Here is a 120,345-nt window from a genome sequence, read left to right as displayed (position 1 = left end):
CTTGACCCAAGAGATTTCAGTTTTTTCTTTTTTTAAAAAAAATTAAGATTTTACTTATTGATTTGAGAGAGAAAGAGAGAGGAAGGGACAGGGAGAGGGAAGCATCAACTCATAGTTGCTTTCTTGTATGTGCCTTGACTGGGCAAGACTTAGGCTTTGAATCTGCAACTTCAGCATTCCAGGTTGATACCTCATCCACTGCGCCACCAAAGGCCAGGCGATTTCAGTTTTTTGCTTTTGTTTTTGTTTTTTTGTATTTTTCCAAAGTTAGAAGCAGGGAAGCAGAGAGAAAGACTTTCACATGCCCCAGACCGGGATCCACCCCGCATGCCCACTAGGGGGTGATGCCCGCCCTATCTGGGGTGTTTCTCCATTGCTCAGCAACTGAGCTATTCTTAGTGCCTGAGGCCAAGGCCATGGAGCCATCCTCAGCGCCTGGGCCAACTTTGCTCCAATGGACCCTTGGCTGTGGGAGGGGAAGAAAGAGACAGAGAGAAAGGAGAGGGGCAAGGGTGGAGAAGCAGATGGGTGCTTCTCCTGTGTGCCCTGACCGGGAATCAAACCTAGCACATCCACACGCCAGGCGGATGCTCTACCACTGAGCCAACTGGCCAGGGCCTCACAAAAAAACTCACAAACAAACAAAAAAACTTCCAGCTGAATTTCTTTATTCTTGTGTTTTCTCTCTCAAGGGCTTCTGCACCCACACTTCAGTGGCCAGTGCCCCTTACCTCTTTCCAGTCTTCTTGGCTCAATCCGATGGACCCTTCAAGTCTCATGTATGTCATTCTTTTTCCTGGTGTCACTTTGCTTCTTCTATTCTGCGTGTCATCTCATGGTCCCTGGTAGGGTCCCTTCTCCTACTCAATATATCTAATACTGATCACCTTTGACTCCTCATTATTCACAGAGTCCATATTTGCAAATTCACCTACTGGCTAACATGTATCTGGAACCCTCAAAGTTAACAGTTGGGTATTTTCTCGGGTCATTCTCTAACAGGCCTGGAGTGGTGGAAAATTCCAGCTGCCCGAGCATGTCCCCAGCTGAGGTGGCCACCGCATTCTATCTCACAGTCTCTCTATGCATGTCCTTCCACGCAAATGTGTTGGGTGCTGTGATTTTGCGTTCCTGTGCTTGTTCTTGGGGGCCTCACTGTTTCACGTGGCCTCCATGTGTCACACTGATGTGGGGTCTGGTGCCCTGAGTGTGCAAAGGCTGTGATGGGGTTTACTGGAGAAAGACGCATATGAGACAGACTTCCCTCAGGCATGCGTGAGCACGCTCTTGGCCCTAAATTCAATGTTAACAATGCAACAATATACATTAAATAAGGTGTCTTTATTACTTTTTCTTTTTATTGAATTTGTTGGGGGTGATACCAGTTAACAAAGTTAGACAGGTTTCAGGCTCACAATTCTACAACATATCACTGTATACTGTGTTCTGTGTTTGCCATCCCCCCACCCCCGTCAAGTCTCTATCCATCAACATTTATTATTTTTTTATTGTATTTTTTTTCTGAAGTGAGAAGCAGGTAGGTGAGACAGACTCTCACATGCGCCCTACCAGGATCCACCCAGCATGCCCACCAGGGGGCAATGCTCTGCCCATCTGGGGAGTTGCTCTGTTGTGGCCAGAGCCATTCTAGCGCCCGAAGCAGAGTCCATGGAGCCGTCCTTAGTGCCTGGGCCAACTTTGCTCCAGTGGAACCTTGGCTGCGGGAGGGGAAGAGAGAGATAGAGAGGAAGAATAGGGGGAAAGGGGAAGAAGCAGATGGACACTTCTCCTGTGTGCTCTGACCGAGAATTGAACCCAGAACTTCCACATGCCTAGCTGACACTCTACCACTAAGCCAACTTACCAGGGCTATTTCTTTCTTTCTGTGGCTGAGTAATATTTCCCTTTGTGGTGTGCGTGTGTCTCTCTCACACATTTTCTTTATCCGTCTGTCCACAAACATTCAGAGTGTCCACATCTTGGCTATGCGAGCAATGTAGCAGATCTTAATTCTGTGGGCTGGTCAGTGGCCCACACCATGAGGACTGAAACCAACACGACTTTAAAATCCTCTCTCTTCTTTACTTATTTTCTCTGTTTATTTCTCCTCCCCTCCCCTATGTCTTTGATGTAACTTATTCACTTCAATGTTCCTTTTTATTCACACATAGGGTAAACCCCCTGAATTCTGAGTGAAGCCCTGCCTTAAATCTATAGAATTTGCTAGAACAGGAATCACTCTTTCAGTTAAGGGGGACAAATTCGGGCAGAGGTGGAATCTATACAGGGTTGCCAGATAAAATGCCGGCTGTCCAGTGATGTCAGAATTATCAGTGGCTTATCTGAAATTCTTTCATACACACACCAAATATCATCTGTCATTTTTCTGAAATCCAAATTTAACTGGGATCGGCACCATCTGGAATTAAATTTCAGATCAACACAAGTAATTTTTTTTTTTTTACTGCATCGATGTCCTAAATATTTGTTTATGTGTAGTTTCATTTCCACTGGATTTGGCATCATCTAGAATTACATTTGAGATAAACAGAGAACTTACTTTTTATTTATTTTTAATTTTTTTATTAGATTCCTTGGGGTGACATTGGTTAGTAAAATTATATAGATTTTGGTTGTACAATTCTATGACCCATTGTCTGTATTGCATTGTGTGTTCACTACCCCAAGTCCCTTTAAAAACCTTAAATATGTTATCTTGAAGTGCATTTCCTCCCTCCCTATCATTTTTCACTGACGTGAGACTCACGCAACACACAATTAACCATGTCAATGTATACATATTTCCCCATGGATAAGATGTACATTTTTTCCGAAAAATTGGGGGGTCTAAAAACTGGGTGCCTCTTATACAGTGGTTGTAGGTTTTTTTACTTGCATTTCCCACTTTTTTGTGCTTGTTTTTGCGCTAATTGTCAAAGACAGTGATTTGTCCTCAGACACAAAGGAGGACAAGCTCACGAATAGGAGTTTTAACAGCGATGAGGAGTTGTATGAATTTTGTGATCAGTAAAACTTGAGTTTAATCACTTGATGTCATACCCTTTTTTTTCAAATGTTGGCCCCCAAATTAAGGTGCCTCTTCTGCATGAGAGCGTCTTCTACAGGAGGCAGTATGGTAACTTCAGTGGCATTCGGTGGGTTCACTGCGTTGCGTGCCCCTCCCCTTGACTTCTCAACTGTTTTTTTTCATCACCCCAGATGCATGAAGCCATCCCTCAGCTGGGCTGGTGTTGAGGATGGTTCAATGACTTCCGTCCATCTCAAAGAGGCACACAAAGAATGTGCATATGATAGGGAATGCCTCTTCTTGCCTCTGTTTCTCCAATGTCTGACATTTAAAAAAAAATTGCACACACAGTTGTGTGGATAAGAGCCCCCACCCCCACCCTGCCGTCGAGTGTCTTGCACAAACTTAGTAGGTGCAACTGCCCCTGGACCTGCATGTTCGGTGCTTGTCTGTGGCTGGGAGACTGCTGGAGGCTTCCACCAGCATCCCCACAAACATGCAAGTATCTGTAGTGTGAGCCCTGACCACCACAAGCGCCCAAAGCTGTGTTTCACAGAAACTCCCTCCACACCTCCCCCCACACTTCACGCCCCCCAACCCACCCCCAGCCAAACGCCAAGTCCCGAGCCAGGCCCCCTTCCCCTACAGCCTCTCCGCCCCAGGGTGCCTTTGTTTTGGAGAGTTCGGTTGATTTCCATCAACAACCTTTCTGGCTTCTTGTTTTTGTTTTTGTTTTCTTTTACTGCTATTCCAATTCTCACCCTTAGGTTTTAAATTCACCAATAAAGAGAGAGCCCATGAAACCCTGGGCTCGACCCCCCATAAAAACAGAACTCTAGGTCCAGGTCTCTCTCTCTCTCTCTCCCCCTCCTGCACCTTGCCACTCCGGGGCTGGTGAGTAGCAAGCTCATGTTCCCTTCCGTTTCCTGGTCACAGGACTTTTTTTGTTTTGGTTTGGTTGTTAAGATTTTATTGATTGATTTTTTATAGAGAGAGCAGGTAGGTGGGGAGCGAGAAGTGCCTTGCTTGCCTGTCATAGGTGCTTTGACCTGGCAAGGGCAAGCCAGGGGTTTGGAACAGGCAATCTCAGCGTGTACCCGGACCAGGTGGGAAGGGCATCTTGTAATGGGAGTAAGAAGCCCCCCAGGGTAAGCCCTGGCTGCTCGGGGCTGTGGGTGGGGACCCAGGGTCCGGAGGGGACTGCAATGGAAGTGTGCTGAGACGGTGGAATTTCAATGTTCTCACACACAGAAGTGTGTGTACAGGAAGTGGTGGGTGTGTCAGCTACCCAGACGGGGAACTTGGTTCACAACTGCAGGGAGCTGTTCTGGTGCTTTAGGAAAATCAGGATTCTTTTCATCGCAGTTTTGGGATCTAATGTTATATATGAATATATACAATATCTAACAGTGCTTTTATATATACCAAACTTTATATATATACTATATGGTGTTTAATATATCCACTTATACATAATGTGTTTTATATATGATATATAACAGGTAATGTTTTATATATAATATAGAATACAGTTTAGAACATAATATATCATGTTTTCATATAGTATACAGAAAATATAGAAAATAAATATATTGTATTATATGTAGTGTTTTATATCATAATATATAATATAGCTTTTATCTATATATCAAATTAGGTCAGGTGGCTTAATCATGTCATTCAAGTGTACCCTTCTATATAGCCTTACATTTTTTGTTTGTTTGTCCCCTTAGCTATTGGGATGTGCATTTAAATCCCCAATTAATCACCCTTTTAGTTCTATTTTCACTTTATTTATATATTTTTTTTATTTTTATTTTTTTATTTTTTTCATTTTTCTGAAGCTGGAAACAGGGAGAGACAGTCAGACAGACTCCCGCATGCGCCCGACCGGGATCCACCTGGCACGCCCACCATGGGGCCATGCTCTGCCCACCAGGGGCGACGCCCTGCCCATCCTGGGCGTCGCCATGTTGCGACCAGAGCCACTGTAGCGCCTGAGGCAGAGGCCACAGAGCCATCCCCAGCGCCCGGGCCATCTTTGCTCCAATGGAGCCTTGGCTGTGGGAGGGGAAGAGAGAGACAGAGAGGAAAGCGCGGCAGAGGGGTGGAGAAGCAAATGGACGCTTCTCCTGTGTGCCCTGGCCGGGAATCGAACCCGGGTCCTCCACACGCTAGGCTGACGCTCTACCGCTGAGCCAACCGGCCAGGGCTTTATTTATATTTTAAAGCTATACTGTTATTACTTGACTTTGAAGGGATCCAAAATGCTGCCACCCGAAGCTGCCCTGTTTTGGGATTTTGATTTCAGCTGTTTGCTAAGAAAGGAGACTCAGGAAGAATACTTCCACCCCCACCCCCCCACCCTTTCCTGCCATAGAGGTTCAGACAGAGAAAGCTGCTTCAGGAAGAAGAGCTCAGGATGCTGCCTTAGCCTCCTTTGAATGAAAACTAGAGGACTTCAGACAGGTGCCTGTGGGCTGGACAGTCCGTGTCCCACAATTTCTGATCCCCCCAAAGGCTTCAGACAGGTGCCTGTGGGCTGGATAGCCTCTGTGTTCCACAGTTTCTGGTCCCCCCGGGGGGCATTTTCCTGCACAGTATGTTCCCCTCTTCCCTCAACTACCTGTAAATTGCCTGTTCTCACTTCTGAATCTAACCCCTACTTTGCCCCTTTTCTCCCTTGTCCAGAATGTCTTACACACCCAATGTTGTCTCACTTTTATCAGAATTTTCTGCCCGTGCACACGTATTAAACTTTGATTTTTCTCCCATTAATCTGTCTCTCAGCCCAGCCAGAAGGCAGAAGCTGGGAGAAAAAATATTAATACATTTTTTTAGCCCCCATACTGATCTGATTACAAAAATGTCCTCTGCGTTTTGTGATCACTGCCTTTGCATCTGCTTGGATCATGATATAACGACACCTGTTTTCTTCTGGGTAGGGTGGGCGTGCTGTATTTTTCTTCATTCGTAGACTTTAAGTGGTTTGTACTTTGATACCTGAAAGTGAACCTTTTATTTTTAATCCAATTTGACAATGTCCCTGGGTTAGTGTTTAGCCCATTTATAAAGTTGCTGACACATTTAGATAGTGTTGGTGACATATATCTCTCTGTTCGTGAATGTTCTAAGCTTGAAAAAATAATTTTAAAATGTTCAACTTGAGCCCTAGCCCGGGTGTCTTAGCTGGTTAGAACATTATTTTAATACTCCAAGCTTGTGGGTTTGATCCCAGGTCAGGGCACTACGATAATCAATCCATCAATGAGCCTGACCAGGTGATGGAGCAGTGGATAGAGCATTCGACTGGGATGTAGAGGACCCAGGTTCAAGACCCTGAGGTCACCGGCTTGAGTACAGGGTCACTGGCTTGAGCGTGAGATCATAGACATGATCCCATGGTTGATGGCTTGAGCAAGGGGTCATTCACTCTGCTGTGCCCCTCCCCCATCAAGGCACATATGAGAAAGCAATCAATGAATAACTAAGGTGCCACAATGAAGAATTGATGCTCCTCATCTCTCTCCCTTCCTGTCTGTCTGTCCCTCTCTCTGACTCTGTCTCTGTCACAAAAAACAAAACAAAAAATCAATCAATGAATGAATAGATAAGCGAACAACATATTGATGTTTCTTTCTTTCTCTCTCTTCCTTCTCTCTCTCTCTCAAATCAATCAAAAAATTTTAAAAATAAAAATGTTCCGCTTTATTGAAGTATGATTAACAAATAAAAATTGTAGATATTGAACTTGTGTAACATGATCTTTTTGGTAGAAGCTTTTTTGTTAACTAATATATTTTTTATAGTCTGTCTTACAAAGTTTAAGCCCAAAGGCTTTCTATTCTCAGTATGCTAGCTCATACTTTGAACACTACAATATTCCCGCTGTGTGTCACTGTTTGCATGGAGCTGGGTGGGTGCCCGTGACGTGTCTTTGATGGAGTCTGTTGAATTGTATACCATTTGGCTGTTTTGTTTTGTTTGTTTTTTCACCTTTTTTAAAAATTAAAAATCAGTTGTTAGCGTATGTCTTACTTTTATTAGTAAGTTCTACAGTTATACATTTCAACATGGCGGTTTGCTATATGCAGACATTGGGAAACCCCTCCTCCCAAGTCAAATTTATTAACACATGCAGCTCCTCGTCTCTCCGGGCACCTTTGTGTCTGTGAGAGATGAGAATCCTTAACATCTGCCCTCAGCAACTTTCAAGTACAAAACCCGCGATTATTAACTGCAGTCATCATGCTGTGTGTTAGATCTCTAGAAAGTATTTGTTTCTTTTTTTATTATGATTATTTTTATTAATTGAATTTGTTGTGATGACATTGGTCCACAAAACCATGCAGGTGTTGTGCACATCTCAATAGACCACCATCTGTATACTGCTTGGGCACCCTTTACCCCAAGCAAAGTCTCTTTTGTCTTCATTTTCCCCCCTTTGCCCACCTCCACCTACCCCACCTCCTTTTCCTCTGGCTGTCACCACACACTGTTGTCTATATCTATGTGTTATGTATGTTTTTTCGGCTAATCACTTCACCTTCTTTCATTTAATCCCCTCCTCCTCTGACAACTATCTATCTGTCCATCTTCTAGCTGGATTTAGGTTCCCTTTTACCAACATCACCCCAATTCCCCCAGCCTCTGGCAACTCTAATTTAATTTCATAAAAACATTTTTATTTTGGCCCTGGCCGGTTGGCTCAGTGGTAGAGCGTCAGCCCGGCGTGTGGATGTCTCAGGTTCAATTCCTGGCCAGGGCACACAGGAGAAGTGCTCATCTGCTTCTCCACCCTCCTCCCTCTCCTTTCTCTCTCTCTCTCTCTTTCTCTCTCTCTTTTCTTCCCACAGCCATGGCTCAATTGGTTCTAGTGCATTGGCCCCAGACTCTGAGAATGGCTCCATGGAGCCTCTGCCTCAGGCACTAAAAGTACCTCAGTTATGAACATGGCCCCAGATTGTCGGGAGCCGATCAACGACTGCTGGCTGACAAGGTCACAGCAGGAGAAGACCCACAACTGCTAGCTGACAAGGTTACAGCAGGAGAAGACCCACAACTGCTGGCTGACAAGGTCACAGCAGAAGAAGATCAAAAACTGCTGATTGACAAAGTCACTGCAGTGAAGACCAATGGCTACGGGGTGACAAAGTCACCGCAAAGGAAAGGCACAATGATACTTCCCCCTTTAATCTTTTGAATTAATCTGGCCTTATATTCCCTCCTTTTCTGGGTGTGTGCTATTATTTATGGCACAGGGATAATAGTACCGTGCTTTCCCTGTAGATTTGTAGTAATTTCTTTGGAAATGAGACAGAAGGTGTAAGTTGCAAAGAAAAGCCTGTAAGCCCCTTGAACTGGGCTCATAAACATAAGAGGCTGGCCATGATATCCCTCATAAAGGGTTAAGTTTGTAGGAGAATTTCTTCTTATTAATCATGTTAGAAAGAATAAAGTTAGAACTTAACTAGTGTATAAATATAGTTAATAAATAAAGTTTAACTAGACATTAGAATCTTAGGTAAGGTGTAGTAGAGTGGCCTGTTGCGTGGCCTTAGATAGGAGTGCAGCTGGCAAGTAAAGAATGTTTTGTTAAAAGACTTGTTTTGTCACTGAAGGCAGTTGCTGGGCTTTTCTCAGTAAAACATTCTCATGAGATTTTTGTATTTTCCAAGAATAAGGAGAGGAATGTGGTGGGATTCATAGCAGCAATAGCAATTAATGCCTTCTGATATTATGTTGCTACTAGCTATCTTGCAGGTGCACTCTATGTATCTTTAAGTAAAAGTTACTCTTAATACTATGTTAGTTTCTTAAATAGCAAGCCTTTTGTAGTCTTGTGAAAAAAGAATTAGGACACTACATGAACTCAAGGCTATTTGCCTGAGCAAGCGGTGGTCCTTTGCTAGTCCTTGATGATTTCATCTGCTATCTCTTTCTGCGCCCTTGACTCACAACAGTAAAATAGAGTTATTAATTAGTACTAATCTTTTAGAAGTTTGTACCGATATTGTTATTACTATTCAAGTTATTGTATAACTGTACTTTGAATGACTTACCACCTGACTTGTAGCTTATAGATATGAATTAACTGTTATCTGGAAATATGTAACCATAGTGAAACTAAAACAATGATGTATTCAAAATACCATGTGATTGTAACTTAGTGTGTGTGCATAAAAAGTAAAGTTAGACCAGCCATTGGTAGAGATGCCTGGCAGTAAATGCTAACCAGAGAATAAAGAGAAAGAAAAGAATTCGGCTCTCTCACTCGATTTTCGCCGACGCCGTCTCCTCCTGTGGGACCCCTGGATCCCCCCCGGGGCTGGACCCCGGCACCAGATGGGCAGAGCATCAGCCCCAGATGGAGGCTGCCAGGTGGATCCCGGTGGGGGTGCATGCAGGAGTCTGTCTCTCTATCCCCCCTCCTCTCACTTGGAAAAGAAGAAAAAAAGAGAGAAAAATCTTTATTTTGCCTTTGTCTTTTTTTTCCTCTTTTTTTAAACCCCATTTTATTTTATTTTATTTTTATTTTATTTTTACAGAGACAGAGAGAGGGTCAGAGAGAGGGATAGATAGGGACAGACAGACAGGAATGAAAAGAGATGAGAAACATCAATCATTAGTTTTTCATGACACCTTAGTTCATTGATTGCTTTCTCATATGTGTTGACCGTGGGGCTACAGCAGACTGAGGAACCCCTTGCTCGAGCCAGCAACCTTGAGTTCAAGCTGGTGAGCTTTGCTCAAACCAGATAAGCCCGTGCTCAAGCTGGCGACCTCAGGGTCTCAAACCTGGGTCCTCTGCATCCCAGTCCGATGCTCTATCCACTGTGCCACTGCCTGGTCAGGCTATTTTGCCTTCGTTTTTGAAGTACGTTTTCACAACACAGAAATCCAGGTGGACAGGGTTTGTTGTTGTTTTTTCTGCACAGCAATTTGGAGATGTCATTTTAATTATTTTTTTTTCTTTTTAGGTGAGAGGAGGGGATATAGTGAGGCAGACTCCTATATGTGCTTGACTGGAATCCACCTGGCAACCCTGTCTGTAGCAGATGCTCAGGTATTGAGCTATTTTTAGCACCTGATGCTGACATGCTCAAACCAATCGAACCACTGGCTATGGGAGGGGAAGAGAGAGAGAAGGGGGAAAGGGAGGGTTGGAGAAGCAGATGCTTGCTTTTCCTGTGTGCCCTGGCTGGGAATCAACCCGGATGTCCATATGCCGGGCTGACACTCTATCCACTGAGCCACCCACCAGGGCCAAGATGTCATTTTATTTTATTTTATTTTTATTTTTTTAATAATTTTATTTTTTAATGGGGCGACATCAATAAATCAGGATACATATATTCAAAGATAACATGTCCAGGTTATCTTGTCGTTCAATTATGTTGCATACCCATCACCCAAAGTCAGATTGTCCTCTGTCACCTTCTATCTAGTTTTCTTTGTGCCCATCTCCCTCCCCCTTTCCCTCTCCCTCTCCCCCCTCCCCCTGTAACCACCACACTCTTATCAATGTCTCTCAGTCTCACTTTTATGTCCCACCTACGTATGGAATAATGCAGTTCCTGTTTTTTTCTGATTTACTAATTTCACTTCATATAATGTTATCAAGATCCCACCATTTTGCTGTAAATGATCCGATGTCATCATTTCTTATGGCTGAGTAGTATTCCATAGTGTATATGTGCCACATCTTCTTTATCCAGTCATCTATTGATGGGCTTTTTGGTTGTTTCCATGTCCTGGCCGCTGTGAACAATGCTGCAATAAACATGGGGCTGCATGTGTCTTTACATATCAATGTTTCTGAATTTTGGAGGTATATACCCAGTAGAGGGATTGCTGGGTCATAAGGTAGTTCTATTTTCAGTTTTTTGAGGAACCACCATACTTTCTTCCATAATGGTTGTACTACTTTACATTCCCACCAACAGTGTATGAGGGTTCTTTTTCTCCACAGCCTCTCCAACATTTGCTATTACCTGTCTTGTTAATAACAGCTAATCTAACAGGTGTGAGGTGGTATCTCATTGCAGTTTTGATTTGCATTTCTCTAATAACTAATGAAGATGAGCATCTTTTCATATATCTGTTGGCCATTTGTATTTCTTCCTGGGAGAAGTATCTGTTCATTGTTCATGTCCTCTTCCCATTTTTTTTATTTTTTAATTTTTTTTATTTTATTTATTCATTTTTAGAGAGGACAGAGAGAGGGAGAGAGAGAGACAGAGAGGGAGAGAGAGGAGAGAGAGACAGAAAGAGAGAAGGAGGGAGGAGCTGGAAGCATCAACTCCCATATGTGCTTTGACCAGGCAAGCCTAGGGTTTTGAACCGGTGACCTCAGCATTTCCAGGTCAACGCTTTATCCACTGCGCCACCACAGGTCAGGCTCTTCCCATTTTTTTATTGGATTGTTTGTTTGTTTGTTGTTGAGTTTTATGAGTTCTTTGTATATTTTGGATATTAGGCCCTTATCTGAGCTATTGTTTGAAAATATCATTTTCCATTTAGTTGGCTGTCTGTTTATTTTGTTATCAGTTTCTCTTGCTGAGCAAAAACTTCTTAGTCTGATGTAGTCCCATTCATTAATTTTTGCCTTCACTTCTCTTGCCTTTGGAGTCAAATTCATAAAATGCTCTTTAAAACCCAGGTCCATGAGTTGAGTACCTATGACTTCTTCTATGTACTTTATTGTTTCAGGTCTTATGTTTAGATCTTTGATCCATTTTGAGTTCATTTTAGTACAGGGGAACAAACTGTAGTCCAGTTTCATTCTTTTGCATGTGGCTTTCCAGTTTTCTCAGCACCATTTATTGAAAAGGCTTTCTTTTCTCCATTGTGTGTTGTTGGCCCCTTTATCAAAAATTATTTGACTATATATATGTGGTTTTATTTCTGGGTTTTCTATTCTGTTCCATTGGTAGATGTCATTTTATAAAGCAGAGCATGTGAGTGTCCCCACTTATAATTGTTACCCTCAGAATGGACTGAGGGTAACCATCCGTGGTGGAGGATAAGAGCTTAGTATCCGTTATTCCTCCTCTGCATCGCCAAAGCCTCCTGTGTGCCTGGCCCTGGTGGTGACAGCCAAGAGCAGGCAAAGTCCCTGTTACAGGGAGTGGACATCTTGGCGGAAGACAGGTTGATAAACCAGCCCATGGACACAGGTAATGGGAAGTGCTAAGAGTCCAGCAGAGCGGGGTCCAGGTTAGACCATCTGGCCAGAGGTAAAAGGTCATGGCTCACGGTCTTCACTCTTCCTTTTCTGCGGTCCTGTTTGTCCTGTGGCCGTCATAGGTCTTGGGCCAAGCTGGGAACAGGGCGTGTTGGCGGGATGGTCCCCTCAGACCATGTGACTCCTGTGGATGGCACCCAGGAGAAGCTTCTGTCTCACCTGCGGGGCCTGGATCGGTACCAGCTGGAGGAATTCAAGCTGGGCCTCCAGTGCCCAGAGCTGCTGCCTAAGAGTGCCCAGAAGATGCCCTGGGCCGACCTCAAGGCCGCGAGCCCTGCGGACCTGCTGGCTCTGCTGATGGAGTACTTCCCGGGAGGACAGCTGTGGGACGTGACCCTCCAGATCTTTGAGAACATGGGTCTGACTTCACTCTGTGAGGAGCTGACGGCCGAGGGGAGTGGTGAGTGGGGGCTGGAGGGATGGGGAGGGGAGGGAATGGGAGGACATCAGGGGTAGGAACATGGGAGGTTACTGAGGGGACAGCTACCCTTAGGGGAGCAAGGACGTTGCTGCTGAAATTTTATGGGGTCAATTAAAATTGTAGTGAGCTCTAGGGACGCATATGTCACCTCTGTGGCGGAACTGACAGCCCCTGAGACCGGCAGGAACCATCACAACTTCGGCTGCCGCCTGTTGGGATTCTTGTTTTTCTTTTTTTTTTTAAATAAGGAATTGTACATAAATTCCAGGCTGTTCATCTAGAAGAGCCTGGCTCTCCGGACAGATAGGTGGCCCCCCAGATAAAAAGAAAAGTCTTCCATTTAGTGTGTCGAGCTACAGTGGGTGGCACCTGCTACATCACAATAAAGCCATGTCCTAGGAGACTCACATCATAGGGACCGTTGGCAACAGAATGGCGCAACATGTTACAGAGTTAGTGTAATGGTAAAGGGAGTCAGGGACAGGGACCATCTCAGCCTCACGAGGCTGTGCCCTGGGGAAAAGATTTCCGTGGGGGTTCCCAGACGCCAGGAGAGCTATCCCTGACCCTGGACAGACTCTGCAGGGGAGTTCTGGTCTGGGGGTGGTTCCACAGAATTGGGTAACCATGGGTGGAGTCTATGGATTTTTGATCTTTAAGGAAGCCCAGGATGCAGGTTGACACCCAGATCAAGTCCTGTAAACGCTAGCCATCCATGGGGTTATAAATGTTTGCGCCATATCTCCTTAGGGTCAAATCTCCTAGGGAGAGTGGCTCACAGCCACTAAGTACTGGGCGGGGGGTTGTCAATTTGAGTGAAGACACGGAAGGCTTAGCCCTTAAGCTCAAGGGGGATGGGATATCCAGGGTGGTGATGTGAAACACATCGGGGGGACGGCTGGGGTTACAACCTTATTCTTAGTGCTTCTCTTCCTATGATATCGTATTCTAGAAATATTGAGACTCGCGGCTGTGTCCTGGGCATCGTTCGGCATGGGATAAATCCTTGAAGAGTGACTAGCCATGGGTGTCTGCCTCCAGGAGGGGGAGAGGGGGGAGAGACAGGACCCATAAGTATGGTCATGTGGTGTGTGTCAGAGGGTGACCCATGCAATGGAAAAGAGAGAGAGTAAGGTGGGGGGAGGGAGCCCTAGGTGGGTGATGTCAAAGATCTGGTGCTGATGACGCTCATCATCGACCACCATGAGGCGGTAAGATTTGGGCAAAGGCTTGGATGCGAGGAAGTGAGCCAACTGGACATCTGGTGGAGGTGCCAGACAGGGGGTCTGGCTGGATCCAGGTCCCAGTCGCAGGGATGTGTTTCACTTGTGCCGTCATCTTTTAAAAAGTAGTGTGTTTGCAAAGCAGTTAGGTTGATGGACGTGACTCTTCCGGTCCCAAGCTTGTCAGAGAAATGATTGATTGTACTGAGCACATCTCCCTAGTCTGGGGTCCCTCATATCCCATCATCCCTGTTCCTTTCAGAGATGGCGCGGGAACCCCAACAGCCGAGCCAAGAAGAACCGGAGACGCCAAGTGAACAATGGGGTGTGTAGACTATTTGATGGTAATCAGAGACAGATTGCTTGATAGAGCATTTTACTGGGCTAACGTTTGCCATTTTTTTTCCTGAAGTTTTATCCAATTGGTGGTACAGTATCCCCCAAATGACACCTTTCCTAATCTGTTCTTCTGTGCAGCTTATTAAACAATGAGTTGCCGTAAGCCAGATGTTCTGTCTGGTTCCACTCTAAGTTGTTAGATGCCGGTGCCTGTGTCTGGACTTTGTGTTGCCTTAATAGGTAGCTCTGTGTGTGTGTGTGTGTGTGTGTGTGTGTGTGTGTGTGTGTGTGTGTACCAGTGGCCCCATGGAGATTTTTCTAATGACAAAGTGACACAGGAAGTTACGGAACAAATTTAGCTTCATCCAGGAAATATATGCCCTGTGTATAATATAAAATAAATCACAGACTTCACGTATAATGAAGAACATCAATTCTTTGCCTGATAATTGAGTTCTGATCTGTGGGAGCACCCACGTGCCGATCTTGTCTGCCATCCTTGCTATTTATTTCTGTGCTCATGAGTGATTAGGATGTACTACTGCCTGACCAGGCGGTGGTACAGTGGATAGAGCATCATCCTAGGATGCTGAGGACCCAGGTTTGAAACCCTGAGGTCACCAGCTTGAATGTGGGATCATAGACATGACCCCATGGTCTCTAGCTTGAGCCCAAAGGTTGCTGGCTTGAGCAAGGGGTCACTGGCTTGGCTGGAGCCCCCCTGGTCAAGGCACATATGAGAAGCAATCAATGAACAGCTAAAAGTGCTGCAACTATGAGTTGATGCTACTCATCTCTCTCTCTCTCTCTCTCTCTCTCTCTCTCTCTCTCTCCCTCTCTCTTGCTCTTCCTCTCACACAAAAGAAAATGCTATTTATATCTATCTATCTATCTATCTATCTATCTATCATCTATCTATCTATCTATATATCTCATCTGTCTGTCTATCTGTCTCTCAAACAAAAAAAGTACTATTTATATATTGTTGGTACTACTTACATTGTTGGTATCTCTAGTCTCTACTCCACTCAAGTTGTCTTTATTTGTTTTTTATTTCGGGGGAGGGCAAAGGTATGCAGTGTCAAATGGCTATATGTTCATGCTGAGCATGCGATACATTTAGGATTCCACGCTATGTTTCTTTTATGGGGCTCCATGATACATTGGCCCAGAATGGGTGGCTTCAACAACAGGAGTTGATTCTCATGGTTCTGAGGCATAGATATCCAAGGTCAAGGTGTCGACCAGGTGGGGCTTCCAGCTGCGGCATGGGGGATGAATCGCTCCCTATGTCTCCAGCTTCCTGGGGTGGGGGGGCTGCTGCCATTCCTGAGCAAGTGGCTGCATTGACTTTATGTGTAATGACCACCTTACTTTAAAGTTCCTTGGAAAGAATAATGCACTCAAACAGACGGACGAGTCCAATAGCTCCCTGGTCTTCCCTGTCTAGACGGTTTCCTGAAGCCCCAGAACCATTGCCCGTCTGCTTACCCTGTGGCTCCCATCCTGGGACCTCACTTCATCTCCAATGCCATTTTCTTCTCAGAAAGGTGGCCTCCCCTTGTCCCTGTAAACTCCACATCTGTCTGTCTGTCTATCTGTCTTTGCTCTGTCTTCGGGAACCTGTTCTGTGGTAATTTCTTGAGAAAGCACCATGTGAGAGAGGGTTTTCAGGAGCTTGCCCAGTGGCAGGTCTCTCTTGGGCATCCTTGGGTGAATAATTCAGATGTCACCTTCTGGGTTGAGAATAACATCTCCCCTCTGTTTTCCCACCGTGAGCCCCTTCCTGCTGATCCTTAGAGGTCCTAGAACTCCTTCTGCTCCTGAGTTGTGAAAGCCACGGAATGGGTAAATGCATGGAATCAGCTTCTACGCCAGGGGTAGTCAACCTTTTTATACCTACCGCCCACTTTTGTATCTCTGTTAATAGTAAAATTTTCTAACCACCCACCGGTTCCACAGTAATGGTAATTTATAAAGTAGGGAAGTAACTTTACTTTATAAAATTTATAAAGCAGAGTTACAGCAAGTTAAAGCATATAATAATAATTACTTACCAAGTACTTTATGTCGGATTTTTGCTAAGTTTGGCAGAATAAATCTTTATAAAACAATTTACTATAGTTAAATCTATCTTTTTATTTATACTTTAGTTGCTCCACTACCGCCCACCATGAAAGCTGGAACGCCCCCTAGTGGACAGTAGGGACCAGGTTGACTACCACTGCTTTAATAGATATTTAATATACCATTGTATAGATCAGGGGTCTCAAACTCGCGGCCGTGCGGTCCGCCCACCAATTTTGTGCAGCCCGCAGACTAATCAAACTTCGTGGATTAATCTGCGGGCCAGTCTGCGGGCCGCACAAAATTGGTGGGCGGGCCGCGAGTTTGAGACCCCTGGTATAGATAGATGTTGGTCTATATCCAAGCTCTTCCTCTTGACAGAAATCTAGGCTTCCAGGGGTGGTGACCACACGTGCAAATATATAGAGTTGCACTCCTGACACCTGTATAATCTTATGAACCAATGTTACCTCAATAAAATTCTTTTAAAAAAGTAAAATAAAGCCTGGCCAGGTGGTGGCTCAATGGATAGAGCATTTGGCTGGGATGCTGAGGACTCAGGTTTTAGGCCTCAAGGTCATCAGCTTGAGTATGGGCTCATCCAGCTTGAGCATGAGACTATAGACATAACCCCATAGTCGCTGGCTTGAGCCCAAAGGTCACGCTGGCTTGTCCTATTCAAGGGGACCCCATTGCTGAAGGATTCCTGATGCTGAACCATGCCCCCAGCACTGTTCTGTTCTGTTCTGACTCCCTTCTCTCTTTCAGACCCCAGAAGAGCATGCCGAGAGAGGCTGAAGGCTAGGATCCTGGCCATGTGGGACAATATGCCGTGGCCCGAAGGCCACATCTACCTCCGTCATGTCACCGAGCAGGAGCATGAGGACCTCATGCATCTTCTGAGCCCGGGAAGAACCGGGACCCAGCCCCGTACAATCGTCCTGCATGGCGCAGCAGGCGTCGGGAAGACCACCCTGGCGAGGAAGGTGGTGATGCACTGGGTGGAGGGCTCACTGTTCCGGGACAGCTTCTCTTACGTCTTCTATCTCAGCTGCCATCAACTCAGAGACATGGAGGATACCACCTTCGCTGGCCTCCTCTCCCAGGACTGGCCCACCTCTCGGGCCCCTGTCAGATACTTCATGAGTCACCCCGAGAGGCTCCTGTTCGTCATCGATGGCTTTGAGGAGATGAACGTGCCCTCTGATGGGGATGACAACGGCCCGCCCTGTCCGGACTGGTACCAGCAGCTCCCGGTGGCCCAAATCCTGCTCTGCCTGTTGAAGAAGGACCTGGTCCCTGCGGCCACCTTGCTGATCACCACCAGGGACGATCCCAGCAAAGACCTTAGAAAGGTGTTACGGAATCCACGGTGGATACGGATCCTGGGGTTCACAGAGGCAGACCGGGAGGAGTATTTCTTCAGGTACTTTGGGGACCGACACAAAGCCAGCGATATCTCATGGTGGGTCAGAGAGAATGAGGTTCTGTGTCATTCTTGCGCTGCACCCCTTGTGTGTTGGACAGTGTGCACCTGCCTGAAGCGACAGAGGACCAGACGCCCCACCTTCCAGCTGAGCGCCCAGACTGCCACTGGCCTGTACACCTGCTTCTTCTCCAGCTTGCTCGAGGTGGCTGAGGCCAGCTGGTCCAAGCCAAGCTGGCCGCAGCAGTGGCGGGCCCTCTGTGCTCTGGCCGCGAGTGGCATGTGGTCCTCACGCTCCACGTTCTCCAGAGAGGATGTCGAACGCTGGCACCTGCAGGTGCCCCTGATAGACGGTCTCCTCCAGCTGAATGTTCTTCAGAAGGTCAGTGACTGTGAGGACTGCATCACCTTCGCCCACCAGAGTTTCCAGGCATTTCTGGGGGCCATGTTCTACGTGCTTGGGGGACAGGAAGGAGCCGTCGGCGGCCTCTCCAAGTGTCAGGAGATGAGGGTGCTCCTGAATGATGCCTTTGTGGATGCCAATGTCTACTGGCATCAGATGACTCTCTTCTCCTTTGGTCTTATGAACAGACACCTAGCCAGGGAGGTGGAGGCTACTTTGCATTGTGAGATGTCTCCCGACATCATAGATGCATTATTAAAGTGGGCAGAGGAGCTACCCACCTCCGGCATACTCTCCTGCAGTTTTGAATTCCTCCCATTCTTTCGGTGCTTGTACGAGACGCAGGAGGAGACCTTGGTCAAGCAGATGTTGAGCCACCTCCCAGAAGCGGACCTGGATCTGGGGGATCTCCAGCTCCAGGTGACTTCGTTTTGTCTGAAGCAGTGTCAAAGGTTAAGCCAGCTAAGGCTGTCTGTCAACTGTCTCGCCCCCCAGAAAGAGTCTACTTCCGGCTGGGGAACGCCGGAGTGAGTAACGCCACGTCCTTTCTTTCCCACCATTCCCTCCTGTTCTCAGGTCCATGGCCCAAGTTCTACCACGAAGAACTCAGGGCTCTGATGTGGTAGTTGTGTTCTTGATGGTTATGATAGATCAACCATCACTGGTTTGCTTCAGCCTGGGGAAAGGTTTTCCTTTGAGTATCAAGCTGGGGTCCCTGGCTCCTTGAATGGATCTGATTAGAGAGAGAGCATTTCTATCTCAGTTGTCGCACAATGGAAGGTTGAGATCCCAGACATCATGCTGAGGCACGGTCTTCCATCTGTTGCCCGTGACTGAATGGAGCGGGGGCCGTCATTACCATTCCTAGTGAAGACACGTGAAGGACGAAAGCAGAATTTGCTTCTGTCTTTGGGGTCATGGAGTAGCTCAGCCTGGATCAGTGTCCAGCTTCCTCTGTCCGGCTCCCAGATCTTAATTAAACCCCATGCTTGATGGGTCTCCTTTGACTGGGAGTTGGGATGAGAGTGAGGCGGATGGAGTTAACTCAACCCTCAAGCTTGTTCTGATGAGTTTGCCCCCTTTGTCTCCCAGAGACGAGTCCCAGGACTATTTTATCTACTTCGAGTTCTTAACTCAATGACCTTGTGTCTTCCCCTGACAGTAATGACTTCCACAAATGAACCTCTCCTGGAAGAAGAGTCCCAGAAATCCTTCCACTACTTGGGACACTTTCCCTATGACCTTGACCCATAATATGGATGCTAAGGACTTTCAGTCTAGATAAGAAAATCTGGTGGTTCTGCTAATTATTGCAGGTTCCAGGGGTGTTTTTTCTCCACTTCTCTCAGGAGACAGAGCCTGCTACAGGTGTTCTCAAGCCCTTTCTTGTTGAACCGTCAAACCTACCAAGAGGTACCATTTCAATTCTGGTTGGACAAATTGAAATTTTGAGAAGACTAGTTATTTTGTGTTCAGCCAGATTGAAATTTTAGTAAAATGCTCTGTCTGGAATAATAATAAATGTTCAATATATGCTGGCTATTGTAGCCCTGGTCATGTTGCTCAGTTGGTTAGAGCATCCTCTTGATATGCCAAGGTTGCAGGTTCGATTCTCTGGTTAGGGCATATACAAAAATCAACCAACGCCCTGGCAGGTGGGTCAGTGGATAAAGTGTCAACCCGGAGCGCCAGAGGTTGTGGCTTCAACCCCTTGTCAGGATCAGGGCACAGGCACGTATGAGAAGCAATTGATGAGTGCACAACTAAATGGAATAACTAAATGAGACAAGTTGACACGTCTGTCTCTCAAATCAATGGAAATTTTTAAAAAAAATCAAAGAGTGACTGCATAAATAAATGGAACAACAAATTAACATCTCACTCCCTCTCCTTCTCGCTCTCTCTCTTCCCCTTCTTCTATCTCTAAAATCAACTTAGAATATTTTAACTCCTATACTGGCTGTCATTTGTCCTGTCTTGGAATGCCTCAAATGTGAAACATGGACTTTGGTGGTCACTATTAGGTCATGTGAGCAAGTGTCTTCCCCCAAGTGTTGCCCGTTTACTGTAAGGATTAGTACTCAGTCATTATTCCTTACTTTTTTTTTAAATTTTTTTTATTTATTCATTTTTAGGAGAGAAAGAGGGAGAGAGAGAGAGACAGAGAGAGAGAGAAGGAGGGAGGAGCTGGAAGCATCAACTTCCATATGTGCCTTAACCAGGCAAGCCCAGGGTTTTGAACCAGCGACCTAAGCATTTCCAGGTTGACGCTTTATCCACTGCGCCACCACAGGTCAGGCTCATTATTCCTACTTTGATGCGTGATTACCCTGAGGCTCAAGGAGATGTCACACCTGCCCGAGAGGTGACCAGGGATCCTCTGAGGCTGAGGTCACTTCTTGTTTCTCTACAACACAGCTTCTTCCCGTGTTTCCTCTGTGGGTTTTAACTGTCTGTCTAGCAGGATGAACCGGGATGTTAAACGTATGAAACACAGGCATGTGCACACACACGCATGTGCACACGCATACGCATTTAAGGTTAGAAACAACTGTTCTAACCAATGCTACCATTCTGGGCTCATGGAGTACGTAGGAAGTAAGAACTTTATATCTTTCAGGGACATTAGGAATAGGTTCTTTGTTTTACTTCCCTGATCTTGTCTGAGATTAAAAACAAAAATTATGGCCCTGGCTGGTTGGCTCAGTGGTAGAGCATCGGCCCAGCATGTGGAAGTCCCGGATTTGATTCCCAGTCAGGGCACACAGGAGAAGTGCCCATCTGCTCCTCCACCCCTCCCCCTCTCGCTTCTCTCTCTCTTTCTCTCTTTTTCTTTCTCTTCTTCTCTTACAGCCATGACTTGATTGGAACAAGTTGGACCCAAATGCTGGGGATAGCTCCATGTACTCTGCCTTAAGCACTAAGAAGAGTTCGGTTGCTGAGCAATGGAGCAGCAGCCCCAGATGGGCAGAGCATTGCCACCTAGTGGGCTTGCCAGGTGGATCATGGTTGAAGGGTACTTGTAGGAGTCTGTTTCTGTCTCCCCCTCCTCTCACTGAATAATAATAATAATAAAATGATGATCTTTCAGAGATAGAAAATTGGAGCATAGAGATTAAATAATACTAGGGAGCAAAGTTCCGAATTCCCTAGGGTCTGCTTTATTTAGTCTGAACTTTCAAGGATTAAGTATTTGGTTCACCTCACCTCACTTAGGTGGTTGCTGTCCTCTGACACGAAGTGTTGAGGACTGTAGGAATTACACATGAGAACTACGCTTTTTGGGTTATACATTTTTATATCCAAAATGTTGGTGAATACCCACACTGTTCATTAGAGTCTTTTTTTTCTTTCTTTTTTTTGTGACAGAGACAGAGAGACAGAGAAGGACAGAGAAGGATAGACAGACAGGAAGGGAGAGAGATGAGAAGCATCAGTTCTTCTCCTTAGTTGTTCATCGATTGCTTTCTTATATGTGCCTTGACTGGGGAGCTACAGCAGAGCGAGTGACCCCTTGCTCAAGTCAGTGACGTTGGGCTTCAAGCCAGCGACATTTGTGCTCAAGCCAATGACCATGGGTCATGCTTTAAGCCCGTGCTCAAACCAGCGACCTTGGGGTTTTGAACCTGGGTCCTCTGTTGAGCACGGGCTCTCGAACCTGGGTCTTCTGCATCCCAGTTCGACACTGTATCCTCTGTGACACCATGTGGTCAGGCATCTTTTTTTCTTTTTAAAAAAAATATCAAATTAATTTTTAGAGAGAGAGAGAGAAACATTGATTTGTTGTTCCACTTATTTATGCACTCATTGTTTGATTCTTGTATATGCCCTGCTTGGGGATCAAACCCACAGCCTTGGCATGTCGAGACGACACTCTAACTGACTGAGTTACTGGGCTAGAGCCCTAGGGTCTTTTCTTCTTACCTAGGTGTTGGCCAAGGTTTATTTACTCATCAGCCTTCTCTCTTTCTCTCTCTCTCTCTCTCCCTCATAAAGGACAACAAGGCTTGTCCATTCCAAGGTATGCCAGTGGGAGAACATCTGCTCCGTGTTCCACAATGGGCACCTGAGCAAGCTGGACCTGAGCAACAGCAAGCTGAGTGCTACATTTATGAAGAAACTCTGCTACGAGCTGAGAAACCCAAGGTGCAAACTCCAAAAACTGACGTAAGTGGGAGAGAGACTCTCCTCAGTTTGCCGAACACCATAGCAGCACCATCCAACTATTTTGATTCCCGTAGTAAATATCTATGTATTTACCACAAAGTAAAGCTAAGTGTCAGGAAAATAAAATAAAGGTGTTTTTATTAGTGAAGCTACTACTTAAGGTAGGTTGAATTGTTTTTTAAATGAGAATCTATCACACACTGTATTTTTCGCTCCATAAGACACACCTTGACAGTAAGACGCACCTAGGGTTTTAGGAGGAAAATAAGAAAAAAAAAATTCTGAACCAAATGGTGTGCTAAAATGTTTAATAAAATATACCACAATAATATTTCAACCATGTAAACTCAACAGCAGTATTAACAACCATGAGCACTGTTATTAACACATGAGAAGAGACTTTAATGTTCAAATACTCTTCTAGTTGTCTGGGAACCTGCAGCAGCAAGAAAGAAAGAAAGAAAGAAAGAAAGAAAGAAAGAAAGAAAGAAAGAAAGAAAGAAAGAAAGAAAGAAAGAAAGAAGGAAGGAAGGAAGGAAGGAAGGAAGGAAGGAAGGAAGGAAGGAAGGAAGGAAGGAAGAAGGAGGAGGGAGGGAGGGAGGGAGGGAGGGAGGGGGGGAGGGGGAGGGGGAGAGGGAGAGGGAGAGGGAGAGGGAGAGGGAGAGGGAGAGGGAGAGGGAGAGGGAGAGGGAGAGGGAGAGGGAGAGGGAGGAAAGGAGGAAAGAAAGAAAGAAAGAAAGAAAGAAAGAAAGAAAGAAAGAAAGAAGGAAGGAAGGAAGGAAGGAAGGAAGGAAGGAAGGAAGGAAGGAAGGAAGGAAGGAAGGAAGAAAGGAAGAAAGAAAGAAAGAAAGAAAGAAAGAAAGAAAGAAAGAAAGAAAGGAAGGAAGGAAGGAAGGAAGAAAGGAAGAAAGGAAGGAAGGAAGAAAGAAAGAAAGAAAGAAAGAAAGAAGGAAGGAAGGAAGGAAGGAAGGAAGGAAGGAAGGAAGAAAGGAAGAAAGGAAGGAAGGAAGAAAGAAAGAAAGAAAGAAAGAAAGAAAGAAAGAAAGGAAGGAAGGAAGGAAGGAAGGAAGGAAGGAAGGAAGGAAGGAAGAAGGAAGAAAGGAAGGAAGGAAGGAAGGAAGGAAGGAAGGAAGGAAGGAAGGAAGGAAGGAAGGAAGGAAGGAAGAAGGAAGGAAGAAAGAAAGAAAGAAAGAAAGAAAGAAAGAAAGAAAGAAAGAAAGAAAGAAAGAAAGAAAGAAAAGAAAGAAAGATGAACATTCTCTCCATAAGATGCACGGGCATTTCCCCCTCCACTTTTTTGGGGGAAAATGAGTCTTATGGAGCAAAAAATACAGTAATTTTCCTTAAGACGTCTAAGGGAGGCTGCTGGTGTTGATTTGAGTTGGATACAAAGGAGTGGAGAACTTCTAAGACATTATAGGGGCATCTCTATCTCCATTCGGGGGCTGTAAACAGAACAGATAACTCCTGTCTTCATGGGGGCTTCCTTTGTGTTGGAGAAACACACCTGAGTGATCAGAATCGTGGGTTGGTGACATCTCCCAAGGAAGAAGGAAACCAGTTTCTTGAGAAGAAACTCCCCTCTCTAAACAGTATTTGAGGAAAGACCTAGTCACTGAAACTGGAGCATTGTTTCAGACTCCATGGTCCTCTTGTGTGACACTGATAGAAACCAGAGGGGCTCAAACCCAGAGTGAAGACAGGAAAAAATGAAGAGATGGAAATAGACCTTGTGTAGGAAGCCAGAGAAGAAATACCTGGTAGAGGACAGAGTGAGTCATGTCCAGGGTTGAATCTGAGATGCCATTTGGTTGGATGGTCTGGAACCTTGGCCAACTAATTTGACCCTCCTCTTCACCCACCATCTCATCATGCCTCAGGGTCGGAAAAATCAGACTCGTGCTGATTCAGTGGATTCAGAGCAGAAGATCCCCCAATCATGACTTCCCTCACACTTCAGCGTGTTGAAGGAACTGGATTAAATACACAGGAGGAAGTACTTTCAAACTTTTTATCTCTCCCCACTGCCATTTTGGTTCTGTCATTTAGTCTTGAAGATAAGGAGAAGCGGCCTGGCCAGGCGGTGGCGCAGTGGATGGAGCATCAGCCTGAGATACTGAGGACCCAGGTTTAAAACCCCGAGGTTGCTGGCTTGAGTGTGGACTCATCCGGCTTGAGCGTGGGGTCATAGACATGACCCCATGGTCACTGGCTTGAAGCCCAAGGTCGCTGTCTTGAGCAAGGGATGACTCACTCTACTGTAGCCCCCTGGTCAAGGCACATAAGAGAAAGCAATCAATAAACAACTAAGGTGCCCAAACTACAAGTTGATGCTTCTCATCTCTCTCCCTTTCTGCCTTTCCTGTCTGTTCCCCCCTCTCTCCCTTGCTTAAAAAAAAAAAGAAAGAAAGAAAAAAGAGGGTTGTCTTCACCAGACCTCTCAGGCATGACATAGGAGGTCACCTTCTTGGAAGAGTTCGAAGAGAAACAGCTTGATTTACTCCTGACTCTCTATATGTCCAACTGAGCTGTGTAAGAGACTCTTTGGGGAATGTTTTTTAGATTCTGTCTTCAAAGGTTCCTTACCACGACTCAAAGATCAAACTGTGGGTTCCTCTCACCTCGTGTACATCCTGGAGGGTCTCTCGGTGGTGTGTCTTCATGGTAGAAAGGAAAGAGGAGGATGTTTCATTCCCCACCCCACCCCCAAGCTAGCTCTCTTGTGGCCTCTATCCCACAGGTGCAGATCGATGACCCCCGTCAGGGTCCTGAGGGAGCTGGTCCAGGTCCTTCACGGCAACCGCCGGCTGACGCACCTGAACTTGAGCTCCAACAGCCTGGGAGCTGCTGTGTCCACCATGATTTTCAGAACCTTGAGGCACTCGGCATGCCACCTCAAGTATCTGTGGTAAGACTACCACCCCCTGGGTGTGATGACGGGTGGGGAGGACAGGAGTCACAAACGGATAGTGAGTGAACCGATCCAGAAGAAGATGAGCAGAGAGAAGCAATGTACGTGGGTGTAGAGAGCAGAGATGTCTCAGATTTTAATGTGGATCAGAAGCTCCAAGGCGGGGGCACATTGAAACACAGATTCCTTTCTCTGCAGACAAGCGCAAGAGAGACAGACTCATCCACAGAGAGCAGGCTGACACCTGTCGGGGTGGCGGGGGGTCCTGGGTGAGGGAGGTGGAAGGCAGAGCCCAAAATGACAAAATAAAAAACATGGAGAGGGACAACAGTGGTGATTGTGGGGAGGGGGATGGTGGAGGAGGGTAGGAGAGGATAAATGGAGATGGACGTAGACTTGACTTGGGGGGACATGAATGCACAGTGTGATGTACAGAGGTGTGTTGTGAAATCGGGCACCTGAAACCTGTATGATTAGGGTAACTAATGTCACCCTGATAAATCTGAGAGCCAGTGGGTGTGTTCTGGAGCCCACGCAATCCCACCAGCTCCGAGCTGATGCTGGACCGTGGACCACACTTTGAGTGGCGCTGACTGGGGGTGGGAGTGGGGGGCCACCCTACCTCTGGAAGGGATCAGACATGGGGACAAGTCCGCCTCCGTTCCTCCACCAAAGGGACCCCGCCAGGTGCAGACCCCTCCGCCCGGGAGCCATGGCCCATCTCAAGGCCTCTCTTTGACAGGTTGGAATCGTGTGGCCTCACGGCCACAGCTTGTCACTGTCTCTTTGTGGAACTGAGTCGGAACTGCAGTCTGCATTTCCTCAGTCTGGGGGACAACGACCTCTCGGGGATGGAGGTGACAAACCGCCAGAAGCCCTGTGACATGTCCAGGTGTGCCCTGAAGGAGCTCTCGTAAGTCTTCTTGCTCTATACCCGGTATCTTCTTTGTGAGTTTGAGTGGTGGGGCAGGGAGTATGTTTTTGGGAAGCCTTGGGTGGGAGGGGTCCCTGTATCGTATTGACCTATCCCATTGACATGGACCTCATCACCTTTTTACATACGTCCCACCTTTCTCCTTTGGCGAGTTTTGCCTCCAGCATGACTGCGGGTCTCATGGTGTATCTGGTTTAACCCCATCGCCTTCCACCAGCCTCCCCTAAACCCAGGGGCGTTCAGCTAAGGACAGTTTTGTCCTTTAGGAGACATTTGACAATGTCCAGGCACATACTTGGTGTTCACAGTTGGGAAGGGAGGGGGATGTTATGGGAATGGAGTGGGTGAAGACCAGTTATGATCAACACCCTAGAAGGAAGTGGGGGCTCCCCCACATCCAACAATGATCTGGCCCAAAGCTCCGTAGGGCAAGGATTGAGAAGTCGTGCCTGGACCCACCTTTTTCTGCCTGAAGCTTTTCTTCTTTTGTTTTAATTTTTCCATTGATTTCAGAGAGAGAGAGAGAGAGAAAGAGAGAAGCATCAACTTGTTGTTTCACTTAGTTATTCTGTTTACGTATGCACTCATTGATTGCTTCCTGCACGTGCCCTGACCAGAGATTGAACCCACAACCTCAGCGTGCTGGGACGACGCTCTATCCACTGAGCAACCCGACCTGGGTGAAGCTTTTGTTCTTTAATCAATCTATTTGTTTTCTTTAAAAAAAATTATTTTGGACCTGACCAGGTGGTGGCACAGTGGATAGAGCGAACCTGAGAACCCAAGTTGGAAAGCCCAAGGTTGCCAGCTTGAGCACAGGGTTCACTGGCTTGAGCGTGGGAACATAGACATGACCCCATGGTTGCTGGCTTGAGCCCAAAGGTCACTGACTTGAGCAAGGGGTCACTCACTCTGCTGTACACCCCCTGGTCAAGGCGCATATGAGAAAGCAATCAATGAACTAAGGTACTGCAACTATGAGTTGATGCTTCTCATCTCTCTCCCTTCCTGTCTGTCTGTCTGTCTGTCTCTCTCTCTCTCTCTCTCTCGCTCACTCATTAGAGAAAAAGAAAATTATGAACTGTTGATGCTCATCACCCAAAGCCAAATCATTTTCCATTTGTTCAATTTCCTCTTCCCATGATGTTTGGGTCCCACCTGTGTGGCCCAGGGGACTGGGTGCTCGAGGAAGGGAAGTGGGGGACACCGAGGCTCACTGACCATGCCTCTATCCCTTCTGCAGCCTAGAGAAATGCAACCTGTCAGCCGCCAGCTCCGAGGGGCTCGCCGTGACCCTCACCGGCACCCGGAGGCTGTCTCGGCTGTGCCTGGGCTTTAACCAGCTCCGGGACGATGGCGTCCAGTGGCTCTGTGCCTCCTTGCGTCAGCTCGACTCTGCCTTAGAGAGATTGGTGTAAGTCCCTCTTGGCTCCGTCCCTGAAAGCGACTCTCCCTAAGGGTCGGCGTGAGGGACAGCAGTGGCCTCTGCATTGGGTTCCGTGTAGGTGCTGAGCAGTCACAGATTCTGGGTCTAAGAGCCCCCCATGTGTGTCGAATCCATCCCGGGGGGGTGCCACATGGAATTCCCAGGTTAGCAGGGACCCCAGGGACTTTGGACGGTTTCAGTCCGCTGATACTGGAGCTCCTATCTCCAGACACAGAGCAGGCACCAAAGCTGGGGGTTGCGGGGGGATAAAACAGACAAGCTTCCCACCTGGGTGAGGATCATCATTTTATGAGTGAGGTACCAAAAAATCCAGAGTCGTTCAGGTATGAAGAAAAACAAAGAATGAGTCAACAAGGCATCTGGAGGGGTTGGTTTTCCAGTGAGGTCTTCCCCTCACCAACTGAATGAGGAGAGTGATTAAGCAGAGACTTGGAGAGACAGAGGGAGGGAGGGAGGGAACATATATAATAATTATAAATATAAGTTCCATTTAGTAAGTTTGAATATAGTCCTGTATGCATATATGTATGATCTACAGTTGAGATAAAATGTATTACATGTATATATGATTGTGCATACATAAAATGTATAATTTAGGTGCCATCTGTTATACAATACAATGACATCTTACACATCCTGTCTCTCATGCTTTACCTATATATCTGTTAGCCCTGTCACCTCTCCATGTGACATACCTCCTATAGCTTGTGCTGCACGCTTACCAGGTCCTGTCTTGAGCACTTTATACACACAGGGCTCGTGGGGGCGTGATAGCCCCTGTGACCCACCCTCACAATGTCCCCCTGGGAGCCGCAGAACTGAAGGCGGAAGGGACGACCCCACCCGCGGGCAGCGAGTGGTCAGTGACAGCTCGGCTACCTCCAAGCCGTGTCCAGCTGACTCCAGAGTCCAACGTTCATCCCCAGAGGGCTCAGGGTCACCGAAAGTGCTTTCCCTTTCTCTAGTTTTACCTTCAACTTCCATTTTTGAAACTTCTCACCTTAAGCTTTATTTATTTATTTTATTGACATGTAAAAAGCTATACACACTGACCGTGTGTACGAGTCGGTGAGTCTGCGGATATGTGTTCACCCGTGAGACCGTTGCCACCATCAAAGCCATGGGTGTGCCCATCACCTCTCAACATTTCCTCCACCCCTTCTACAAATTGTTATTATTATTATTATTATTACAACACTTAATATAGGATTGACTCTCTTAGCATATTTTTTTCTTTCATTGGATGTATTCGGGTGACACTGGTCAACATAAGTAGACAGGTTTCAGGTGCCCAATTCTATAACACATCACTGTACGCCGTATTGCGTGTTCACCCCAAGTCAAGTCCTTGTCCATCCCTGTTTATCCCCCCTGTAACCTCCTCTACCCCCCACCTGCAGTCACCACACTGTTGTCTGTGTTTCTTTCTTTTTTCATTTATCCTTTTGTGCTCAATCCCTCCAACCTTCCTCACTGACTCCACCCCCCTACCCTGGCGGCTGTCAGCCTGCTCTCTGTCTGTGAGTCTGTCTCTATTTTGCTCGTTCATTCAGTCTGTTCATTCTAGACCACATCAGAGTGAGATCATACAGCCCTTGACTTTCCCTGACATCCCTCTGAGCATGTTTTTAAGCTTGAACAGTGTATTGTTTGTGGTAGGCACGATGCCATGTATTGGATCTCTGGGATTTATTGATCTTGCAAAACTGAACCTTTGTATGGCTTGACCATCATTATTTATTTACTTATTTATTTATCTATTTGTGACAGAGACAGAGAGAGAGGGACAGAGAGAGAGGGATGGACAGATAGGGACAGACAGACAGAAAGGGAGAGAGATGAGCAATATCAATTCTTCGTTGTGGCACCTTTGTTGTTCATTGATGGCTTTCTCATATGTGTCTTGACCCAGGTGGGGGCTACAACAGACTGAGTGACCCCTTACTCAAGCCAGTGACCTTGAGCTCCAGCCAGCAACTTTTGGGCTCAAGCCAGCGACCTCAAGGTCTTTAACCTGGGTCCTCCGTGTCCCGGTCTGACACACTATCCACTGCACCACCACCTGGTCAGACTGACCATCATTTTTTTATTATTGTTTTTACCACAATGACAGTCACATCCTTGCCACACTCGCTGTCTGAGTCTGGGGCAAGACAGGCTCAGTCAGCACACACACAGACACTCAGCACCTCCTGGGCCGGGGGACGGGGTTGGGGACAGCGTGCTGGCCATGTGTGCCCAGGGGCATCGGGGCGGGCTGCGCCCTGAACCACCCTGTTGCGTGGCTCTCACCCCGCAGGCTCTGCGGCTGCCAGCTCAGCGCACCCAGCTGCAGGGACTTGTCAGACGCCCTCCTCCAGAACGCGAGTCTGACTCACCTGGACCTGAGGAAGAACACCCTGGGGGACGAGGGCGTGCGGCTTCTGTGCCAGGCCCTGAGCCGTCCGGACTGCCGCCTGCAGAGCCTGGAGTGAGTGTCCCCCTTCCTTGCATGCGCCTGGGGCTTTGTCCCGGATATAGACGTGACCCTCAGCCTCCGGGAGACTTCGGTTTTGTTGGAGGTGGTGGCATGTGTGAGGCATTGCAGTGCCTGTTTGGGGGAAAACATGCAGCTGTTACAACTAACCACAGTGCGTATCCACGGGCCCCACATGTGTCATGGCTCTGAGGAAGAGGAGGAAAACTCTGCCTAGAGCTGTCTTTGTGGCCATGGTGTATTCCAGCCAACGGAGATGAAATAACACCTGCATGAGCAGCAGGTGCCCTGGGCAGTCTGCAGGACACCAGACGAGCTCCCGGGAACTCCCTCCCAGTTCAGTCACCCAGGACACACTGACTGTCCCCAGCACCAAGCTGGGACAACCCCTGGGAAATGTCGTCCACCAGGGAGGGTCACCACAGACTCTGGGGCGCTGGGCCTGTGAACATCATCAGCCCAGCCTGTCCCAAGACTCTGGGCTTCTATGGAAACAGCAGGGGTTCTGCTTAAATCACACGATCTGCACCATTTAGACATGAGCCCCTTGTAAACATGAGAACGGGAGAGACTCTTCCAAAAGCCACGTTCTGGCCCTGGCCTGTTGGCTCAGTGAACAGTGTCGGATTGGGACACAGAGGACCCAGGTTCGAAACCCCGAGGTCGCCAGCTTGAGCAAGGGGATCACTGGCTTGAGCGTGGGATCATAGACATGACCCTGTGGTTGCTGGCTTGAGCCCAAAGGTCACTGGCTTGAAGCCTAAGGTCGCTGACTTGAGCCCAAGGTCTCTGGCTTGAGCAAGGGGTCACTGGCTCTGCTGTAGTCCTGTCAAGGCACATATGAGAAAGCAATCAATGAACAACTAAGGTGCCGCAACGAAGAATTGATGCTTCTCATCTCTCTCCCTACCTGTCTGTCTGTCCCTATCTGTCCCTCTCTCTCTCTCTCTTTCTCTGTCAAAAAAAAAAAAAAATTCTATTAGATTTTGCAAATTCAATGAGTACCAAAGGATGGATGAAACCACATCTTCACCATGTTCTCCCACCTCTCCATTCCCCTTCTTGGGAGCCACCAATACTTTCCGCGTCTGTTTAAATATGTATCTATCCTTTTTAAATATGTCTCTATCCTTCCGGAGGTCCTTTGTGCAGATAAAGATAAGTGAGGTTGTGTGTTTTTACTTGGCATTTAGCAATATGAAAGCAGGCAGCCCATGCTGCGTATCTGAGAACATTGCCTATTGGTACATAACAACCTTAACTCCCTTATGACGGTGACTTCGTCATTTGCTGAACGGGTGCAACGCGTTATGTGGTAAGGTCTCTGGTTGCTTCCAACCTTGGTTGGGGGGGGGGGGGGGACAGAAAGAATTAGGCCATGTATCTGCCTATTTGTATCATTTTGGAGGCATGTAGATATCTACTTCTACACAGAATTAGTCCCTAGGAAGGGTAACCAGTGGTGACCAAAATTTTAACATTGTTGCCAATTGTTCTCTACTGACTAACATCGCCAGCCACCAGGTGGTCATATGCCATGTTCCTTTTTTTTTTTTTTTTTTTTTTTTTGTGGAATAACAAAAGGCTTTATTGAGTACAGTGCATCCCACCCGGCAAGGTTCCCTGGCCCCGAAGAAAAAAAGATGGAGGAGATGGAGGCCAGGGAAGTCGCTATATGCCATGTTCTTAATCTTCCTTGGTGTTCTTCAGTTTGAGAGGTAGGAAAACCGTAGCTCCACCTCCTCCCGTCCCTGTGTAAATACTGAAACTTGGGCAAGAGTAGAAAGAGGAGCATGTAGTCAACTCCCTTATCCATCTTCAATATTTATTGATTTCATGGACAGTCTCCTTTCCCCTTATCCCTCACCAACACTCTCCCCCCAGAATTATTTTGAGGTCAGCCCTAGGGCTCATATCTCTTATTTGGAAACTCAAAAGTTTTTGTGTGTCTGTATCTCTGAGGATGGAGTTGAGCAGTTTTCTTTTTTTCTTTTTTTAATTGAGAGATAAGGAAGCAGAAACAGACTCCCACATGCACCCCAATTGGGATACATTTGGCAAGCCCACTAGGGGGCGATGCTCTGCCCAGCTGGACTGCAGCTCCATTGCTCGGCAACCAAGCTTTTTTAGCACCTGAGGCTGAGGCCATGGAGCCGTCCTCAGTGCTCAGGGCCAACTTTGCTTGAACCATTTGAGCCATGGCTGCAGGAGAGGAAGAGAGAGAAAGGGGAGGGTGGAGAAGCAGATGGGCGCTTCTCCTGTGTACCCTGAGCAGGAATCGAATCCCGGACTTCCACATGCTGGGCCAATGATCTATCACTGAGCCATCCAGCCAGGCCTGAACAGTTTTTGAAAGTTAAAAGGTATCTGTGTGGCCATCCAAATGAAAAACCTCTTGATAAAACCTGATGACTATTTTTTTTTTCCAATTGAGGTTTGTTTGTTTTTTATCCCCTACTGACTTGTAGGTGGTCTTCCCAGTGGAAATTTAGCCCTGTTGTGTCTGATTGGCATAGATGTTTGTCTAGTCGGCAGTTCCCTTAGACTTGGCCCCTGACAGCGTTGACCACAAGGATGTTCTCAAGTAGGCGGCATGGCTCAAGGAGTGTACCTTAGGTATTGCCTTCTCCGCTCTGGGGGACGGGGGGTCACTTCCATTGTCTCACCTGTCCCTCTCCGTCTGTCTCTTTCCTGTCTCTGTCTCTCTCTCTCCTTCTCTCTCCATCTGCCTCTCTCCTCTCTGTCTCTCCTCCCTGTCTGTCTCTTTGTCTCTCTCTGTTTCTCTGTCTCTGTCTATCTCCTCTCCCTTGTATCCCTCTTAACCCTCCCTTCCTCTCATTCTCTCTTCAAATATTATCTGGATTGGTCCTCTTGAACTCCTTTTATACAGTAGTTCATTCTTGGAGAATAAATCACCCCTTATGTGAGATTTTAGTGTTTGGTTTTTTTGTTTGTTTGTTTTTTTAGCTTACCCGTTGAGCTCAGAGGCTAAAACATGTTCTGTGTCAGCACCGTGGAGTTTGGGTCCTCCCTAGGGAGTGTCACAGGGAAGCAGGCCTTTCTGAGGATCTCTCTTACTCTCTGTCTGTCCGTCTGTGTGTGTCTCTCTCTCATGGATAAAGGACCAGTGTGGGGCCAGGATGAGAAGTCCTCTCCCACATCCCTCTTTTCCTTTGAAAAGAACACCAGGTGGGTTGGTGTCCCCAAAGCCTGGGGACTCAAGATGATGGTCCCTCTCTCCCTTCCTCCTCCCCCCCCCCCCCGGTGTGTTTTTATCTTGCAGTGTGTCGGACTGCTCTGTCACAGCCAAGGGATGTCGGGAGCTGGCAGACGCCCTCCGGCACAACCACAGCATGAAAGTGTTGGATATCGGGAGAAACCAGGTTGGGGATGCCGGAGGGAGGCGGCTGTGCGAGGCTGTGAGACGTTCCTGTTGTGCACTGAATACACTTGGGTGAGTCACCCTGCCCTTTTGCAGGAAGCCACCCCTCCTGCTTTTGTGTGGGGATGGATGCGATGTCTTCACGTGGGGGGGGGGGGATAAGAGGCTGAGATGTGAAGGACAAAGGCCTGTTATCTAATGTCTCATTGCGGGGTTGGTTGTCTACAAAAACTGATCCAATATGGTATGTCAGCTGTAACTGAGAAATAAAAAAATGATGTAGATTTTAAAAAATGACTATCAAATAGAGTCTGACCAGGCGGTGGCACAGTGAATAGAGCATCAGACTAGGACACAGAGGGCCCAGGTTCAAAACCTCAAGGTCGCCAGCTTGAGCGTGAGGTCACAGACATGACCCCATGGTTGCTGGCTTGAGCCCAAGATTGCTGATTTGAGGCCAAGGTCGCTGGCTTGAGCAACGGGTCACTCGGTCTGCTGTAGTTCCCGGGTCAAGGCACATATGAGAAAGCAATCAATGAACAACTAAGGAGCCCTAACGAAGAATAGATGCTTCTCATCTCTCTCCCTTTCTCCCTGTCTGTCCTGTCTGTCTGTCTGTCTCTCTCTTTCTGTCTCTGTCAAAAATAAATAAATAAATATAAAATAAAATAGAGATCTCTTTGCTTGTAGGTATTTTTTCTTTCAATCAGTACCTTTTGAATGAAAAGAGCTATGGAAGGTGACATGGCCCCCTGCCTGGTGACTCTTCTCTCTTTAGCAGAAAGACAGATTTTTTAAAATATTTTTTAGAGTAATATTTAAATTTATTTTTCAGTTACAGTTGGCACACTATTGTATTAGTTTCAAGCATATAATAGAGTGATTGGACATTGAGAAGTATAGACGGCCGGTTATAAAAATAGTCCAAGACCCATGCCATGTGATTTCACTTCTCTATGGACTTTAAAAAGCATAGAGAAAACAGAGTTCAGCTTATTTTATATTTTATTTTTAAATTCCCATTTATTGATTTGAGAGAGAAAGAGAGAAACATTCATTTGTTGTTCCACTCATTCAACCATTCCTTGAAGGATTCTTTTTTTTTTTTTTTCCTGTATTTTTCTGCAGGGAGGCAGAGAGACAGACTCCTGCATATGCCCAACTGGGATCCACCCGGCATGCCCATCAGGGGGCAATGTTCTGCCCATCTGGGCGTCGCTTTGTTGCAACCGGAGCCATTCTAGTGCCTAAGGCAGAGGTCATGGAGCCATCCTCAGTGCCCGGGGCAACTTTGCTCCAATGGAGCCTTGGCTGTGGGAGGGGAAAGAGATAGATAGAGAAAAAAAAGGAGAGGAAGGGTGGAGAAGCAGATGGGCACTTCTCCTGTGTGCCCTGGCTGGGAATCGAACCCAAGACTTCCACACACCAGGCTGATGCTCTACCACTGAGCCTAGCCGGCCAGAGGGAATTATTTCTTTTTTGCTCAATCTCTCTCCCTTTCCCCCCAGTATCCACCCCCTTCCCTGGCAGCAGGCAGCCTGTTCTCTATCTATGAAATCTGTCTCTATTTTGCTTGTTAGATTCCACATCTGAGTGATTGCATTTTGTCCATTAGATTCCACATCTGAGTGAAATCCTATGGTACTTGCCTTTCTCTGACTGGCTTATTTCACTTAGCATAATAATCTCCAGGTCCATCCATTCTGTCACAAAGGCTAGAATTTCCTCGTTTATGGCTGCATGCTATTCCATTGTGTACACATACCACAGGTTTTTGTATCCATTCATCCACTGATGGGCACCTGGGCTGCTTCTGCATCTTGGCTGTTGTAAACAACGCTGCCATGGCAAATGGGGTGTGAGGTGTTATCTGTCCTGACAGGGTTGCTGCATGAGTTAAATGATTCAGGCGCAAACACTTGCAACGTGTCTGGCATGTGCTGAGCAGCCAGCTGTGACCCAGTCAGTTCCAGTATCATTTCCTTCACCCTGCATCGTGTATTCCTCTTATTTCTTACTCTTCAGTCTTGAATGCTCCCTTCCCACCCCGCCCCAGGTTGGAGCGCTGTGGTCTGACCTCCGCCTGCTGTCGGCACCTCGCCTTGGTTCTCGGCAGCCGGGAAAGCCTGGTGAATCTGAACCTCATTGGAAACGACTTAGGGCCGGAGGGTGTCAACGTGCTGTGGGAGTCCTTGGAAAAACCCGCGTGCAAACTGCAGAAACTCGGGTAATCCCCGCTGACTTTTGCAGCACCTGTGGAGGTGTGGGGGGTGGGCTGGCTGATGTTTGAGGCAGACCTCACTTTGACCCTGAATTCCATGTCCTAGGGCTGTGCCAGCGGCTCCCAGAGAGGGCAGTAACCGCGTGTCTGACTGAGGAGCCACTAGCCACAGGTGGTCACCAGACACTTGCAGTGCGGTTCCTGTCACCGAGGAACTGACTAGTTAAACTTTCTTTTGTGTCTGACCAGGCAATGGTGCAGTGGATACAGCATTGGACTGGGATACAGAGGACCCAGGTTTGAAATCCCAAGGTTGCTGGCTTGAGCGTGGGATCATAGACATGACCCCATGGTCACTGGCTTGAGCCCAATGTCGCTGGTTTGAGCAAGGGGTCACTCATTTTGCTGTAGCCCCTGGGTCGAGAAAGCATTCAGTGAACTACTAAGGTGCTGCAGCAAAGAATTGATGCTTCTCATCTCTCTCTCTTCCTATCTGTCCCTCTCTCTGTTTCTCTCTTTCTCTCTCTAGCTAAAAAACAAAAAACAACAACTTTCTTTTCTATGAATTAATCTAAATGGCACTAGCAACTCTCATATGGATCGACACAGTCCTGTGTACATTGGCAGTTTTCTAAGTCGCTTCATTTTTTCCCAATCTAGTCCCTACATCACTCATCAGACATTCACAGCGGTGAGGTAGATGGTGGGGGACAAATGGACATGAGCCTTGTCCTCGTGGGTCTGCATTCTCCCCAGGAACATGGCAGATCTGAAATCAAGAAAAGCCGTGTTAGTTGTCATGAATGCTACAAAGGAAACTCTGGATTCTGACACAGAAAACAAGGGTGGTCAGGTTGGTAAGGAGAAGCCTGCCTGAGGTGGTGTCGTTGACCCTGTGTCCCAATGAGGCAGAGAAGAGGAATCCCTGTATCAGGAGGGAAACGTAAAATGTGACTAGAGATGAAAAGCCCTAAGAAATAGCACATGCAAAGGTCCTGAGATCAGGCCAAGGTTTGGGTTGCCCATTTAAGACATCAAAAGAAGAGAATTAGGGGCTATTTTATCACTTCATATTCATTTTGAAATATCCTCTAATTTTTGTGATCAGTATATTAGAACACTCTAGATCAGGGGTCCCCAAACTACGGCCCGCGGGCCACATGCGGCCCCCTGAGGCCATTTATCCGGCCCCCGCTGCACTTCCAGAAGGGGCACCTCTTTCATTGGTGGTCAATGAAAGGAGCACATTGACCATCTCATTAGCCAAAAGCAGGCCCATAGTTCCCATTGAAATACTGGTCAGTTTCTTGATTTAAATTTACTTGTTTTTTATTTTAAATATTGTATTTGTTCCCGTTTTGGTTTTTTACTTTAAAATAAGATATGTGCAGTGTGCATAGGGATTTGTTCATAGTTTTTTTATAGTCCGGCCCTCCAACGGTCTGAGGGACAGTGAACTGGCCCCCTGTGTAAAAAGTTTGGGGACCCCTGCTCTAGATCTTAGTGTTTTCAAGATGACGTCAGAAAGGTATACAGGGGCTCTTTTCAGAAAACAAGGCAACTTGGAAGTCGGTCACAAGCTGTACGATGTTGTGGCTTTCCTGTCACCAACATCCCCTCTAACTCATGCTTTCTAACAAGAGTTCTGGGCTGGTGGCCACCGGAGACGGGCATGTCTCCCCTTCCTACCAATCGTGTCTGGGAGTGATTCAAGTTATAGAAGCAACTTCTGACCAGGTATCCAACTGTCAGCTCTTAAAAGAAGAGAATGCTGAGAACTGCCATATTTCCCTATGTAGGAGACACATCTTTTTCTGAAGAATTTGAGGTCTAAAATCTGGGTGCATCTTATACAGCGGTTGTAGATTTTTTTTTACTTGCATTTACCACCTTTTCGCACTTGTTTTTGCGCTCCTTGTTGAAAACAGTGATTTGTTATCAGACACAGAGGAGGACAAGCTTATGGAGGGGAGTTTTGACAGTGATGAAGAGTTGTATGAATTTTATGATGAATAAAACTTGAGTTCAATCACTTGATGTCATACACTTTGTTTCAAATTTCGAGCCCCAAAATTAAGGTGCGTCTTATACATGGGATCATCTTCTACATGGGGAAATATGGTAATTTCGCAAGAGTCTGTCACACATAGGCTAACCAATGAAATGAAAGGAATCCGGTTTATCCACAGAGACAGTGACAACCTGCGTGACCCTGACCTAGGTCTATCTTGTCCTCTTCTCTGGGGCGTTCCCTTAGGAGTTCCCATCTGTTTCCTCTCTGGTTGTGCCTTTGCCTTATGGAACGGGGTGCCTGTCCCTTCAGGTCTCCTTCCCAACTTCTCTGGGTGACACTGGGGGAGGGGCGGATATAAAGGAAAACAGAAGCTAACAGAGGTTAGCATTTGTAGTTTCTCACCTCAGTCGACCATCTCTTCTAATTCTTTTTTAAATTTTTTTTACAGACTAGAAAAAGACTTATACGATATAGTCAAAGAAAAGTTGAAGGCATTACAAGAGAAAGGGTGCTTCCTGAGGATCTTGTGCAAGTGGGATTTTAATGACCTTGAAGACACATGGTGGTGGTGAGGTGACCCAAGACCTGTGTGCCACCCATGTCCCACGGAAGGTTCTCGGAGCACCACCACCAGGAGGTCCTCCCTGATGTGTTGTTGTTCAGGGATCACTGTCTGTAGGACAAACGGCTGTAACCTCTCTCGTTCTCCCACAATGTGCAGTAGAGGCAGCACATTAAATAGCCACTCCCTACCATCCTAATCTAATACGGTCTTTGGCCCTGAGAGCTTATGTTGGCTTTACGTATTTTTTGTTTTCCTTTGTGTCATGTTTCTAATTCTTGGGGGTGTCTCACAAAGATTCAATAAACCAAAAGATATAAAAAAAATACTTGGAGGAAACCCAAAACTTCACTGTTTGTGGATTGAGAGGTGGTAACAGATGTAATTATAATCCCCTAATGATCATACTGCAATGAAAGGAGCCAAACGGATCCCCAGAACCACTCCAAATGTGCAGATGTGCCCAACTGTGGCTTTCACTTTTACCTGTGACTGACCTGAGGCTGTGTGGCAGCTGAAACACATCTTAGCCACCCAAAAACACCAAGGAGCAGGGAATCCCATCCAGGATACAGTGTGAGATCTGTGATGTCATGCATGGAGTTAGTTGTATGTGAGAAATAGTTTATTGAACTGTAATTTTCTCTCCCTTGCCCTAGCATTAAAATTCTGTCTTTTTTTTTTTCTTCTTTTCCAAGTGAGAGGAGGGGAGGCAGAGAGACAGACTCCCACACGCACCCCAACCAGGATCCACCTGGCAACCCCCATCTGGCGCCAGTGCTCACAACCGAGCTATTTTTAGCACCTGAGCTGATGTGCTCGAACCAATTGAGCCATGGCTGCAGGAGAAAAAGAGAGAGAGAGAGAGAGAGAGAGAGAGAGAGAGAGAGAGAAGGGGGATGGAGAGAGGGAGTGGAGAAACAGATGGGCGCTTCTCCTGTGTGTCCTGACTGGGAATTGAACCTAGGACTTCCACACGCTGTGCTGACGCTCTACCACTGAGCCAACCTGCCAGGGCCCCAAAAGTCTGTCTTGTACTCTTGACTTAAGCAAAAGCTATCGGGGTTAGTCTTAAGAAGACAGTTTATTTTGCATTTCATAGCTTATAAAACATTTTCATGGTGGGTCCCCATTATCCTCCAAGCCCCGCTATAGGTAGAAGATACCCCTTCTTTCCCGATTTAAAAACAGACCCTGAGAGATGATCTTTGCAGCAGATTAGAAACAGTAAGTCAAATAACTGGCCTTCTGGATGCAACTCTTTTGTTGTAAGAGCCAACGTGCCCTACAAGAGCCAATGAGAACTTCCAGTGCATTGGATGCCGCGAGCCTTCTACCCACCCCTGCACCCTCATAGTAAATATAAGTGAAACCACAGTCCTTGAAATGAATATTTCATTCCTTTCCTCCTTTTTTGCACCTCTGTTGTTCTTTGTAGGCACAGGCTGAAACAGCACGGGGCAGGTATATGAACTCATTTAGAAAAATGTATCAAGGTAGAGATTTAAGAAAAACAGTCGAAGGTTTAGATCCGCCTTCATTGCCATGTTATCTGCTGCTTGATTTTAGGTTATTGTCATTAAAATGGGAGCCCTGGCCAGTTGGCTCAGCGGTAGAGCGTCAGCCTGGCGTGCGGGGGACCCAGGTTCGATTCCCGGCCAGGGCACATAGGAGAAGCGCCCATTTGCTTCTCCACCCCCACCCCCTCCTTCCTCTCTGTCTCTCTCTTCCCCTCCCACAGCCAAGGCTCCATTGGAGCAAAGATGGCCCGGGCGCTGGGGATGGCTCCTTGGCCTCTGCCCCAGGCGCTAGAGTGGCTCTGGTCACCGCAGAGCGACGCCCCAGAGGGGCAGAGCGTCGCCCCTGGTGGGCGTGCAGGGTGGATCCCGGTCGGGCACATGCGGGAGTCTGTCTGACTGTCTCTCCCCGTTTCCAGCTTCAGAAAAAGAAAAAAAAGAAAAGAAAAAAAAAATGGGAGCATGTGATCTCCGATAATCTGACCAACCATAATTTTGTTAACCCCAAATCCAAGACGATCCCAAAATTTCTTCATTGCCTCTTTAAAAAAGAGCATAAGAGGTGCGCTGTATCGTAGCTGGAAGTTACTGTGCGGCGGCGGCTAAGAAGGCGGCTGTGGTGGCGGCGGCGGCGGCTGAGGCGGCAGCTGAGGCGGCGACGGAGGAAGCAGAAGATGGCAGATTTTTTGAAAGGATTGCCTGTCTACAACAAAAGCAATTTTAGTCGATTTCATGCCGACTCTGTGTGTAAAGCCTCGAATCGACGCCCCTCAGTCTACCTACCCACGCGGGAGTACCCATCTGAACAGATCATTGTGACAGAAAAAACAAACATCTTTTTGCGCTACCTGCATCAGCAATGGGACAAAAAGAACGCTGCCAAGAAGAGAGACCAGGAGCAAGTGGACCTCGAAGGCGAGAGTTCAGCACCCCCTCGCAAGGTCGCACGGACCGACAGCCCAGACATGCATGAGGACACTTAAGACTTATGCTCCCCCATAGGTGCCTCCTGTCTTGTCTGCTCCTCACCCACCTACTGTGTTGCAAGCACCCTGCCCGCCCACCCTGCCGGCCCGCTTGCCCACACCCCGCCATGCACACCACTTCCAACCTCATAGGAGCCGATGTATTTATTTTCCTCGAGTCTTTATTTATGCTGTAAAATGTACTGAGCGATGGTTAAAGGGGACATCAGACCCAGTAGTGTGATGTTGGTAGATGCTTCTTAAAAAAACATTGTTATTCACCACCCCATCCCAGATCCCCTCCTTCTGCTCCCCAGTCCTCTGGAGAACCAGAGTGTGTCTACAGCTGTCTAGAGATGCGCCCTGTTGCAGCTGGTTGACGGGGTGGGGCCTTTCTCCCTGGTCTGGCCTTAAAGACTTGGCCTTGACTCCAGTTCCACCGGGACCTATTCTGTGCCTGGACCCTGCTGTGAGAATGCACAATGGGGAGAAGTCAGCCCTTCTGGATCTTTCTCTTAAGTCATTTTATCATGGACTGGTGCGTGCTCCATGTCCACCCCAATAAAAGGATCTTTCCTACTTGAAAAAAAAAAAAGAGCATAAAAATATTCTTTTACATTTTTGTTGAATTTATTGGTGTGCCATTGGTTAATACAATTATATAGGTTTTAGGGGTACAATCCTATTAATCATTTGTAGATTGTACTGTGCATTCACCTGCTGGATTCACAACTTGTCAATTACTATTTTCAGAATTTTTTGTTATTCTAGAAGTTTTGAATCTGTCATGGAGTTACTTTAATTACATCAAAGTATTTTTTTTAGATAGAAACATTTGTTGTTCTACTTATTTATGCATTCACTGCTTGAATCTTTTTTTTTCTGAAGTGAGAAGCAGGGAGGCAGTCAGACAGACTCTTGCATGTGCCCCACCAGGATCCACCCGGTATGCCTACCAGGGGGCATTGCTCCACAGCAACTGGAGCCATTCTAGCACCTGAGGCCGAGGCCATGGAGCCATCCTCTGTGCCCGGGCCAACTTTGTTCAATGGAGTGTTGGCTGCAGAAGGGGAAGAGAGAGAGAGAGAATAGAAGAGGGGGTGGGTGGAGAAACAGATGGGCACTTCTGTGTGCCCTGGCCGGGAATCAAACCCGAGAGATCCACACGCTGGGACAATGCTCTACCAGTAAGCCAAATGGCTGGGGCTCATTGCTTGATTCTTGTATGTGCCCCGACCAGCACTTGAACCCACAACCTTGGCATATCAGGACAACACTCTGACCAACCGAGCTACCCAACCAAGGCTATCTTATAGTATTTCAAAAACATTTTTTAGGGTACTGGAAGATGATTTCAAAGCCACTTCACAATTATGCCAAAGTGACTTGGTAGGGCTTGGGAGCTCAACTATGGTGTAGCCCACCTGGAATGGGAATGCCGGACGAGAATGTGCACACACCTGACTCTTGGGACCCACACAGCCTTCCTATGGACAGGGAAACTCGCATGGAAAGGTTTATTGAGAAGACACAGCCATCTTTAGTTCAGCTGGTGGTTTTGTCCTTTTCCTACCACTGCGTGTCCACCCATCCCAGCAGCTCTGCTTGCTGGTCTATCATACGGATTATACGTGTCTTGGGCTGATGTCTCGTGGTGCTGTCCACCTCCCTCCCTCTGGAGTTATTTTTATCATTCTCTCGGTTGACTTGGTAACAGCATATACTAGCTACCCTTGTTATCTCTAGGTACAGATCTTACAGAAAGACAGACTCCTGTAGAAGGAGAGATTGGCAAGGTTGTACATTGTAGCAATATATAGAATGTCAACTATTGTATATTATGCCTGACCTGTGGTGGCGCAGAGGATAACATGTCGACTTGTAACGCTGAGGTCGCCAGTTCAAAACCCTGGGCTTACCAGGTCAAGGCATATATGGGATTTGATGCTTCCTGCTCCTCCCCTCGTTTCCTCTCCCCTCTCTAAAATGAATAACTTTAAATAATAATAATATTGCAATAACTATGTATGGTGTCAGCAGGGTACTAAGTTGAAAGGGGGATCACTTTGGAAGTTCTAGAAATGTCTAACCACTATCCTAGACACCTGAAACTACTATGTCAATTGTCATTGAAAAATAAAAATTATTTAAGAAAATAAAATACTGCCATGAGGCAAAAATAGAGAAAAGAGCCCAAGTGGACCCCCCCAATAGGACTCCCAGAAAAGACAGTTACCAATGTTAGACAGCGTTTTCCGTGGTCCGAGCCCACGGGGGGACAACGGACTGCAGTTCTTCCATCTCCAGGTGTTCTCTGGTAACAAGTCTCGGTTCAAGATTTTTACAACAGGTCTTGAGATAAAAACTAAACTTTATTGAGGGCTTCAAGTGTCCTGGTTAGACAGGAGGGAACATCTAGCTTGAAGATCTCTCCATGCCTTGCATAAAACCACAAAGCAAGTAAAAACCACCGATACAGCACAATGTATAAAACACCTCTGGGTGGGGTCCCGGGGGAAAACCAGCTCCATCACTTGTCATTTTCGGGCACAGAGTACGTACACATCGGGACTCCAATACTTATCCTTTGAGGCTGCTCGTGAGCAGAAAGACTGACTGGCTTGTGAGAGATATCTGCCCGTCTGGTCCTATCTTCCCATCAATCAATCATCTGTGATGGTCAAGAAGGGATTCCTCTCTTCCTCAGCCATCAGAAGTCTCTGCGTTTCCTCATCAAACTCAGCTATTTTAAGCCTAGAAAAATAAAAAGGGCTCTATTTAATTAATAACTCTTTTTTCTTCTTCTTCTTGGTATCTCATCTTTCTCCGTTCTTTCTTCCCCGGCAAGCCTGGGAGAATATAGTGTTGCCTCCAAGGGAAAAGGCATAGGGTCGGGCACTGGTGTAGTGATAGATGTTTGTCACCTGTTTGTCACACACACACACACACACACAGCCCTGATGGGTGGTGCCACCCATTTCTGTGGTGTAAATTCTCCAACCGTGGCTGATACCAAGATGGCAACTTGATGTCACCAAACAGCATCGAGAATACAACCACTGTGGACCATAGCATGGCACTTCCTCAAAATATTTCAAAAATGGATCTAGCTTATGACCCAGCAATTCGGCTCCTGGGACTATATTCTCAAAATCCTGAAATGCTGATTAGAAAGAACACATGCACCCCTGTGTTCACTGCAGCATTATTTATAATAGCCTAGATCTGAAAACAGCACAAGTGTCCTTCAGGGGCCAGTTGGCTCAAAGGTAGAGTGTCGGCCCAGCATGTGGAAGTTCCGGGTTCGATTCCTGGCCAGGGCACACAGGAGAACCACCTTCTCCACCCTTCCCCCTGTCTTTTCTCTCTGCCTCTCTCTTCCCCTCCCGCATCCAAGGCTCCACTAGAGCAAAGTTGGCCCAGGCACTGAGGATGGCTCCATGGCCTCCATCTCAGGCACTAGAATGGCTCCGGTTGCAACGGAGCAATGCCTCAGATGGGCAGAGAGCATTGGCTCTTGGTGGGCATGCCAGGTAGATCCCAGTCAGGTGCATGTGGGAGTCTGTCTGTCTGCCCCCCCACTTCTAACTTCAGAAAAATACAAAAAAAAAAAAAAGAAAAAGAAAAAAGAAAAGCTGTGGTACATCTACACAAATGGAATGCTACTCCTCCATAATAAAGAAGGAAATGTTACCTTGGCGACGGCACAAATGGACCTGGAGATTGTTGCACTAAGTGAAATAAGCCAGGCAGAGAAAGACAAGTACCGTATAAGCTCACTTATGTGTGGAATCAAATGAACGCAATAAAGTGATGAACAAAATGGAAACAGAGGCAGAGTCACAGGGAACAGACGGACAGCTGTCAGAGGGGAAGGGTCAGCCAAAAAAATAAAATGTACATAACACATAGACACCGTCAACAGGGTGGCAACAGGCAGAGGGAAAGGGGGTGGGGTAGGTGGAGGTATGGTTTTGCAAACCACTGTCATCCCAATAAATTCAAATTAAAAAAAAAAAAAAAAAAATATATATATATATATATATATATATACACAAAAGACCACAGCATTGGGAAGAGCTATGCACACATAGAGCTCTCACAGCTGGGAGGAGGTGTCTCTAACACATCACTGGACAGAGACAATGTCCTGTGTGACACAAAGCCCTGATTCCACCACAACACCAGGGTTGGGAACAGGAAGTCTGTGGAGGATCGACTGAAGTTTTTTTTTATTTTTAGGAACACAGCAGAGCAATTCTGTTTTCTACAGGACAGACTAGCTTCTGTTCTCCGAGGGCTCAATGCCGGCCCTAGGCTAAGGGTTGGACCTGCCTACCTTGCAGTCAAATCTCCCAGCAGCGTTAGGAGACACCCCCCCCCCCCATATTTGTGATGTTGACACAGAGGCCCAAGGTCACGCAGCTGTTTAGGTTTGGTCCGGCAGACAGACCCTGTCCCCCACCCACGGCGTCTGTTGCTGCTTTGAATTATACAGGAGGGCTAAAGGTCATTGGGTCTTGGTTTCCCTGATCTGTCTCTCTGTTGGTCTCTATTTATCTGCAACCCTCCCCAAGTACCATCATCTTACAGCTGAATGGGAAGTACCTTCCCTCACTCCATTGTCCAGGTTAACACAGACTGTGAGACGGTTCAGGGGTGGGGACAGCACACAGGAGAGGCAGACTCACGTACTGGTTTTGTCATGTCATCTTATTATCTGATTGATGTTTCCGTAATTACCATGCCCAATCATTTTCCCGATTTTGCAGCCAGGAAACAGGTAAGCAGACAGGACACATGCCCTGCCAGGGGCTACAAGACTAAACATAGGAGAGTGAGAGTCCCAACCCTGACCTCCGGGACTCAGAGGGTAACAATCCCCACCATCTCTTGGGTCCACTCCGAATCCCTGCATTCTGAATCTCTACATAAAATTGCACTGGGCACCAGGAGTTCCCGGATGTAGGTTCACAGGGGAGTGGACTTCAAAGAAGTGGACTGATATCTTCACAAGACAGAAGAGGAGGTAACGTCCTCAGTGCTGGGGCTACCCAATTTTAACCCGGTATCTTGTATTTAATTCCCTTTTCCAAAAATGAGAGGTCTAACTACCTATGATTCCACTAATATCATGTAGGTTTCAGAAATGGAGGGGAAAGTGAGAAAAAGAGATGCTAAGGGTTCATTGCATAGTTATCTAGTAAAATCATATTTATCTGATAAAAATATAGATATAATCTGTATATATTATGTAGTATATTTACACATGCATATAATTATAACTACAATTATGTCTATATCTATAATTGTAGACATAATTGTAGAGTTATAATTATATGCATGTGTAAATATACTACATAATATATATAATTTTATTATATGTATAATTATAAATGGGTTATTTGAATATAGTATATATTTATAACTATAGACTTAACTATAGAATTCTAATTATGAGCCTATAATTATAATACAAATTATATGTATTATATATTATTTTATTAGATAATTATTTTATTATCTTTTACAATTATCTAATTATGTCTATAGTTATAATTTAAATTTATTTTATGTCTTAATAAAATATATTAAGTATAATTTGTTATAATCACTCATACTTAAATATATTAATTATCATTTATGTTTATAACCACACTTATGATTATAATACAAATTATAATGCCTATGATTATAATACAATATATGCTGAGGATTATATACAAATTATATATGCTTATGATTATAATATAAATTATAATGTTATCTTTGGATTGTAATACAAATGATAATTGTAGTACAATTTTGATGTGAATTATGATAACACGCATTAGAACTGCTATCACTATAACCGGCACTATAATTATGTGATGATTTGTATGATAATTATATCATAACTGGCATTATCGTTGTACCAGTGCAGCCATTTATTGGCCACTCCCTGGTCAGCAGTTTCTGAGCTCTGTCAGGGGTTTGAGTCTGAAGTCTTTCCCTCCTGCGACAGCCCTGAGACTGGGAGCATCGTTTGCATTCTAAATGCAGTGACACCCGACAGTGCGGGCTGCACACTGGCCTCGGGACGCCCCCCCCACCCCACCCCCGCCCAGCGGCTCAGGCACTGGCTCACCCAAGTATCCGCAGCCTGCACTCAGGGTGTCTCAGGGCCTCGCAGAGGGCCACCACCCCGTCGTGGTCCAAGGTGTTCCTGCTCAGGTTGAGTGTCCTCAGAGTGGGGCTGCGGACCAGAACGGAGGCGAGATCCTCGCAGCAGGCGCCGGTCAGCTTGCATGCACCCAGCCTGCAACAGACAGACCAGTGGTGAGCAGCAGTCCGTCCCCGGGGACCGGGGATGGTGGGATAGGGGGTGGCTCATGTGGATGGCAGGTGAGATGGCCCTCTGGCCCCTGACCTCTGCATGTGGCATCTGATTCCTGCACTGGGGTAGATGGTACAAGTGGCCATGCTGGTCTGTCCCTTCTGAGTCCAGGCCCTTGGCAATGGGACTTGGCAGCTCACATCCCACTCTGAGTCAAGGTCTGATTGCCATCTCTGCCTCTGGGCTGGCCTTGGCCGTGCTTTGGTGAATATGACACAGTGGGGGCAGAGTTATGTGAATTCTGAGCCGACACTGTGCATGTTTCTTGTCCTCCCAAGTCCCTAAGATCCTGATGTGTCCTTATGATAGTTCATAGGTTGAAGCCCTAAACCCCGGCATCACTCAAGATATGGCTACGCTTGGAGATAGGGTCTTTACAGAGGCAAATAAGTTAGTTAAGATGAGGTCATTAGCATGGGCTCTAATCCAGTATGACTGGTGTCCTTATAAGATGAAGAGATTAAGATATAGATGTGTACCTGATCGGTGGTGATGTAATGGATAAAGCATCACCCTGGGAGTTTGAGGTCCCAGGTTCGAAACTCCAAGGTTGCTAGCTTGAGCGTGGGATCATGGACATGATCCCAAAGCTCGCTGGCTTGAAGCCCAAGGTTGGTTGCTGGCTTGAGCCCAAGTTCACTGGCTTGAGCAAGGGGTCACTAGCTCAGCTGGAGCCCCCCACCCCCATCAAGGCATGTATGAGAAAGCAATCAATGAACAACTAACGAGCCGTAACTATGAATTGATGCTTTTTATCTCTCTCCCTTCTTGTCTCTTTCGCTCTCGCTCTTAAGTAAAAAAAAAAAAAAAAAGACATGGATGTATACAGAGGGACGCCCCTGTGAGGGCACAGAGAGGAGACGGCTGTCTATAAGCCCACGAAGAGGCCTCAGCAGGAACCTGCCCTGCCCACACCTTGACCTTGGTCTTCCAGCCTCCACAGCCATGAAATAATAAACTCTTATTGTTTAAGCCACCAGTCTGGGGTGCTTTGTCTCAGTAGCCCCCAGCAAACCAATCCAGGGACCCAGTCAACAAGGCCAGGCTAACCAGGTTGATCTGAGACATGTGGGGTCTAGTCACCTCGGCCATTCTCAGTTCATGGACAGCCAACCAATCTCCAGGTTGGACAGCAAGTCCCGCCTCCATCAACGAGCACCCCGGCCCCTGATCACGCCCATGCGAGGTGGGCCGTGCCTGGTCCATACCTGCGGAGCCGGCAGGCCACCCTCACTGCTCGTGGATATATAAGACTCTGCGTGTTGACTCTACGTGCTGTGTGCCCCAACAGGTTGTTTGTCTCTCCTACCATCTCTGTCAGTCCTCCGTTTCTGCCCACCCACCAAGACACAGCCGTGGCATGGACAGGGTACCCACCCAAGGTTCTCTAAGCAGCAGCGGGGATGCAGCAGAGCTTGGCACAGCAGCCTGACGCCGTCATCTCCGATGTCGTTGTGCCCAATCTGCAGACTCCTCAGCTTCAGGTTTCCAGCGAGGACGCAGGCGAGGTCCCGACAGCCCTTGGCAGTTATGAAACAGTTCAGCACGCTGCGGGGGAACAGGGGCAACACCACGACGGGTTTTGTTTTGTTTTGTTTTGGTCGGATGTCAGAGAAAGAAAGACGCCCAAACCCAACACTATGATCACGTGTAGGGAGAGGTCATCGTCCCGGGTGTCGTTTGTGAATAGAGTTGAGAGCACAGCTGTTCACAGTGCACCTCTGGACACACATGCATGGTCTTCTTGTGGGGGGTCTCTGTGCTGTGGCTTAGGTCGCTCTGTTCAAGCCTGTGTGTATTCTACACTGCTTTTATTTCCTAAAAAATTATCTTGTCTTCCTATCTTTAGACCAAGGTGTCCTATTTTATTATTTTTTTACACTAATCAACTTATTTTTCAATTACAATGGACATATAACACCATACTGGCTTCAGGTGTACAACATTGTGGCTAGACAAGTTGTATTTCTATGAAGTGATCCTCCCAATAAATCTAGCCCTCTCCTGACACCATCCATAGTTGCTACAATATTATTGACTATATTCCCTGTGCTATATACATCAGTGGTCCCCAACTCCCGGGCCACGGACCGGTACCAGTCCCTGGGCCATTTGGTACTGGTCTGCAGAGAAAGAATAAATAGCTTACATTATTTTCATTTTATTTATATTTAAGTCTGAACAATGTTTTATTATTTATTTATTTTATTTCTTTTTTTATTTTAAAGTGGAGGGGGAAGAGAGAGAGAGAGAGAGAGAGAGAGAGAGAAGGGGAAGGAGCAGGAAGCATCAACTCCCGTATGTGCCTTGACCAGGCAAGCCAGGGTTTTGAACCGGCAACCTCAGTGTTTCCAGGTTGACGCTTTATCCACTGCACCACCACAGGTCAGGCCAATGTTTTATTTTTTTTAAATGACCAGATTCCCTCTGTTACATCCATCTAAGACTTACTCTTGACGCTTGTCTTGGTCACATGATACATTTATCTGTCCCACCCTAAAGGCCGGTCCGTGAAAATATTTTCTGACATTAAATCGGTCCGTGGCCCAAAAAAGGTTGGGGACCACTGCTCTACATTACATGCCTGTGACTATTTTGTAACAACCAACCTGTACTTTTTATCCCTTCACCTTTTGCACCCAGTCTCCAAACCTCCCACCAGCCCTCAGCCTGTTCTCTGTGTCTATACGTCTGTGGACCCTTATTTTATTCTTTTGATTCCACATATAAGTGAAATCATGTGGTATTTGTCTTTCTCTTCCTGGCTTATTTCACTGAGCACAATACCCTCTAGGTTCATCCATGTTGTCACAAAGCGTAATGTGTCATCCTTTTTATGGCTGAGTAGTATTTCATTGTGCAGATGTACCACTGCTTTTTTAACCACTCATCTACTAACGGGCACTTGGGCTGTTTCCAGACCTTGGCTATTGTAAATAACACTGCAATGAACATAGGGGTGCATATAATCTTTCGAATTAGTGTTTCAGGTTTGTCTCTATTTTAGGTGGTAGTGATTTTTATTTTGAACAGTTAGTGAGTTCTTTTAGCTTTATCCCTTGAATTTGTGGTGAAGGATATTCTTTTTCATTTTAATGTATTGTCTAACTTCCATTACAATTTCCTCTCTGACTCGTGGGTAATGTATGGGAAGTCATATATTCACCTCATGACAATTAGAGTTCAATAAAGTAGGATGAGAATTTTAAAAAGAGCATGATCCAGAAAACGTATCTATCAAAAATACTTTTTTCCTCAACTTCTATTTTCTCTGATTAGTGTAGCCACGTAAACTTTCTCTTTTTAAAACTTAAGTAAATTTAGCATACTATATTATATTAGTTATTATTAGTATTAGGTGTAATATATAGTGATTTAACATTTATATCTCACAAAGATTATGTTATCCTATTATCAACCTCCTATTATGAAGAGTGTGCACTTGTTTTTTGCAGTTGTCTAGTTTAGTGTTTTTAAATATTGATATATTTTTATATATAATTTACATGTTATAAAATAGATATACCGTATTTCCCCATGTATAAGATGAACTTTAACAAAAAATTTGGGGTCTAAACACAGTGGTTGTAGATGATTTAACTTGTATTTCCCACCTTTCCACGCTTGTTTTTGCGCTCGTTGTTGAAGACAGTGATTCGCTATCAGACACAGAGGAGGACAAGCTAATGGAGGGGAGTTTTGACAGTGATGAGAACTTGTATGAATTTTATGATGAATACAACTTGAGTTAAATAACTTTATGTAATACTTTTTTTTTCAAATTTCAGGCCCCAAAATTAAGGTGTGTCTTATACATGGGGAAATACAGTAATACATATTTTAAATATATATCTCAAGGATTTTTGGCCAATCTCAGGTGGTCTGCATTTAGTATACACAGACAATGACTGCATCAGTTTCTGGATGTTTCTACTATTCAGAACATATTATCTGCTGTTTTTAGTACCTTGCAGTTAAAGGATTGAGCCCGATAACGTAACCCACCATTATGAGATTGAGAATGCATCTGACTCTCCCCTCACCTTATTTAACACACTCTTCAAGCAAGGAATGCAAAGTTCTAAACTCTGAAATTTGTTGAGAAAGCTGGTAAAATAATTCTGCCTTTTCCCACAAGTCTCTTGATTTCTAAGGGGGAGACATTCGATGATGAAATACTATGTGAATGGGCAACTCCAAAACAGCGCTTCACCGCCTCAGGCTACCCAGATATTCTCAGCTTTCAACTGCAAAATGAAGTATTTCCTTTTTCTGTTTTTTTCTTTCTTTTTTTCTTTTTAGAGAGAGAGAGAGAGAAGGAGAAAGAGAGAGATAGCTAGGAGGGGAGAGAAATGAGAAGCATCAACTCATAGTTGCATCACATTAGCTGTTCATTGATTGCTTCTCATATGTGCCTTTGACCGGGGGGCTCCAGCTGAACCAGTGACCCCTTGCTCAAGCCAGTGACCATGGGGTCATGTCAATGATCCTACATTCAAGCCAGTGACCCCGCACTCAAGCTAGTGAGCCCGTGCTCAAGCAAGCAACCTCATGGCTTTGAATGTGGGTCCTCTGCATCCCAGGTCAATGCCCCATCCACTGTAGCACTGCATGGTCAGGCTGAAATGAAGTCTTTTTATTCTCTGCTTTCCCATTACTCTCTTACAGCCTTTATTACTTCCTCAAGTGTCCCTGGTTTTACCCAAGTTCATTCTCACATATATGGTCAGGTCTCCTATCCCCAGGTTTAACCCTTCTGCCTGAAACTTCAGCTCTCCTCTTCTGACGAAACTTAGAGAAACTTGCAGAACACACATGGCAAAAGACATCTAATCCTAGAACTGTTCCTCAGCCCTTATATGTACCCCAATAAAGACTATTTATCCCACCATCAGATGTATGACACGGAGTCAAGGTACAGGCATGCTCACCCGTGGCATCTCTTCAAGAATCTGAGTCAAGTAATTTTTTAAAATATTTTTCTGGGCCTGACCTGTGGTGGCGCAGTGGATAAAGCATCGACCTGGAATACTGAGGTTGCCAGTTCAAAACCCTGGGCTTGCCTGGTCAAGGCACATATGGGAGTTGATGCTTCCTGCTCCTCCCCCTGTTCTCTCTCTATCTCTCCCCCCCCCCTCTCTCTCCCCTCTCTCTCTAATAAAAATGAATAAATAAAATCTAAAAAAGTAAATAAATAAAAATAAAAAAAATTATTTTTCTGAAGTCATAAGTGGGGAGGCAGAGAGACAGACTCCCGCATGCACCCGACCGGGATCCACCCAGCATGCCCACCAGGGGGCGATGCTCTGCCCATCTGGGGCATTGCTCCATTGCAACCAGAGCCATTCCAGCGCCTGAGGTGAAGGCCATGGAGCCATCCTCAGCGCCCGAGCCAACTTTGCTCCCATGAAGCCTTGGCTGCAGGAGAGGAAGAGAGAGACAGCGAAGAAGGAGAGGGGGAAGGGTAGAGAAGCAGATGGGCGCTTCTCCTGTGTGCCCTGGCCGGGAATTGAACCCGGGACTTCCACATGCCAGACTGATGCTCTACTGCTGAGCCAACCGGCCAGGGCAGTAATTTTTAACCTTCACCTTCTCAGTCACAGACCCTACCACTTCCTCAGCTCCAGAGGCCTCCTCTGCAACCCAAGACCCCAGAAAGGAAGCTTCCAAGTCAACCTCAGAGATGCTTACCATAGTGACATCAGCTGGCAGCTTGGCTGTCTCAAGGCCTGGCAGAGAAGAGACAAGTCCTCATATTTCAGGACGTTTGTGTTGACGTCTAAGTGGATCAGGCTCTTGCTACACAGAAGAACTTCATAAAGGTTTCGCCAACAACGCTCACGGAGGTAGCAGCAACCCAACCTGTGGGGACACACATATGGGAGAAAAAGAGGCAGCTGGGAATGACATGTCAGAGAGCTCTGTTGGAGTCCCTATGACGAAAAGTATTTCTATCAACTCCTATATACGAGATCATCAAGGGAGGCCATGAATTTCTGCCATATCTGAAAATACCTCCTTTTTTTCCTTCTTACTCACATGAGAGAGAGAGAGATTAGGACACAAAACTGAGTAATGGAGAAGGAAGAACATGGAGGAACTAGTTCTCAAGGTCAACCTGGAAAATGTTGGTTTTGATTCGACATTCCATTCTGTCCTTAGCCAAGACACTGCTCATGAACTTATTCAATTCTGCCATTTGTTTTTTGTCATTTCTTTCTTTCTTTCTTTCTTTCTTTCTTTCTTTCTTTCTTTCTTTCTTTCTTTCTTTCTTTCTTTCTTTCTTTCTTTCTTTCTTTTTGTATTTTTCTGAAGCTGAAAACAGGGAGAGACAGTCAGACAGACTCCCGCATGCGCCCGACCGGGATCCACCCGGCACGCCCACCAGGGGCGACGCTCTGCCCCTCCGGGCGTCGCTCTGTTGCGACCAGAGCCACTCTAGCGCCTAGGGCAGAGGCCAAGGAGCCATCCCCAGCGCCCGGGCCATCTTTGCTCCAATGGAGCCTCGGCTGCGGGAGGGGAAGAGAGAGACAGAGAGGAAGGAGAGGGGGAGGGGTGGAGAAGCAGATGGGCGCTTCTCCTGTGTGCCCTGGCCAGGAATCAACCCCGGGACTTCTGCATGCCAGGCTGACACTCTACCACTGAGCCAACCGGCCAGGGCCGAGTCATTTCTTTTTTTTATTACAGTCAATATGCTATATTATATTAGTTTCGGGTACACAGCATAGTGATTAGACATTAATATTGCTTATGAGATGATACCCCCATAAATCTAGTCCCCACCTGACACTGTACACTGTCATTACAGTATTACTGACTGTATTCCCTATGCTGTATTTTACATCCCTGTGACTATTGTGTAACTACCAATTTGAGCTTCTTAGTCCCTTCACTTTTTTTCACCCAGCCCCCCTCCCATCGGGCAGCCTTTAGTCTGTTCTCTGTGTCTGTGAGTCTGTTTCTAGTCTGGTTGTTTCATTATTTTTCTCTTCAGATCCCACGCGTAAGCGAAATTGTATGGTGTCTGTCTCTCTCCACCTGGCTCCTCTCACTGAGAGTAGTATCGTAGCAGTCCCTGGCTTTGAAAGGAACGCACATTTACTTTAAGAACATTGCAAGGCACAGCAGAGCGGAAAGCAGCGTTGGCAAGCTAGGGGCGCCTCCATCAACGGATAGGTTTTTTTTAGTCCATGGGCCAGGGTTCAACCTAGCAGCCGCCCTAGTTCTCCATCGTGAGACTCTTCCCAACAGCCACTTACACCAAGGCCTCCAGGGTACAGGCTGGGTGGCACAGGGCTTCACACAGCAGGGACAGCCCGTGATCCAAGTAGTTGTAGGACACGTTAAGAAGCCGCAGCTTTGAGCTCCTCACTAGGACCCCTTTGAAGGCTTCACAGTCATCGGCCAAGAGGCCACAGTTGGCCAGCCTGCAGGAAAGAGAAAATGTCACATTCCTCTTGCTAATCCTGTTCAACTCAGGGAGACCCTGTCTTCTTTGTCCGAGAACCTCACTGTGTCCTGTCACGTGCTTCCTAGACCGGAGTCACACACATACTGGGTTACCATCTGTCTGCGGCATGAATGTCCCCAGGAAAAAGCCCAGAATACAACATGGGACCTGCAAGGGCTCCTGCCTGTTCCTAAGTCATGTGTGTTTGCCACACCGGCTGTTTGCCATTGCCTGACCTGCATCAAGTGTCATTATTCACGGTATTCATTTGCATTTGCCACTCACCAGACTCTCCCTCCTGACTCCTCAGCCCCACTTACGGTATTTATTCTTGGTCACCCTGACTTGTCATGAATGGGACACATGTGTTACCAGTGTTTAGGTGGAAAATCAGGTGGCATCCCTCAACCCCGTCACTATCCTCACATCTAATACCACCTTTGAACTTTATAGAAATAAAATCATATGATATATTTATTCTCTCTCTCTTTTTTTTTTAGTGAGAGAGAGAGACAGAGAGAGAAACAAATAGGGACAGACAGGAAAGAGAGATGAGAAGCATCAATTCTTCATGTGGCACTTTAGTTGTTCATTGATTGCTTTCTCATATGTGTCTTGACCGGGGGGCTACAGCAGAGCAAGTGATCCCTTGCTCAAGCCAGCAACCTTGGGCTTCAAGCCAGCGACCCTTGGGCTCAAGCTAGTGACCTTGGGGTTATATCTATGATCCCATGCTCAAGCCCAAACCAGTGACTCCATGCTCAAACTGGTGAGCCTGAGCTCAAGCTGGAAACCTCGGGGTTTCAGACCTGCGTCCTCTGCATCCCAGTCTGATGCTCTATTCACTGCACCACCACCTGGTCAGGCGACATATTTACCTTTAAGTTTGTCTCATTGCCATCAATGAGGACTGTGAGATTCACCCAAATTGTTGCAGTAGTTGTAGACCATTCATTCTCAGGAAGGGAGTCTACCACCACAGGCCTCTTATCTAACATACTGTTTGGTAGGTATTTCCAGCTTTCAGGGGTTACGAACACATGTTGTGAATGTTTTAGGACCTATCTTTCAGCGAATTCTTTTCTTTTTACAGAAGTGTAGAACTTCAGTCTCAAAATACAGAAAGAGTTTTGGTTAAACATACTGTCTCAGCAGTTTTGCACTAAGCTTCCATTTTATTCCAAATGGTTGATTTGATGATGAACCCCCAGTCAAGGGGCTATGCTGTGTGCTTTTGTATAATTAGAAGACAGACGGTCTGAACACCGACAATACTCGTCTCAGCCACTGGTTTTGTGCAACCGTTCTGGGCAGCACCCAGATACTACTACATACTGACTTTTTAAAAAACTTTTATGGCTTGACCAGGTGGTGGCGCAGTGGATAGAGTATCAAACTGGGACGCCGAGGACTCAGGTTCAAAACCCCGAGGTTGCCGGCTTGAGCGTGGGCTCACCAGCTTGAGCACAGGGTCGCAGGCTTGAGCATGGGAAAATAGAAATAACCTTGTGGTCTGAGCTCAATAACCTGGCCTGAGCCCAAGGTTGCTGGCTTGAGCAAGGAGTCACTCATTGTGCTGTAGCCCCCCAGTCAAAGCACATATGAGAAAGCAATCAATGAACAACTAAGGAGCTGCAATGAAGAGTTGATGCTTCTCATCTCTCTCCCTTCCTGCCTGTCTGTCCCTTTCTCTATCTGTCACAAAAAAAACTTTATGCAATTTGCACATCTAATAACCCACAATATACTTTAGCATTAGTCATTCTTTCTTTCAGCCAGCTTATGCATGCAGCTCTGTCATATGTACACCTCAAAGTGGAATTTCTAGGTTATACAGAACACCAGAATGTAGTCACACCACATGTAGGCAAGTTGTTTCCCAAAGTGGTGTTACCACTGTAGAAACTTTAACTCCCCTAACTTTTTCTTTTTTTTCTTCTTTTCCAAGTGAGAGGAGGGGAGATAGAAAGACAGACTCCCGCATGTGCCCCAAACAGGATCCACCTGGCATCCCCAATCTGGGGCCAATGCTCTGCCCATCTGGGGCTATGCTTACAACTGAGCTATTTTTAGCAACTGAGGTGGAGACTTCCACAGAGCCACCCTCAGCAATCAGGGCCAATGTGCTCAAACCAATTGAGCTGTGGGAGGGGAAGAGTGAGAAAGTAAGAAGGGGGAGGGGAAGGGCAGAGAAACAGATGGTCACTTCTCCTGTGTGCCCTGATCAGGAATAAAACCCGGGACAACTACATACCAGGCCAACTTTAACTCCCGTATTCAATTCTCAAGTTCCCAGGAGGTTAAGTTTATATACAAAGAATAGAAATGGCGGTGAAAGTAGACAGGTAGAAACACATGTGGTCCCCTCTGCAATGCCATAGGTGCACCCAGTGAGCTCGCAGACTTACAGGAGCTTTTCTATGCCGCACACTGGGTTCTTCAAGGCATTACAGAGCGATGCAACATCATCACGGGAGAGGCTGGTGCCGCTGAGGTCCAGGTGTTGCAGGTCTGGGCTGTGCATGAGCGCCTCAAAGAAAAGCCAGCTCTCACCAGAGAAGGAAACGTTTTTTATCCTGCAGAAATGACAAAAATTCGGAGGTTGGTTTTACTCGACAAAACCTGAGGAGGTGGCCTGAGCCCGTCTTCTTTGATTTTCTCATGACCCATGATACCATCCAGTGTTCCAAACTCCCAAATCTAAGTGAATTAACACAAAGTTGTTGTTGTTCTTGTTGTTGTTTTTTCTCACACAACGGTTCAATAAAGGTGTCACCACCTGTTTGGGGCAGCTCTGCCATCGGTCAGCTGCAAGTTCAGGACCCAGCTTTGCTCTTTATTAGCTTTGTGACCATGAGAAGCTCACTGTCACATTGTGCGTCCGGGCAGGGGTGACGTAGCAAGGGATGCAGGCATGCGGAAACTCTGCTGTACGTTGCAACACTCTACACGTTGTCTAAACACTCTACACATTGTCTAAACACTCTACACATTGTCAAAATGCTCTACACATTCTCGCGACTCTCTACACATTGTCATAATGTTCTGAGCATTGTCGCAACACTCTACACATTGTCGCGACACTCTGCTCGTTGCCTGACAGCTGGAGGTGAGGCTCACTCCTCCCCCACACACACTCACGTCCAGGTGGACCCCCCACTTACTGAAGCTTTTGCAGGCGGCACCTGGGATGCTTCAGCTGCCTACTCAGAGTCCTGAAGGCCGGCCCGTTGAGGTTACTGTCCTCCACTTGAAGTTCTCTGAGGTTCTCATTGGTGGTGAGCGCAGAACAGACCTGGTACCAACAGACTAAATAGTAACTTGACCTGTGAGGAAGGAGAAAGGAAATGATTTCTCATGGGTAAAATGGTCAGCCTAAGCCATCCAGAACATACAAGCGCAATGAGTTACCTTCTCGAACGCAGGACATCTGACTTCAATCAGACCCACCCTTAGGTAAATTTATTCTGTATTCATGATTCTCCTTTTTTTTTTTTTTTGTAGTGAGAGATAGTGAAACAGACTCCCGCATGCGCCCTGACTGAGATCCACCCAGCAACCCCATCTGAGACATATGCTCTGCCCATCTGGGGCCATGCTCACATCTGAGCTATTTTTAGCGACTGAGGTGGAGGCTCTACAGAGCCATCCTCAGTGTCCGGGGCCCACACACTTGAATCAATTGAGCCATGGTGGCGGGAAGGAAAGAGAGAGATAGAGAGAAAGGAGAGGGGGAGGGGTGGAGAAGCACATGGTCACCTCTCCTGTGTGCCCTGGCTGGGAATTGAACCTGGGACTTCCACATGCTGGGCTGACACTCTACTGCTCAGCCAATCAGCCAGGGCCTATATTCATGATTCTCAATCAGAGGCAATGTTGTCCCCTCACCTAAGGGATGTTGGGCAATGTCTGGGGACATTTTTGATTGCTACCACTTGGGGAGGGGTACTTCTGGCATCTAGTGGATAGAAACCAGTGACACTGCTAAACATACTAGAATACACAGAACGTCTGCCCCACCACCACCACCACAGAATTATCCATCCCCAGTTGTCAACAGTGCCAGGTTGAGAAAACTCGCCTTATCTGGGGGCAATTTTGTAGGGAAAGCTGGGGCAATAAAGCATCGCTGTTAGGTCAGCATTGAGCAAGACACCTAGGCTCATAGTGGACCGACACCACATCTGCACTTGGTCAACCTACAAGAGCTCTTTGCCTCAGTTTCCTCACTTGTAACATGACAAAAATCTCATATGATCTTTATGTATTAAAGTGAGTTAAAATTCAATGATTTTTTTTAGAATACTTTTTAATTTTGTGACAGAGAGACAGAGAAAGGCACAGATAGGGACAGACAGACAGGAAGGGAGAGATGAGATGCATTGATTCTTTGTTGCGGCACCTTAGTTGTTCATTGATTGCTTTCTCATATATGCCTTGACGGGAGGTGGGGGGTTACAGCAGAGCGAGTGACCCCTTGCTCAAGCCAGTGACCTTGGGCTCAAGCCAGCAACCATGGGGTCATGTCTATAATCCTACGTTCAAGCCAGTGACCCCACACTCAAGTGAGTGAGCCCGCATTCAAACTGGCGACCTCAGGGCTTTGAACCTGAGTCCTTTGCATGGCAGTCTGATGCTCTATCCACTGTGCCACCACCTGAGTCAGACTCAGAATACTTTTTAAAGGTAATTTTTAGGTGGGAAGTCAAGAAAGTCTATGTGCGGTCCCACAGATACAATACAACTATTACTTTATGTGCCTATTGGCAAAAAACCGAGAATGAGTAGAAAACACACATCATGTGGATTCTCATAGTCAGTTTTCCTAACACTTCACAATGGGGTACCTTCACATTACCAGCCTTTTTTACAAGGAGGCAACTTCAACGGAGAAAGGAGACCCCCATGGACAAGGTCACCTAGCTCATAAGGGGTCCAGCCAGAACGTGAGCAGATGTCTGTTTGACAGAAAGGGCAAGATTCCCAGCCCTGATCCTCTATTAAAAACAAACAAAGGCCCTGGCCGGTTGGCTCAGTGGTAGAGCGTCGGCCTGGCGTGCGGAAGTCCCGGGTTCGATTCCCGGCCAGGGCACACAGGAGAGGCGCCCATCTGCTTCTCCACCCCTCCCCCTCTCCTTCTTCTCTGTCTCTCTCTTCCCCTCCCGCAGCCAAGGCTCCATTGGAGCAAAAGATGGCCCGGGCGCTGGGGATGGCTCCTTGGCCTCTGCCTCAGGTGCTAGAGTGGCTCTGGTCACGACAGAGCGACGCCCCAGAGGGGCAGAGCGTCGCCCCCTGGTGGGCGTGCCGGGTGGATCCCGGTTGGGCGCATGCGGGAGTCTGTCTGACTGCCTCCCCGTTTCCAGCTTCAGAAAAATACAAAAAAAAAAAAATTAAAAAACCAAACAAACAAAGGACTCCGCTCGGGAAGACCCACTTAGCAAAATGGACAATAGGAAGAAAGTTGGGGAAAGGACTCACATGGAGGTGTCTGCCTCCCCTTCCGCAAAGACATTTTGGATAGAAAGCCTCAGTTTTCTCAGGGAAGAACAGTGCTTCAAGCAGTAGGCAGACACTACCAGGTCCGACCTGTCCATGATGGAAAAGCGCACATCCAGGAAAAGGTCCATGGCCCAGTGCAGGAAGCCCGCATTCTCCATCTCGAAGAGGCAGTAACACAGGGCCAGGAAGTCCACCTCCCTCTGCCCGGGCGTGCTCTCGTTTACATTCTCTAAGTGCCGCCGCAGGGCCCTCTCCACGTCCTCCCCGTGCAGGGGGGCCCCGAAGAACGCCTGCAGCTTCTCCTGCTCCTGTCCGTGCAGCAGCCCGCAGAGGAAACAGCCCAGGTAGATCCACTGGACCTTGGTTCTCTGCAAATAGGTGGACAGCAGCGCCTCGGCAGACCCCACAGCTGGGTGGGGGTGGTCGGTGTGGCTGCTCACGAGGTAGAACGTGGCGGCACAGAACTCCTGGACGCACGCATGGACGAAGGCATAGGAGCCCTCGGTGTCCCCACACTCCCGGAGGGCCTTGCCGTCCAGCAGGGCGGGCACATCCGCGCCCACCAGCCCATTCCTCTGTAGGTCCTCCATGCTGAAGATGAACGTGTCGCTCCACATGCCTTCGGCGGCCAGGGAGCACAGACCTTTCAGCCGGCCCCGGCCCTGGCCTTGCTCGTCCGGAGCCCAGGCCCCTGCCTTGGGCGTGAAGAGGTTCAGGAGGAAAGAGGCATAGAGGGAGGTGGTCCGTCGGCAGGTGGGGGCTAGGTCCCTCCCTCTCTCCAGCTCCTGCTTCAGGCAGGTGCACACCACCCAGCAGAGGACCGGGATCCGGCACATGGTGAAGAGCTGCTCGTTGTCCCTGACCAGGCTGAAGGCCTCGACGACATGGCTCCTCTCCCGGAAGATGCAGCAGAAGTACAGCTTCCTCTCAGCGTCGCTGAACCCGGCCATTGTCCTGACCTCGGGGCCGCCCAGCCGGTCCTCCACACCCCGCGGGTAGACGGGCACGGTGGCCAGCAGCAGGCAGGACTCTGGCACCAGCCTCCTCCTGAGCAGGCTGCTCAGGACCGCCCGGACTGGCCGCTGCTCCATCCAGTCACAGCACAGGTCTGACTCGGGCCCATCCAGGTCATCTGTCAGCTCCTCCAAGCCATCAAGGATGAACAGGAGCCTCTCCGGCTGGGACGCCATCTCAGCCACCGGGGTGAGGGTGTCGGACCAACCCCGGCAGGCCAGCGCTGCCAAGCTGGCGGGCGGCAGCCGTGTGGCCTCCCGGCAGGAGAAGTAGAAGACATAGGAGAACCTGTCCTGGTAGAGCATGCCCTCGGCCCAGGCCAGCATCAGCTTCACCAGCAGCGTGGTCTTCCCGATGCCTGAGATGCCACGGAGGACCACCATCCGGTTCCCGGCCTCCCCCTGGGGAGCAAAGAAGAATTCCAGGTAGCCGCGCTCCTTCGGGGTGAGGTCCTTCTCAAAGTACTCGTACATCCGGGTGACGGGGTCCCTGAACCACATCCTGCTGAACCGCTCCTTGACGTGGGCGCGGTACGTCTTCATGTGTCCTGAGCCAGGGAGCACGGAGGAGACAAACAAACAAAAAAACATGATGTGTTGGAGTTAACGTACTCATTAGCTTTCCCCCCACCATGTCTCCCCTCAACCTGTCTTCTCAGCACCTGCACGCGGTGGCACCCCCCCCCCCCCAACCAAGCTGTTCAACAGCCTGTTCCGTAAATAAAGTTTCACTGGGACCCAACCATGCTCTTTTGCTTACATGGTGTCCAGGGCTGCTTTGCCACTACAAGGGCCCACAATGTCTAAATGATAAACTCCTCAGCCCCTATAGTGTGCTGGAGCCAGCGCCAGACAGACAGACACACACACACACACACCGCTGTTCATTGTTGCCATTATACAGCAAACACTAGAGAATCACTTCATACCATTGATAGAAGGCCAGTTAAATTAGTTATGGACTGTTACACAACAGTGAACGTATGCAATAATTTTCTTTTTTTTTAGAGAGAGAGATGGATAGACAGGGACAGACAGGAAGGGACAGAGATGAGAAGCATGAGTTCTTTGTTGTGGTCCCTTAGTTGTTGTTCATTGATTGCTTTTGCATATGTGCCTTGACTGGGGGCTCTGGCAGAGCCACTGACCTTTTGCTCAAGCCAGTGACCTTGGGCTTCAAGCCAGTGACCTTCAGGCTCAAGCCAATGACCATGAGGTCATGTCTATGATTCCATGCTCAAGCTGGTGACCTCAGGATTTCAAACCTGGATCCTCAGCATCCCAGACCAATGCTCTATCCACTGTGCTACCGCCTGGTTAGGTAGAATCATTTTTATATGGAAAAAATAATAAGACAGTGACTCTATTGTACACCTATGTATGCCCATAAGGAATTTAGACACAGATAGTGGTTTTCTGGGGATGGAATTTATCTGAATGACCTGACACAGGGAAATTAGATCTAGTAGATATGACAGAGTGCCCCTCAATAAATAATTGGATAAAAAAGTTATGGAACAGGCTCTGGTCGGGTAGCTCAGTTGGCTAAGCATTGTCCCAATATGCCAAGGTTGCAGGTTCAATCCCTGATTGGAGCATACAAAAGAATCAACCAATAAATGCATAAATAAATAAATGAAACAACAAATATATCTCTCTCTCTTTCTCTTTCTCTCCAAAATCAATCAATAAAAAATTAAAACAAAAAAAGCTGTAGAACATAGATACAATGGAATATTACTCATCCATTACAAAGAATAAAATGGGCTCTAGCCTGGTGGGTCAATGAATAAGTCCCAGTGTGCCAAGGCTATGGGTTTGATCCCTGGTCAGGGCACATAAGAGAAGCAATAGATGAGTACAACTAGATGGAACAACTAAGTGGAACAGCGAGTTGATGCTTCTCTCTCTCTCACTCTCCCTTCCTCTCTCTCTCTCTCTCTCTCTCTCTAAATCAATGGAAAAAATATTTTGAAAAGAATGAAATATTATTTGTGGCAACATGGATGGACCTACAGTATTCTGCTCAGTGAAGTAAGCCAGAGAAAGATGAATACCCTATGATGTCACATATATGTAGACTCTAAAACAAATTAAAAACAAAACAAAACAAATGAGCAAACAAAACAAAAGCAGATTCGCCTAGTGAGGCACATTGGATAGAACGTGAGACTGAGAGGTGGAGGACTCAGGTTCAAAACCCCAAGGTCGGCTTGAACACGGGCTCACCAGCTTGAGCATGGGGTCACTGGCTTGAGCACGGAATCATAGACATGACCCTATGATCGCTGGCTTAAGCCCAAAGGTCACTGGCTTGAGCAAGGGGTCACTCGCTCTGCTGTAGCCCCCCAGTCAAGGCACATATGAGAAAACAATCAATGAACAACTAAGCAGCCGCAACAAAGAATTGATGCTTCTCATCTCTTTCCCTTCCTGTATGTCTGTCTGCCTGTCTCTTTGTCTCTGTCAAAAAAAAACCCCAAAAATAAAACAGACTCATAGAGACAGAACAAGTGAATGATTCCAGAGGGGCGAGGGATGGGAGAGAAATCTGAAGCCAAATGTCATCAAGTGATAATCACGTGATAACTTTGCACGGTAAAAGACGGCTACCGTGAGGGGACCCCTCAGAAAGGTCTATGAATGCGAGTCTCTGTGGTACATCTCACAATCATATAACATTGTATGCAACTATCCCTAACTAAAAAAGTCAACATGATGTCCTGACTGTAGTTCCGGTACAATGGTATGTATCCTGGTATTGACCTGCTCTGACAGGGCTACCGTGAGGACCCACAGGTCTGCCAAGAACCCACACTGTATGTGAACTGTGATATGTACAAATGCGGGGGCTGTCATGGCAACTCAGTGAGCATGACCACCATTGCTACTGGGGCCATCATCTTGTAAAATAGTCAATGACTCTTTCTTTAAATTATTTATTTATTTATTTATTTTTGTCACAGAGTCAGAGAGAGAGATGAGAAGCATCAATTCTTCGTTGCGGCACCTTAGTTGTTCATTGATTGCTTTCTCATATGTACCTTGACCAGGGGGCTATCGCTAACTGAGTGACCCCTTATTCAAGCCAGCAACCTTGGGCTCAAGCCGGTGAGTCTTGCTCAAACCAGATCAGCCCGCACTCCAGGTGGCAACCATGGGGTTTTGAACCTGGGTCCTCCGTTTCCCAGTCTGACGCTCTATCCACTGTGCCACTGCCTGGTCAGGCTGGCCAATGACTCTTGATAGAGTTGTGAACAAAAGACAGTCTTCCCTCAAAAAATATATTTATATATATATTGACCCTTAAAACCATACTACTGATGTTATAGCTTCTCTGACGTAAACATTTGTTTGTTAACTAGTCAATGTGTACAGATGTCACAATGACTTAGAAACCTTGCTAAACACAGTGGCATTCTGCGGCCGCTCTGAAGCAAGACACAACGACCCTGGTTAACCTCTGTGCAGTGCGCCATCTACAAAAGCCATTCACTGTGATCTCTCTTGGACCCCTAGAGTCCACAGTTCCCATGACACCGTGTCACCCGAGAGATTGTGGCTCGGGTGCAAGGAGACACTGTCGGCAACCCAGAAATGCAATCCAGATGAAGACCTGGTACCCACCCACGTTCACCACCTAGAACCTTTGGAGGAAAGCCAAAGCACTGAGTGACTTTCTGTTTCCATCCTGAGGAAGCGAAGGTCAAGAGCAAGCATACGTGACTGAAGGCAGTCGTGCATCCAGGTAAGGCCCAAGGACACAGTGCTTGGCCCTGCTGGAGCTTTCTGCAGGTCAGCAATCGGACCGCAGATGGTGTGGTGTTATGTCTCAAAAGGGCAAGAGAAATCTAACCAGTTTTGCAAAACTAAATAATAAAATTGTACCCTGTATTCTGCTTGTTAGTTTCTCAGACATGATGTCATGTTTCTGCTTAGTAAATTGGATAACTAATCTCTCCAAGGCACCTCAATCCTGGAGAGATTGGGGTCCTCCACTTGCAGTATTGCTGCTGCCTCATTCCTTTGTGGATCCTCTTCATGAAACCCTGAACAACAACAACATAGAACCACTGTCTTCTCTCTACAAGGGTAACCCTGTCCCCAGTGGTCCATTCTGACCCTGCTGTGGAAACATGGAGATGGTCAACAGTGACCATTATCCTCAGGATAAGAAGCCTCGTCCCTGCCCCCGGCCTCTGTCCCCTGTCCCCCTCACCGGTAATCTCCATCTTGGCCTTCTCGCACAGATCTTTCCGGCCGATCTTCTGGAAGAGGATGAAGGTCACATCCCAGGCTTGTTTCTCCTCGTAGCGTTGGACCAAAAGCCCGGCCAGGTCCTCGCGGGACGCCTTCTTCACCTCCGCCCAGGGGATCGGCTGCAGTCCGAGGTGCAGGGGTTCCTCCTTCAGCAGCAACTTAAATTTCCGGAACTCGTCTTTGCGGAGCTCCCCGAGGTACCACAGGAGGCCAAACTCGGAAAAGAAGGACGCTGCCATCCTTGACCAGTGACCGGGGGGTGGGTGTGGGGGGTGGTACAGTCTTTGGAGAGAACCTCCGGGAACAAGGAATGAACAAAAACCTGTGTAAAAATTCAGAGCAGTTTTGAATTATTCAAAAGTTCATGGGCTGAGGTAGTCACTAAGTTCTTGTGTGGGAAGTGTCTTGCTAGTTTTTTGGGGGGCGGGAAGTTCTGGAGACTAGAACTTGACTCTGAGCACCTTCCCGTGGAAATGGTCATGGGAACAAGGACATCAGGTAGATAAATTCAGGATGAAGAAGACACAATCCACCCCTCCCCCCACCTAAGAATTACTTCGAACCCCAACTCGGATGGCGCCAGGTAGAGACACACAAGAAAAAGTATCCGATGTGACACGTGGCACAGAAATACAATGGAACACTCCTCAGCCATCAGAAAAGATTCAATCCTGCCTGACCAGGCAGTGGCACAGTGGATAGAGCGTCGGATTGGGACGTGGAGGACCCAGGTTCGAGACCCTAAAGTCGCCAGCTTGAGCATGGGCTCATCTGGTTTGAGCAAGGCTCACCAGCTTAAGCCCAAGGTTGCTAGCTTGAGCCCAAGGCCACTGGCTTGAGCAAGGGGTCACTCAGTCTGCTGTAGCCCTGGGTCAAGGCACATATAAAAAAGCAACTGATGAGCAACTAAGGTACCGCAACGAAGAATTGATGCTTCTCATCTCTCTCTTCCTGTCTGTCCGTCCCTATCTGTCCCTCTCTCTGTCTCCATCACACACACACAAACACACAGACACACACAAAGATTGCAGGTTTGAATGCCAGTCAGAGCACAAGAATCAACCAATGAATGCAGAAATAGATGGAGCTACGTGTGTAAATATCTGATTAGACAGCTACTTAGCAACCTGCCTACAAAGAGAAAATATTGGTAATAAAATTTTAAACTGAGTATGTTTTACATTTTTTCCCCTTTCTTTTCTTTCCTTCTTCAATTATAGCTGACATTTAACATTACTCTCTATTAGTTTCAGCTGTGCCGCATAGTAGTTAGTTACTGAACTGGATATTGAACGCTACATATCACAGTGAGCAGAATGCAGCTCAGGCAGGGCTCAGAGAAGCATACAAATCTAAGGTATGAAAAGGAGCCCAGGCCGGGTAGCTAAGTTGGTTAGAGTGTCCACTGATACACCAAGGTTGTAGGTTCAATCCCCGTTCAGGGCACATACAGGAATCAACCAATGATGTGTTAAAGACTGCAGCACCTGAAACCTGTATAATTATGTTAACCAGTATCACCCTGATAAAATTCAATTTAAAAAAATCAATGAATGCATAAATAAGTGGAATGACAAATTGGTGTTTTCTTCTCTCTTTCTCTCTCTCTCTCTCTCTCTACCTTACTTTTTTAAAAATCAATAGCCTGACCAGGTGGTGGCACAGTAGATAGAGCGTCGAACTGGGATGCAGAGGACCCAGGTTCGAGACCCTGAGGTCACCAGCTTGAGCACAGGCTCATCTGGTTTGAGCAAAAGCTCACCAGCTTGGACCCAAGGTCGCTGGCTCAAGCAAGGGGTTACTCAGTCTGCTGAAGGCCTGTGGTCAAGGCACATATGAGAAAGCAATCAATGAACAACTAAGGTCTCGCAACGAAAAACTGATGATTGATGCTTCTCATCTCTCTCCATTCCTGTCTGTCATTCCCTCTCTCTGACTCTGTCTGTCCCTGTAAAAAAAAAAAATCAATAAAGGTAAAAAAATTAAAATTAAAAAATAAAGGTATGAAAAGGAAGGTTGAAAATTCACATGCTAGGTGTGTGTGTGTGTGCACGTGTGTGTATATATATATTATATTATATATATACACACACATACACATATATACACACTTTAAGTTAAGGAACAGCAAAATGCACCAGAACAGACTAGAATAAAAGAATTATCAAATACATATGAGGCTCTAAAGGGATAGTCTTTGAAAAGACTCAAAAGAAATGGGATACGCCCAAACAAATCTAAGAAAAAGAAGTTATGAATAACAAATATGGAGCATGAAAGAGAAGGTATCACTGCATAGCCTACAGATATTAAAAATAGAGACGATGACAGATTTTTACACCCATCACTCATTAACAAAATTATACAGGCTTCAGGTGCACAATTCCTCAACACATCCTCTGCACGCTATACTGTGTGTTCACCCCAAGTCGCCTCCTGCCAACACCATTTATCCCCTCTCTACCCTCCTCAAACTCTGCACACCTTCCCTCCCACCCAACGTTAAAAAAAATTATGCCAACAAAACCAATGATTTTGTTCAAATATATAAATTTTTCCCAAATGACAACTCTTATTTTTTTATTTCTGCGGGTCACGGTTTCAAGTTAATGTTCAGCCGTGGGAAGCAATTCTTCCTTCCAAAAGACTTCAGGCTCACATACCCTCATCGGCAATTTGTTAAAACATAAATATATATTATTTTCCAGAAGCCCTTTCCCTGAGAGTAAAGGGGACAAGCGGAAGAGGAGGAACTTCCTGACTGATGGAGGCATAGACTGGGTTCTGAAAACCAACACATGCTTTATATAAGAATTGGGGTGTTCCCCATCACTTGTGAAAACAAATGCCAAAAAAGCCCCCCAAAAACCTTAATAAGTGATATGCTCAGAGTAAATTATTCAGTCATTAATGACCTGGTATTGCTGTTCCTTCCCTGATTCCAATGTCCTCCTGTGGTTATGCAAAAGAACCTCTGAGTTTTCAAAGCAAACCCTAAAGCACTTAAGGGCAAAATGATTTAGGGTCAAGTGTGAGGGGGCGAATTTGTACAACGCATACAAATTACCTTCCACAGATCAGAAAAAAGAATACTGAGGTAGATGTCGAGACAAAGTAAATACATCAAGTAAAATTTTAGCCCTCGGGGGATGGTGGGGGCAGGATGGGGGTTCATTCTCTCACAAGGTGCTAGCAGCTGTTTCCCACCTCTGAAATGGAGGTAGGAGTCGAGGTTTTATTTAAATGGGGGGGGGGGAGTAAGGTAGGAGTTCTTTTTGGGCTGCTCTCATTAAAGCACTAAATCCAAGCGCTGAAAACAACAGAAATGTCTTGTGTCACCGTATGAGAGAGGCTAGACGTCTATAAAGATAAAGGTGTCCCCACACCCTGACTCCTTCCTTGCCCCTGGCCAGTATCTGGGGGTTGGCTGACATTCCTTGGCTTGTAGCCGCACACCCCCCAACTTCCACCTCCATCCACACACTATGTTCTCCCCATGCGAACACCAGTCATACAGGGACCCCGTCTTTACCGAACAACACCTACAACAGCCTTCTTTCCAAACCAGGTCACATTCGGAGCTCCCGAGGGTTAACGCTTTTCCCGCGTGATTTTTTTTTGGGGGGGGAGGAGAGATGGACACAATTCAACCCGTAACAAACTGGGAAGACCCACTCTGTGACAGGGAGAGATAGTCTCTACACATGTGTCTATGTTCTCCATAGACTAAAGAAGCATTATAAAACTAACGCCCTGGAGTTAGTGCCAGGATCAAACTTTCAGAGCCTGAGGTCTGGCACCAGGTTCAAGGTAGCCAATGGGGCTCAGACTGCCGGCTCACGGGGTGAGGGTGAGGTTTCTGGACCTCGTCCCCACCTCTGTCTGTCCTTCAGCTGCTGGGTCCTTCCTGTTTGCCTCCACAGGTATGGATCTTAAATATATATATACTATATAAAAAGACTGCTCCTTAAGCTCCAAGCTCAGCCATCCTCAGGATTCCTTTGGTGCTGAAACCCAACCCCCAATCCCCGTACACACACCCATCTCACAGGTTTTAGGCTGAGCTGGTAAGGAATTTACAAACACGCGCGTTTCAGGTGGTCGAGACTGGTTCAGAGTCACAGAAAAGCCAACCAAGTGGAGTAGAAGCAGCCTGGCTCGGCCGGCCGGGCTAGGTACTGGAGCCCCTGGATAGAGGGTGTCCTCAGACCGGACCTTGGACACCAACTCTTTGGTCTTTTCTCAGGACCCAGGCCCACAGTTTAAGGACAGAAGGACTCCTGTCTGGGTGGGTGATCGGTCAGGAAAGGAGACAGGCCCAAGGGGAGGAAACAGAGACAGATAAAAAGGGAGACGGATAAAAAGGGAGATGAGGGAGGAGACCTGCTGACTCACCGCTGCGCTGGTCCCAGGTCTTCCTGGTGGGTCCTTAATGAGTGGCCTGCCCGGAACCGGGGAAGAAATAGGCCACAGAGTCCTATGATTGGCCAAGGATTTGCTTCCCTCCCATTGGCTCGAGGACGCTCTGGAAGACCAGGCCCAAGACTGGGAGAAACAAATTTCTTTCTTTCCTTTCTTTTCTTTTTATTTTTTTAAAAATGTTCCCACCCTGGGTGTGGTCTAGGTCTTCGCCCCTGGGTCCCTCCCCGGGTGGATACTTCAGACAAGAGAGATTCTGATTTCGGATTCCCAGGACTTTGGTGACTGTGAGAATGTTCCTTCCAGTGTCCCCAGTCTGGCTAGTTTAGGGAGCGAGGTAGGCGTGGGATTGCGGGGGGGGGGGGGGGGGGGGGGGAGGTATGTGTGTGAGTCTCTCTGCTTCATCTAAAGGATTCCTACATCTGTCTCAATGATCGACTCCTTCCTACACTTGAGGATCCTTGAAGAATGTTGTTGCCCCACGATCATTCTTTTTAAAATATATATATATAATGTATTGGGGTACGGTTTCAAGGGCACAACTCCATAACATGTCACCTGCACACGGCAACGTGCGCCCATCGCCCCAAGCAGTTCCTTCTGTCCTCATTTGCTCCCCACTTTGTCCACCTCCACCTGCCGCACCCCCCACTTTCCGTCGATCATTCTGTCACACAGGAGAGGAACCCCATGACTCTCGGCAAACGCAGTCACGGGTGTGGACAAGCCGTGGTCTGCACGCCGTCACCTCGAAAGTTCTCTGACCACTTCCGTGGGCCCAGAACTCCCCTCGTCTTTTTATACATTGGCCCCCTCCTTAACCAGAGAGAGAGAGAGAGAGAGAGAGAGAGACATCGACAACATAACGGAAAACTGAAGGAACACACCCCAGGTCCCAACATGCATCTCTCTCTGGTCCAGACCGTAGATGAAGAAGAAGTCAAGATTGTCAGGGATCCATGTCAGATAAAGGGTGATGCACGCAGAGTAGACTAGTGCTGAGCACGCGATGGGCTGTATACAGAATTGCACACGTGAAACCTATATACTCTCACTAACCAAAATCATCCCAAGAAGTTCAATACATCTTTGTAAACAAAAACGTGAGGAAAAGTCCTTAGTTGTTGCTTCCCTTTTCACTTTTACTAATGGAGTTGACCAGCATGCTCATGTCCGTGGGCCATGTGTTGCTTCTTTTTTTTTTTTTTTTTCATTCATTTTAGAGAGGTGTCAGGGAGAGGGAGAGAGAGAGAGAGAGAGAGAGAGAGAGAAGGGGGAGGAGCAGGAAGCATCAACTCCCATATGTTCCTTGATCAGGCCAGCTCAGGGTTTAGAACCACTGACTTCAGCGTTCCAGGTCGATGCTTGATCCACTGTGCTACGTGTTGCCTTTTTTTGTGAAATGCCTTTTGCCGTTTTGCGCCTGTTTCCATTGGTTATTTTCTGTTTTTACCCTCAAGTGGACATGAACGATGTGTTCTGACGCCGAGCCTTGGTCCCTTGTGTATGAATGTCTGAATCTTCTTTTCTCCGGATTGTGGACTCTATTTTTCTTTCTCACCGGGGCCATTTGCTGAACAGTTTTTTGTTTGTTTGATTGTTTTTACTTTTCATGAAGTCAAATTTGTCGAGGGCGTTTCTGGTGGGTAAATTTGGGGTCTTGTTTAAGGAAAGCATTCCCTACCCTAAGCCCAGCGATGTCTTAGATTGTTTTTTGTTTTGTTTTGGTTTGGTTTAATTTCCTTACTATCTTTAGAAAGAGAGGAAGGGAGAGAGTGAACAGCCTCGATCTGTTGTTACACTTTTGTACGCGTTCAACAGTTGGTTCTTGTTATGTGCCCTGACTGGGGATCGAACCTGCAACTTTGAGGTATAGAAGGGATGCTCCCACCAACTGAACTACCCAGCCAGGGCTTGATTGTCTTTTAAAACAGGGTCGGGTTTTGCTTCTCACACAGAAGTCTCCATCCACTTGTCATTGCTTTTTCTCTAAGATGAGATCTGGGTTTTGGGGGGGTGTTTTTTTCAATTTGAATAAAAAAACCGATACTAGCTCTATTTAGTGAAGAGTCCACCTTCCCCGCTGGTAGGCAATCCGTTACCAATTGACTCTGCATTGTCTGGCTTTGTTTCTGGGCTCTGTCTTTTGTTCTGTTGAATTGACTGTCCATTCATGTGCCAATTACCCTGACTCACTTTTAGCCTTTTAGTTAACTCTAAAGTGGGTCCGAGTCAATCAACAATGTTGGTTTATACCAACCCCTTCTGTCTTCCACATATATCTGAAGATTCTCTTTTTAAAGACTTTATTAGTTTTAGAGAGAGGAGAGAGAGAGAGAGGAGAGAGAGAGAGAGGAGAGAGAGAGAGAGGAGAGAGAGAGAGAGAGAGAGAGAGAGAGAGAGAGAGAGAGAGGGAGGGAGAGAGAGAAAGGCAGGGGGAACAGGAAGTATCAGTTCGTAGGAGTTGCTTCTCATATGCACCTTGACCTGGCAAGCTCGGGTTTCAAACTGGTGACCTCAGCATTCCAGGACGAGCCTTTTTCCACTGCGCCACCACAGGTCAGGCCTATTTGTGGATTGCCTATATTTTGACACAAAAGTTTCTATTGGGATTTAACTAGCATTTCACTTAACACAGAGATCTCTTTGTAGCAGTATAGACATTCTTATAATAATGATAATTCCTATTCAAGAATGGAGCACAATTCTTCATGTCTTGAAGTCGTTATACAAAAGGAACACAAACATTTCTATTCTCTCCAATAAGGCAATCTTTTATTAGCTTTATTTCCGTAGCTACTTTGTATTTCTCTTGTCCCTGCTTAGAAAAACCTTGTAGATTTCAAAGGCTAACTAGCTTTAGTTACAAAAATAGGAAATGAATTTTTACATGATTTTTATAGTTCATCAAAGATGATTTTTGGAGCTTGAGAACATGTATTATTTTTTTTCTGGCTTTATTAAGATATAATTGAAGTACTGAGGTGGGCAACAGTAGGTATACAGTTGTCGGTTCATGAAACACAATTTATTCTTGTATTATTATTTATTATATTAGTGATTTGTATTACAACTGTACACTTACTCTTGCCTGCACCTGTATAACATTGTGTAAGTTTGAGGTGCCCCACCCATTGATTTGATACACTTATATATTGCAACTTAGCTAATACCTCCATTTGGCTACATAGTTACCATTGTCTTTTGTGGTGAGAACTGTTCAAGATCTACTCTCCTAGCAACTTATGAGTAGAGAATACAGTATTGATCCTAACAGTTGTTATTTTTTATTGATTTCAGGGGGAAGACCGTTGGCACAGATACAGCGAATTATCTCAAGATATATGCTCTTTCAGCTTCTGCTCTTTCAGCTTCTTTGTTTCAGAACCATTCTCTCGCTTCCACTGAACCGGCTATGCTTTGAGAATGACATTGAAGTAGGGTTGGTGATCTCTGAGGGCATGACTGTCTTGTCTCTTATCTCAAAAGGTGTCCCTTCATCGTTTTTGCATTAATTATAAGGTTTTGGGTGCGGGTTTTATTAGTTCAGTTTATTCGTTAGATCCCACAGATACGTGAGGTTCTATTCTCTGCCTGGCTTAGTTCACTTCACATAATAATCTCCAGGTCCATCCATGCTTTCATGAAAGGTAAGATTTCCTTCTTTTTCACAACTGTGTACTATTCCATTGTGTAAATGTACCACAGGGTTTTTTTGTTTGTTTTTTCATCCACTCATCTACTGGTGGGCAGTTGGGCTGTTTCCAGATCTTGGCTATTGTAAATAACACGGCAATAAACATAGGGGTGCATATATTCTCTTGAATCAGTGTTTTGGGTTTCTTTGGATAAATCCCCAAAAGTGAAATTACTGGGTCATCGGGCAGTTTCATTTTCCTTTTTTTTTTTTTTTTTTTTTTTTTTTGAGGAAACTCCACACTGCTTTTGACAGTGGCTGCCCCATCTGCATTCCCACCAGCTGTGCACAAGGGTTTGCTTTTCTCAACCTTGATGGCTTTAAGGAAATTCCTTTCCTGCCTGATGTACAAAGACATCCATCTGTAAGAGTGCTGGGTGTGAAGTGGAATGCCTATAGGTGGGCGTGAGGGGCCAGACATCTGTAAAGTCCCCAGGTGACCGCAATCGCAATTGGACAGTCACAGTTGGCGACCCCTCGGGGTGTGGGCTGGGGAATGCCACCAGGAAGCCCCTCACCTGCTGCATGCCTGCAGCTTCTCACGGCATCTACCACACATTTAAGAAGCTCCCTGTCAGATCCCAGTATAGGCTGAAGAGCATCTTTCTTCCTCTGACGGAGTTTGTGGTACCCATGGCTGTCTGAAGCTCTTCCCCTCTGCCACTCTGCTCCAACTGACTGTTGCCATGTTTCCTGGCCACATGCCCCAAGGGCTCGAGCATTACAGCATGAGTGTAGACCATCCTGTAATCAGCGCAAGCCTGGGGAAGAAGGAGAAGCCGGTAGAGCACCAAGGCCCAGGTGAAGCGGTGTTGCCCTCTCACCGGATCCTGGTCATCAGGGGCCCACTTTAGCCAATAAAAAAAACAAAACAGAAAGGAGTCTTTGAGGGCGTGTAGCTTTTTGCTTCTCCCTCCTGGCTAGCGCACCCTCGGGAACTGGCCCCCCAGGAGACTTGGTGTCAGGGCTGGTGAGTTCCCTTTCCTGCCACGTGGCTTCTTTTGACTTTAAAATCATTTTTTTTACATTGTTATAGAAGTCTTCCAGTTTCCTTTTCTTTCCTTCCTCCCTCCCTCCCTTCCTCCCTCCTTTCTTTCCTCCCTTCCTTCCTCCTTTCCTCCTTTCTTTCTTTTATTCCTTCCATGACTTCTTTTTCTTTATTTCTCTTTCTTCTTTCTTTCCTGTTTTTCTTAACCAAAAAACACTTCCTGGTCAGGCACAACCTCTGACACATCCAGAGGAGCTCACATGAGCTCTGGGGTGCTGGCTCTTGAGTTTTGCCGGTCGTTGACATTCTGGGGGGGATCTAACAACACACTGTATCCTAAGCGGACAAACAAAATAGAAACAGACTCTTAGGTACAGAGAACAGACTGATGGTGGCCAATGGGGCAGGGGTTGGGGGCCTGGCTGAAAGGGGAGAAGGGATTGAGAAGTACAGATTGGCAGTCACAGAACAGTCACGGGGATGTAAAGTACAGCACAGGGAATACAGTCAATAATATTGTAATAATTCTGTACGATGCCAGGTGGGTACAAGACTTATCAGGGGCCTCACTTTGTAAGTTAGATGAATATCCTATCACCATGCTTTGCAACAAAAACTAAGAGAATAGTGAATGTTGACTGTCATTTTTTAAAAAAAATAAAAATTTGAACAAAAACGCTTTTCTAAGTCCAACTTCCAAAGTTTCTAGCTTAACAGGTGTGGGTAGTTCTGGGCCTTGGGAATGTTAAGCAAATCCTCAAACAGCAATATGTAAACCACCAAATTAGTAACAAACTATTTAATCCGCGTTTATTGGGCATAGAGAAACATGTCACAAGCTGGGAGCTTTCAAATCCCAAACCGATGTGAGACTTGGAGGCCATGGAGTCGCAGGGTGACTGACAGGAAGGAAAAGGTTTCTTTACCCTTTCCAATGACTGATTATTGCAGTGAAGGCTTCCCCATAGGGGTTTGGTTAAGAGTGATTATCTTCTACCATCTTTAGGAAGATGGCTTCAATTTCTTTTTATGGTTATCAAAGGCATTGTTGAGAAATAACCTGTATTTATGTTCGTGAAATAAGCCAGATTTTGTTTTCCTGACATGGCTTAAAGGGTTTTATCTGCTCAGGGAGTTTTCCAGTCTGGGCTCCATTTTGCTTTTTTTTTTTTAATTTGATTGATTTAAAAGAGAGAGAGAGAGGAAAGCACAGAGAGAGAAAGAGAGAGAGAAAGAGAAGCATTCGTTTGTTGTTCCACTTGGTTGTGCATTCATTGCTTGATTCTCATATGTGCCCTGACCTGGCATCGAACCTACAACCTTCACATGTCCGGACGATTCTCTAAACACAGAACTACCCGACCAGGCCTCTTAACAAGGGTTTTAAGAACTCCTCAGGTGTGGAGAAAGTGGGGCCACAGGTGCTGGGAGTGTCCAGCTGGGGAGGTCAGCAGTGACTCTCACACACCCGACTTAGGACCCTGCAAAGCCACAGGGTCAGCTTTTCCATATGAAACCTTGGGCCGGCATTGGACCGCATCTCTGCTATCAACCTGCTTCTGAGGCGCGATGCAGCTTGGAGATGGTGTTACATTGAGTTGTACACTTAAAACCTGTATGGTTTGGTGAACTATGTCAACCCAATAAATTAAAAAAATAAATAAATTTAGTCGCCTGCCCTGTGGTGGCGCAGTGGATAAAGCGTCAACCTGGAAATGCTGAGGTCGCCTGTTCAAAACCCTGGGCTTGCCTGGTCAAGGCACATATGAGAGTTGATGCTTCCTGCTCCTCCGCCCTTCTCTCTCTCTGTCTCACCCTCTCCTCTCTAAAATGAATTAAAAAAAAATTTTTTAAAGAATAAAATAATAATAAATAATAAATTTAGCCTGACTAGGCAGTGGCACAGTGTATAGAACATCAGACTGGAAAGCAGAGGACCCAGGTTCAAAAGCCCAAGGTCACCGGCTTGAGTGCGGGGTCGCTGGCTTGAGCAAGGGGTCACTCACTCTGCTGGAGCCCCCGGTCAAGGCACATATGAGAAAGCAGTCAATGAACAACTAAGGTGTCACAATGAAGAATTGATGCTTCTCATCTCTCTCCCTTCCTGTCTGTCCCTATCTGTCCCTCTCTCTGTCACAAAAATTAATTAATTAATTAATTTTTAAAAATGAGTGTGAGCCTCATGGAGAAAGCTCTCAGACCAAGATGGTGGTGTGAAATAGAAATTGAAGGAGGGCAATAACTAGAGATGGAAGGGAAGGGTGGGTTTCATGAGACTCAACCTTCACCAACTGCCTAAAATGCATGTATGTTTGTTAAAAAATCTGGAAAGGAGAAAACCTTTATCTGTGCTACACAAGCAGAGCCAGTGTGGAACGGATTTACTTATTCCGGTAATGTCTTCTCTAAGAAACTTGAGAGCTCTTACACAGAGACCCTTAAACAACCAGTATGTCTGCAAACATTGCAGTATGAGCTCTGTCTTATTCGAAAGCATGACTTTGAGGGGCTCTGTCATAACACAACATTGATACACTAGAAATATTTATCACTGCTGTCAGTCTCCAGGGTCTGACTTGTTACTGTTATATAGGACAATTTACAGAATATTGTAACACACCTAGAGTTCTGCTTTATAGGTTCTTTATTTATTTTTTTATTTTTTTAATTTAAGTGAGTGGAGGGGAGATAGACTCCTGCATGCTCTCTGACCAGGATCCACCTGGAGACCTCACCTGGGGCCAATGCTCTGCCCATCTGGGGCCGATGCTTACAACCGAGCTATTTTTAGCATCTGAGATGGAAGCTCCACAAAGCCGTCCTCAGCACCTGGGTCCAACAGCCTCTCTATCACTTGTTATTTATTACCTATCTTGTTGATAACAGCCAATCTAACAGGTGTGAGGTGGTATCTCATGGTGGTTTTGATTTGCATTTCCCTAATAGATAATGAAGATGAGCATCTTTTTATATATCTGTTGGCCAATTTAATGGACGTTCACAATGCCACTGTTATCATGTGCTTCATTGGGGCCACATGTGGACACACATATCCATTATGCACACACATACAAGTGACCTTTTTTATGGACCATTAAAGATGACACTCAGTTACAAAAGAAACACTATACTAGAGAAATTGTCTGCATTTCTCTGAAGGTTTTATAGGACATTCAATTCTCAAAATCTGAGTGGTGTTTGCTAATGAGATAATTTTTACCCTAAGAATGTTGCCTTTGAACACAAATGAGGTTCTACTTTTATCTCAACTCGGACATTTACCAAAGTCTATTTTAAAGTCATTGTCCCAGAAAGTGTTCAGATCTTTTGCAAATAGACTATCAAAAAACCCAGCTCCTATCAAAGCACAATTCCTGTGTATTTTTTTCCTCACTGTGTCGACTTTGAATGTCTTGGTGTCCTGGTGGACTGATTCTCTGATTTATCTCGGTTTCCTAGATCTCATATTCCTTGGTCCTCACGATCGTGCTGGAGAGGCACAAGATGGCGAAATCGGGTTCTTCCGACTTTGACCTGCTGTGGTATCTAGACAAGCTCAACAAAAGGGAGTTTCAGAGTCTGAAGAACCTCCTTGGACAAGAGTGTCTGGCGATGGGACTCCCGCCCATCCCGAGGTCTGACCTAAAGACAGCCAGACCGGACCTGGCACGCCTGCTGACCACATCTTATGAGGCCCAGCATGCTTGGAACCTGCTGTCCGGCATCCTCCACCAGATCCAGCGTAAAGACCTCTGTGACAAGATCCACGCCAGACGACACCGTGAGTGGTGGGCAGGGGAGAAATGGGTGCAGGTTTTAGGAAGACCAGTTGTGTTGATAAGTGGCGTCCGCCCCACCCCATCCACCCAAGAACCCCATCTTCAGGTCTGGAGGATGTTAGAGGCTCAGTGATGGCTTCTAAGGACGTGGGTCTTGTCCGGTCTTGTGGCTTCCTGATTTCTACCCATTTTTTTTCCCCATCATGCAAAGTGACGCTTATGAAAGGAGCTTGTTTCCATACTAAAGTCTGTCTGTAGCTTGTTGCCACACCTGTCTCTGCCATGCTGAATAGCTCCTTCATTGTTAGGGACTGACTTGCCCTGACACTCCCCACAGCTCCATCCCCAAGAATTCAGGTGTTCTGGATTCTTTGATGTGATGTTATGTCTAAGGCCGTTGTAATACACAAACGACAACTTGACTGGACACACCGCTCATGTTTTTTCCTTTTTATTGAGTCTATCAGGGTAGCACTAGTTAATAAAATTATACAGGTTTCAAGTGCACCACTCTACATCTCTGTACACTGCATTGTGTGTTCACCCCGCCCCCAAGTCAAGTAAGTCTCCATCTACCCCCATTCCTCCCCCCTTTCCCCTCTTCACCCTCCCACGACCCTCTCCCTTTGCAATCACCATACTATTGTCCATGTCCGCAAGATTTTTCTTTTTTCTCTTTTTTACTCAATCTCTTCACCTACCCCAGCCCCCCAAACCTCCCCGACACAAGCAGCTGTCAGCCTGCTCTCTATGGATGACTGTCTCTGTTTTACTTGTTAGTTCATTTTGTTCAATGAGTGAGATCATGTGGTACCTGTCTTTCTCTGACTGGCTTATTTCACTTAGCGTAATGCTCTCCGGGTCCATCCATGCTGTGTGGCAAAGGGTAGGATTTCCCTCTTGTTTATGGCTGAGTAGTAGTCCATTGTGTCAATGTACCATAACTTTTTTTTTTCCATCCATTCATCTACTGATGGGCACTTGGGCTGTTTTCAGATCTTGACTGTTGTAAATAATACTATAAATGAAGATAGGGGTGCATATCTTCTTTTAAATCAAGTGTTTCAGGCCTGACCCCAGGTGGTGGTACAGTGGATAGAGCATTGGACTGGGACTCAGAGGACCCAGGTTTGAAACCCCGGATCGCCGGCTTGAGCATGGGCTCCCCAGCTTGAGTGCAGGATCACTGCCTTGAGCATGGGATCATAGACATGACCCCATGGTCACTGGCTTGAGCCCAAGGTTGCTGCCTTGAGTCCAACGTCAATGCCTTGAGTCCAAGGTTGCTGACTTGAGCAAGGGGTTACTCAGTCTGCTGTAGCCGCCCCCCCCCCCCCGTCAAGGCACATATGAGAAAGCAATCAGTGAACAACTAAGGTGCCGCATCTATGAACTGATGCTTCTCATCTCTTTCCCTTCCTGTCTGTCCCTGTCTGTCTGTCTCTCTTTCTCCCCTCTCTCTCTCTCTCACTAAAAAAATAAATAAAGGTAATAAAATTTAGAGATATGTTTTTCTCTGCTCCCTGAGGCCACTGTAGGACAACTGTCCTCAAAATCATAGATGCCTTACACTGAACAGAGAGGGTTTTAGGCTTAGAGATATAACAAACAAAATCGGCAGGTGTGCCTTGGGGATGCCTAAGACATCTGCAGCTGCTCTCAAGGATCCCGGCAGCCATGATCCTAAGTCTCTCTCACGCTCTAACAAAGAGTTTGACAATCCCAGCCTGGATTTGCTCTCTTCCTGAAGCCCTTTCACGAGCATCCTCTGTGGTCAGAAAAGCCTACTTTCATTCAGAACCTTTATTTTTTCCTCCAAAATCAGCTCCTTAACTGAGCAATTTATTCTTTAGTTCACGTGTCTGTTCTCCCTCTTTATTAGAAGCAGGATAAACCAGGAGAGAGACAGACAGACAGGGACAGACAGACAGGAAGGGAGAGAGATGAGAAGCATCAATTCTTCGTTGCGGCTCCTTAGTTGTTCATTGACCATCTTATTTTTCTTTCTTTATTTAAATTATTTTTATTTTCCAATTACAGTTGACATACAAGAGTACATATTCATTTCATGTGTACAACAGAGTGGTTAGACATTTACAGAATTTACAATGCAATCCCATTCCCCCCCCCCCCCAAATAAGTCCAGTTTCTACCTGACACCATATACAGTTATTACAATGTTATGGACTATATTCCTTGTGACTGGTTTTTATAGCCGAAGATTTGTACTTCTTAATTTCTTCTCTTTATCACCCAGAACCTGCCCCCCTTCACCCTCCCAAACACACACACACAACCCCCTTCCACTTTGGCGACCATCAGAATGTTCTTGTATCTACGCCTTTCTGTTTTGTTTATTTTGGTTTTCAAATTTCACACATCAGCGAGGTCACATGGGATTTGTCTTTCTCTGACTGGCCTCTTTCACTTAGCATAACACCCTCGAGGTGTTGTCGGGAACAGTAGATGCCATTCTTTTTCGTGGCTGAGTAAGTACTCTGTTGTATGTCTGTACCGCTTTTTCTCTATCCATCCCTGACAGTAAAAATCTTACCATTGTGCCCTGGTGATAGACACTGGTACGTAGAGACACCAGACGGAAAAATAAGTTTTTTGGTTTGTTGTGGGGGGTTTTTCGGTATCTTGAACTCTTATCCGTGTTCTGCATTTCTCTGCCCTGTACCCACTCACTTAGGCAACAAGGAAATGCACAGGGTCCTCATAACGGAAAAATTTCTACCCCGGTGGGAAAGAGGGCTTTGTAGAAACATTCATAACACATTCTGTAAAGACGTGCTCCTTGAAGTCCTGGACAAGCTGGATTTTGCATTTAAGCCTGTGAGCACCGGGTCCCCGAAGGTCCTGAACGTGTTCCTGGTGGGACAGAGAGCATCTGGGAAAACAGAGGTCGTCAGCATGGCGGTGTTGGAGTGGCTGAGAGGTAAGATCTGGAAGAACATCTTCTCTTACATCGTTCCGGTCACGGCTCAGGAGATCAACCGGATGGCCGATAGCAGCCTGGTGGAGCTGGTCACCAAGGACTGGCCCGGCGGCCAGGCTCCCGTGGCAGACATCCTGTCTGAGCCCCAGAAGGTCCTCTTCATCCTCGAGGACTTGGACAATGTGGAGGCCAACCTCAACGTAAACGAGTCCGCTTTGTGCGCTGACAGCAGACAGCAGGTGCCCGTGGCCGTGCTGCTGGTCAGCTTGCTGAGGAGGAAGATGGCTCCCGGCTGCGTGGTCCTTATCTCCTCCAGGTTGGAGCCCGGGGCCGCCACGTGGGCCGTCCTGAAGAAGACGGATGTGCTCGTGACCCTGCCGTTCTCCAAGGAAATGAGGCACAAATATTTCACCTTGTTCTTTAGGGACAGCCAGAGGGCCAGGGTGGCCTGGGAGCTTGTCCAAGAGAATGACATCCTCACAGATCTGTGCCAAGTGCCCATCCTGTGCTGGGTCATGTGCGTCGCCCTCGGTTGGCAGATGGACAGAGGGGACGACTTGAGAGGCCCGTGCCAAACGCTCACGGGGGTCTACGCCCACTTTCTCGCCGGGGCGCTGACCTCCAAGGCCGCCAGCCAGTGTCCCCGCATCCTCCTGGAATGTCTCTGCTCACTGGCTTCTAAAGGGCTGCTCCATGACACGCTGCACTTCACGGAGGAGGACCTCAGGAGCGTCGGCTTCGCTCCGGCCGACGTCTCCATGTTGCAGAACCTGAAGGTTCTGTCGCCCAGCAGCGACCAGAAAGACTGTTACACGTTCTCCCACTTGAAGATTCAGGAGTTCTGCATGGCGATGGCATACATGATGACCTCGACCGGGCTCCCGCTCCCCTCAGCCAGGGACCGGCGGAAAGAGAAGAGGGAGAGATACCACGATGTCGGTCCCATCGTGGCTTCCATTTTTGGTCTTCTCAACAAGAAGACGAGGAACGTCCTTGAGAGAGCCTTTGGTTGTCACTTCCAGATGGGAGAGATCAGGGAATACTTGCTCCAGAAGATGAAAGGTCTGGGTAGCGATCCAAAAGCCATGGGACACCACACACCTTTGTTTCATTGTCTCTTTGAGAATCAGGAGGATGAGTTTGTGGAACAGATCATGGACTCCTTTCTAGAAGCTGCCATTTACATTCAAAGCAACAAGGACCTGATGGCCTCGGCGTACTGTCTGGGGCGCTGCCGCCCTCTACGGAGACTGAAGCTGAGTGTCCAAAGCATCTTTGAAAACAAGAAGCCCCCCACGACGCTGACTTCTTGGTGAGTCTTAAACGTTGCTGTGATTGCCTGTGTTCCTAAGACCTGCCTGTCGTTCTAGGGCTCGTTGACCATGATGAGACCAAAATTAAAAGATGATACAGGCCAACCTCATTTTTCACTGGACCAGTGATTTTAAAATCTCTTGGTTTCCGTTTCATTCAGGATTTCTGGGTTAAACATCAGGATAATGGACATTGGGGACCTGGTAATTCTTTGCTGCCCTGTGAACTGTTAGCTGTTTCATAGTATCTTTGACCTCTCCCCATCAGAAACCAGTAGAACTTGCTCCCCCTGCCTGCCCCAGTTGTGACAATTTTTTTTTTATAATCTTCAGGCTGACCCTGGCCAGTTGGCTCAGTGGTAGAGCATTGGCCCGGTGTGTGGATGTCCCGGGTTCGATTCTCAGTCAGAGCACATAGGAGAAACGACCATCTGTTTCTCCACCCTTCCCCCTCCCCGTTCTCTCTCTGTCTTTCTCTTCTTCTCCTGCAGCCATGGCTCGATTGGTTCAAGCAAGTTGGCCTCAGGTGCTGAAGATGGCATCATGGCCTCTGCCTCAGACACTAAGAAGAGCTCGGTTGCTGAGCAATGGAGCAGCAGCCCCAGATGGGCAGAGCATCACCCCCTAGTGAGCTTGCAGGGTGGATCCTGGTGGGGGCACATGTGAGAGTCTGTCTCTCTGCCACCCCTCCTCTCACACACACACAAAAATAATAATAAATAAATTTAAGATAATAATAAATTTTAAAATAATTAATTAAATAAATAAAATAAATTTTTAGGCATTCCCAAATGTCCAAAATCACCTCTCATTGATAACCACTGGTTGAACCTCAGTTCTTCAGACCTGCTGTGTGAATGAACTGAAGGAATTCTTTTTCTTAAGATTTTATTTATTGATTTTAATTTTTTTTTTAATTTTTTTTTTTTTTTTTTTTTTAATTTTCTGAAGCTGGAAATGGGGAGAGACAGTCAGACAGACTCCCGCATGCGCCCGACCGGGATCCACCCGGCACGCCCACCAGGGGCAACGCTCCGCCCACCAGGGGGCGATGCTCTGCCCCTCCGGGGGGTCACTCTGCCGCAACCAGAGCCACTCTAGCGCCTGGGGCAGAGGCCAAGGAGCCATCCCCAGCGCCCGGGCCATCCTCGCTCCAATGGAGCCTTGGCTGCGGGAGGGGAAGAGAGAGACAGAGAGGAAGGGGGGGGTGGAGAAGCAAATGGGCGCTTCCCCCATGTGCCCTGGCCGGGAATCGAACCCGGGTCCCCCGCACGCCAGGCCGACGCTCTACCGCTGAGCCAACCGGCCAGGGCCTATTTATTGATTTTAAAGAGAGAAAGTGAGGAAGGAGCAGGAAGCATCCACTCTTTTTTTTTTTTTTTTTTAATATGGAACGCTTCACGAATTTGCGTGTCATCCTTGCGCAGGGGCCATGCTAATCTTCTCTGTATCGTTCCAATTTTAGTATATGTGCTGCCGAAGCGAGCACGGAAGCATCCACTCTTAATAGTTACTTCTCATGTGTGCCTTAACCAGGCAAACCCAGGGTTTTGAACTGGTGACCTCAACATTCCAAGTAGACACTCTGTCCACTGTGCTACTACAGGTCAGGCCTGAAATAATTCCTAGGAATTGCTTACCGGTGCTCCTAACAGCACTTATCATCACTATTGGTTTTCTTAAAAGTTAACATCTCCACATTCAAAGGAACTGCATGAAAGTCATTGTATCTTTCCTGTCTACAGACTCATAGATTTCTTTTGTGGGTCTGAATGTTGTTTTGTACATATGGTCATACTTGATCTCTTCCCGCCGGGCATAGTAAATCTCAGTTGGTTAACAGTGACTCCCAAAAGACGTTTTGATAAATACATTGTCTTCCCAATTGCCAGATAATTGCATTCTTCCTCCACACAGTAAAATGAAGAGCCTTGTCTACTGGAGAGATATCTGCAGTTTACTCCACACCAAGGAGAACCTCCGTGAACTAGAAATTTGCCACAGTGACCTGGACGGTACCTCAGAAAGGGTTCTGTGTAAAGCCCTGAGACATCCCAACTGTCAACTTCAGACACTCAAGTAGGTGTTATCCCAATCCCTACCATAGAGGTCCTTCTGGGAATGACAGGGCTGTCTTTTTCCTTCCCTGGGGCAGGACACCACTAACCATGGTCATCCCCTGGGGTAAAAGTCACTCTGAGAATAAGAACTAAGACAGATGGGCGTACCAAGAGCAGGGGTGTAAGAGAGAGACTGGGGACCACTGAAAGTTCCTGGTAATGTTTTCAGAAAAAAACAATTGATGCAGATACTTATTTAGATGAAAAGAAGTTATTTCACTGCATTATGTTTAGCCACACACAGCAGAACTGCTCTCTTCCATCCCTGTCTAAGAGAGACTTAAATATAGAAGGTCTTCCACTCGCCTGAGAGGTCTGGACATAAGAAGTCCATGGGCCTGACCTGTAATGGCACAGTGGCTAAAGCGATGACCTGGAATGCTGAGGTCACTGGTTTGAAACCCTGGGCTTGCCTGGTCAAGGCACATTTGGGAGTTGATGCTTCCTGCTTCCCCCCCCCCCCCCGCCTCCCCTCTTCTTCCACCCCCACCTCTCTCTCAAAAAAAAAAAAAGTTTGAGGAGTGAGACAATTATCAGGCATTTTGGAGGTACTTTTTCTACACCACCTTCAGCCATCTTTGATCCACACGACTTTGGGCCACAATGACTGTTGAGCCACAACCATTATGGCCGCCTTCCAGGCAGAAAACAGAAGGAAAGAGGAGGCCAGGGCAGGGAACATCTCCAAGCTGGAGAAACTTCTTTGGTGGAGCCTCTCCTGAGCTCTTTTCCTGTGTCACTCTACCTGTATCTCATTGACTCTTTTGTCTTTTTGCCACATATTGGAGTTTCACCTAATTGCAAAGTCGAAAGCAAGTGGCTTCCAAGATAACTTCAAATAGCTTTGCAGATAATTCGCTTCCATCCCTGGAGATCCCACAGCCACCAGAGGTTCAGTGTGAGTCCCTCACTCTTCTCTCCACATGGCCCTTTAATAGAGGGAATGATGAAAGATGTTGATGGGATGTTTTTCTTCAACTTTCAAGAAATCATGAAGAACTTTGAGAATTGTCCTTCCACTTCTCCCTCTTCCACAGTCCCCTGGGAATCCCTAATTTTCATGCTGAATTTAACCACGTCTTATCCTCCATCCAGAACTCAACTGACCTGCCTCTTCATCTCTCACCTGGAAATTTGAAAACTCTCACTGTCTGGTCTCACTGTGTGATGACAGTGAGGTTAGTAAGGTGAAGAGTATGAGGAAGTAAAGCTAGGGAAAAGATGACGTAGAGTCTGGTAGCTGTGGTAAGGCCATCTGTCGTTAAGTCAACAACAGATGGCTGGGTAGCTCAGTTGGTTAGAGCGTCGTCCCAATATGCCAAGGTTGCTGTAGGTTCAACCCCTGGTCAGAGCACATACAAGAATCAACCAATGAAAGCATGGATAAGTGGAACAACAAGTCAATGGTTCTCTCTCTCTCTCTCTCTCTCTCTCAAATCAATAAATAAAATTTCTTTAAAAAAAAAAGAGAGAGCAGTATGTGATGAAATGGTCCACACTCTGAGTCGGTTCTAGAATCAAGTAAGGCGGGAAGTAACAATTGCAGAGAAGAGACACACACTTGGTCTATGTAGGACCTTGACTGGAAAATCTTCCACTGTTTTATCTTCGGCAGGTTGACCTACCTCTCAGTTGGCACCGCATTCAAAGACGTGCTGAAGGCGATTGTGCATAACCAGAATCTGACGTTCCTGAGCCTGAGTTGTATGCCCATTTCTTTAAAGATGTTTTCCCTTCTGCACGAGGTCTTGGGCAGTCCTATGTGCAGCATACAGCATCTGAGGTAGGTAATTGCCCAGCTGAGCGTCCGTTGTGTGTGAGGGGCAGAGCTGGGTGTTGGTGTACAGAGGGGCTCCTTAGATAATATGATCTGTTACTGCTCCTTGAGGCCGTGTTCCTTGAGGATTTTTAGGGGCCCTGGCTGCACGGGGTTAGAGCCTCATCCTGACATGCCAAGGTTGCAGGTTCTATCAACAGTCAGGGTACACACAAGATGCATAAATGAGTGGAACAACAAATCAATGTTTTTCTCTCTGCCTTCCTCCTGCTCTAAAAGTCAATACAATAAAATAAAAGATTTTTTTTTAGCACATGGCTTATTTCTCTCCCACTGACGTTATTCCTATCACTTTGAATGATTTCAATTTCTATAACATGGCTTCTCATCTTATTGGCCTATTTTTTCTCTAGTGACCTAGACCCTCTGCCCGTTCTCAAGCATAGAGCACCCTGGTGAAACTTCAGGGCCTGGCTGATATAAATATTATGCAAGCCACAAAGATCATTTTCAGTCTTTGAGTAGCCCCTTTACAAAAGCAGAAGAGGCAAAAGTCATTTCAATAAAAATTTCTCGAAGCCAATAGATCAAATTATTTAAATACATAATTGATATAAAAGACTATTCATGATTATTTTACCTTCTTCTTGGGGAAGGTATTAAGTCTTTACAATCCAGCATGTGTTTTATATTCACACAAAATCTCCACTCATGCTAAATTCTCATCATAAACACTTTCTTTTGATTTCACAAAATTTACAATTGAAAAACTTGATCCATGTACATCACTAGGATGTTTCTTTTTCAATTTTAAGGATTTTATTTACTTATTTTAGAGAGGAGAGAAAGAGAGAGAGAGAGAGAGAGAGAGGGGAGAGAGGAGAGAGAAAGGGGGAGGAGCAAGAAGCATCAACTCCCATATGTGCCTTGACCAGGCAAACCTGGGGTTTCAAACTGATGACCTCAGCGTTCCAGGTCGATGCTTTATCCACTGTGCCACCATGAGTCAGGCCATTAGGGTATTTCAAAGTCATCCTAAATATGTGCTATGTCCACTCTATGAGTTGTTGTCCACTTCCATGGTATTATAGCCTCCAGATGAATGCTGACAGGCACTTTTTCTTCTGGTTTCAGATTTGTACCTCACAAAATTCTCAGCATCTCTACTTTGATATCTTATGGGCATTTCAATTATAGATTTTTCTAGTGGTTTGATTCAGACAAATTAGTTGGGTCTACACACAGACTGGATCCACCTACTTTTTGCTCCCTCTGGTGCTCTGCCTGGTAGACCAAGCCACGATCGTCTCTCCTATAAACTAGTCCAGTACTCCCCTACCTGTTGTCCACCTCCTTACCTTTGCCTGTCACATGGCAAAGGTCAGAAGTGCCACAATTAGTTTCCCATGTGAGTCCGATCCTGCCACATTCTTTTCTTTGATGGCCAACCTTCAATGCCTTCCACTCTCACTCACCCACAAAACCCATCCTCTCACCATGCGTGGCCCTTTTACCTGTCTTCCATCTTCTGTTCACTTAGTCTTTGAATCATCAAGCCTACCCCTGCCTCAGGGCCTTTGCCCTTATTCCTTCCACCAGAGATTTTCCCCCCTATAGATTCAGAGCTTGCCATCTTATCTCTCATATTTCTACGCAGAGCCCACGTTGGTAATTGAATTGGTACTTCTCTCCCTGAACACTTTGTATAGAAAGTAGAACATCTGCTTCCCTCTCTCTCCCATGTTTTGTAGAATCTACTCCCCGATCTATTTTTTTTTAATAGAACCGATTGCCTACAAGACACATTCTACAATTGGTTATTCCTTTCTTTCTGTCCACTAGAAATCCACCATATTTCTCCAGGTTGCATCCCAGGAACCCAACATAATGCCTACACAATGATAGACAATGTTAGTTCATTGAGTGTGTGATGGCCGGCCAAGTCCTCGTTAAGGAAGTGAGCTCTGTGTGACAAGCTCAAGGAAGGAGGGCGCTAACCACGCCCATGTCTGGGAAAGATGACAGCTGGAGGGAAGGACCTAGCTCAGAAACGTGCTCCGAGGATCTGAGGAAGAGCACGGAGATGGGAAGACAGTGTCGTGTGGGCAATGAGTAAAGAGTTAGACCAAGTCAGGAAGGTGGTTGAGAGCCAGATCAGACAGCACATCGCAAGCTGTGTCAGAAAAAAAAAAAAAAAAAGGAACAAAGGTCTTTGTAAATGTGATAGTAAGCTGAGTGTGTTGATCAGGTGGGTTGCTTGTTACGTGAGTTCGAGTTCTAAAACATAGCGGTGGGTTCCCTGTGAAGACGGGTACGGAGGAGAGAAAGAATGGCCACCTCCGCCTCCAAACTTAACCCAAATTTGAACTGTGAGAACAGGTTGAGAAGCAAAAGGGTCTGTTTATTGCCCGAGTTAAGTAGGGGTCCTCTCCCCTGCTTGGTTGGGGCTGGTTTTCCCTAAAAGAGAAATTGCTTAGAAAACGGGATCACCTCATGCTAACCATCTGCATTCCTCTTACAGCTTGATGAAGTGTGATTTGAAAGCGAACGCATATGAGCAAATCGCCTCCCTGCTCATTTGCGGCAAGAAACTGAAGAAACTGACCTTATCCAAAAACCCACTGAGTCACGGCGGGATGAAAATTCTATGCGATGCATTGCTCCATCCGGACTGCACCCTCGAGTCACTGGCGTAAGTCAGCTCAAATAAGCCCACCACACAGAAGTGTGGACCTGAATATGAATGTCCAAGCATGTGGTCAAACAGCAGGGAGGGGGGCAGTGTAATGGCTGAAAGCATGGCGTTTGGAGTCAGGCAGATCTGAGTTGTCATTCTCAATGGGCAACTAATTTGTACCACAGTATCAGCAAAAACCTGTGTAGTTGTGGGGTTTTTTTCTGCTTTTTTCCAAGTGAGATACGGGGAGATAGAGAGACAGACTCCCACATGACCCCTGACTGGGATCCACCAGGCAACCCCCATCTGGGGCTGATGCTGTGCCCATCTGGGGCCATGATCACAACTGAGCTATTTTTAGTACTTGAGGTAGAAGTTCCACGGAACTGTCCTCAGTGCCTGGGGGCCGATGCACTCAAACCAATCAAGCCATGGCTGCTTGGGGGGAAGAGAGAGAAAGAGAGAAAGGGGAGAGGAAGAGTGGAAAAGCAAATGGTCACTTCTCCTGTGTGCCCTGATCGGGAATCAAACCTGGGACATCTACATGCCAGGCTGACACTCTACCAGTGAGCCAACCAGCCAGAAAAATCTCTGTAACTTTTCTCAACTTAGATTTCACTAGAATCATTTTTTTACCTGGGAACGTCATGTTTCTCCAGTACTATTTCTTGAAAGGTCATTTCTTCTTCATGGGAATGATTCAAATCATTCCCGTTCAGGGTCGAATGATTGAAGGGTCAGGAGAATGGAATCCTCACACTCTCAATCATATGGCTTTGGAGAGAAAGTTAAATATGGTGTCACGTAGGTTCCAAACACATCTGAGCCGTAGCAACTGACTTGGAAAGAGCAAGTATGTGTCGGTAGTTTCATAATAAGTAACTATGTTCAGAGTCGTGTAGGACTGATGTCATTGGGAACACAAGAAAGAATGCCAACAAAAGGGAGGGGTTTGGGGACACATTGCCTTGAAACAAGGACTTCTGTTTTCTAGTTTCAACTTCTTTCAAGATGGTGGACAATGGGCCGTGTTTCCATTTCTTATTTGACCAATTGCATGAGAGGATCTTTTTTTCCATTTTCGAAAAGTTGTTAAGAAACAAGAGTATCTGCCTGCCTGGTGGTGGCACAGTGGATAGAGTGTCGGACTAGGACACGGAGGACCCAGGTTCGAGATCCCGAGGTCACCAGCTTGAGCACACACTCAGGTGACTTGAGCAAGGCTCACCAGCTTGAACCCAAGGTTGCTGGCTTGAGCAAAGGGTCACTTGCTCTGCTGTAGCCCCTCCCCCATCAAGGCACGAGAAAGCAATCAATGAACAACTAAGGTGCCACAATAAGAATTGATGCTTCTCATCTCTCTCCCTTCCTGTCTATCTGTCCCTCTCTCTGTCTCTCTCTGTCTCTGTCACACACAAAAAAAGAAAAGAAACAAGAGTATCTCATGTGGTGGAGGCATGGCAAAAGATGGAGGAAAATATGGCAAAGTCAGGCATAAAATCATAAAAATATAAAAGAGTGGAGATTGGAAAGGAAAGGCCAGGAAACAAAACAGGCTAAGTCATTCCCTATGTGTAAGGATACAATCTCCTAAATCTATATGCAAAGCCAAACTGAAAATGATTGAAGCATTGTTTTTGGGGGTTTTTTCGTGCAAACTCGATTTTAACACATGACAACCCTACACTGAAACAACTCTTTATAGTCATTATTATTCAAGTGTTTTCCTATAGAAATATTCATGTGGGTTGATTGTAATACTAACTGCTTCAGTAGCATTAATTACATGGTTGATTGTAATACTAACCCCTTCAGTAGCATTAATTACATGGTTGATTGTAATACTAACCCCTTCAGTAGCATTACATGGTCTTCTATTATACCATTGTCTTTCAAATCTACGATATAGCTGGCCCCAGAGGAACCAAGTAAGTACTTGCCAATATTAATTAATTTTATATTATGTAAAAAAAAGTCAAAACAAGGATAGAGATGATGGGGTCACTACTGACCCTCCCAATGGGTATAATGAAAAAGATGGACATCTTTTTTATATGTTTCCGGTTTGATTTTTCCTTTGTTTGTGTTTTGACAGACTTGAAATGCAGTTCACGTACCTTAAAACCCACCTATTCAACCTGAGCAGGCAAGGGCACAATGGATAGAGTTTCAGCCGGGGACACTGAGGACCCAGGTTTGAAACCCCAACATTGCCAGCTTGAGTGTGGGGCCATGGGCTTGAGTATGGGGCCATGGGCTTGACTGTGGGGTCATAGATATGACCCCATGGTCGCTGGCTTGAGCCCAAAGGTCACTGGCTTGAGCAAGGGGTCACTGGCTCAGCTGAAGCCCACCCGTTCAAGGCACATATGAGAAAGCAATCAATGAACAACTAAGGAGCCATAACGAATAATTGATGCTTCTCATCTCTTTCCCTTCCTGTCTGTCTGTCCCTCTCTCTCTCGTAAAAAAAAAAAAATCTATCCATTTAAAGTATACATTCAGTGGTTTTCCAGTATAGTCATGCTGCCATCACTGCTGTGTAATTTTAGAACATTGCAGGTGGTTGAACGGTGCTGTGGACTCAGTCCCTTTCTTCCTCCCCGGTTCCACACAGGTTACTCTTCTGTGGCCTCACGAAAACCTCCTGCAGCTACCTCGCGAGAACTCTCCTGTCCACCGACAGGCTGAAGCATCTGGATCTGAGCGTGAACTACCTGCAGAACCATGGAGTGTCAGTGTTGACTCTGCCCCTGACGATCCCGAGCTGTGCATTACAGGAGCTGGAGTAAGTCTTGCCATGGCTGTCTTCCTGCCTGGAGGGCAGTGTGGCCACCATGTATGGGTTTGGGGGGGACGAGGGAGACATCAGCAGAAATGAGCAGAGACTTCAACGATTATGTCTGGCTTGGTAAGCAGTGTGTGAGGGGGCTGTGAACATGTGCTCTCAGTAACAACGGGCAATATCAGAGCAGGGTAAGGTTTTTTGGCAAAACATTTCCACCAAGAAGGAGTAGAATCTACAGAATTCTCAGATTCTCCTTGTCACATAGAACAGTGTTCCTGTGCCGGGCCCTGAAATAGAACCAGCTATCTATGGACAAATAATCTTCGACCAAGGAGCCAAAAACACACAATGGAGAAAAGAAAGCCTCTTCAATAAATGGTGCTGAGACATAGCGTTGGAAAGGACCCAGAAGGGATCCCCATAGCTCTAGGGGGAAGGGACCCGGAGACTCAGCCCTGGCCTGTTTTACATACTTGTGGGAAGAGAACATCTTTTAGGGTAGACTATAGAGGGGATATCTTCGTTGAGAAGTAGCCTTATTGGAAAAGGAGCGTGTTGGGAATACAGCTAGAGGAGGTGGCCATGTCTGAGCCACTGGAATGGGTCGATGTTACTATGCTTCTGTGTGGAGCTAACTCTGTGTGGTGGGAGAACCTTTGATTAAAATTCCTGGATCTCCCTGGCTGGGTAATTCAGTTGGTTAGAGTGATGTCCTGAAATGCCATGGTTGCAAGTTCAATCCCAGGTCAGGGTCCATATAAAAATCAACCAACGGTCCTGGTGGGTGGCACAGTGCATAAAGCATCATCCTGGAGTGCCGAGGACACCAGTTAGATCCCAGAGTCATCAGTTTGAGCCTGGGGGCACTGGCTAGACCCCAAAGGCTGCTGGTTCAAGCCATGGTTAGGGCACATATGAAAAGCAATCAATGACACAACTAAGTAGAACAATGAATTGATACTTCTCTCTCTCTCTCTCTCTCTCTGTCTCTCTCTCTCTCTTTGTCCTTTCCCCTGTCTCTCTCTAAACTCAATAAATAAAATTTAGAAAAAAACAAATACACAGCCAGTGTAACAGTGTTACCATGGAAACAGGTTGCTTTGTTCAAGGTACAATAATAGCAGGAAAAACAGACATACAGACCAATGGAACAGAATTGAGAGCCCAGAAATAAAGTCACATATATACATACGAACAAATCATCTTCGTCAAAGGAGCTGAAAACACACAGGGAGGTTTGGGGGGTGGGGGTGGAGAAAAGAAAGCCTCTTCAATAAATGGTGCTGGAAAAATTGGAAAGCCACATACAAAACAATGAAACTTGACTACAGTTTGTCCCCTACACAAAAATTAATGCAAAATAGATCAAAGACCTAAATATAAGATCTGAAACAATAATGTACATGGAAGAAAACATAGGTACTAAGCTCACGCACCTTGGCTGCGGAGGACAATTTATGAATTTGACCCCAAAGGCAAGGGAAATGAAGGCAAAGATATATGAATGAGTTGTTATATTTGCAAACAACAACTCTGATAAGGGGTTCAGATCCAAAATATGTAAGGAACTCAACAAAGCTCAGCAACAAACAAGCAAATAGTCCAATTAAAAAATGTGGAAAGGACCTGAACAGACACTTCTCCCATGAAGACATACAAACAACAAATAGGTTTATACTCACCTTTGCTAGCTGTTAGAAAAATGCAAATGAGATACCACCCCACACCTGTTAGAGTGACTTTTATCAACAAGACAGGTAATAACAAGTGTTGGAGCCTGACCAGGAGGTGGCGCAGTGGGTAGAGCATCAGACTGGGACACAGAGGACTCAAGTTCAAAACCCTAAGGTTGCCAGCTTGAGCGCAGGCTCATCTGGTTTGAGCAAGGCTCACCAGCTTGAGCCCAAGGTCATTGGCTTGAGCAAGAGGTCACTCTCAAGTAGCCCCCTCCCCCATCAAGGCACATATGAGAAAGCAATTGATGAACAACCAAGGTGCCGCAATGAAGAATTGATGCTTCTCATCTCTCTCCCTTTCTGCCTGTCTGTCCCTATCTGTCCCTCTCTCTGTCTCTCTCTGTCTGTCACACACACACACAAAAAGGAGAGGCTGTGAAGATAAAGGAACCCTCATTCATTGCTGGTGGGAATATAAACTGGTACAGCCATTATGGAAGACAGTATGGTGGTTCCTCAAAAAATTAAGAAATAGAACTATGATATGACCCAGCAACCCCTCTCCTGGGCATCTACCCCCTAAAATTTTAAAACATTGGTACATAAAGATACATGCACCCCCATGTTCATCACAACATTCATTATTCAAAGTGGCCAAGACATGGAAACAACCAAAGTGACCCTCGATAGAGGATTGAATAAAGATGTGGTACATAGATACAACAACATGGATGGACCTTGAGAACATTATACTGAATGAAATAAGTAAATCAGAAAAAGCTAAGAACTGTATGATTTCACACATAAGTGAGATATAAAACTGAGACTCGTGGACATAGATAAGAGTGCAGTGGTTACCAGGGGGAGGATGTTGTGGGGGAAAAGGTTGTAGGGGAAGGGAGCAAAGAGGGGCAAATATATGGTGACGGAAAATGATTTGATTTTGGGTGATGGGCACACAACGCAATCAACAGTTCCAATGCTCTAGAGATGTTCACCTGAAACCTATGGACTCTTGTTGATCAATGTCACCCTGTTTAAGTTAATTTCTAAATAAAAATGTCAAGTACACAGCACTGAAGGAAACAACAAAGAAGGTCAAAACATGATGAGGCAGGTGGTAGAATCACATCAGAGGATGATATAAAGAGGTGGACGAAGGTGGCAGGTCATATAAGAGCATCTGAACCATTGTAAGGGTTTTACTGACTTGGAGTGAGAGGAAGAACCATGGGTATAATTCTGTTTGCTATAAAAACAGTTCATTCAGTTCTTCTCAACGATGTTGTGTTTGGTTTGGTTTTCTGGTTTTTGTTTTTGCAAGAGACAGGGAGACAGAGAGAGAGGAAGGCAGAGAGATAAGAAGCATCAATTTTTCATTGCGGCAGCTTAGTTGTTCATTGATTGCTTTCTTATATGTGCCTTGACCCGGGTACTCCAGCCAAGCCAGTGACCCCTTGCTCAAGCCAGTAACCTTGGGCTCAAGCTGGTGAGCCCATACTCAAGCCTGTGACCTCGGCGTTTCCAACCTGGGAACTCAGTGTCCCAGGTTGATGCTCCATCTACTGCACCACCACTGGTCAGGCTCAATGATGCTGATTTTTGAAATGAGTGTGGGAAGGTAGAAAAATGAGCATAAAAAAATTTGCCTAAAATAACTCTTTGGAGCTCAAGTTTAGTGTCACTGAAAACACAGATTAGAAATGTTATCTGATCACTTCATAAATTATATGATCGCCTAACTACTATGCAGCACACCTGAAATGAATACAAAATAGTGAATTGTGGACTGTAATTTTGAAGAAATTTTCATAGAATTGTACACCCAAAACCTCTATAACTTTATTAACCAATGTTACCCCAATAAATTTAATAAAAAATTTTAAATATAAACAAAATTTAAAAATTTCTAGCCTGACCTGTGGTGGCGCAGTGGATAAAGTGTCGACCTGGAAATGCTGAGGTCGCCGGTTCGAAACCCTGGGCTTGCCTGGTCAAGGCACATATGGGAGTTGATGCTTCCAGCTCCTCCCCCCTTCTCCCTCTCTGTCTCTCTCTCTCTCCTCTCTAAAAGAAAAAAAAAAAAAAAAGAAAGAAAGATGGTTTTTAAAAAAAAATTTCTAAACATTATCTGAATTTTCAGACAAAAATACTTACGCTGTTCTGGACTCAGTTTCCCTGTTTGTAAAATCAGGATGATAACAGCTGTATGAGTTAATATACACTAAGAGCTTTGAACATTGCCTGACTATTCTTTTGTTTGTTTGTTTGTTTGTTTGTTTGTTTGTTTGTTTTAAATGAGAGGAGGGAAGATAGTGAGACAGACTACCCGATGTGGCTTAACCAAGGTCTACCTGGCAACCCCCATCTAGGGCCACTGTTCAGATCAACTGAGCTATTTTTAGCACCTGAGGCCAATGCTCTCAGACCAACCAAACTATCCTCAGCACCTCAGCAACCGGGGTCATCACTCAAGCCAATTGAGATGCTGGTTGTGGGAGAGGAAGAGGTAGAGAAGGAGGAAAGGGAGGCGGGGAGAAGCAGATGGTCGCTTCTTTTGTGTGCCCTGACTGGGAATCAAACCCAGGACATCCATACACCCGATGCTCTATCCACCACGCAAACTGGCCAGGGCCATTGCTTGACTATTCTATCAGCATCCACGTTTCTTGTGTCCCCACGGAGTCCCCCCGTTCATGGACATCACCAGAGAAGTTCGAAACCATTCACGCCTTTAGGATATGAGACCGTTGAGCCAGGCAGTCATGATTCTAGCTGAGACTTCTCTTTCGCAGGCTGTCTGGCTGCTTTTTTACCAGCGGTGTCTGCCAAAACATTGCCTATGTCTTGGAAAGCAACCCCAACCTGAGGAGCCTGGAGCTCGGTAGCAATGGCATCGGGGATGCGGGAATGGAGCCGCTGTGTAAGGCTCTCAGGCACCGGAACTGCAAGCTGGAGAACATTGGGTAGGCCCCGGGGTGCGGTGTGTGGGGTGGTAAGAGTGGTGGAAGCAGGGAGCTCTCCCTGTTTAGGGTTTAGAAACACTGAAAGGATAACTCTACTACTGCTCACAAACATCCGGGGATATTTCAAAATGAAGATGAAGAGATTAAAAAAAAAAAAAAGAAGCATTTGATTTTTTTTATTATTATTAAACAAGAACATCAGGAAAGCCAATGACCAGTGAAAGAAAGTTGTGCAATTATGCAAAATCAGCTTGGATTTCATGGGTGAAAAGGCACCTGACAGAAGGCCGAGAGTCCTGGAGTCTCTGCGTGTTCGCTGATCCCCTCATTTCTGTGAGCAGGGAAACGGGAAGTGAACCCTCTCGGACAGGACGGGCTGGTGTTCGGAAGGCTGCTCTGTCGGCACATTCTTGTGCCTAGAACATGGTATGGGGAGGGTTGTTTATCACCCATGTCTCCCAAAGAAGGGCGGGGGTGAGGGGAGGCCAAGTCGCACCTCTCCGTCCCATCACAGGCTGGAAGAGTGCAGGTTAACCAGCCTCTGCTGCGCGTCCCTTGCCTTGGTTCTCGTCAGCAGCAAAACCCTGAAAAAACTCAACCTGCTTGGAAATAAGTTGGGTGCAGAGGGAATTGTGCAACTGCTCGAGGGCCTGGGACACCCAGATTGTGTGCTTCAGACAGTTGGGTAAGTTGGACTCTCTCCTTCTTGGCAACGGTTACAATTCTGTGTTGAGAGAGTCCAGGGCATAAGGGATGACAACAGATCCTGTGGCCAGCTTCAGGTACACCCCCCAAAGATGAAAAGAACAGCCTTCTTTGTTGGGGTATTAAAGATATATGTAGAATCCTTAGAGCAAGGACCCAGTCAATGCTGAGTGAAAAGTAATGGTTGAGACTGACCAGGCAGTGGCACAGTGGATAGAGCATTGGCCTGGGATGCAGAGGACACAGGTTCAGAACCCTGAGGTCTCCGGCTTGAGCATGAGCTCATCTGACTTGAGCAAGGGGTCGCTGGCTTGAGCATGGGATCATAGACATGACCCCATGGTCGCTGGCTTGAGCCCAAAGGTCACTGGCTTGAAGCCCAAGGTCATTGGCTTGAGCAAGGGGTCACTTGCTCTGCTGTAGCCCCTCCCTCCAACCTGGTCAAGGCACCATATGAGAAAGCAATCAATGAACAGCTAAGGAGCCGCAACGCAGAATTGATGCTTCTTATCTCTCTCCCCTCCTGCTTGTCTGTCTGTCTGTCTGTCTCTCTCTCTCTCTCTCTAAAAAAAAACAACAGTAACAGTTGGTATGAATTGTCATTCTTAACACACAAAATATCATCCTGTTGTACTTACAGTCTCCAGAACTTACTCATACTATAACTAGAACTTTGTACACCTTGTCCCATTCCCCCACCCTCCTGCCTGCCCACCAACATTCTCCCTGGTTCCATGAATTCAGGGTTTTTTTAGATTTCACAGATAAATGAGATCATACAGTATTGGTCTTCCTAGGATTGACTTATCTCACTTAGCAGAATGCCCTCAAGATCTGCCCTGTCTATTGCAAATGACAGGATTTCCTTCTCTTTTACGGCTGAATAAAATTCCATTGTGTGCCACATTTTCTTTATCCATTTATTTGTTAATAGACACTTAGGTTGTTTCCATGTCTTGGCTACTGTAAATAGTGCTACAATGTACATGAAGGTGCAGATATCTCTTTAAGATATTACTTTCATTTCCTTCAAGTATATACCCAGAAGTAGATTTGCTTGGTGATAAGGCAGTTTTATCTTTAATTTCTTTGATGAATGTTTATACTCCTTTCCACAGTGGCTGCACCAATCTGTATTCCCACCAATAGTGCACAAGGGTTCCTTTTTTCTCTGCATCCTCACCAACGCTTGTTGTTTGTTGATTTATTGATGACAACCATTCTGACAGGTGTGGGGTGACATCTTGCTGTGGTTTTGATTTGCAGTTCTCTAATGATCAGTGATGTTGAGTATCTTTTCATGCACTCGTTGGATATTTACATATCTTCTTTGGAAAAATGTCTATTCAGATTCTTTGCTCATGTTCTTAACTGGGTTGGTTTTTTCTGTGACAGAGACAGAGAGATGGACAAACAGACAGGAAAGGAGAGAGATGAGAAGCATCAATTTTTTGTTGTGGCTCGTTATTCTCCTTAGTTGTTCATTGATTGCTTTCTCATATGTGCCTTGACTGGGGTGGGGGGAGGCTACAGCAGAGCAAGTGACCCCTTGCTCAAGCTAGCAAGCTTGGGCTCAAGCCAGCAACCTTGGGCTTCAAGCCAGTGACCTTGGGCTCCAGCCAGCGACCATGGGGTCATGTCTATGATCCCACGCTCAAGCCAGCTACCCCCATGCTCAAGCAGGCAGCCTTAGGGTTTCGAACCTGGGTCCTCCACATCCCAGTCCAACAATCTACCCACTGCGCCACCACCTGGTCAGGCTTAATGGGATTATTTTCTGCTACTGAGTTATGTGTTCTTTATACATTTTGGATATTAATCCTTGTAGATATGTAGTTTACAAATATTTTCTCTCATTCCATAGGTTACCTTTTTCTTTTTCTTTTTCTTTTTTTTTTTTTTTTGTATTTTTCTGAAGTTGGAAATGGGGAGGCAGTCCAACAGACTTCTGCATGCGCCCCACCGGGATCCACCCAGCATGCCCACCAGGGGGCGATACTCTGCCCATCTGGGGCATTGCTCTGTTGTGACCAGAGCCATTCTAGCACCTGAGGCAGAGGCCATGGAGCCATCCTCAGTGCCTGGGCCAACTTTGCTCCAATGGAGCCTTGGCTGCGGGAAAGGAAGAGAGAGACAGAGAGGAAGGAGAGAGGGAGGGGTGGAGAAGCAGATGGGCGCTTCTGTGTGCCTTGGCCAGGAATCGAACCCGGGACTTCTGCATGCCAGGCCGACGCTCTTACACTAAGCCAACCAGCCAGGGCACCTTTTTCTTTTTATTGATGCTTTCTTTTGCTATGCAGAAGATTTTAATATTAATTTTTTTTATTTTTTTTTGTGACAGAGACAGCAAGAGTCAGATAGAGAGACAGACAGACAGGAAGAGAGAGAGATGAGAAACATCAGTTCTTCATTGAGGTTCCTTAGTTGTCCATTGATTGATTTCTCATATGTGCCTTGACCAGGGGGCTACAGCAGACTGAGTGACCCCTTGCTCGAGCCAGCAACCTTGGGCACAAGCTGGTGAGCCTTGCTCAAACCTGATGAGCCCGCGCTCAAGCTGGTGACCTCAGGGTCTCGATCCCGGGTCCTCCGTGTCCCAGTCTGAGACTCTATCCACTGCACCACCACCTGATCAGATAAGAAATTTTGAGTTTAATGAATTCTCTCTTATTCTTTTGTTCTGCTTTTGTTGCTTGAATTTTCAGTGTTGTATTCACAAAAATCATTGGTTACTTTTAACTTAAAGTGTTCTTCCAATGGAATTCTTGCCTTGTGGTCCAAAGCTTACTGGAAATCACTCTATCTAGTGCATTCTTAAGAGTTTTTAGGCCCTGGCTGGGTGGTTCAGTGGGTAAACTGTCAACCCACTGTACCGAGGTTGCGGGTTTGACTCCTGGGTCAGAGCATGGATGAGAAGCAACCAATGAGTTTGCAAATAAATGGAACAACTAAATGCAACAGCAAGCTGATGCTTCTCTCTCTCCCCCCTCTTAGTCTCCTTCCCTTCTTTCTCTCTCTCTCAAATTGATGGAAAGAAATTTTTAAAAGAATAAGAGTTTTTGGTGTAGGACAGATTTTTATTTTTCTCAGAGTCCATATGAAAGACTTCTGAGAAAGAGGTGGAAGAGGCTAGAAGGAGTGTAGTTGATGATGGAGAGAGACTTGCCTCGGGGTGGTGAACACACCATGCAACATACAGAGGATGTATGGTAGAATTGTGCACTCTATAATTTTATTTGTTTAACCTATATGAGCCTATATGATTTTACTAACCAATGGCACCCCAATAAATTCAACTAAAAATGTGATGAATTAAGAAAAAGACTTTCAAGAATGCCCAAAGAACAATGTGTGGAGAATGAGTACTGGTGGCCACCAAGCTGAACTAGAATGGGTAGAATTCAAAGAATCCTCCCTCTGTGGTTTCTCAGGCTTCAAATAAATGACATGGATGCAGAAATCGTGAAGTTGTTGATGACCGTGAAACAGAAAAACCCCAAACTGGACTTCACTGATCAATCCTGGGCTAAAAAGGAAGGCAGAGAGCTCAGCAGCAAGCTTGGCGACCTAACCCTCTCTCGGTCGGTCCTGCTGGGGCCCGACCTGACTTGGCATTTACTCTCCTTCCACAAGTCGAGAAGTGCAGATGCCTGCAGCCCTCAAACCACAGTTTCTGAGTAGCCTCCTCCATCCCCTCCCACCCAGGACACGTTCAGCATAGGTTACGATGAGCGTGACTGGGATGCAGGAAACTTGGAGTCACAGTTTCTCATTGGTATTTGTCCCATAGTTTGATCAAGTCAACCGCTTTCTCTAGAAAACTCCTACACTGTCCACAGAGTAATAAAAGCACTGTGTGAAGTAATAAAAGGCCAAAATGCATTGGGAAAAAATGTTTCTGTTTATCACTGGTCTACCTAGAGTGACAAATTTAACTAGCGATCTGTGATGCTTTCATTCATTTTTTTATTTTTTTTTTGTTTTTGTTTTTCTTTTAGCAAGAGAGAGAGGAGGACAGACAGGGACAGACAAACAGGAAGAAAGAGGGATGAGAAGCATCAACACATAGTTGTGGCACCTTAGTTGTTCATCGATTGCTTTCTCATATGTTCCTTGACGGGGGAACTATAGCAGAGCGAGTGATCCAAGCCAGAGAGCTTGGATTCAAGTTGGTGAGCCTTGCTCAAACCAGATGAGCCCACGCTCAAGATTGCGACCTCAGGGTTTCAAACCTGGGTCCTCAGTATCCCAGGCTGATGCTCTATCCACTGCACCACTACCTGGTCAAGCATGACACTTTCCCTCTTTTTTTTGTGGCAGAGACAGAGAGAGAGACAGATAGGAACAGACAGACAGGAAGGGAGAGAGATGAGAAGCATCAATTCTTTGTTGCAGCACCTTAGTTGTTCATTGATTGCTTTCTCATATGCGCCTTGATGGGGAAGGGGCCACAGCAGACCGAGTGACCCCTTGCTCAAGCCAGTGACCTTGGGTTCAAGCCAGCAACCTTGGGCTCAAGCCAGCAACCATGGGGTTATGTCTATGATCCCACGCTCAAGCTAACGACCCCACACTCAAGCTGGTGAGCCCTCACTCAAGCTGGCGACCTCAGGGTTTTGAACCTGGATCCTCAGCATCCCATTCTGACTCTCTATCCACTGCGCCACCGCCTGGTCAGGCTTGCATTTATTTTTGTGTGTGGTGTAAGATGGTGTCACATTTCACCTTTGGCATCTGACTGTCCATATCTAGGTGAGTTTAAGATTTTTACAACATTTTTGTCTTGCTGACAGCTTCCACTCCATGTCACACAATGGTTTTGCTCATTATTTTATTTGAAACATCTTTTTCGTTGTTTTGTTACATCTCAATTGTGAGTCACAGTTGGGAAGTTTTTTCCATGGAGAAGCTCAAGAGGGTTTCATTGATATTACTGTTTGCCCCATGTATAAGGCTCACCTTAATCTGGGGACCCAAAATTTGAGGGGAAAAAAACCATATGCCATCAAGTTATCGAACTCAAGTTTTATTTATCATAAAATTCCTACAACTTCTCATCTGCACAAAAAAATGGGAAATGCAAGTTAAAAAAATCCACAGCCACTCTATCAAATGCACCCAGTTTTTAGACCCCCCCCCCAAATTTTTTGAAAAAATGTATGTCTTATAGATGGAGAAATATGGTATCTTCTCATCTATGTCCCCTGGCGTGGTTTTAATATTTAGACAATAGAATAACTCTTAGCTATTGTGTATTGAGAAATAGGTCCAAATTCTTTTTTTTTTTTTTCGAATGGCTATTTTTAAAATGTTATGTTGACTTGAATTAATTGCATGTCTTGGACCTGATTGTTGTGGAAACAGATATTGTGTCTCCCTGGGGACCCCTGGGGACACAGGAAGAGTAGCAGGTCTTCCTGTCGGCGATCAGCGCCCTCTTGTGTCATGGGTTGTAAATACACTGCCAGAAAAAAGGGATGTTAAGTCTCCCGGCTGAAACTTGACCGGATATTTGAAAGGATTTCATAACTATTTGATTCAAAATGTGGCGATATTGATTGGGAGTTGCCGATTTTCAGAGCCTGGTGGGGAATTCTTGTCTTTTGGGCCCTCTCCCTAGGCTAAAATCAAACCATGTACACAGAGGGGCAGGAAGCAAAGGAGGGATTCTGTAGTCAGACAGGTAGGTGTACCTGTCAGGTCCCCATGTTACAGCCTATATTGAGAGCAGTTGCTTTCCTAATACAATTTTTTTGGAAAGCCAGAATTGCAGCTGCAGAAGCAGTCAAATTCCTCCCCCCCCCCCATCTTTATGCAGCTTTCATGGATGGGGTGGAGGTGGGAATGAAACTTTAACTTCTGTCTCAGTAAGTGTCCAATGAACTATAAATGCTTTCTCTCCCATTCGCTGAATAAAAAGCTTAGGGGATCTTGGAAATGACCTTCAAAAAAGTTAGCCATGGCTGTGTATTCATTTGATCCCCAAAAGGAGTCCCATAGAAGGAGGATGCCTTTCATAGACTATCTCTTGGATGTATAAGAAAGATACTTTTCGTAGCCCTATCCAGTTGGCTCAGTGGTAGGAGCATCAGCTAGGTGTGTGGATGTTGCAGATTCAATTCCCAGACAGGGCACACAAGAGAAGCGCCCATCTGCTTCTCCACCCTTCCCCCTCTTTTCTCTCTCTCTCTCTCTCTCTCTCTCTCTCTCTCTCTCTCCCGCCCCCTTCCTGCAGCCAAGTTGGTCCCGGTGCTGAGGACGGCTCCATGGCCTCTGCCTCAGGCGCTAGAATGGTTCCAGTTGCAAGAGAGCAACAGCTCCAGATGAGCAGATCATCGCCCCCTGGTGGACATGCAGGTGGATCCCAGTCAGGTGCATGCTGGAGTCTGTCTGCCTCCCTGCTTCTCACTTCAGAAAACACACACACACACACACACACACACACACACATACACAAAGATACTTTTTATAAATAGAAGAAAGGGTTTTTCAATAACAAAAGTGGTCATTTTAGAACAGGTCTCCCGTCTTTCTAGATAGTGAACACCACAAAGAAACATAATTTTTTAAAAGATTTCATTTATAGATTTTATAGAGAGAAGGGTGTGGAGGGGATGAGAAGTATAGTTGCTTCACTTGAGTTGTTCATTGCTTGTTGTATGTGCCTTGACCAGGCAAGTCAGGGTCCCAAACCAGCAACCTCAGCATGCTGGATCTACCATCCATCCACTGCCCCAGGCTACACTTGATATATAACATTACATTTGTTTCAGGTGCACAGCATAGTGGTTGGGCATCTTTACAACTGGTGAAGTGATTCCCCTCGATAAGTCTAATACCCACCTGGCTGTATGCATGTAGTTCTTACAATATTATTGACTTTATCCCCTGCTCTGTACTGTGCATCTGAAAGGTCCTCCTTGATCAAGCTGCTCCTGAAGCCCTCTCTGCCTTCTGTCAGTATCCTGGTAATGTTCAATGCATACTTGGAACAAATGTGTGCTTTTCTACTGCTGAGCAAAATAGAATACGTACATCTCTATTTCAACTGTTTCCATAGGTCTGGTTTCCACATCACCGAGGTAATCAATGAGTCCTTTGGGTCCCATCCAAATTTTTATTTTGTCTCCAACCTCCATTCCACACCAAGTTCATCTTTCAGAAAATTACAAAGAGCCTGACCTGTGGTGGTGCAGCAGATAAAGCATCCACTTGGAACACTGGGGCCGCCAGTTTGAAACCCTGGGCTTGCCTGATTAAGGTACATATGGGAGTTAATGCTTCCTGCTCCTCCCCCTTCTTTCTCTCTCCCCTCTCTCTCTCACACACACACACTTCTGTCTAAAATGATTAAGTAAAATCTTTTTTAAAAATTACAAGGAAAACACTTAGCCATTAATTTGAAAATTCAGAACATATTTATTAGACAGGAATATACACAGGTCCCAAAGAAAACAACCACAACAATACTTAATTGTGGGAAAAGAAATGTTCCTGAAATGTAATGAATGTGCGTTTGAGATTCCTGAGCTGTCCCGGGTTTCTCTGCTATACTTTGTACCAACTGCATGGCGAGCAGAGAAGCTCACAGCCGTGGCTCTGAGCATGCAGAAAGTTTTTACACGTGTCTTTTGCTCAGAAGTCCATCCGCCTCACATCACACAGGACAGATGGTCAGGAAGGCCCCATTGTCCTTCATCGGATTCGCAGGAGCGAAAAACGGGCACAGTGGTTCGGCAGCAGGGATTCCAGGGAATGTAAAGATATGGGACCCATTACCCACGTGATAAAAGGACACGGTCCCCATGTCCATGTCCAGGAAGATGCCCAGGCGGTGTAGGCGGGGACTGACCAGGAGATATGTCGGGGGCACGGTGCTGGCCCCGAAAGCGTCCTGGCCCCTGCAGCCCAGACTCCAGAAGCCGAATTCTGCGGACAGGGCTATTGCGCCTTGCCGCGGGACAGACCGTTTGCAGACGCCCACGGTCCACTCAGGGCTGGTCCCCACCTCCACCTCCCAGTAGTGGCGGCCAGAGGTGAACCAAGGGGAGCCCAGGACACAGGCGGCCCAGCTGAACCTCTCCGCATGGGCTCTGCGATTCTGCCCGAAATGCCCACAGCGCACGCGTCTCCGGTCCTCCGAGATGAGGAGGTAGTTGTTGGCTGTGTCAATGTCCAAGGTCACGTCCACTGTGGAGAGAGGAAATAACCAAATCAGCCGGTGTGTGCACCAGGCCCACCCTTCACGTGCATGGCAGATGCCCACGTGTCCCCCTAACTTTCACGTCTTCACATCTAGAGGTCAGAATTTTCCAGGGAAATTTCCCTGGTCCCTGATTAGATACAAGTTTATGTATAACAGGGGTCCCCAAACTATGGCCCGCGGGCCGCATGTGGCCCCCTGAGGCCATTTATCCAGCCCCCGCCACACTTCCAGAAGGGGCACCGCTTTCATTGGTGGTCAGTGAGAGGAGCATAGTTCCCATTGAAATACTGGACAGTTTGTTGATTTAAATTTACTTGTTCTTTATTTTAAATATTGTTTTTGTTCCCGTTTTGTGTTTTTACTTTAAAATAAGATATGTGCAGTGTGCATAGGGATTTGTTCATAGTTTTTTTTATAGTCTGGCCCTCCAACGATCTGAGGGACAGTGAACTGGCCCCCTGTGTAAAAAGTTTGGGGACCCCTGATGTATAAGATGAATGATTATAATTGGAAAGACTTCTTATTCATACTAGGTATTTTCTGCACATAAAGTTACTCAATTATTTGATTCAGAACATTTCTTCTCTTGGCCCTGGCCAGTTGGCTCAGTGGTAGAGCATCCACCTGGTGTGTGGAAGTCCCAGGTTCAATTCCCAGTCAGGGCACACAGGAGAAGCAACCATCTGCTTCTCCACCCCTCCCCCCTCTCACTTCTTTCTCCCTCTCTGTCTCTCTTTTCTCTTCCCCTCCCACAGCCAAGGCTCCACTGGAGCAGAGTTTGCCCAGGCGCTGAAGATGGCTCCATGGCCTCCACCTCAGGCGCTAGAATGGCTCCAGTTGCAACAAAACAATGCCCCAGATGGGCAGAGCGTCACCCCCTAATGGGCATGCTGGGTGGATCCCGGTTGGGGCGCATGAGGCAGTCTGTCTCTATTTCCCCTCCTCTCACTTAAAAAAAAAAAAAGAAATTTTATCCTCCTTAGTATGGAATACATCTGAAAAAAGGGGACCATGGTAGCTGTTCATTCTCAAAATCATCATACAAATTATCACAGATTCTGTCAAAGTATAGTCCTCAAATGCATATTTCAATGATCGAAATATTTTAGTTATTGAACAGTAATATTTGGCATTAATGCTGGTTTTTTCTCTCTCTCTCTCTTTTTTTTTTTACTTTCCTCATTTACTGTTGTTGAATGGGCAATTGCATTTTATTGCAGGTGTAAAAAACAAACAAACAAAAATAAAACTAAGGAAGCTATGCTAGGCCTGACCAGGTGGTGGCGTAGTGGATAGAGCATCGGACTGGGACACTGAGGACCCAGGTTGGAAACCCCAAGGTCACTGACTTGAGTCCAAAAGTTGTTGGCTTGAGCAAGGGGTCACTGTTGGGCTGGAGCCCTCCAGTCAAGGCACGTATGAGAAAGCAATCAATAAACAACTAAGGTGCCACAACTATGAATTGATGTTTCTCAACTCGCTCCCTTCCTGTCTGTCTGTCCCTGTCTGTTGCGCCCCCTCACTTAAAAAAAAAGAAGCTATGCTAGGAGTTCTGACATGAGGACATATGGTTCCTTAGCAGGAACCTGGACCCAGAACTCGATGGGGCAGCGACCGAGAAGCAGAGAACTCACAGACGATGACCCCGCACGGCAGCACCCCCTCCCTGTTACCCTAACTGGGGCGGAGAGCTGCTCATCCCAACCTGACCCTGTGGACGGGCCAGAGCGCCCTCAGACCCAAGACCAAGTGCCCTCCCTTTTTGTTGTTGTTAGCTGTTTTTTCTTTGTTGGAATGCTGTGTGAAAAAAAAAAAAAAGTGAAGGAATTAAGAAAACCTAACTGGTAGCTACACACCAGTTACAGGGTTAGAAAGTCCAGTCAATAATGTTCTAATAACTTTGGTGCCATGGGGTTACTAGAATGATCAGGGGGATCACTTCGTAAAATTAAATAAATGTCTACCCTGGCTGGGCATCTCGGCTGATTAGAGCATCCTGCCCATATGCCAAGAGTGTGGGTACTATCCGAGGTCAGGGCACATACAAGAACCAACCAATGAATGTATAAATAAGTGGAACAACAGATCAATATTTCTCTCTCTCCAGAATCAATCAATAATATATGTATATATCATATATATAAATGTCTACTATGCTGTATATTTTATTTTTTATTTTTTTATTTTTTATTGTATTTTTCTGAAGCTGAAAATGGGGAGAGACAGACAGACTCCCACATGTGCCCAACCGGGATCCACCCGGCACGCCCACCAGGGGGCGACGCTCTGCCCACCAGGGGGCGATGCTCTGCCCCTCCAGGGCGTAGCTCTGTTGCGACCAGAGCCATTCTAGCGCCTGGGGCAGAGGCCAAGGAGCCATCCCCAGCGCCCGGGCCATCTTTGCTCCAATGGAGCCTTGGCTGCGGGAGGGGAAGAGAGAGACAGAGAGGAAGGAGGGGGGGAGGGGTGGAGAAGCAGATGGGCGCTTCTCCTGTGTGCCCTGGCCGGGAATCGAACCCGGGACTTCTGCACGCCAGGCCGACGCTCTACCACTGAGCCAACCGGCCAGGGCTATGCTGTATATTTTAAATTAAGAATATTGTATGTCAGCTGTCATTTAACAAGATCATTAGAAATAAAAAAATCCCCACTCACATTAAAAACAGTAAAAATTGTGTAGAGCTGATTTTAACAATACACAACATGGAACAGCTGGTATATCCCCAGTTGGGTCTCTATTTGTGTCTCTCCCTAGTTCCTATTGATAACTAGCTACCCTGGCTACTGAAAATACTGGAAAGAGCACAGCTCTGGGACAATTCTGAATCTTATTTTATTTTTATTTTTTTGCATTTTCCTGAAGTTAGAAGTGGAGAAGAAGACAGACTCCCACATGTGCCTGACCAGGATCCACCCAACATACCCGCCAGAGGGCGATGCTCTGCCCATCTGGGGCATTGCTCCGTTGCAACTGGAGCCATTCTAGTGCCTAAGGTGGAGGCCATGAGCCATCCTCAGCGCTCAGGCCAACTTTGCTCCAATGGAGCCTTGGCTGCAGGAGGGGAAGAGAGAGACAGAGAGGAAGGAGAGGGGGAAGGGTGGAGAAGCAAATGGGTGCTTCTCCTGTGTGCCCTGGCTGGGAATTAAACCTGGGACTTCCACATGCCAGGCCGATGCTCTACTGCTGAGCCAACTGCCCCAAGAATAATATTTTCTTAAAAACCCACAGATGGCCCTGGCCGGTTGGCTCAGCAGTAGAGCGTTGGCCTGGCATGCGGGGGACCTGGGTTTGACTCCCAGCCAGGGCACATAGGAGAAGCGCCCATTTGCTTCTCCACCCCGCCCCCTCCTTCCTCTCTGTCTCTCTCTTCCCCTCCCGCAGCCAAGGCTCCATTGGAGCAAAGATGGCCCAGGCGCTGGGGATGGCTCCTTGGCCTCTGCCCCAGGCGCTAGAGTGGCTCTGGTCGCGGCAGAGCGACGCCCCGGAGGGGCAGAGCATCGCCCCCTGGTGGGCAGAGCGTTGCCCCTGGTGGGCGTGCCAGGTGGATCCCGGTCGGGCGCATGCGGAGTCTGTCTGACTGTCTCTCCCCGTTTCCAGCTTCAAAAAAAAAAAAAAAAAAAAAAAAAAAAAAACCCACAGATGGCTCTAATCAAGACTTACAGGTAACAAGAACTAGGAAAGAGGAAACATTTGAAGTGCCAGCACCCAGACAACACCCACCTTTATTGGGAGGCACATCACACGAATGACTGACCTTGGAACTTGCGCAGCCTTGGGTTCATCTGCAGGATGCTTCTCAGCTGGGGCTCCAGTGCCTTGACCTTTGACACCAGCCTACCCAGCTGGCCATTGGGCCTGATGTCTTTCTTCTGAGACAGCTCGGAGCAAGTGAGGCACAGAGCCCCATCCTCGCCTGGCTGTTTCTGCAGGGAATGGACACATTGGAGGCAGCAGATGAAGCCACACTTGAGGTTCACGGGCTTTTCAAGGTAATTCAGGCAGACCGGACATCTGCATGCTGCTTGAAAGTGTTCAGCCATGCCCGCTGTCTGGGGGGGGGGGGGGGGGGGGAGATGTGCACCCGATTAGAATTTTCATGAGTGCCCTGGCCGGGTGGCTCAGGAGACAAAGCATCATCCCTGGCACACCAAGGTTGCGGGTTCCAGCCCTGGCACGTACAAGAAGCAATCAATGAGTGCACAGCTAAATGAAACAACTAAGTGGAGCAGTGAGTTGATGCTTCTCTCTTTCCCCTCATCCCCGTCTCCTTCTCTCTCTCTCTCTCTTCCTTCCTCCTTTTCTCTTTTTCAATCAATGGAAACACTTTTTTTTAATTTTTAAATAAAAATAAAAATTTTTCAAGAGGAAAAGAACTCATCAATCCCGGGACACCATCCTCTCTATAAAAATAGTGATTGGTAAACATGATTTCTAGGTACTGAAGATACAACCTAAGTACAAATAACAATAACCTATGGCCTTGAACTTCTGATGTATAAAATGGAAAATGAAATGAAGTGGCCCTGGCCGGTTGGCTCAGTGGTAGAGCGTCGGCCTGGCGTGCGGGGGACCCGGGTTAGATTCCCGGCCAGGGCACATAGGAGAAGCGCCCATTTGCTTCTCCACCCCCCCCCTCTCCTTCCTCTCTGTCTCTCTCTTCCCCTCCCACAGCCGAGGCTCCATTGGAGCAAAGATGGCCCGGGCGCTGGGGATGGCTCCTTGGCCTCTGCCCCAGGCGCTAGAGTGGCTCTGGTCGTGGCAGAGCGACGCCCCGGAGGGGCAGAGCGTCGCCCCTGGTGAGCGTGCCGGGTGGATCCCGGTCGGGCGCATGCGGGAGTCTGTCTGACTGTCTCTCCCCATTTTCAGCTTCAGAAAAATACAAAAAAAAAAAGAAAATGAAATGAAGACACGCTTCATCCCTTGGCTGTGAGTTAGGTGGTGAGGAAGTCTCTACTCTACCTGAGTGCCCTTAAATGACAGACACCAGTCCCATGTGGGTTTTGAGTCGCTGAAGTGGGGCTTATTCCCATCAGAAGGCTGTTTATCGTAAGATGTACCCTCGATCTTAAAGACATCACGAGAAAGAGAGTGGAAGCTCTCTCCAGCAGAACCTCCAGAAATTGTTCTCATGTTGAAATAACTGCCTTTTCCAGTTTTGGGGAGTCAGTCAGGAGCAAGAAGGACCCCATCCCCAGAAGACTCAAGATGTTAGAGGGTGTCCCTGGGCTTCCAGGCTGACCCAACCCACGAAAGACCATAAGTCTAGCAGCTGCTAAGGAATTCTATGCCAAAAAAAAATAAAAATAGAGAAAGGAAGAAAGAAAGGAAGAAAGAAAGAAGAAAGAAAGAAAGAAAGAAAGAAAGAAAGAAAGAAAGAAAGAAAGAAAGAAAGAAAGAAAGAAAGAAAGAAAGAAAGAAGGGAGGGGAGGGAGGGAGGGAGGGGAGGGAGGGAGGGAGGGAGGGAGGGAGGGAGGGAGGGAGGAATAGATATGTATTATAAATTCCAAACAGCCCTCTTGATGTTCCGCTAATCTGTCAGACCTCACCCTTACTGGACTATCGCCCCTGAGACAGAGGAATTCCAAAAAACTGAGAAGCTGCCCCAAGGAGGGGCTCCAGACATACCAGGATTTTTGCCTCAGTATCCCCTCAGGCTCTCCCAAACACTATATAACTCGCCCCTAGTCTGTAACCGGCGCTCTTCTCCCTGGGAGAAGTGCCCGGCAGGGTTCCTTTCTTCCTTTCAATAAAGCCTGTTACTCTGGTCTTTCGGACTCCCATGGATTCCAACAGAAAGAAGGAGAGAGAGATAAAAAAAGAAGAAAAGAAAGAAGGAAGGAAGGAAGGAAGGAAGGAAGGAAGGAAGGAAGGAAGGAAGGAAGGACTGCCTTTTTGCCTGTTACAATGAATTAGATGTTTGATTTACTTTATGTGACTACTAGAAAATGAGTTCACAATGAGATATGTGGGTCACCTTATGTATAGCCAGTGGGCAGTGCTGGTTGAGACTCAGAAACCCTAAACCCTCCCACTCCCCCCCCCCCTGGGGCTGCACCGCCTGGATGTGGCAAAAAAAAAAAAAAAAAAAAAAAAACAACCAGCAGAACCAGAGAGGTGGACAAGGTCAGTGGTGGACACTCCAATCACCACCTCACAGAGGCTGCCAGGCTCGGGTCTGACTCAGGGTGACAGGCACCATATTGTTTCTGCATCCTGGTATTGAGCACCTCAGTTCCACCTCCTACTCCCATCAAACAAAGACCCCGGTGTCCCTAGATGACACTGAGTTGGCCTCAGACAGCCTTTGCTTAATCAGAACCCCACTCACTCCATTCCCAAGACCTTTCATAAAAATTTGAAAGTAGAAACAATCCCCTCAGACTGACTCACCTCTTGAGCGCTAGGTCTTTTCCTGGCCTCCAGCTGCTGCTCCTGACGGCTCAGCTCTAGAGTGTGGTCGACCAGCAAGCCGGTTTTATTAGGCAGGTCCCTCCCCCCACTTTATCCATTTCTGGTCTGTTCCACTTTAATCCAATCAGATTTTGATGGGATTACTGTGCTTTTCTCATGTCACAGAGAGGTGACCAGGAACAAATGAGATAGTTGTGTATGTGTAAAGTACTGTACCCCAGATTCTGCAAAGTACTGTGCCTCAATTCAGCGAGTTTACATAGAGACACCAAGTCCAGATGAATTTTGAAAGGTTTTATTAAAGAAGGAGATTTATTAAATATGCCGGCCACATATGGCTGACATGGGGCATTTGCAGACCCAAATTGTGCGCACGAAGTATATTTCAGAGGCTGGTTATATATATACCCTTTGACTACATACAGGTTGGGGAGGGGGCATGACACAATCATTAACAAGATTATTACATTTGTCTAGGGGATTTACAAAAAACGTTAAAACTTTCAAGGTGCCTGACCAGGCGGTGGCGCAGTGGATAGAGCGTCGGACTGGGACACAGAGGACCTGGGTTCAAACCCCAAGGTCGCCAGCTTGAGCACGGGCTCATCTGGTTTGAACAAAGCTCACCAGCTTGGACCCAAGGTCGCTGGCTCGAGCAAGGGGTTACTCAGTCTGCTGAAGGCCCGCAGTCAAGGCACATATGAGAAAGCAATCAATGAACAACTAAGGTGTCGCAATGAAAAACTAATGATTGATGCTTCTCATCTCTCTCCATTCCTGTCTGTCTGTCCCTATCTATCCCTCTCTCTGACTCTCTCTCTGTCTCTGAGAAAAAAAAACAAACCACTTTCAAGGTAATACAATCAAAGACATTCATAAACCTTTTAGTATCTCTCCTCCTTTGCCTAGAGGTACACGTTAATCTCAGGATTCCAGGAAGGGAAGGAGAGCTAATATCAGTGTAGGGTGGTATGTAAATTTTGTCTCTTATTGAAAGGGAAAAGAAGTTCTTCAAATAACCTTAATCCTTTCAGAGAACTTAAAACCAAATGACCCTAGTTGTCCTTGTAAGTCAGGAGACTTCTATATTCTTTTTCCTCCATTTTCCAATGAAAGAACAGGACAGAAAGCCTAACTTTTCCTTTTAAAATGGCATTGCCAATACTAAGTTTTACCGTTCTCTGGCACCTTACCACATATGGAAGTTATTTATAAATGAATATGAACAAAATAGTGCCTGTAATCATTCTAGATTAAATTCCTCATGATGTGTGTTGATGAGTTGGAATTCCAAAATTTAAAAAAAAAAAAAAAGATTATCATCTGACCAGGCAGTGGTGGCACAGTGGATTGAGCATCGAACTGGGACGTGGCAGACCCAGGTACGAAACCCCAAGGTCGAAGGCTTGAGCACAGGGTCGCAGGCTTGATTGTGGGATTGTGGACATGACTCCATGGTCACAGGCTTGAGCACTGTTGGGCAGATAAAATGTATTATGCTCACTTTGTAAAAGATGACGCTGCCCATATGGAGGCCATTGCCCAGGTGATATTAATGTGTGTTGGGGGCAGGCAGGATTGTTGTAGCCTGGGGCTTGGTTTTGGGATTAAGCCTTTCCCATCCTTTTTGATGTGGGGCGGTACAATCCAATCATGCCTCAGAGAAGTGACTTTGTATTAGAGACTTCCCTAAGCAGCCAAGATGGCAGAGTGTTGAGTGAGATGCCAGTTTGTGTAGAGTTTGTATCTGGGATAAGGAAGGAGATGAGGAACTGAGGAGAATAAGGCTGGTGAGCTAGAAACCTTTGATTCTAGGAAACTCGGATAAGTCAGTGGCTTTGTGAGCACTGAATGTGAGTGGGTTTTGGAGCCCAGTGTGTGTTTTTACTTGCCCGCCGGGTGCAAGCTAGAATTAAAGATGACAGCCCATCAGTTTTTGGCTCCGTTGTTTCTTTACCAACTGTCTGAATCCAATGCGAACCTGCATGAGCCAGGCTGCTGTGATAGTGGCCCTGGCCCTGCCTTCTGGCTTTACAAGCACAAAGGTCACTGGCTTGAGCCCGGGATGGCTGGCTTAAGCAAGGAGTCACTCGCTTGGCTGTAGCCCCCCGCCATCAAGGCACATATGAGAAAGCAATCAATAAACAATTAAGATGCCAGCGATGAAGAATTGATTTTTCTCATCTCTCTCCCTTCCATTCTGTCTGTCCCACTCTCTCTCTCTCTCTGTCTCTTACTGAAAGAAGAAGAAGGAGGAGGAGGAGGAGAAACTTACTTTTGTTTTCTTTCTTGCAGGAAACTCGGCTGTACCCACACACACACTTTTTTTTTTTTTTTTTTAGAAAGAGACAGGAGACACGAAACTTCAAGCTGCTCCTGTATGTGCCCTGACCAGGGAATCGAACCAGCAACCTCCGTGATCTGGAAGGAGCTATTACACCAGGGCTTAGTTTTTTGTTGTTGTTGTTGTTGTTTTGTATTTTTCTGAAGCTGGAAATGGGGAGAGACCGTCAGACAGACTCCCGCATACGCACGACCGGGATCCACCCAGCACGCTGTAAAGCCAGTATCCAGGGCCAGGGCCACTATCAGAGCAGCCCGGCCCATGCAGGTTCGCTTTGGATTCGGACAGTCGGTAAAGAAACAACGGAGCCAAGAACTGATGGGCCTTCATCTTTAATCCTAGCTTGCACCCGGCGGGCAAATAAAAACACACACTGGGCTCCAAAACCCAATCACATTCAGTGCTCACAAAGCTACTGATTTATCCGAGTTTCCTAGAATCAAAGGTTTCTAGCTCACCAGACTTATTCTCCTCAGTTCCCCATCTCCTTCCTTATCCCAGATACAAACTCTACACAAACTGGCATCTCACTCAGCACTCCGCCATCTTGGCTGCTTCTCCTGGCCTCCTCCATGTGGCCTTTCTCTGCTCTTCTCTGCTCTCTCTTCTAATGATAATCTCAGGAACCAAGAGAACAAACTCCCGCTCCGTCCCCATTTTATAGTGTAGTTTCACAACCTCTAATCCAATATACAAAATAGGGAAGTCTCTAATACAAAGTCACTTCTCTGAGGCATGATTGGATTGTACCGCCCCACATCAAAAAGGGTGGGAAAGGCTTAATCCCAAAACCAAGCCTCAGGCTACAACAATTCTCAACACACATTAATATCACCTGGGCGACAGCCTCCTCGTGGGCAGCGTAATCTTTAACAAAGTGAGCATAATACATTTTATCTGCCCAACACACGCCCACCAGGGGTGATGCTCTGCCCACCAGGGGGCGATGCTCTGCCCCTCCGGGGCATCGCTCTGTTGTGATCAGAGCCACTCTAGCGCCTGGGGCAGAGGCCAAGGAGCCATCCCCAGCGCCCGGGCCATCTTTGCTCCAATGGAGCCTCGGCTGCAGGAGGGGAAGAGACAGAGAGGAAGGAGGGGGGAGGGGTGGAGAAGCAGATGGGCGCTTCTCCTGTGTGCCCTGGCCGGGAATCAAACCCGGGACTTCTGCACACCAGGCCGATGCTCTACCACTGAGCCAACCGGCCAGGGCTAGGGCTTAGTTTTTATTGATATTTTTAGAGAGACAGAGAGAGGGGGAGGGGGAAAAGAAGCATTTGCTGTTCCACTTACTCGTTTTTGGTCAAATTAGTTTGTAAATATGAGGTATATGTTTGCTCGCTTATAGTTTGCATTGAGTGTGGGAGACAGGCTGTAAGCTGGCAAAGTCCTTATAGCCTACAGCTTAGTTTTAAGACTAAGCCTTTTCCACCCTTTTAATACTAAGATATTTTCAACATCCTTCTAATACTAATGTTGGGCAGATAAAATGTATTATGCTCACTTTGTTCAAGATGACACGAGGAGGCCGTCGCCCAGGTGATATTAATGTGTGTTGGGGGTGGGCTAAAGGCAGGCAGAATCCTTGTAGCCTGGGGCTTGGTTTTGGGATTAAGCCTTTCCTACCCTTTTTGATGTGGGGCGGTATAATCCAATCATGCCTCAGAGAAGTGACTTTGTAGTACAGACTTCCCTATTTTGTATATTGGATTAAAGGTTATGGATCTACACTATAAAATGGGGGCAGAACAGGAGCTTACGCTCTTGGTTCCTGGGATGACAAGCATGAGAGAGCAGAGGGAGCAGAGCAGAGAGCAGAAAGAGGTCATGTGGCCAGGAGAAGCAGCCAAGATGGTGGAGTGCTGAGTGAGATGCCAGTTTATGCAGAGTTTGTATCTGGGATAAGGAAGGAGATGGGGAACTGAGGAGAATAAAGCTGGTGAGCTAGAAACCTTTGATTCTAGGAAACTCGGATAAGTCAGTGGCTTTGTGAGCACTGAATGTGAGTGGGTTTTGGAGCCCAGTGTGTGTTTTTACTTGCCTGCTGGGTGCAAGCTAGAATTAAAGATGACAGTCCATCAGTTTTTGGCTCCATTGTTTCTTTACCGACTGTCCGAATCCAATGCGAACCTGCGTGGGCCGGGCGGCTCTGATGGTGGCCCTGGCCGTGGCTTCTGGCTTTACAACTAAGATCTTCTCAAAACTAAGATTTTCCCCACACCCTTGACTGTCGCATGATGGGAGTGGTGCACTCTTAGAAGGAATCCCATTTATTCCTCAGATAAGTGGCTTTGTATCAGAGACTTCCTTATTTGTATACTGGCTTGTTGGGCAGATATTATGCTCACTTTGTTAAAGATGGCGCTGCCCACGTGGAAGCCATCGCCCAGGTGATATTAATGTGTGTTGGGGGCAGGCTGTGGGCAGGCAGGATTCTTGTAGCCTCGGGCCTGGTTTTAGGACTAAGCCTTTCCCACAATTTTGATGTGGGGTGGTGCTGACCAGGCGGTGGTGCAGCGGATGTGGGATAATGCAATCCCATCATGCCTCAGAAAAGTGACTTTGTATTAGAGACTTCCCTATTTTGTATATTGGATTAAAGGTTTTGATTTCTGCACTATAAAGTGGGGCAGACTGGGAGCTTTCTCTCTCGGTTCCTGAGATTAGCATTAGAGAGGAGAGCAGAGAAAGGCCACGTGGAGGAGACCAGGAGAAGCAGCCAAGATGGTGGAGTGCTGAGTGAGAAGCCAGTTTGTGCAGAGTTGGTGCAGGGAGAAGGAAGGAGATGGGGAACAGAGGTGAATAAGTCTGGTGAGCTAGAAACCTTTGATTCTAGGAAACGCGGATAAGTCAGTAGCTTTGTGAGCACTGAATGAGTGGGTTTTGGAGCCCAGTGTGTGTTTTTACTTGCCCGCCGGGTGCAAGCTAGGATTAAAGATGATGGCCCACCAGTTTTTGGCTCCGTTGTTTCTTTACCAACTGTCCGAATCCAATGCGAACCTGCATGTGCCAGGCGGCTGTGGTGTGGCCCTGGCTACTGGCTTTACATGGCTTAAAGGCTTTAATTTCTACTATAAAATAAAGCAGACCGAGGGCTCTCTCTGGCAGTTCCTGCCATCAGCATTGGAGAGGAGATGGCGGCATGCAGGAGAAGCCAGTTTGTGCAGAATTTGTGCAAAAAGGAGGATATGGGGAACAGAGGTGAATAAGTCTGGTGGGGCCTTTGATTCTAGAAATACTCAGATGAATCAGTGGCTTTGGGAGCCCAGAGTGGAAAGGGAAGTGTTTTCCCACTGTGTGTATTTTCTCGCCCACTGGATGCAAACTGGGATTAAAGGTAATGGCCCACCAGTTCTAGACTCCGTTGTTTCATTACCATCTGCTTGAATCAAATGCGAACCTGCACAGGCCAAGCAGCTGTGATGGTGGCTATGGCTACTGGTCATACACTCTTGCATTTTTTTTTTAATTAATTAATTTTTTTTTATTGCTTCCCATGTAAGCCCTGACTGGGAATGGAAGCCATAACCTTGTTTCTGGACAAGGCTCTTACCCAACTGAGCTAACTCACCAGAGCCGGTAGACCAGACCCAATTACTTCCAGATGGGCCCCCTATGTCGCTTACCATGAACCCACTCAAGCTCCAGCCCAGGCCATAGGCCCGGGTACACCACCAACATACATCTCTCCCCTGGGTGGGGGCCCAAACCTGCCCCCCATGATGCCCCCGCCCCCCAGCCCCCAACACTAATCTCTTCCTCCTATCATCCAGGGCTGGAGGGGCGTGGCCTGGACCACCTCCCCTCTGCCTGCTGGACACCAGTGTTGTGAGTGCACGTGAAGCGGACCCCTGCGCCCTCCCCCCTGGGGCCACTCACACTACACCTCTTCCCGCCTTCCCAGGAGATACTGGACGTGGGGGATGGGCAGGGTGCAGGCCAGAAGAAGACCCATCCTTCCAGCGGCATGAGACAGGGAGAGACAGCTGTGACAGGCCCCTCATCCCCCACTCCTGACCGGCCCTCAGTCAGTGTTTGAGCCTCCTTCACCCCTTGCGCCCTCGGTGAATCCTTGGTGATGATTTTGGCAACTCTGAGAATGGTAATTCTCATGGGCATGGCTCCCGAGTTCCCATGGGGGGTTCAGGCGGCCCCTCGCCTCAGGACCCAGGTTGTGGGGACCTGATTTCCCAACCCCTTGGGAGCTGGGGCCCTGGGGGCACGCTGAGCCTGGTGGGGTGGCGGCTGCACAGAGCCAGGTGCTGCCCTCTCGGCAGTTGGGTTGGGCAACCACACCCAGCCAGACCTTGTTCTTGCCCAGGAGACACTGGGCACAGGTGAGGGGACAGGCGGTGGGGGAGCACCGGGTTTCAGGCCAGAGGGAGCAGCTAGGCCGGCCACGGAAGGCACGTGCTGCCCGGTCCCCTAGGACTGAGGGGTTGGCATGTGACCCCAGAGAAATGGCACGAGTAGTGGGCACGTGCGGGCAAAAGGGGGGGTTCCACGGGTCCCCTTCTGCAGACCGAGCTGATGGGAAGGTGGTTCGGGCTGACCGTACAGAGTGGGCCTCCAGGGCGGCCGGCCCAGGGTCGCGGTCAGGACTCAGGTGCGCCAGTGTCTCCGGAACCGAACCGGCCGGGAAGGCGGGATGCTGCGCTGTAAGGAGCGCGCTCCCCGCGGAGCTCCGGCTGTAGCCCTCCTGGCGGCCCGTTGGCGGGAGCGGGGAGCCATCGACTTGTTCCCGGTGCCTCCCGCCTCGGAGCCGCCTTCCACTTTAAGGAGACCCAGGAAGGCGGTCAAATACAACGTACTGTGGTTTCCTCCAGCGGGAGGGCTCCAGGTGAGGCTCGGGCTCCCTGCGTGTGACCGGGAGAAGAGGACAGAACAGGACGCGGCGGCCGTGCGCACGGGAGGCCTGGTGCCCGCGCTCCGTCCAGGCGCGTCCGCTCCGAAGTGGGGCGCGTAGGAGCCCCGAGTCCCCGCCGCCCGCTGCGCCTCCTGCACTGGATGTGTCAGCCACCCTTCTTCCTGGGGCTGCCGGTCAAGGTCCCCCACCATGAGGCCTGAGCGTCGGGGTGCAGGGACGCATCCTGTCTGGATGTCGCAGGAAGGGTCATTGCTGCCTCGTCGGTTCGCCGCCGCCACGTGTGCCCCATGGTTTTCTTCCAACTGCGTCTCCAGGCGCCGGCGCGGATCAGATACTGGGCTCGGGGCCGGGCCGCTCGCGCCCGTCCTGGGTGCTGGGAGGGTCGTGAGGGTCGGGTTCTGACCAGAGCTGGGGTAAACAGGCGCCCGCAAAGGGCTTTCCTGTAGGGGCAACTGGGCCGCGGGGCTCCGGGTTGAGGGTCCAGGGACCGAGGCGCCGAAGGGCGTGCTGCCTGCGGCCGGCGGGGGCACCAGAGACCGAGGCCTGGCGGTCCCGGGGGCTGGAGCTGGGGAGCCTCAGCCACCGCGCGGGACAGGCCGTCACAGGGCACGCACACGCCCCGCGTCCCCCGTCCCCGGTCCCCTCCCGCTCACACGTGCTCTAGAACGTTCGCTCCCCGAACTGGTTCTCTGCAGGACAGGGGTGCCCGCCGCCCAGCCACCTGATAGCCCGCGGTGCCTGACCCCGGACACCCCCTCACTCCCCGCGCGTTTCCAACACGCCCCCACCCAGGACTGTTCTTACTGCTGTCCTTGGTCCCCTCGTGAGTACGTCGCCGTGCTTTTTCAGTGGTAGGCAACCTTTTTATACCTACCGCCTACTTTTGTATCTCTGTTAGTAGTAAAATTTTCTAACCGCCCACCGGTTCCACAGTAATGGTGATTTATAAAGTAAGGAAGTAACTTTATAAAATTTATAAAGCAGAGAGTTACAGCAAGTAATAAGAGTTAAAGCATATAATAATAATTACCAAGTATTTGATGTCGGATTTTCGCTGTTTGGCAAAATAAATCTTTATAAAACAAGTTACTATAATTAAATCTATCTTTTTATTTATACTTTGGTTGCTCTGCTTCCGCCCACCATGGAAGCTGGAACGCCCATTAGTGGGCGGTAGGAACCAGGTTGACTACCACTGCGAGTCATCCACAGTATTTTATATCAACTTGAACATTTGTCATTTCAAAGAGCACTGTGTAACATGGGCCCCTTAAAACACACCTTTCACAGCTTTGTTTCAAGCACAGAAACCCGTGCGGCGGCGT

The 120,345-nt window shown here is 46.9% G+C and overlaps 4 protein-coding genes, 1 non-coding gene and 1 pseudogene across 5 annotated transcripts; 3 read left to right on the top strand and 3 right to left on the bottom strand.

Moving 5' to 3' along the window:
• Nucleotides 1-12,374: 12,374 nt before the first annotated feature.
• On the top strand, nt 12,375-38,278 carry NLRP13 (NLR family pyrin domain containing 13). Its single transcript, XM_066372608.1, has 11 exons — nt 12,375-12,675; nt 14,182-14,244; nt 17,094-18,681; nt 19,504-19,567; nt 22,176-22,321; nt 25,062-25,229; nt 27,410-27,580; nt 29,913-30,083; nt 33,373-33,543; nt 35,528-35,698; nt 38,155-38,278. The coding sequence occupies exons 1-11, from the start codon at nt 12,375-12,377 to the stop codon at nt 38,276-38,278; spliced, it is 3,138 nt and encodes a 1,045-aa protein (XP_066228705.1).
• A 2,075-nt stretch (nt 38,279-40,353) lies between these two features.
• LOC136397472 (DET1- and DDB1-associated protein 1 pseudogene) lies at nt 40,354-41,329 on the top strand (annotated as a pseudogene).
• A 2,084-nt stretch (nt 41,330-43,413) lies between these two features.
• NLRP4 (NLR family pyrin domain containing 4) lies at nt 43,414-65,587 on the bottom strand. Its single transcript, XM_066372137.1, has 9 exons — nt 65,308-65,587; nt 60,055-61,636; nt 57,741-57,902; nt 56,985-57,152; nt 54,386-54,553; nt 52,818-52,988; nt 48,504-48,674; nt 46,878-47,048; nt 43,414-43,504 (listed from the first exon to the last, which is right to left on the bottom strand). The coding sequence occupies exons 1-9, from the start codon at nt 65,585-65,587 to the stop codon at nt 43,414-43,416; spliced, it is 2,964 nt and encodes a 987-aa protein (XP_066228234.1).
• A 12,369-nt stretch (nt 65,588-77,956) lies between these two features.
• On the top strand, nt 77,957-100,875 carry NLRP11 (NLR family pyrin domain containing 11). Its single transcript, XM_066372607.1, has 9 exons — nt 77,957-78,233; nt 80,927-82,484; nt 84,403-84,564; nt 86,221-86,388; nt 88,904-89,074; nt 91,677-91,847; nt 96,319-96,489; nt 97,004-97,174; nt 100,626-100,875. The coding sequence occupies exons 1-9, from the start codon at nt 77,957-77,959 to the stop codon at nt 100,873-100,875; spliced, it is 3,099 nt and encodes a 1,032-aa protein (XP_066228704.1).
• Nucleotides 83,868-83,974, bottom strand: LOC136401883 (U6 spliceosomal RNA). The gene has a single exon (XR_010750808.1). It is a non-coding gene; the product is annotated as a U6 spliceosomal RNA (small nuclear RNA).
• Nucleotides 100,876-104,851: 3,976 nt separating the features above from the next.
• On the bottom strand, nt 104,852-109,441 carry LOC136398242 (ret finger protein-like 4A). The gene is made up of 2 exons (XM_066372605.1): nt 109,156-109,441; nt 104,852-105,384 (listed from the first exon to the last, which is right to left on the bottom strand). Exons 1-2 carry the CDS (start codon nt 109,439-109,441, stop codon nt 104,852-104,854), a joined length of 819 nt encoding a protein of 272 aa, XP_066228702.1.
• Between the last annotated feature and the right edge of the window lie 10,904 nt (nt 109,442-120,345).

Source organism: Saccopteryx leptura, chromosome 3, assembly GCF_036850995.1.
Source record: "Saccopteryx leptura isolate mSacLep1 chromosome 3, mSacLep1_pri_phased_curated, whole genome shotgun sequence".
Lineage (NCBI taxonomy): Eukaryota > Metazoa > Chordata > Mammalia > Chiroptera > Emballonuridae > Saccopteryx > Saccopteryx leptura.
The sequence above is the reverse complement of the archived record's forward strand: the minus strand, read 5'-3'. Positions and strand labels throughout refer to the sequence as shown.

Excerpts from the sequence above, each read along its gene's own strand:
- NLRP13 (XM_066372608.1), top strand. The coding sequence starts at position 12,375 with ATGGTCCCCTCAGACCATGTGACTCCTGTGGATGGCACCCAGGAGAAG. Across the intron at positions 25,230-27,409 it reads TGCCACCTCAAGTATCTGTG|CCTAGAGAAATGCAACCTGT; the intron begins GTAAGACTACCA and ends TCCCTTCTGCAG. Across the intron at positions 27,581-29,912 it reads TCTGCCTTAGAGAGATTGGT|GCTCTGCGGCTGCCAGCTCA; the intron begins GTAAGTCCCTCT and ends CTCACCCCGCAG.
- NLRP4 (XM_066372137.1), bottom strand. The coding sequence starts at position 65,587 with ATGGCAGCGTCCTTCTTTTCCGAGTTTGGCCTCCTGTGGTACCTCGGG. Across the intron at positions 61,637-65,307 it reads GGCCAAGATGGAGATTACCG|GACACATGAAGACGTACCGC; the intron begins GTGAGGGGGACA and ends TCCCTGGCTCAG. Across the intron at positions 57,153-57,740 it reads TGCCGCCTGCAAAAGCTTCA|GATAAAAAACGTTTCCTTCT; the intron begins GTAAGTGGGGGG and ends TCATTTCTGCAG.
- NLRP11 (XM_066372607.1), top strand. The coding sequence starts at position 77,957 with ATGGCGAAATCGGGTTCTTCCGACTTTGACCTGCTGTGGTATCTAGAC. Across the intron at positions 82,485-84,402 it reads CCCACGACGCTGACTTCTTG|TAAAATGAAGAGCCTTGTCT; the intron begins GTGAGTCTTAAA and ends TCCTCCACACAG. Across the intron at positions 96,490-97,003 it reads TGCAAGCTGGAGAACATTGG|GCTGGAAGAGTGCAGGTTAA; the intron begins GTAGGCCCCGGG and ends GTCCCATCACAG.
- LOC136398242 (XM_066372605.1), bottom strand. The coding sequence starts at position 109,441 with ATGGCTGAACACTTTCAAGCAGCATGCAGATGTCCGGTCTGCCTGAAT. Across the intron at positions 105,385-109,155 it reads AAGGCTGCGCAAGTTCCAAG|TGGACGTGACCTTGGACATT; the intron begins GTCAGTCATTCG and ends CTCTCTCCACAG.